This window comes from Saccopteryx bilineata, chromosome 11 (assembly GCF_036850765.1).
Source record: "Saccopteryx bilineata isolate mSacBil1 chromosome 11, mSacBil1_pri_phased_curated, whole genome shotgun sequence".
Classification (NCBI taxonomy): Eukaryota; Metazoa; Chordata; class Mammalia; order Chiroptera; family Emballonuridae; genus Saccopteryx; species Saccopteryx bilineata.
This window is the reverse complement of record NC_089500.1, coordinates 66,613,009-66,757,187: the sequence shown is the minus strand read 5'-3', so window position 1 is coordinate 66,757,187 and position 144,179 is coordinate 66,613,009. Positions and strand designations below refer to the sequence as shown.

The following is a 144,179-nucleotide window of genomic DNA, read 5'->3' as shown; positions in this document are numbered from 1 at the left end:
AAATTATGTGGCCAGCCCACATTCAAGGGGTCTGGAGAAATAGATTACACTTTTTATGGGAGAGAAAAAATGTGTGTCAATTTTCACAGTCTACCATGGACAGAGAGGCACTGATGCTTAAAGGTAAATGAGAGGTGTTAGAGGTCTGACTAAAATGAGAAATTGTATATACTTTGGTGGTGGCACGATTTCCATGATTTTACAATTTTCTGTAGCATGGTTCAGCTTCTTAGGGGCCGATTGTAGTACTAGAAGTGGAAGAGGGTGAGGCCTTGGGAATCAATGTTGATGCCTAGCTGAAGAAGAGAGCAGTAAACCTGGGAGATGGTACTTGGTAGATAGAGTGCTACCTAGCTGAGGTAGCAGTGGTGCTTGGCAGAAGCTGAATCACCCAGTAGAAGGCATCCAACAGAGATCTACTTGTACTGGGACTGTGATGGGTATTTTAGGACATACATAAATATGAATGAATTTTCCTGAAGGACAAAGGTCTTGGAAGTGTAAGTGGGGGCAAGAGCTCCCACTAGGTTTTTTTTGGGGGGGGTTTCATTTTTTTCCGAAGCTGGAACCGGGGAGGCAGTCAGACAGACTCCCGCATGCGCCCGACCGGGATCCACGCCCGACCGGGATCCACCCGGCATGCCCACCAGGGGGCGATGTTCTGCCCCTCTGAGGCGTCGCTCTGTTGCATCCAGAGCCATTCTAGCACCTGAGGCAGAGGCCACAGAGCCATCCCCAGCGCCCGGGCCATCTTTGCTCCAATGGAGCCTCGGCTGCGGGAAGGGAAGAGAGAGACAGAGAGGAAGGAGAGGGGGAGGGGTGGAGAAGCAGATGGGCGCTTCTCCTGTGTGCCCTGGCTGGGAATCGAACCTGGGACTCCTGCACGCCAGGCCGACGCTCTACCGCTGAGCCAACCGACCAGGGCCTCCCACTAGGTTTTAAAATTTTATACACAATATAAATCATGGTTCTCAAGAAGACAGTGGCTTCAATTTTTAATAAGTTGAAAAGTTGGGTGAGATAAGCAGGCGTGCTTTATTTTTTCCTTTCTTTTTTCTATCTGTGAGTGGTATGTATATGTGCGGGGTCCTGGCAGGGTTACAACCTCGGCCTTGTTACTCCCAGATGGGTTCGTAGTGATTGTGTAGTTGACTTCTGCACTGGACTCATGCCAGAGTTTGTGCTTGTCCATTTATAAGGTTGTATAGGTTTTAATAAAGGAGTAGGATTGTAATGTGTAATTTCTAAATAACACAAACATTTTCAGATACCATTAGACATCTCTTTTTCCCTTTAAAAAGTGCTATTGTATTCTTTGGTAAATTTGGTTTAATGGAACACCTTTGTTAAATAGAATAAAGGTAGTAACAAAACTTAAATATATTCACTAAAAAGCAAAAGCAAAAAAAAATTTTAAATAATAATCACAATAATAATCTACACTTAAGTACTTCTATGTTTTAGGAATGTAATCAACATTTACAGGTATTACATTCACTTTCCACAGCATTTTCTGAGGTAACTAAGAATAAAGTCACCTCTTTTATTTTTTTTACTGGTTCTTTATTGTTATTTTATTGAAATATAATTGACATACAATACTATATCAATTTCAGGTGTACAACATGATCATATATATATATATATATATATATATATATGGCAAAAGGATCACCATAGTAATCTAGTCACCATCTATCACCACACACAGTTACAATTCTTTCTTATGATGAGAATCCTTCAGATCTACTCTCCTAGCAAATTCAAATATATTAACTGTAGCCACCAGGCTGTACATTACATCCTGAAAACTAATATATTTTGTAACTGAAAGTTTGAACCACTTGACCACCTTCATCCATTTTCCACCCCCACCCCACCTCTGGCGATCACAATCTAGTCCCACACTAGAGTGGTACATTTGTTACAATGGATGTACCTATATTGACACATCATGATCACCCAAAGTCCATAATTTACGTTAGGGTTCATTCTTAGTGCTGTGTATTTTATAACATTTGATAAATATGTGTCCACCATATAGTATCATGCGGTTTCACTGCCCTACAGACTGTGTTCTGCCATTCATCCCTCCTTCCGCTGATCCCCTGGCAACCACTGGTGCTTTTACTGTCTCCATAGTTTTACCTTTTCTGGAATGTCATATGCTAGGAATCACACAGTATTTAGCCTTTGCTGATCGGCTTCTTTCACTATGTAGTACTCATGTAAGCTTTCTCCATACCATTCATGGCTTGATAGCTCATTTCTCTTTAGTGATGAGTAATATTCCATAGCCTGATGTACAACAGTTTACTTACTTATTCACCTACTGAAATACATCTTGTTTGCTTCCAAAGAGTGTTGGCAATTACAAATCAAGCTGCTGTAAATGTGTGAAAACATTTGTGTGAACATAAGTCTCTAACTCCACCAAGTAAACAGCAAAGAGCCCCACTGCTGGATTGTACAGTAGGAGCACGTTCAGTTCTGCAGCCTTTAAGGAATGTCTGAATGGGTAGTTTGAATCTTTTTTGGCTAAGGATGTCGTCTCCATTTTAAATTCATGGAAGAAGTTTAGTAGTTGGTTGCGATCAATGACCTTACCATATTACACTTAAAGAACAGTTTAGAAAATTGAAAGACACTTACGTCATTTAATAATGATGATTATGAGATTATAAAGTGATTATGATATCTCATAATCTCCATGAGAGAAGAGGTAATTTTTGATTTTGTTACCATTAATCATTAGCACCTATAGAGTGCCTGAAACATAATAGGTACCAAAAATATAGTAGAATGAATGAATGATGCCCTCTGGTCCTCCTGATCAAATTGCATTAGCCTGAATGTAAAACTCTTCAGCTTGATTTTGATGATTAGCCAGACTGGGGGACTATTGCTGTCACTACATTGTATGTAATAGAGTGTCCTCATTAATGTCCTGGGTTGGGTCAGTGGGTGGAACTATAATAGAAGAGAAGTCAGCTACTATTTATTAAGTACTGTGTCCACTGAGGTTCTTATTTGGGGGGTGGGGTGGCTTAAACAACAAACATTTGTTTCCTACAGTTCTGGAGGCTGGACATCTGAGATCAGGGTACCAACACGTGTGGGTTCTTGGTGAAGGCCCTCCTCCTGGTTGTGTCCTCACATGGCCTTTCCTTGGTGCAGAGAGAGAGAAAGCTCCACTTAAATGCTTAATTGCTAGCTATAGAAACAAATTCTGGTTGGTTTGAATGGTTATTTATTTTAAGGATATTGGGTTGCCTACAGAATCACTAGGAAGAATGGAGAATCAGGTTCACAATTATGCAACCAGAAACGATGTTCAAAATTATGTTGCAGTACTTGCCCAGTAAGGACATTACAACCACTGTCCCCATCACTAGATACTGCAGCTTGCCCTGCAGACAGTTTTCGAATACCTCTGCTGCGTGTTCTAGGAACTTCATCTGCAGTTGCAGCCCCTACCAGAGAGAGAGTCCTGTGCAGTGTTTGCTACAGGGCATGGTTGGGCAAGTGATGTCTGGTCAGTTGAGCCTAAGTCATGTGCCCATGGTTTAGCTACAAGTGAGAATGAAAAAAACCATATGCTGCCTGAATAGGCGGTGGTGCAGTGGATAGAGCGTCAGACTGGAATGCGGAGGACCCAGTTTCGAGACCCTGAGCTCTCCAGCTTGAGCAAAGCTCACCAGCTTGAACCCAAGGTCTCTGGCTAGAGCAAGCAGTTTCTCGGTCTGCTGAAGGCCCGCGGTCAAGGCACATATGAGAAAGCAGTCAATGAACAACTAAGGTGTCCCAACAAAAAAAATAATGATTGATGCTTCTCATCTCTCTCCATTCCTGTCTGTCTGTTCCTGTCTATCCCTCTCTCTGACTCTCTCTCTCTGTCTCTGTAAAACAAAAAAAACAAAACAAAAAACGCCCAATATATATAATAAATAAAAGACATTAAAAAGAACAACCACATACTTAGTTTTCGTAGAGGAAATAAGGCCCTACCTTACCAAGGATCATAAAGAGAGGGAATTTTACAAACATAGTGAAAACTGTCAGATACCAGCTGGCTAGAAAGAATGATAAATGTTATCTACAAATCCTTATTGTGAGCTATGCTAATTATATATAAAAATTAGCATAAATATCCTTATTGTGAGCTTTGCTATGACCTCATAGTTCTTTCTTTGCATAACACTTATCATTCTCGACGCCCTGTGTAGTAGCTATTTACATATATGTCCTACTTACCACCTAGAAAGGAATTAAGCATGTTGTATTTATCTTTGCATTCCCTTATTAACCAATGAAGTGCTTAGTTTATAGTCAGGTGGCAAGAGGTTTGGGGTAGTCATTAATATTAGTTTGAGAACCTCTTATTAGGGTGTGCTATGAATGGCTGTAAGCTGAACTTAATTTAAATTTGTGATTATAGGGGCTGATACCTAAAGTAAATCTGAAAATTTTTCAAACTAAAGTTCTCATGTAATGTTTAATAAATCAAGTCCTAATATTATTAATTCTATAATATTAAATTTCTGGCCCTGGCCAGATAGTTTGGTTGGTTGGGACATCGTCTGGAAGCATAGAGATTGCTGTTTTGATCCCTGGTCAAAGCATATACAGAAATGACTTGATGTTCCTCTCTCTCTCTCTCTCTCTTTCTCTCTCTCTTCTCTCTCCCTTTCTCTCTCACTGAAATCAATAAAAAATTCTGAAAATTAAATGATAATTAATAGTGACTATTTCTAGAACATTCCCTCTCTGACACTTTAGTTTCATCAGCCATAAGTGGTTAGAATTATGTTAATTACACAAAAACAATTATTTACATAGACTCCTCCTATGCCTTTACTTTCTTTTCTTTTTTTTTTAATAAATTTTTATTAATGTTAATGGGATGACATTAATAATTCAGGGTACATATATTCAAAGAAAACATGTCTAGGTTATCTTGTCATTAAATTATGTTGCATACCCCTCACCCAGAGTCAGATTGTCCTCCGTCACCCTCTGTCTAGTTTTCTCTGTGCCCCTCCCCCCCCCCCCCAACTCTCTCCCTCCTCCCTCCTGCATCCTCCCTCCCACCCACCCCTGGTAACCACCACTCTCTTGTCCATGTCTCTTAGTCTCGTTTTTATGTTCCACCAATGTATGGAATCATGTAGTTCTTGTTTTTTTCTGATTTACTTATTTCACTCCATATAATGTTATCAAGATCCCACCATTTTGCTGTAAATGCCTTTACTTTCTATCACTTTTTTTTTTAGGCAGAAGTGAATGGATCAGTTGTTCAAACTTCCAGTGTTTAACTACAGTTTGATAAAATACTTAAATGTGGGTACCAAGTGAAAAATGAGGTTGCAAAAGGTTAACATTTTCATGCTTTAATAACTATTAGTGCCATTCTGCATCTTGTCAAAATGATTCAAGCTCATTCTGGCAGGACTCAGCAGAGCAGCTAACAGAGACTTACTTGGTTTCAGTAACAAGAAAGTTAAGAAATGAGAAAGAGCCATTATCCTCTTCTACTTTGGCATTAATGTAGAGGGAAGTGCCAAGGAGTCATAAACACTATATTAAAAATGTGAGTACGTTTTTTATCTTTCCAATTAGAGCCTGTGCTGATCTGTCAGCCGTCAGTGCTCCATTACACAAAACAGACTGCCAATGACAAAACAGTCTGATCAGGCCTGACCTGTGGTGGCGCAGTGAACAAAGCATCAACCTGGAACAAAACAGTCTGCACAATCACGTGCGTTTCTATAATATTATGCCGAACGTAATATAAGGGCAAGGGGAAGTACAATGAAAAAAAGATTTAGAGTATTTAGTTCTATATATTTTTAAAATTTTATTTATTAATTTTAGAGAGAAAGAAGGGGAGAAAGAGACAGACAGAAACATTGATCTGTTCCTGTATGTGCCCTGACCGGGCATCGAACCTACAGCCTTTGCTTATCAGGATGAGACTCTAACCAACCAAGCTAGTCGGTCAGGGCTAGTTCTATATTTTAAGGTGCATTTATACAAAATCTCTGACAGTCTAAAATCAACAGGAAAATTTCTATGTAAGGAGTGTCAATATCATAAATGGTGACTCCCAAATTCTCCCTGATATTATTTAGTTCTTTGATTCACACAAAGATTCACCTGGCTCAAGAAGATCCCCCCCCCCCAATAAGGAGCCTTAACAGGTGCTCCTATATCTTTGTCACTTTGGGAAAAGGTAATATTTTTCTCTGAAGATTTTTACTGGTATTATAGAAAAATATTGGGCAGTAATTTTCTCCAAAAACTCTCTATAGAAAAATTATAGCTAGAATACTAGAAAAGTATTGCTGCCCTTGAAATTGAGATTGTTATTATTTAATTTCTTCTATCAATATGATTTTTAAATAATGTATTATTTCTGCAAAAGCTGAATGAAGAAACTTTATAAACTATTATTTAATGCTAATTAGAAGCCATAGGCTTCTTTCTCTCTGGAGCATACTCACAACTTTCCCTCTTTCCTTCTCTCAAGCGTGTTTGTTCTGTCTTTTTCCTAAGCAACAAGCGCCCTTCTTCTGACTCTAACTTGTTTCCTGAGTCCACACAGTCCAGCTGGCTCATTTCTTCTACCTCTGTGACTTTTAAATAAACTTCTGCTTGTATTTAAAAAAAAAAGAAGGGAGATGACGTCAGAGTAATGGCGGAATAGGAAGTGATACCGATAAATCTCCCCCAAAACTCAACAAGATCTTCAACCAGAAACAGAAAAACCTATACTTGGAGCCTCCAGATGCTTCACAATACACCCGAAGGTATGATTCGAGTGAAAAATTGGCTAAATATATAACCAAACCCTGAAGGAAATAGGGAGTAAGAAATGCTCCGCCTTCCTCACTAACCTAAACAGGGCGGCTTTCTCTGGTAACTGTGAATATAGAAACTGAGGCGGGCAAAGGGGGTGAATAGATCCAGGCCGCCGCGGCACAAACGGCCGATACCAGGCTGTGGCACACAGATCCAAGCCGAGGAAAATCTGATCCTGTGGCAACCCGGGCAATACAAGCTAACACTCACGCCAAACCCAAACAAAGAAAGACAAGTGGAGCGGCCATTTACCCGTCTCCTGGTCGGTGTGCAGTTAGTGGGCGAGAATTTCTTCCTAGGTCCCGAGAGTGGGTGCCGTGTTGCCCCACAGAGAGGCAGGGTCAGAGCCTTCTGTGGCCGAGGACAGAGTCTCTGGGCAGCCCCAGCGCCCTGGGAAAGCCACGCACGGGAGGGAGTGAGAACTAATTCCAATGGTGGAGATTTTCCGTGCTGGTGAGGGTTCACTCAGAGGGAACCGCGGCCGGCCTCCTATCCTGGTTTGCGCGCGCAGATAAGGAGTGAGTGATTCCTCCGAGTGCCTCGGCAGTGCGCGCCCGTGCTTATCACAGAGAGAGGGCAGAGTCAGGGGCCTTTGTGTGGGCCAAAGCGGAATCTCGAGCCGCCCCAGCGCCTTGCAAAAGCCGCGCACGGGGACGGAGCGAGACTCAATTCCAACGCTGCAACTTTTCCCTGCGGTTGGGGGTTTCAATCAGAGCGTGAGACTGCTGGCCTGGATATCCTGGTCGCAGACAGTGAGTGAGAGTTTCCTCCAAGCGCCCCCAGAAGTGGAGCCCGCCTGTGTTACCTGGACAGAGTGGCAGAGCCAGTGGTCTTTGAGTGGGCGGAAAGCCCGCCTGATTATGCTAGCAGCTCTGACTGACTGAGCCTTACCCAGAGCCCTGTGCTGAGTGGAAATAGAGTGGGGAGTTGCCAGCTCTTTGAGCCTCTTACTATCCAGGCAGAGGCAGCAGCAACCCCATAGCTGGATTATCAGGCTACTAATTGAGGAAGGAAAGACAAGGATAAAGGCTCCAGGAACACGGACTCTCTCACTGTCGGAGCCTATAAATGCTAATGAGCCTCGACTCCCATGAGACTAAAGCACAATACATGACATTGCCATAGAGACTTATCAACTGCAAACCTCTACCTGAGCGTGCCAAAGGGGCAGAACCCGGGGTACAGAGTCACCGACCAGGAAGAGGGAGAGAAAAGAAAAAGTAAGAAGATAACCTCTCAAAATCAAGAATAATATGCAGACTTTATACCCTATCACATTTCATTATATTTGTTCATTTGTTTCTCTTATCTTCATTCTTGATACTTTTTTCCTCCTCCAATTTGGCCGATTAACTCTCTGCCTGGTCTTACTCTCTCCTCTCCTTGAACTACACTACCCATAAGTGTTACATCTCCCATTATCTTTTCTCTTCTCTTCCTTTCTCTCTATGAGAGTTGCACTCCAAAACCCTTAACTCTCTCTCTCTCTCCTTTCTTCTTTCTTCTTTTAGTGGTTCTCTCTTTTTTCTCTCTCTCTCTCTTTCTTTTCTTCCTCTATATTAGTTTCTTCCTTTCTCCTTTACATCTCCTCTCATTCAAACCTCAATAACAAACAAATTATCTTATCTGGGACTCAAACCTATGTTTGTGGCATTTTGGGGGGTTTTTACTTCACCTTTTTAACTCACTAGCAGTGCTCCCATCCCTGGCTCTCCATATTATCTAGTTCTTGTTCCACTAAATACAATAGTAAGTTTTCAATTTGTCCCCCCATTTTTCCATTTTCCTCTTATTCCTCTCATCATAACTCTTAGACAACCAACACCTAAAAGCAAATCATTTTATTCTTGACCCAAATTTTTTTCCTTATTTGCTTTTTGTGGGTCCATACGCTCTTTTTTTTTTCTTTTTAATTTTTTTTCCTTTTTTTTTTTTCTTTTTTTCCTTTTTGGCCCTTTATTACTTTTCCCCAATTCAGGCCCTCCATCACAGGCATTGTTTGTTATAACTCACAGTCAACCACAAGATTTTCTCAAGAAAGAGGGGAGAGGAGAGGAGAAGAAAAAAGGAGGGGGGGAATAATTTCCTTTTTTAAAAAATTTTTATTTTATTTATTTTCTTTATTTCATTATTAATTTTTTTAAAAAAAACAACTCTTTTTCGATTTTTTATTTTTTTATTTTTTTTAACTTTTTATTCTTTATTAAATCTCATTAATACTATCAACAAAACCACCCTCAGATGCCATTAAGGAAGAGAAAATCGAATATCATGGATACAAAAGAAAGAGAGGTAACACAGCTAGATGAGGAAAAATCTATGGAGAAAAATTTAATATATTGGAAACCTTGGAGCTAAATGACAGAGAATTCAAGATAGAAATCCTAAAAATCTCAGAGATATACAAGAAAACACAGAAAGCTCAGAAAACAACTCAATGAACACAAAGAATATATGTCCAAGGAAATTGAAACTATAAAAACAAATCAAACAGAGATGAAAAACTCAATTCACGAGCTGAAAAACGAAGGTAACAAGCTTAGCTAATAGAACAGGTCAGATAGAAGAGAGGATTAGTGAAATAGAAGACAAGCAACTTGAGGCACAACAGAGAGAAGAAGAAAGAGACTCAAAAATTAAAAAAAATGAGATAGCCCTACAAGAATTATCTGACTCCATCAAAAAGAATAACATAAGAATAATAGGTATATCAGAGGGAGAAGAGAGAGAAAATGGAATGGAGAACATACTCAAACAAATAATAGATGAGAACTTCCCAAGTCTGTGGAAAGAACTAAAACCTCAAATTCAAGAAGCAAACAGAACTCCGAGTTTTCTTAACCCCAACAAAGCTATTCCAAGGCATATCATAATGAAATTGACACAAACCAACGGCAAAGACAAAATTCTCAAGGCAGCCATGAAAAAGAAGAATACAACATATAAAGAAAAGCCCATTAGATTATCATCAGATTTCTCAGCAGAAACTCTACAAGCTAGAAGAGAGTGGACCCCAATATTTAAAGTCCTGAAAGAGAAGAACTTCCAGCCACGAATACTATACCCATCAAAGCTATCCTTCAAATATGAAGGAGAAATAAAAACATTCACAGATACAGAAAAGATGAGGGAATTTATCATCAGAAAACCCCCACTCCAGGAATTACTAAAGGGGGTTCTCCAATCAGATACAAAGAACAAAAAAAAAAACAGAGCCACAAGTAAAAGCTCCAAGAAGAACACAATAAAACCAAATTTAAACTGTGACAACAACAAAAAGAAAGAGGGGGAGAAGACGGAGATTAACAGTAGCAAAGGACTGATGGAGTGCAAAAGTACTCACAAAATAGTTCGCTACAATGAACAGGGTAGGGACCCTTTTCATTACTCAAAGGTAACCACCATTGAAAAAACCACCACAGAAGCACATGAGATAAAAAAGATAGCAACAGAGGAAAGATGTATGGAATACAACCAAATAAAAACAAAAGATAGAAAAACGAAAGAGAAGGATCAAACAAGACACAAAACTAACAGAAAGCAAGATATAAAATGGCAATAGGGAACTCACAAGTATCAATAATTACACTAAATGTAAATGGATTAAACTCACCAATAAAAAGGCACAGAGTAGCAGAATGGATTAAAAAAGAAAATCCAACTATATGCTGCCTACAGGAAACTCATCTAAGTAACAAGGATAAAAACAAATTCAAAGTGAAAGGCTGGAAAACAATACTCCAAGCAAATAACATCCAAAAAAAAGCAGGTGTAGCAATACTCATATCGGATAATGCTGACTACAAGACAGGAAAAGTACTCAGAGACAAAAATGGCCATTTCATAATGGCTAAGGGGACACTGAATCAAGAAGACATAACAATTCTTAATATATATGCACCAAACCAAGGAGCACCAAAATATATAAGACAGCTACTTATTGACTCTTAAAACAAAAACTGACAAAAATACAATCATACTTGGAGACCTCAATACACCGCTGACGGCTCTAGATCGGTCATCCAAACAGAGAATCAACAAAGACATAGTGGCCTTAAACAAAACACTAGAGCACCTGGATATGATAGACATCTACAGGACATTTCATCCCAAAGTGACTGAGTATACATTTTTCTCCAGTGTACATGGATCATTCTCAAGAATTGACCATATGTTGGGCCACAAAAACAACTATCAGCAAATTCAGAAAAATTGAAGTTGTACCAAGCATATTTTCTGATCATAAAGCCTTGAAACTAGAATTCAACTGCAAAAAAGAGGAAAAAAATCCCACAAAAATGTGGAAACTAAACAACATACTTTTAAAAAATGAATGGGTCAAAGAAGAAATAAGTGCAGAGATCAAAAGATATATACAGACTAATGAAAATGACAATACGACATATCAGAATCTATGGGATGCAGCAAAAGCAGTGATAAGAGGGAAGTTCATATCACTTCAGGCATATATGAACAAACAAGAGAGAGCCCAAGTGAACCACTTAACTTCCCACCTTAAGGAACTAGAAAAAGAAGAACAAAGACAACCCAAAACCAGCCGAAGAAAGGAGATAATAAAAATCAGAGCAGAAATAAATGAATTAGAGAACAGAAAAACTATAGAAAAAATTAATAGAACAAGGAGCTGGTTCTTTGAAAAGATCAACAAAATTGACAAACCCTTGGCAAGACTTACCAAGGAAAAAAGAGAAAGAACTCATATAAACAAAATCCAAAATGAAAGAGGAGAAATCACCACGGACACCGTAGATATACAAAGAATTATTGTAGAATACTATGAAAAACTTTATGCCACTAAATTCAACAACCTAGAAGAAATGGATAAATTCCTAGAACAATACAACCTTCCTAGACTGAGTCAAGAAGAAGCAGAAAGCCTAAACAGACCTATCAGTAGAGAAGAAATAGAAAAAACCATTAAAAACCTCCCCAAAAATAAAAGTCCAGGCCCTGACGGCTATACCAGCGAATTTTATCAAACATTCAAAGAAGACTTGGTTCCTATTCTACTCAAAGTCTTCCAAAAAATTGAAGAAGAAGCAATACTTCCAAACACATTTTATGAGGCCAACATAACCCTCATACCAAAACCAGGCAAGGATGGCACAAAAAAAGAAAACTACAGACCAATATCTCTAATGAATACAGATGCTAAAATACTAAACAAAATACTAGCAAATCGAATACAACAACATATTAAAAAAATAATACATCATGATCAAGTGGGATTCATCCCAGAATCTCAAGGATGGTTCAACATACGTAAAACGGTTAACGTAATACACCATATCAACAAAACAAAGAACAAAAACCACATGATCTTATCAATAGACGCAGAAAAGGCTTTCGATAAAATACAACACAATTTTATGTTTAAGACTCTCAACAAAATGGGTATAGAAGGAAAATATCTCAACATGATAAAGGCCATATATGATAAACCATCAGCTAACATCATATTAAATGGCACTAAACTGAAGGCTTTCCCCCTTAAATCAGGAACAAGACAGGGTTGTCCACTCTCTCCACTCTTATTTAATGTGGTACTAGAGGTTCTAGCCAGAGCAATCAGACAAGACAAAGAAATAAAAGGCATCCATATCGGAAAAGAAGAAGTAAAGGTATCACTTTTTGCAGATGATATGATCCTATACATCGAAAACCCCAAAGAATCCACAAAAAGACTACTAGAAACAATAAGCCAATACAGTAAGGTCGCAGGATACAAAATTAACATTCAGAAGTCAATAGCCTTTCTATATGCCAACAATGAAACAACTGAGAAGGAACTCAAAAGAATAATCCCCTTCACGATTGCAACAAAAAAAATAAAATACTTAGGAATAAACATAACAAAGAATGTAAAGGACTTATATAATGAAAACTATAAACCATTGTTAAGGGAAATCGAAAAAGATATAATGAGATGGAAGAATATACCTTGTTCTTGGCTAGGAAGAATAAATATAATCAAGATGGCTATATTACCCAAAGCAATATACAAATTTAATGCAATTCCCATCAAACTTCCAATGACATTTTTTAAAGAAATAGAGCAAAAAATCATCAGATTTATATGGAACTATAAAAAACCCCGAATAGCCAAAGCAATCCTAAAGAAAAAGAATGAAGCTGGGGGCATTACAATACCTGACTTCAAACTCTATTATAGGGCCACGACAATCAAAACAGCATGGTATTGGCAGAAAAATAGACACTCAGACCAATGGAACAGAATAGAAAGTCCAGAAATAAAACCACATATATATAGTCAAATAATTTTTGATAAAGGGGCCAACAACACACAATGGAGAAAAGAAAGCCTCTTCAATAAATGGTGCTGGGAAAACTGGAAAGCCACATGCAAAAGAATGAAACTGGACTACAGTCTCTCCCCCTGTACAAAAATTAACTCAAAATGGATCAAAGATCTAAACATAAGACCTGAAACAATTAAGTACATAGAAGAAGACATAGGTACTCAACTCATGGACCTGGGTTTCAAAGAGCATTTTATGAATTTGACTCCAATGGCAAGAGAAGTGAAGGCAAAAATTAATGAATGGGACTACATCAGACTAAGAAGTTTTTGCTCAGCAAGAGAAACTGATAACAAAATAAACAGAAAGCCAACTAAATGGGAAATGATATTTTCAAACAACAGCTCAGATAAGGGCCTAATATCCAAAATATACAAAGAACTCATAAAACTCAACAACAAACAAACAAACAATCCAATAAAAAAATGGGAAGAGGATATGAACAGACACTTCTCCCAGGAAGAAATACAAATGGCCAACAGATATATGAAAAGATGCTCATCTTCTTTAGCTATTAGAGAAATGCAAATCAAAACTGCAATGAGATACCACCTCACACCTGTTCGATTAGCTATTATTAGCAAGACAGGTAATAGCAAATGTTGGAGAGGCTGTGGAGAAAAAGGAACCCTCATACACTGTTGGTGGGAATGTAAAGTAGTACAACCATTATGGAAGAAAGTATGGTGGTTCCTCAAAAAACTGAAAATAGAACTACCTTATGACCCAGCAATCCCTCTACTGGGTATATACCCCAAAACTCAGAAACATTGATACGTAAAGACACATGCAGCCCCATGTTTATTGCAGCATTGTTCACAGTGGCCAGGACATGGAAACAACCAAAAAGCCCGTCAATAGATGACTGGATAAAGAAGATGTGGCACATATACACTATGGAATACTACTCAGCCATAAGAAATGATGACATCGGAACATTTACAGCAAAATGGTGGGATCTTGATAACATGATACGAAGTGAAATAAGTAAATCAGAAAAAAACAGGAACTGCATTATTCCATACGTAGGTGGGACATAAAAGTGAAACTAAGAGACATTGATAAGAGTGTGGTGGTTACGGGGGGGAGGGGGGAATGGGAGAGGGAAAGGGGGAGGGGGAGGGGCACAAAGAAAACAAGATAGAAGGTGACAGAGGACAATCTGACTTTGGGTGATGGGTATGCAACATAATTGAACGACAAGATACCCTGGACTTGTTATCTTTGAATATATGTATCCTGATTTATTGATGTCACCCCATTAAAAAAATAAAATTATTAAAAAAAAAAAAAAAAAAAAAAAAGAAGGCCCTGGCCGGTTGGCTCAGCGGTGGAGCGTCGGCCTGGCGTGCAGGGACCCGGGTTCGATTCCCGGCCAGGGCACATAGGAGAAGCGCCCATTTGCTTCACCACCCCCCACCCCCTCCTTCCTCTCTGTCTCTCTCTTCCCCTCCCGCAGCCAAGGCTCCATTGGAGCAAAGTTGGCCCGGGCGCTGGGGATGGCTCCTTGGCCTCTGCCCCAGGCGCTAGAGTGGCTCTGGTCGCAGCAGGGCGATGCCCCGGCGGGGCAGAGCATCGCCCCTTGGTGGGCAGAGCGTCGCCCCTGGTGGGCGTGCTGGATGGATCCCGGTCGGGCGCATGCGGGAGTCTGTCTGACTGTCTCTTCCCGTTTCCAGCTTCAGAATTAAAAAAAATAAAAAATAAAAAAATAAAAAGAAGAGGCCATTAACATGTTTCTTCATAAACCAGTGCTAATCAATAAGACATCAAAAATATATAAATTGAGCTTGCTATACTAACGAAGTCTAACCTATCGGGTACTCTCCCCTCCATGAGACAAACCTTTATATAGACTTAGACAATGTAAAGAAAAAATATATATATAAATTATCAATTATAAATATGCAGAACAACCCCTGCCATTATCTACAGATTTCTGTAATATTAAAGTACTACAAACAACACAAAAATGAAGAGGAAAATATTTTAGAACAAGTATCAATTTTGGGTTCAACAAGCCTTTATTGAGTATCTCTCATATGCAAGTCACTTGATTATGCACCAGGGAAATAAAAATGAACATAATCTCTGCTTATATGGTATACATGATTAATTATTTTAGATAAATTTGAATGAAAACAATTATAGCCCAATTATAGAGATAAAGCACTAAGAAATGCATAAACAAAGTGTCAACCACTAATGCTCAGTTATCCTCCTATAAAATGAGGATAAACAAATCTTGCATTTTAAAACAGAAGGTGTAAGATAGTGAACTCCGTAAGTTAGCTATTCTGATTTTCTGGAATGCCAGAGACATTACTTTATTACAAGACATCTTCACTTTTAATCTCTGGATAGTTAGCTCAGTTGGTTAGCATAGCAGACATTCATTCTTCATTCATTCATTTATACTTTTTGAACATCTATTATGAGACAGGCCCTGTGATGGGCACTGGTAACACAAATGTGAAGAAAATAGTTGCAGACCAAGAATCTAATGGGATAGTAATGAATAAAAGATTATGGATCAAATCATTTTATGAAACTTTTCTGCTCCATAGCTACAGATTGATCCCTTTAGCCAGCAAAGTGCAGTGATGAACTAGAAAAAAGCTCAAAGAACATGTTCAATTGATGATCAGCCACTAGCATCATTTATATATATAAACATTGCATCTTCTCATTAGCCCTTATATTTTGAATTTGCATTTTAGTTTTTCTGCCTTATTTCTCTAAATTAGTAACATTCTCAATGCTATAAAATTTGAAGCCTTGTGAGGGGAAAGTATTAGAAGGGTGGAGCATTTTCTTTCAATAAGTCACTTATAACTTTGTGGTATTCTCATTCGATCTCAGTAGAACAATCTTTTAGAATTATATTTTAAGTCTAATTTTGTTTTTGGAAACATAATCTGGTAATTTTGCTTGTGCAATTTCTTAAGTATGTCTTAAACTAAGGAATATACTGTACACTATCTCCTGTGGTCTTTTTCACTTAGTCAAATAAAAAAATAAGTAGAATAGAAAATAATGCTCTACATGCCCCGTAGCGGACTTGTGAGGTGGATCCTGGTCAGGGCGCATGCAGGAGTCTGTCTCTCTGCCTTCCCTGCTCTCACTTAATTAAATACTACTACTACTATTAATAATGCTCTAAAGGTGGCTTGATACAATAGGAATCTGATTTTTTATAAGTTGTAGACATAAACTAGCTGCTACAAATTCGGCTTTTCACATCAGTGGATAAAAAGTATTATTAAAATAATTACCCTTGTATAAAAAATGCAGATAACTATGTCAAGAGAAGTGCTGTAGCTCTTCAGGATTCTTTCATAATAAATGGAAAACAATAACAAAATAACTAGAATACTCCTATAATTAGTTGCAGTAGTTTTGAAAGAGCTGTTACTTTGCCCAGATCCTATTCTTTGTTTAAATTTTGTTTGACAAGCATTTTATAAATGATTAGAGGAGGTGGTTTCTGTTTCATTAATGAAGTTGATAATGGTTAATTCCTAAAATAGAGTAAACTGTTCAAAACCAGATCAAGAATGAAAAGCCAATTATGTAGAAATTATCCAGCTGTACTAAATGTGATTTCCTTTTGCTATTAAAAATCTCAAAACATTTGAAAACACTTGAGAGAGAAAAAAAACAATTAAACCATCTATTTTGTAATTTTATTTCTTACTGTTTTGTTTAGAATTAAAAGCCACATCTAGTTTAGTTTTCAAATTCCATGAAACAGTTCCAAAACAGAAAATGGAATTCAGTTGTTCTTAATATAAAATGGAAACCGGGACAAGTTTGACACATTCTCTTGGGTTGCTTAATATGAACTCCAACTGTAGAGACTGGCTTTTTTTTTTTTTTTTTTAATGAGGTGAGATTCACGTAATGTAACAAAATTAACCACTTTAAAGTGGACATTTCAGTGCTATTTAGTACATCCAGTGTTATGCAACTACCATGGTTCTAAAACATTTTCATCGTTCCAAAAGGAAAGCTCATACCCATTAAGCTATTACTCCCCATTCACCCAGCCCCAGCTCCTGGCAACCACCAATTTGTGTTTTGTCTCTAATGGATTTACCTATTCTGGATATTTCATGTAATGGAATCATTGGAATGGAATCAATAGATCAATGGATAACCTTGATCTTTTGTATCTACCTTCTTTCACTTAATGTTTTTGAGGTTCATCCACATTGTAGCATATACAGAGTATCAGTATTTTATTTCTTTTTTCACTGAATATTCATATCACAATTTGTTTATCCATTCATCTATTAGCAAACATATTATTTTCATCGTTTGGCTAACATGATAGTGCTGTTATGGATATGTATTTGTTTGATTACCAGTTTTTAGTGGGTAATGTACTTAACAGTAGAATTGCTTGTCATATAGTAATTCTATTTAAGTTTTTGAAGAATTACAAACTATTTTCCATAACACTGAACCATTTTACATTCCTATCAGCAATGTAGGAGGGTTCCAATTTCTCTACATGCTCACCATTATTTATTGTCTATTGGTGTGGTTTTTAATTATAATTATAGCTATCGTAAGGGGTATAAAGTGGTATCTCAAGGTTTTGATTTACATTTACCTAGTGGCCAATGATGTTCAGTATCTTTTCATGTATTTGTTAGCTATTTGTATATCTTCTTTGGAGAAATGTCTATTCAAATCCTTTGCCCATTTTTCTCTTTCTCTCTCTCTCTCTCTCTCTTTCTTTTTATAGAGACAGAGAGAGTCAGAGAGAAGGACAGATTGGGACAGACAGGAAAGGAGAGAGATGAGAAGCATCAATTCTTTGTGGCGGCTCCTTAGCTGTTTGTTGATTGCTTTCTCATATGTGCCTTGATGAGGGGGCGGACTACAGCAGAGTGAGTGACCCGTTGCTCAAGACAGAGACCTTGGACTCAAGCCAGTGACCTTGGGCTTCAAGCCAGCAAGCTTTGGGCTCAAGCCAGCGACCATGGGGTCATGTCTATGATCCCACGCTTAAGACGTTGAACCTGCGCTCTAGTTGGTGAGCTCGTGCTCAAGCTGGATGAGCCTGCGCCCAAGCTGGTGACCTTGGGGTTTCTGAACCTAGGTCCTCTGTGTACCAGTCTGATGCTCTATCCACTGCACCACCACCTGGTCAGGCTGCCCATTTTTTCAATTGGATTTTTTGTCTTTTTGGTGTTGAGTTATAAGGGTTTTTAAAATATTCTGGATACTAGACCATTATCAGATATATGATGTATAAATATTTTATGCCATTTTGTAGATTTGCTTTTCACCTTCTTGGTAATGTTCTTTGATGCACAAAAGTATTTAAGTTTGATGATGTTCAATTTATCCATATTTTCTTCTGTTACTCATGCTTCGGATGTTGTATCAAGAAACCATTCCCAAACCCCAAATCATAAGAGTGTTTGTGTTTTTCTTCCAAGAAATTTATTGTTTTAGCTCCTATATTTAGGTCATTAAGCCATTCTGAATTAATGTTTTTATACATATAGCATGAGGTAGGGGTCCAACTTCATACTTTGAAGTTAGATAGCTAATTGTTCCAGCACCATTTGTTGAAGACACTATTCCCCCATTGAATGGTATTGACACACTTACTGAAAATCAATTAGCCATAGATGTATATGTTAGAGATTGGCTTTTAAATTACTGCAAAATCAAATGAACATTTTCATCTTACCACAAAGATTGTCAAAAATTTGATCCAGACTAATGGGGATGTGTAAGGATTTTCTAGGTGTTACATGTTCTGGTCTCTGGGATGGGAAGCACTAGTGTTTGAATCACATCTCTGCACTTACTTGTCAGTGACCTCAAGCAAATAGCAATCTGCTTCTATAGGACAATGTCCAGAAGTTTCTTAGTTAAATTAATCATTATGATTAATGCTGATTGTTGGTATGTTGCCCCAAACTGCAGTAATGCTTATGAACTGTGATTCTTTTACTACAGTGACAACTGGATGGGGAAGGGAGTTTACTGGATCTTTTCTTTATGATCAAGTGTATTGTAGAAGAAAATAGTTTGGTATTTACTCTCCCATTGTACATGCTGTTCCCCTTACACCTTCTCCTTAGTGGTATGAACTCATAACAACCTGTGAAAGCCAACTGTGTGCCTCCCCGTCTAAGTTTGTGTTCTGAGACATCACGTTGGTAGCTTGACATTGGCCATGGTGAGTAAATATACACCAAAAATGTTACAAATCAAGTTTATTATTTCTCCAGTGAGTTGGTTCACTAACTCACCACTGCTTCCACTTCTGTCTTGCCTTGCCAATTTTTAATAATGTTTTAAAGACTTAGTTTGAGTGAAATCTTACTCCGGAAATCTTCACTCACTCTGTAGGTCAAGTGTACCTCCTGTCTGCTTTCACAGAAGCTGGTGCATAACTTTAGTTCCTTTTCACGAACTTTTTGAGGATCCAATTCTGTATCAGTCAGGATTTGGAAAAGTGGAACCAGAGATTTTTAAGGGGTTTCTTATGAGGAATTAGTTGATGCAGTTGTGAGGTTGGCTAAGCAAGTCCAAGGGCTATCAGCAGGTGGTCAGGAAGGGAAGTTCACCAGCAGGGTAGAACACATGGGCATGAGTTGTTTGGAGTCTTCTTTTCCAGAACCTCTCCTCTCTGTATCATTAGTCTCTCCCCTCTTCTCTGTAATCATTCCCATCTTCTTAAAAATGTAGTCTACTATTTCATGTTAAAAACAGCAACAAAGCCCTGGCCGGTTGGCTCAGCGGTAGAGCGTCAGCCTGGCATGTAGAAGTCCTGGGTTCGATTCCCAGCCAGGGCACACAGGAGAAGCGACCATCTGCTTTTCCACCCTTCCCCCTCTCCTTTTTCTCTATCTCTCTCTTCCCCTCCCACAGCCAAGGCCCCAGCGGAGCAACACCCCACAGGGGCTGAGCATCACCCCCTGGTGGACATGCCTGGTGGATCCCTGTCGGGTGCATGCAGGAGTCTGTCTGACCTCCCCCGCTTCTCACTTTGGAAAAAAATAAAAATAAATAAAAACAGCAACAAAATAAAACAAGAAAATCTATGACCTAAAAACTTAGTCTAGAGACCATTCCACTTCTCTAATCCCCTTCATAACTAAACTTCTAGCCAAACAAATAGAAAATGTTATATCCGTTGTGTTTTGCGACCTCACTTCCCATCCAATCTTCAGTCCACTGACAAATGACACTTCAACTTTACAACAAAGTGGGCTAGATTTGTAACTCTTTTAGATCATTTGTTACTGATAATGTAACAATGTTAATATTTATTTTAAATGACATATATCTATCTAGGCTAGCTGTGTATTGAGTGGCAGTATAAAAAGAGTAAGCTTCAAGAGATTTCCCCATTTATGCTTATTAAAGAATATCTGTGATTATAAATAGAATGCTAAGGTGACAGTGGCCTGTGTTAAATTCCAAAATATGTTCTGCTTTTGTAATAAGGTACCAAAAACCTGAAAAATTAATATTGATATTCTAGGAGAAAAGTCAGGCTTTCCTGTCCTGTCCTTCCTTTGGGAAGAGTAGGGAGAAGAATGTAGAAGTTTCTGGCTTGCAAGAACAATGGGTCAGCCTGACCAAGAGTGGCCCAGTGGATAGAGCATTGGACTGGGATGCGGAGGACCCGGGTTCAAGACCCTGAGGTCGCCAGCTTGAGAGCAGGCTCATCTGGCTTGAGCAAAAAAACTCACCAGCTTGGACCCAAGGTCACTGACTCAAGTAAGGGGTTACTCGGTCTGCTGAAGGCCCGAGGTCAAGGCACATATGAGAGAGCGATCAATGAACAACTAAGGTGTCACAACAAAAAACTGGTGATTGATGCTGCTCATCTCTTTCTGTTCCTGTCTATCTTTCTCTCTGTCCCGGTAAAAAAAACAAAAAAACAAAAACAACAACAAAAAAACCGAACAATGGGTCATTTCGTTTTAAATCTAAAATAAAGGTTAACTGAGAAACTTCTTCTCTTACAATGGGAGACAGAATATACATACCACCCTACATTGATTGTGTAGTTCCTCCCCCCATCCTGGAATCTTTTTTTTTTTTTTTTTTTGTATTTTTCCGAAGCTGGAAACAGGGAGAGACAGTCAGACAGACTCCTGCATGCACCCGACTGGGATCCACCCGGTACGCCCACCAGGGGGCGACGCTCTGCCCAACAGGGGGCGATGCTCTGCCCATCTGGGGCGTCGCTCTGTTGCGACCAGAGCCACTCTAGCGCCTGGGGCAGAGGTCAAGGAGCCATCCCCAGCGCCCGGGCCATCTTTGCTCCAATGGAGCCTCGCTGCAGGAGGGGAAGAGAGAGACAGAGAGGAAGGAGAGGGGGAGGGGTAGAGAAGCAGATGGGCGCCTCTCCTATGTGCCCTGGCCGGGAATCGAACCTGGGACCTCTGCACGCCAGGCCGACGCTCTACCACTGAGCCAACCGGCCACCATCCTGGAATCTTGAGAGTAACATACCTCTAGGCAAAGGAGGGAAGATGAACCTTAAAAGATTTATAAACATTTTTGATTGTGTTACCTTGAAAGTCTTAATGTTTCTGTGTATCCCCTAAACAAATGTTGTAAGCTTATGCCATGATGTCATGCTCTTCCTTGCCCATGTGTGATCAAGGGTATATAACCAGCCCCTGAGATGTATTTGGAGCACATGGTTTGGGTTTGCAACTGCCCCATGTAAGCCATATTGCTGCCAGCATATTTAATAAATCTCCTTTAATAAACCCCTTCAAAATTCATCTGGACTTGATGTCTCTACATGAACTCGCAGAAGTGAGTGTTGTTGTGAGTTGGGGGCGCAGAGAGAGAGATCAGCAGATGAAATCATTGTGGACTAGCAAAGGACCACTGCTCACTCAGGCAAATGGCCCCGAGTTTGCGCTGTGCCCTATTTTTATTCACAAGACTTCAAAAAGCTTGTTTACTGAGAAATTGGCATAACATCAAGCATAACTTTTACTTAAAGATATATGGAGTATACCTGCATGATAGCTTAATAACAATATAATATCAAAAGGCATTAATTGCTATTGCTTCCATGGTTTCCACAACATTCCTCTCTTTATCTCAAGGGATAACCTTGGAAGGTACAGAAATCTTATGAGAATGTTTTACTGAGGCCCTGGCTGGTTTGCTCAGTGGTAGAGTGTCGGCCTGGCGTGCAGAAGTCCCAGGTTCGATTCCGGGCCAGGGCACACAGGAGAAGCGCCCATCTGCTTCTCCACCCCTCCCCCTCTCCTTCCTCTCTGTCTCTCTCTTCCCCTCCCGCAGCAAAGGCTCCATTGGAGCAAAAAATGGCCCGGGTGCTGGGGATGGCTCCTTGGCCTCTGCCCCAGGTGCTAGAGTGGCTCTGGTCGCGACAGAGCGATGCCCTGGATGGGCAGAGCATCACCCCCTGGTGGGCGTGCCGGGTGGATCCCGGTAGGGCGCATGCGGGAGTCTGTCTTACTGCCTCCCCGTTTCCAGTTTCAGAAAAAAAAAAAAAAAAAAAAAAAAAAGAAAAGAATGTTTTACTGAGAAAAGCCCAGCAACTGCCTTCAGTCACATAGACCTGTTTCAGTGACCCGCCTTCAAGTCACAAAACAATTCTCTTGGCAAAACATTTTTTTCTTGCTGGCTGTGTTCCCATCCAAGGCCATGCAATGGGTTATTCCACTACAAGTGAGGTACAGTACTTTTCAGCATCTGGGGTACAGTACTTTGCAACACTTTCACTATTTGAAAATATTAACATATATTTGCCCATATCTTTAAGTATCTCGGAATAAGTAGTATGCTAATTTCACAATAAATAAATGGTATTATTACAAACTAGGGTAATATGTGTAAAGATATATAGCTTTCGATTCCCGGCCAGGGCACACAGGAGAAGCGCCCATTTGCTTCTCCACCCCTCCGCCACGCTTTCCTCTCTGTCTCTCTCTTCCCCTCCCGCAGCCAGGGCTCCATTGGAGCAAAGATGGCCCGGGCGCTGGGGATGGCTCTATGGCCTCTGCCTCAGGCGCTAGAGTGGCTCTGGTCGCAACATGGCGACGCCCAGGATGGGCAGAGCATCGTCCCCTGGTGGGCAGAGCATCGCCCCATGGTGGGCGTGCCGGGTGGATCCCGGTCGGGCGCATGCGGGAGTCTGTCTGACTGTCTCTCCCTGTTTCCAGCTTCAGAAAAATGCAAAAAAAAAAAAAAAAAAAAAAAAAAAGATATATAGCTAAAGTTCTTAATGAATTATTCATTGTAAAACTATACAAGGAAGCTGATTGACAATGAATTGTAATATCACAGATATAATCAGGGTGGAATTGCAGGGATGAAGGTCAAGCTGATATGAATTGGTGAAAAGTTTGACTCATTGAAAATTTTAATATGTATCATTTGAATACAGAAACCTATAATTCTACTTATAAGTAAAGGTTAAAATTGGGAATTGTTTAATAATAAAATTTATTTATAAATTACCCCTGTACACTTATAATGAAAGGGCTGAAATTCTTTTAAAAATATATTCTCTTAAGAAAGAAATGTATCTGATAAATATTTAGAACTTAGGCCCTGGCCAGTTGGCTCAGCGGTAGAGCCTCGGCCTGGCGTGCGGGGGACCCGGGTTCGATTCCCGGCCAGTGTACATAGGAGAAGCGTCCATTTGCTTCTCCACCCCCCCCTCCTTCCTCTCTGTCTCTCTCTTCCCCTCCCGCAGCCAAGGCTCCATTGGAGCAAAGATGGCCGGGGCGCTGGGGATGGCTCCTTGGCCTCTGCCCCAGGGCTAGAGTGGCTCTGGTCGTGGCAGAGTGACGCCCCGGAGGGGCAGAGCATCACCCCCTGGTGGGCAGAGCGACGCCCCTGGTGGGCGTGCCGGGTGGATCCCGGTCGGGCGCATGCGGGAGTCTGTCTGACTGTCTCCTCTCCCCGTTTCCAGCTTCAGAAAAAAAAAAAAAAAAAAAAAAAAAAAAAACTTAGGCAGTGGATCTAAAAATCAAATACTAGTCTGACCAGGCAGTGGTGCAGTGGATAGAGCATTGGCGTGGGATGCAGAGGACCCAGGTTTGAAACCCCAAGGTCACCGGCTTGAGCACAGGCTCACCAGCTTGAGCACGGACGGGGTCAATGGCTTGAGCGTAGGATCATAGACACGACTCCATGGTCGCCAGCTTGAGCCCAAAGGTTGCTGGCTTGAAGCCCAAAGTCACTGTCTTAAAACCCAAAGTTGCTGGCATGAGCCCAAATACTATATATTTATACATAGTATATATATATCAAACACTATATGTAAAGTTAGCCTTTTTAAATGTAAAGTTGCCAGGAGGGTGTCACTTTTTCTTCTTCTTCCTCCTCTTCCTCTTCTTCTTCCTCAAAAATTTTATTTATTTTACAGAGAGAAGGGGGGAGCAACAAGAAGTATCAACTCATAGTTGCTTCACTTTAGTTGTTCCTTTCTTTTTTTTAATAACTTGTGTAGCTCTACAGCTATATTTTTTATTTCTTTATTTTTTTGAATTATTTTTATTTATTTATTCATTTTAGAGAAGAGAGAGAGAGAGACAGAGACAGAGAGAGAAGGGGGAGGAGCAACAAGCATCAACTCCCATATGTGCCTTGACTGGGCAAGCCCAGGGTTTTGAACCGGCGACCTCAGCGTTCCAGGTGGACACTTTATCCACTGCGCCACCACAGGTCAGGCCTAGTTGTTTCTTTCTTGCTTGTCACATGGGCCCTGATTGGGCAAGCCCAGGGTTTTGAACTGGCAATCTCAGCATTCCAGGTCAACACTTCATCCACCACACTACCACAGGCCAGGCCAGAGTGTCACTTCTTTTAAGACATAATTTAGCCCTGGCCGGTTGGCTCAGTGGTAGAGCGTCGGCCTGGCGTGCAGAAGTCCCGGGTTCAATTCCCGGCCAGGGCACACAGGAGAAGCGCCCATCTGCTTCTCCACTCCTCCCCCTCTCCTTCCTCTCTGTCTCTCTCTTCCCCTCCTGCAGCCAAGGCTCCATTGGAGCAAAGATGGCCCGGGCGCTGGGGATGGCTCCTTGGCCTCTACCCCAGGCGCTAGAGTAGCTCGGAGGGGCAGAGCATTGCCCCCTCGGGTGGATCCCGGTCGGGCGCATGCGGGAGTCTGTCTGACTGTCTCTCCCCGTTTCTAGCTTCAGAAAAATACAAAAAAAAAAAACAAAACATAATTTGGATCCTGGTTTTGAAATATGTTAAATGAATTATAATTCTATTATAATTATTCTTTGGTTCAATTAAAATTCACAGATACAGAGCCTATTATTTAAAAAGTAAACAAAACTTTGTGACGTGACTTTCAGGTTTTATTATCAGTTCTGCCCTGTAGTAGAGGAGGACCATTGAAGAATTCTGCATTAGTCTAGTAGTTGCAAAGTCGAAACTGGCTGTGGCGGGAACAGTAGTAAAGGTGTATACTGAAGCTGTGCAGTGTTATGTGAAAGTGGGACGGAGGCCAGAACCTAGAGTCAGACATAGGTCATCAGGTCAGACATGGTGCGACCTGAAGAATAGGCATTTGGTGGTGGGACATGTTTGTAACCTTGCCTTCTTAGAAATGCCTTAAAGGGATGAGACTATGAACCTAGTATTCAATATATTAATACTTTGTTTATGTAAGTGACATCTGAAAAAATCATAATGAAGTTATCTATCCCATTCAACTGCTTGGATTTTCATTGAGTTTATCTCTGCTACTAACTAGCTATGAGAACTTGAAAAAGGAGTAGTTTCTATTTGTTGTTTTTTAAAACTTTTATTTAAAAAATTACATTTGATAAGGGGATATTGATCAATAAGAGTACATAGATTTTAGGTAAACATTTCTATCGCATTTAAATTGAGTTGTTTCTCTTTGAATTGCAGTTTTTCTTGGCCATAAAATGAGAGGGTTGGACTAGATGATTTATACACATCTCACATTGTTCCAACTTATGAATTATTATTCACACATATAATTGGCTTTAACAAAAATTTTTGTGGCTAATGAAAAGTTGAATTTAGCACCTGTATTAGCAGAATTTGAATGAATGAGAGTGTTTTCCTTCCTGTATATATTGCTTCGTAGTTTGTAGAGGCCCAATGTTTTGTAACCAAAATGGGAGAATGTAAATTCAAGCAAGAAAACAAACTATTTATTAAGTAAACAATAAAGAACTCTGGAGGAGTGTGACCTAAAGGTCCCAAAGGCCTCTATGCCTGATGATCTGGTTATTATTTGATTTATGTCAGCTTGGAACTGCTCTTGTTTTGACCCAAGAGAGGATTGTGTAGGAAGTTTGTTTCTGAGATAGAGCTGAAACATTGGTCTGCTGAGTGTCTGGAGCCTAAGGGTACGTAGAGTGCCCCGTCTCCTCCTTGATAAACAGGGAAAAGGTCCAGTTTGCTCCATCTGGAAAGCTGAAGTCGTTACTGAAACTGTATTTGGTGAAGACAAGGACAATTCCCAGTAATTTTATTTAACTGTGAGTATGCTGTCTTCTCAAATATAAGAACATTTTATAATTTTATGCCATCTAAATTAAATACAGATATTAATTTTGTTGGTAACTTATTTATTTAAAACTATTATTAAAGTGTAAGATGTTAATAAAAGGGTGTTTTATGAGATTTTTAGTTTCCATTAATTTTGCAAAGTGAAGAAGACAATTGTTACTATAATAGCTAAACTATCAAAAGCGTTTTCTCCTTGAAAATAAGAAATTTAATTAAGTGAATTATACACTAATTTAGTTTTCTCCTAAAGAATGACAAAGCAATTTTGGACTGTAGTTAGACTTTACATTTGATATAAGGATATTGTTATATTTTTAAAATGAAACCTATTTTTAAATTAAGAACTTATCGATTAAATATATTTTATGTTGTGAAGCAACAGGTTATATTGTAAGTTCAAAGCACCTTGAAATATATTCTGATAAAGACGTAGTTGGGAATTATATTTCTGTTGAAAATGATGTGATGATATAATTATGAAAATTATTCCAAATTAGGGAAATAGACACAAACTATATTTCTACTTATCTAAAGTATATAAAATATTAATTTAATAGTTATGAATTTTATAAATATTTAATTATTTTCTTAAGCTGTAAAAATAACTTGACATAATAGAAATGGAATACTTTTTCATTTAAAACTATATATGGTATTGTATGGTTGCATTTATATGAAATGTGTGGGACAGGCAAATCCATAGAGACAAAGTTGATTAGTGGCTGCCAGAGATTGGGGATGTGGGGGGGCAATGGGGAGTGACTGCTTATGGGTTTGGGAGTTCATTTTGGGGTGATGAAAATTTCTGGAATTAGGTTGTGGTGATAGTTGCACACTGCATGAATATTCTAAAAATCATTGTATGCTTTAAAAGAATAAATTTTATGTTATATAAATTACATCTTAATAAAGCTGTATAATAAAACTTTGAGTACCTTACAGTGTAAAATTCTCCATGTATTCTATAAAATAGATTCTTATTAAAGAATCAAGAAACCTTGATTTGTATTTTTACTCAATCATATTCTTTTTATTTTCCTTGGTTTCAAGAAGCTCAGGGAATATTGGCTCATAGAAACTCTGCTATGAAATATGTTTTTATAATTATGTATCACATAGCACTATCATTCTTTTTTTAGTAGAGGATTATGAACATATTAATGTTTTCTTATGAAGCAATCTGCTTTTCAGTTATACCAATTTTGAGCACTGCATTATTTATAACTCAAGTGACATTTATTACAAGAGTAGAAATGCAAAAACTGTATAATTTTTAACATATAAATATAGTTCTCAGGAATCAATTTTTTTCTGTTAAAGTTCTAGATATATGAAGATTTAGAGAGAACAATTTATGGTTAAGGTTAAGGACATGTAATTTTATTTATGAATTAAGCATCTTTTAGTAGAATAGCTATTATAGTCTTTTTTAAAATACGGTTTTTATGAAGTTGTATTTGCTAAAGAAAAAATATAGACTTTGCCCATGCTAAATTGATTGTCTTGATAAAAGCTTCTCTCTTGACTAAGTTATTTTTTGTTTTAAATAAATATTTACTAGGAAAGATAACAAAACAGAATCATTCCAGGCCCATTGTAACTTTTCGCTTTACTTTAACAAGATAGAACATTTTCAATTACATACCTCTCTCTATGTTATTAATTTAACTTAATGTTTTAAAACTAATTTTAGGAACATTATTTCTGAAAGTTTTTTTACTATGCCATACTTATTTTAATACTTCTTTTAAACATTTAAAAGTCTGAAGAAAAACATTATTAATGAAAAACATTATGTACAAAAATAATGTGACTATTACCATTGGTCCTATTTATGCCCTGGAATATAACTAATTCATAAACTGATAAAAACAGGTCTGATTTACAAAATATTTTTAGTCATTTATTTATCAGTATAGTACTGGTTTTAGAACATTGTTGTTTATGATATGAACTCTAACGATGGCATTATTATAAGATGCTTATGTTTGTGTTTGTCAAGATATTACCAGCTTTTTTTATTTTAAAGTGAAATAGAGGGAGATAGACGGACTCCCACATGCACCCTGACTGGACTCCACCCAGCAACCCCATCTGGGGCCAATGCTTGAATTAACCAAGCTATCCTTAGCACGTAAGGCCAGTGCTGGAACCCATCAAGCCACTGGCTGCAAGAGGGAAAGAGAGAAAGAAGGGGGAGAGACAAGGGAAAAGAAGCAGATCTCTTCTCACATGTACCCTGACTGAGGATTGAAGCCAGAAGTCCATATGCTGGACTGATGCTCTATCCACTGAGCAAACCAGTCAGGGCCACTAGTTTTCTTCTACGGGGCTGCCTCTTGTTTGTTCCATATTATTTCTCAAGTGCAGTCTCACTCAGTAAAGTCTATATCTAAGCAGTATCAAATACTTTTAAATTTTTAGGCATCTTCAGATATTTAATATTCTATGGAGCTTAATGATAAGTGGAGCAATTTTAAAAGAAGGGTCAATAACAACTTCAAATTTTCACATGCATTTGTAATTTTCCAGAGTCTAACTGAGACTTAAAAGGGAAGTTAGGAAAGAACTAAACAGAACTATTGTTAAAAATTATCACACAAATTAAATCAATAACATTCAGAGTTTATTTTATAGTTAGAGCCAGTCGATGTGTTGTAACACAGGGAAAACAGAAGTATAGTATATACTGACTGATCCTGTTGATTTTAGTCCTTAATTGTCAAGAAAAACCTCATATTGATATTGTACTTATTTGGAGGCACTGCTTTCCTTCCTCTGTTCCACCCAATACTCACTATGATTGCTGCATACTGTTAGAAGAGTGGGAGGTTATAAGTGTGAGAGCAGCGTGTGACACTTAACTCCAAAGCTTGGTACACTTTCAAGAGCCACAATTATTATTACTAAGATATATTAAGTTATTTGTGAAGAGCTGAGCAATAAGAAATTGGCAGAATTTAACAACTTGGTGTGTAAAATGTGAAAAATCAACATTTTTCCAGTTAAAGTGTAAATATAAATTTCTCATGTACAAATTGTGCTAAATTCTTTATTTTTCAAAATGGTATTTTATTTTCACCAAATTATATTGATTTGATAATTATACTTTCAAATTGTCTACAAAATTATTGTCTCCTACAGGCTCTATTTCAGCATTCACTGATGAAGAAGTGAGAATTGTACCGCAGGATGGCAAATTCTTATGTCGCTGCATCTGATGGGTACTGTCTTGTTGAACCAGTGCAATATTATGGTATGTAACCAAAAAACTATGATACAATACATAGTTAATAAAACATTATTTAATTTACCGTACTTTCCCATGTATAAGACGCACCTCCCACAATTTGGGGTCTAAAAACTGGGTGCGTCTTATACAATGGTTGTAGATATTTTTTTACTTGCATTTTCTGCTTTTTCACACTTGTTTTGGCTCCTTGTTGAAGACAGTGATTTGTCATCAGACACAGATGAGGAAAGCTAATGGGTGGGAGTTTTGAGAGTGATGAGGAATTGTATGAATTTAATGATGAATAAAACTTGAGTTCAATAACTTTATGTAATACATAAAGTTGGGCCCCCAAATTAAGGTGCATCTTATACATGGGGGAATACAGTAATGAAATATTTCAGTCATGTTGAATAGCAACTCTGAACTACATTTACTAAATTGCATGTAAACTAGCTTTAATGAAATTTAAGACTTTTTAAGGGGCAATTATGGTTAATTCCAGTTTTTTTAATTAATAAATGAACCACAGACTTTAAATTATTTCCTACAGGAGAAATGATTTCAAAAATCAGTAATACTAAAAGGTTGCAAGCCAGAATTAAATGTAGACAAAAAAGCACTAGTTAAAAATTGTATTCAATTTTAAAAAATAGAATTAACATGCAAATAGAAGTCATTTTTAGGGGCTAGCTAAAGCTAGTTTACATGTAATTTAATAAATGTAATTCAGAGTAGCTATTCAATATATAGGGGGTCCTCAAGTTAGGTCACAGTTTCATCCCTACAACGGTGATGTAACTGGAATTTTAGTGTAAGTAAAAACACACACTAGCTTAAGTCACTTACCTATCCTAACACAGTTGTAAAATCATAATCTGGAACATAGAAACACAACTAAGCCACAGAAAAAGGAAAAGGACATAAATATACTGTATTGTACACTGTACTGTAGTAACAGAAAAAATGACAAAAAATGACTGTAAAAAAATATTTCTACCTATATTCCTGTGGTTGGCTTGCTCACTGGAAGGGGCATTGCAAGGTGGGAAAGAGTGACCTATTGGGAGGAGGAAGCTGGAAAGGCAGGAGAACCTGCAGAAGGTGCTGGAGACACTGGGTCAGGTGAATCAGGATTGCCTAAGGAACATGCAGGAGCCATTGGAGATCATTCTGCCTGTACTACAGGTGTTTCATCTCGAGAAGCAGCTGATATAGAAGGTACAGGATCTGTTACAGGCCTCTCTACTTTCTTAAAGAATTGTTCCAGGCTAGTCTGGAAGGTTGATGACTTCTTTTCCAAAATCTGCCTATAGCATTGCAAGGCATCCATAACAGCTCTGTAGACCTTACTGAATCTGTCATCACTGGGCTCCTCAGCCTGAAATTTTGCCAGCCCATCCTCTACCATAGAGAAACCTTCTGCAAAACCCTTGGTAATAAATCTCTTGGGTTCTGGGGTTTCTATCTCTTCTTCAATCAGCTACTTCTCCAGCTGAATGAGATCCTCAGCAGACAGCTCCTCTCCATGTGACACCAGTAGCTCTGTTACATCCATGGTGATGGCTTTCCTCTTCTTTGAAGCACTGCCATCTGAACACTGACTTTCATTTAGGAGCCATGATAAGGGCCAAAAAGTCACCAAACAAAGCAACACAAACAGAACACTAGCTCTTTTAACAGTCCAAAATGGCGTAGGGAAGCGTACTGGGGGACGCCAACTCCCTCACTCCTATGCCGCATTACTGAGTATTCTTCTGCTGTGCGCAACCAAACCAGTTCGCCCATGGAGTCTAAATACAGCGCTAACAGTGTAAGCCAAAACACTCAAGTCTCAATTTTTAAAAGTTTTTATGGGAGTGAGCATTGTAAACTCAAAACATCATATGTCAAGACTGTCATAACCCAAGGACCCCCTGTACTTGAAATTTTAATCTTAATATAAGATTTTTATCAAAGGGAAAGAAATACAAAACATTTCAGGAGACAATAGGAGTTTCCTCCTAAAAGAGGGGTTCTGGCCGGTTGGCTCAGTGGTAGAGCGTTGGCCTGGTGTGTGGAAGTCCCGGGTTCGATTCCCAGCCAGGGCACACAGGAGAAGTGCCCATCTGCTTCTCCACCCCTCCCCCTCTCCTTCCTCTCTGTCTCTCTCTTCCCCTCCCGCAGCCAAGGCTCCATTGGAGCAGAGATGGCCCCGGGCGCTGAGGATGGCTCCATGGCCTCTGCCTCAGGAGCTAGAGTGGCTCTGGTCGCAACAGAGCGACGACCCGGATGGGCAGAGCATCGCCCCCTGGTGGGCATGCCGGGTAGATCCCAGTGCATGCGGGAGTCTGTCTGACTGCCTCCCTGTTTCCAGCTTAAAAAAAAAAAAAGAAAGAAAAAAAAAGACTAAAGTGAGAATATAAACTTTTAAATGCAGGTTTTCTTTTACAGTTTTAACTCGTATTTCCATGCCAAAGTAATATCAGCCAGTATTCTGCAGTCTTGACACTGATCCAAGAAGGGCCCTCTTTTAAAAAAAAGTTATTGTTTTTACTGACAATTTTTCTTCTTATATCAGGCTGTCATTAGTATTTATTCAACACTTTGCATTGGATTGGATGCTCTAAGATTTCAAATGATTTATGTGAATTAATAAAAATTATACTGTTTACCAATCTTGGTGGTAGAATTTTGAGGGTAAGAGTAAATCTAATCATCTGGTGATTCAGGATCAGGGAAAGGACAGATATTATTAGTTACAGACATGGAGCAACTTAAGTATTCCTGGATCCTTTGGGAGCCAATTTTCTGCATTTAGATTCAGTAATTCTCCTGAAGGCAGAAAGTGAGTTGGTGTTTGGGAGATTCTGATAATAATTTAAAAAGTAACAAATAAAAACAATGATATTCATTAAGCATAATTTTATATTTTATGTTTTTACATATGATATTTTATTTCATTCTTACAGTAATCCTGTGAGGTAGGTGAATTTATCCCTAGATAATTGGTTGTTAGAATTGCTTGACAATAAAACAAAAAAGAAACTAGTAATTTAAATCAAGTCTACAAATGGCAAAAGAGGGTGTTTTATTAAATGGGGAGTTCGGACTTTTTTTTTTGTTGAAATAACCAATGTTAAAGAACAAAAATTCAATTGAGTAAATTTGAAGATCTAATTGACTTTATTGAGCCATTCATGAATTAGGCAGTTTGCAGCCCAGTAAGTAGAAAGGACCCCCAAGAAGCTGTACAATATGGAAGTCTTTTCTAGGCAAGTCTTTTCTAGGTGGGACAAGAAAGTTATTACCAAAAAAAGAGATTGTTGTTTAGGGGGAGCCAGGAGTCTTATCAGGCAGATGCTATCAGCTTCCTTGGAACCAGGGGATGGAAAAGGCTCACGTGAGACGTTACTCACAGGTACTGACTGAGAAATTCCTGAATGGCTTATTAAGATTACATTTCTAGAGAAGGCTGAAACTGCAATTACGTCAGGAATTAAGTCTATATTTGGTGTCATGTGCTTTAGCACAAGTGACTCCATTTTGGGCTTATGGGTTTCACTTTAACACCAGCTAACTAGTAAAACTGTATTTTAGTTTCATTTTTCTTGGGTGGAAGGGTGGGATAATTTATTAATTCATCTCTAAAAACAGTTGTATCCACAGCAAGGGAGATGGAAAAGATGGGGAAAACCTTCTTTCATTCCAAATTGGGAAATATTTATTTCTACTGAAGCGGGGAGACTGGGTTGGTGTGAGAGCCATTAGCGACTTCCTTGCAGCTCCTGAGTAACCTCTGCATACCTCTGAATGGCAGCATTTACCACGCATTGCAATTCAGTTTACTGTCTGCCCTTCATGCTGGACAGCAGTAGGTCCTGGGATGTAGTGGACACAATGAACTAAAATTCTTATTTGTTGCCCTGGCCAGGTGGTTCGGTTGGTTAGAGCATTGTCCTAAAACTCAGAGGTTGCGGTTCGATCCCTGGTCAGGGCACATACAGGAACAGATCAATGTTCTTGTCTCTCTCTCTCTCAACTTCCTATCTTGTTAAAATCAATAAATAAAAATAAAATAAAGCTCTTGTTTATTGAGCATAAATCCTTTGAAATTTGAAAACAATATGAAATTTTGACTTTTTATATTTGTTTTTTTTATGTTAAAAAAAAAAACCTAGATATTTTGCCAGAACAAATCAATTATCAGCTGCATGACTCTGACTTTCAAGGATCACCTTATTGCCAATATTCTGCTGTCCAGTTTCCACCAGCTCTACAGTCCCCGTCTTTACAAAACCATTTCAACACTTCTAGCTTGGATCCACAGTTCAATGGTAGAGACTATCAACTTGGTTCCTGTGAATTAAATAAATCCACGTACGTAGTTGCCCACGACACTGAAGATGGATTCCCTGGAATTAAAAGGTCCAGACTAACTCATTCTTCCATGCAAACTAAGGGACAGAAAGAACTCTGTGTAGTTTGTGGTGATAAAGCATCGGGATATCATTATAATGCACTTACTTGTGAAGGTTGCAAAGGTAAGGATAAAATTAAAACAAAACTGACATCCTAGTGTTCACTGAAGAGGCATGAAATTTGAGATGTGTAGTCTTATTTTTTACAGTGTGAAAAATAAGAACAGGGAGAACTTTGATATGTTTAAACGTGATCAACCTATGGGATCAAAGATATAAAAATGAAACGTAATAATATTTTATATTTCTCTTTAAATAAATTTAAAGAGAAAACTGAATGTATATGCCAGAAAAACAGTTTTCATGTTCCTAGACAAATCTGATGTTGAAATAGGAAATGACTTTTAAAAAGATCTGGATGGCCTGACCAGGCAGTGGCGCAGTGGATAGAGCGTTGGACTGGAATGCGGAAGGACCCAGGTTCGAGACCCTGAGGTCACCAGCTTGAACGCAGGCTCATCTGGTTTGAGCAAAAGCTCACCAGCTTGGACCCAAGGTCCCTGGCTAGAGCAAGGGGTTACTCGGATTGCTGTAGCCCCAAGGTCAAGGCACATATGAGAAAGCAGTCAATGAACAACTAAGGTCTCGCAACAAAAAAACTGGTGATTGATGCTTCTTATCTCTCTCCGTCCCTGTCTATCCCTCTCTCTGTCCCTGTAAAAAAAAAGAAAAAAAAAAAGGACCTGAATGTTAACTAGTATATCTTCTATCTTCTCATATGGTTGATATAATTCATGCATTAGGAGGGAACCTGAATTAAATGACTTCTAAGATTCTATTTTTTGAATAACTTTTTTGAAAACCAATGGGAGATCTACAAATGAAAATAATCATTGACAATGGAATTTCAAAGAGTGAAATAGTCCTTGATGAAGTTTTGAGGTTTTGAAACACTTCTGCAGTGCTTTTATTCACAAATGCAATATTGGGAAAGAACTTGGAAATGATTAAGCCAACACAGCACTTAGGTAAAAATGTCTATTAGAAGTACAGGGTAAAGTTTTACTGTCAATCTCACAGCTCATTCCTCACAAAGAGCCATATGAGGACCAAGCAAAATGAGGTACTGCCTTTATTAATAGAATAGCTGGGCTAGTATTTGCTTAATCTTTTTTTTTTTTTTTTTTTTTTTGTATTTTTCTGAAGCTGGAAACAAGGAGAGACAGCCAGACAGACTCCCGCATGCGCCCGACCGGGATCCACCCGGCACGCCCACCAGGGGGCGATGCTCTGCCCCTCCGGGGCGTCGCTCTGCTGCGACCAGAGCCACTCTAGCGCCTGGGGCAGAGGCCAAGGAGCCATCCCCAGCGCCCGGGCCATCTTTGCTCCAATGGAGCCTCGGCTGCGGGAGGGGAAGAGAGAGACAGAGAGGAAGGAGGGGGTGGGGTGGAGAAACAAATGGGCGCTTCTCCTATGTGCCCTGGCCGGGAATCGAACCCGGGTCCCCCGCACACCAGGCCGACGCTCTACCGCTGAGCCAACCAGTCAGGGCCGTATTTGCTTAATCTTAAAAGGCAAACCCTTGCTGTTAAAACAAGGTTGAAGAATGAGGCATAGTTCTGGAAACCTAAGCAGAGCTTTCTACTCCTTTTGTTGAATCTAAGTCACGAAACTCCTAGTCTCACATGTGTCTACAGAAAGAGAGTACATTGGGCCTCTAACAGGGGCATTGACTAAGCTTATGAACTTCACTGTTTGGAAGGAACAAGAGGAAGATATCAGAGATTATTGCATAGGAATGGGAAATGAAAGAGGAAATGGGAAGAGGTGCTGCTATGCATGGTTTCAGGAAATGAAAGTGAAAATGTAGAACCCCTACCCCACTCCAGTACACACACACATATGCACAAAACATGGCACATTCAACATCTCAGTCCAGTAAACTAGCAATCCTTTCTCATCTGGGGAAGCTGAAATAAAGGAGAAAGAGGAGTAAGTTTGGAAGACTCTTTATGGGTTGAGATAGAATGTGATAGGAGAAAAAGGGAGGTTTTCCTTATAGTTTTATTTTCAATTAGCACACATTTTTCCAAGGGGATCTGGAGAGGTGCTTCCTGTACAACATAGTTTTAAAAATTTGTTTGGCCTTACCTGTGGTGGCGCAGTAGATAAAGCTTTGACCTGGAACACTGAGGTTGCGGGTTCAAAACCCTGCACTTATCTGGTCAAGGCATATATGGGAGTTGATGCTTCCTGCTCCTCCCCCCTTTCTCTCTCTCTTTGTCTCTCTTTCTCGCTGTCTCTCTCTCCTTTCTAAAATGAATAAATTAAAAAAAATGTGTTTGGATGGTATATTATAACCATAGTAAAATAGAGTTGTCTTAATGTGATGGAGCTATATAGTTTAATTTTCAATGTGAGTATTGACATGAACAACCTTGAAATAGAATATATCAAACAGAAGAGGCTTAAAATAATTAACCTGAAAAATGTATGTTAAACCAAATCATATTGAGGAAAAAAAAAACACTGAAAAAATTTAGTTAACTTGATTATCTAATTGTATTGAAGTATATATTAATAAAAACACATAGCTAAAAACTCCTAATAGTAAAATTAAATTTTTTTTGTTATTAGGTTTTTTTCGGCGTAGCATTACCAAAAATGCAGTATATAGTTGCAAGAATGGTGGTCACTGTGAAATGGACATGTACATGCGTAGAAAATGTCAAGAGTGCAGACTGAAGAAGTGTAAGGCAGTGGGAATGTTGGAAGAATGTAAGTGGCATTGTGGGCTTTTTTTCTCTTTTGAAGGAGATTTTAGTTTTTTCTTACCTTATTGAGAACTTAGTACATTCCTCAAGAGATGATTTTAGAGTCATATTTGCCTGGATTTAAGCTATTTTCTAACATATGCTAAATTAGGATAGCCAGTTACCAATCTAGGTAATTATTTTTATAAATCCTGCTTTATACTGTATTACTCTAATTTTAGCAATAATCATATTTTCATAAATTAGAAAGCCTTGTATTTTCATATTACTTAACCTAAAATTATATAACGCATCTAGAAAGAACAGAATTTTAAATGAGTAGTTCTCCTTCTTCAGTCTTATATCTTTAGAAGCCTACATGATATCTGGGTATGAAGAACCTACTAACAATTAACATAGATGGGTTAAAACCCAACTCAACAGGCAGAAGAGCGACAAGATTCTTTGCATTCCTTCTATGTTCATTGTGTCTTTAGCTTAATAAATTACATAATGTCAGTTGACTCTCACAGTAGTAGTTCTAAAATTTGGCATCATTTCCTCAATTCCTCCTATTCCCCAGGGCTCAATATTTCATGGTAATTTGAATAGTCATTTTTCTCTGTAGAGTACTGTTAACATTTTTCATGTCTAATCTAGCCTTGTGCAAACTCATATTCTCTTGTACTTATACTATTATATTAGTTCCATGGCCATTTGTTCATTCTTTTTTGTTCAATCTGCCTTCAACTGCTATAATAATAATCTTCCAGTTTTATTGTTAAATTCTTATTCAATAAACACCAATACAATACTCTGTTTATATCACACTACATGTTATAATCAAATCCAAACTCTTTAGTCAAAGATCTTCACTATTTAAAATTCCCAGGTTGGAGATCTTCAGGTTGTCATGCCCAATCAGACTAAACCCTTCCTGTATCCCTGTCTTAGTATGCTCAGGCTGCCGTAACAAAATACCATTATCTCATTTTATAAGAAAAAAACAGACTTAATTCATTCAAAATAATTGCAAGATATTTTCTTCGCCAGTCAAGGATTAAACCTCTAGAAACAGTAGCTCAACTGCTGTACCAACTGACTTTCTATGTTGCTTCCAACATATAATTAATGTGGAAATTTCTCTACTATAAAAGATCTAAATTTGTAATTTGGAGATGAAAAATTAATTTTTAATTGATGTCTAGGATGACTATGGACCTCTAAGTAGACAGGTATTATGGAAGGAAAAGGTGAAAGTAATGTAGCAAATTAAATTGCTGTGTACATACTTGCCAAGAAAGTTTCTTTGTAAAAGGAAAGTCTATGATCATATATGTGTATAAATAATATAAGACAATTTTCATCAAATTCTATAATGTTCTTTGCTGTACCCAAACATTTGGTATGAATTTTGTAATATCACAGGTTTGCTCACAGAAATTCAATGCAAATCAAAGAAACTCCGAAAGAACTTTAAGCAGAAGAATAGTTTTGACTCTAGCATCAAAGAGGAAGAGGTAGGAGTAGACAACAAGTTTGTATCATCCACCCCTAGATCTGGAAAAGTGGTGAGACTCTTCTCATAAGATTTTTTTTTCTTTAATGATATGTCTTGTTAAATAACTATGCATTATAGTTTCCCCTATATTTCTTATAGATCCAGGAGAGCATGGAACTAACTCAAGAAGAATATCAGCTTATTAATAACATTGTGGCTGCTCATCAAAAATATACAGTTCCTTTAGAAGAAACAAAAAAATTTGTATGTGGTCCATTACTGGCAAGAAATAATTTATAATTAATTATGTTAGAATATATGAGCATAAACATAAAAGTTTAAAATTGGAAGAGTTATTTGAAAGAAAAGAAAATTTTTGTTAATTTTATTTTTTTGTTGTTGATTAGCTGCAGGAATATGAATATCCTGAACTGAACTTTTTGCAACTTTCAGAAACAGTAGTCCTACGCATACAAGGGCTAGTGAATTTTACCAAGGGACTTCCAGGTAATCACTTTATCTTTAGGAAAAAAATAAATTTAACACTTAATTTTTAAGAAGTTCCTTTCTTAAAAGGAAGAAGACATTATAATAAAACAAAAACCTCTATTTCCCCACCAAAACTGCTTCTAAATTAAAAAACGTGTTTATTTTGTCTGCTTTAATAAATCAGGTGGGTAAAAGTATTAGTATTTTAAAATAGTCAAGTGATTTTAAAAAGTTAGACTTAAGACAATCAATGTGATTCACTGTCATTTTTATTTCATTTTTACATTCTGGAAATACATTTTTTAAAAGTATTATCTCTTTATTATTATTATTTTTATTTTATTAATTTTAGAGAGAGAAAAAGAGGGAGGGAGGGAGAGAGAGAGAGAGACAGGAACATCCATCTGTTCTATATGTACCCTGGATGAGAATCAAACTGGCAACCTCTGCACTTTGGGATGATGATCTAACCAACCAAGCTATCCAGCCAGGAAAAATTGTTTTTTAGATAAACTATGAAACACAAAATTTGTTATTAAATAGAAAGAGTCAGAGAGAGGGATAGATAGGGACAGACAGACAGGAACAGAGAGAGATGAGAAGCATCAATCATCAGTTTTTCGTTGCGACACCTTAGTTGTTCATTGAGTGCTTTCTCATATGTGCCTTGACCGCGGGCCTTCAGCAGACTGAATAACCCCTTGCTCGAGCCAGAGACCTTGGGTCCAAGCTGGTGAGCTTTGCTCAAACCAGATGAGCCCGCGCTCAAGCTGGCGACCTCGGGGTCTTGAACCTGGGTCCTCCGCATCCCAGTCCAACGCTCTATCCACTGCGCCACTGCCTGGTCAGACAAGGCTAAAGTATATTAAATTTGTTTTTTTCTATAGGAAGGATTATCCAGTTCTGATAAAAGTGTCCTAAAATATTGCCACCTAAAATCAAGAATTTATTCAGATTTGAAGTTACATATCATGATTATTTTAAAGGAACATAGCTGAACAAATAATATAAAATGTTAAATCCTATACCTAAATATGATCTTCACATTATCTACTTCAAACAATTATATAATCTTTTCTTAAAGGATTTAAAAATTTGACCAATGAGGATCAGACTGCATTACAGAAGGGATCAAAAACTGAAGTGATGTTTCTTCATGCGGCCCAGCTTTACAGAGAATGTCTTGCATCAGCTTCTGAAAGTAAAAAAAGGCCAATTAACTCAATCTTAATAGTTGCTATTAAAATTAGCAGCAAATTTATAACATTGAGCTATTTTTCCTTATTATACTTTAATTTTACTAGTTATTATAGGAATAAGTACTTCATAACAGCTGTTTATAGTTTTCTGATTTATTGGTCTAGCTTTTGCCTTTTTTTTTTTAAGAGAAAACCATTCTTTATTATATAGCATCATGGAAAAACATTTTTGGAGGGTCTTCTATATAATCTTTATGTAAAATATGAACTTTATCTAGCTTTATGTTTCAGTAATAATTATAAAGCTATCTATCATTGGAAACATTTCCTATGTAACCGTTTAGAGGGGTTGAATTTATTATCTGTATAAAGATTTTTTAAAGATCAGAATTTTATATTTCCCTTTTACTAGGTACTATGAGATTACCACCTCATTCAGCCAATTCACTGAATTGTCACAATCATAGTGATGATGGAAGTGTTATTTATTCCATGGAAACACTTTGCAACAAAGGCTGTCCTTCCACTACCCTGACTGGTATTATTTGTATTAATTGTATTAATACCCTGTATTATTTGTATTAATACAATACAAAATATTAATTAGATTAAAAAACAATTAGTCAGATATAATGTTTCATTTTCTTATATGTCTTTGAGAAAAAAATAATAATGGCAATATATTCTGTTTTGATGAAACTACATTTGATATTAATCTTTTCAGGTATTGTTGAAGAATTTATTGGCATGCTGTTTTACTTCTACAGAAGAATGAGTGAGCTTAATATTACTAATACTGAATATGCTCTGCTTGCAGCAACAACTGTGTTTTTTTCAGGTAAAAACCACTCAGCAGTAAAACTCTGGGTTAAGTTTGGCAATGTAATCATAAAGTTTGTGGTTATTATATTATTCACTGATGCCAAAAGTATTACTTTTGTTTCCTCAAAATTGCCTTCAGCTTACAAACATGCTATAATTTCTTGCCTCTTAAAAAATGCCTAATTGACCTCATATCCCCCATTCAGCTAGTCTCCCATTTCTCTGTCCTGTATTACAGGAAAAAAAATTTTTTTTTAGAGTTGTCTACACTCCTGCCTCCATTTTCCTCTTCTTATTCACTCCTGACTGAACCCAATACAGTCAGATTTTATCCCCTCCTTTCCATTCCCTTGTATTTTGTAAAGATCTTCAGTGATTTGGCATTGCTGATGTTACTAGTCAGTTCTTAGTGCTCATCTTACTTGACCAGCTACATATGACAGAGCAGATAACTCCCTCTCTTAGAACAAACACTCATCACTTGGCTTCGGTTGATCACTCCCTCCTTGATATGCTCCTGCCAACTCCCACTCCCCATCTGATTTCCAGGGCATCATTTCTATGGATTTTCCTTCTCTGCTGCTGCTTGCTCTCTCTATTGTTAATTCATCCTGATCACCCACACTGATACATGTCAGAGTGTCCCAGGGCTCAGTTCTTTTTCATTTTATATTACTTTCTTTGAAATTTCATCCTATCTCATGGGTTTAACTGCCATCTATATCAGGGGTCCCCAAACTTTTTACACAGGGGGCCAGTTCACTGTCCCTCAGACTGTTGGAGGGCCGGACTATAAAAAAACTATGAACAAATCCCTATGCACACTGCACATATCTTATTTTAAAGTAAAAAACAAAACGGGAACAAATACAATATTTAAAATAAAGAACAAGTAAATTTAAATCAACAAACTGACCAGTATTTCAATGGGAACTATGCTCCTCTCACTGACCACCAATGAAAGAGATGCCCCTTCCAGAAGTGTGGCGGAGGCCGGATAAATGGCCTCAGGGGGCCGCATGCGGCCCGCGGGCTGTAGTTTGGGGACCCCTGATCTATATGCTGCCAATGCCCAAACTTACATACCAACCTGGACTGCTCCCCTAACTCCATTACAAGGTCTATTCAAGATTTCAATTTGAATGTCCAGTAGGCATATCAAATCTAACATGTCCAAAGGTGAACTCTTGTTCTCCCCTCTGACCCTCCTTTTCCTCATCTCTACTAACTGTCATCTCCATCCTTCAAGTTGCATAATCCAAACTTCTTGTAATCATCTTTCACTTCTTTTTCTTACACCTATAGTAAATATACAGCAAATCCTATTGACTCTAACCTCAAAATATATCCAGAATTCTTACTCTGTCCCTGCTGCTTTAATTAGAACTACCATTCTGTCTTTCCTGTTTTCTGTCCTTGCATCTATTCTCTATAGAGTAACCAGAGTGATTCTTTGAAAACAAGCCAGGCCATGCCATTCCTCTGATCATACCTCTTTAATGGCTTTCTGTTTTACACAGACTAAAGACAATGTTCTTTCCATCATTGCATACTACTATCCATTTTGCTTTTGATGTATATAGTCCTTGAAAATTTCAATCAGGCTCCTGTCATAAGTTCCTAAATTGACTAACTTTGGAAAGCTTTTTTCCTAGATAGCTACATGGCTCCCTCCTTTTTGCCATCTTAGATTTCAGCTAAAAGTCATTTACTTCTGATCATCTTTTTAACAATAGTTGTTTCCCCTCCACCCTATATTCTTACTCCCTTTCCTTTTATTTTTCTATAACACTTATCACTGTCATTATATATTTTTTAAATTTATTGATTTTAGAGAGAGAGAGATTTGTTATTTCACTTATTTATGTATTCATTGGTTGATTCTTGTATGTGCCCTGACTGGGGATCAAACCTGCAACTTTGGTGTATCGGGATAACACTCTAATCACCTGAGTTACCTGGCCAAGGCCTGTCATACTATATTTTATTTTTAAAAAATGTGCACTTGGGCCCTGGCCGGTTGGCTCAGTGGTAGAGTGTCGGCCTGGCGTGCAGAAGTCCCAGGTTCGATTCCCGGCCAGGGCACACAGGAGAAGCGCCCATCTGCTTCTCCACCCCTCCCCCTCTCCTTCCTCTCTGTCTCTCTCTTCCCCTCCCGCAGCCAAGGCTCCATTGGAGCAAAGATGGCCCGGGCGCTGGGGATGGCTCCTTGGCCTCTGCCTCAGGCGCTAGAGTGGCTCTGGTCGCGACAGAGTGAAGCCCCGGAGGGGCAGAGCATCGCCCCCTGGTGGGCAGAGCTTCGCCCCTGGTGGGCGTGCCGGGTGGATCCCGGTCGGGCGCATGCAAGAGTCTGTCTGACTGTCTCTCCCCGTTTCCAGCTTCAAAGAAATACAAAAAAAAAAAAAAATGCACTTGAATCTTTTCTCTTCTGCTACTCCCAGACCCAGAATATAAACTCAATGAGGGCAGAAAATTTTGTCATGTTCACTGTTGTTATCTCCAACAAAATGGATGAATGAATGCTGCTTAACTATGAAGAAATACTCTTCATAGAGTGTTGTGAAGTTTAAATAAGATATTTCATAGATGCAAGTTACTTAGCATAATATCTGGTCTATATTAAGGATTCAGTAAATATTTGCTATTTTTATTATTTAAAAGCTGTATTTTAAAAAAATCATTCTCTTCTACCATTTTTCTAGCATTCATTAAGATATATATGATTATGTTTTTCAGATCGTCCATGCCTTAAAAATAAGCAACATGTGGAAAATTTACAAGAACCAATTTTACAAATTTTGTACAAATATTCAAAAATTTATCATCCAGAAGACCTACAGCATTTTGCTCGTCTCATAGGGAGGCTTACCGAACTGAGAACACTCAATCACAGCCATTTAGAAATACTTAGCATTTGGAAAACTAAGGACCCTAAATTGGCTAGTTTACTCTCTGAGAAATGGAATTTGTATTCACATTGCTGAAACTTTAGAACATTGTGGTTTCTCTTAAAATTTCTAAATCTAGATTGTTTACTCTATCATTATAGGATGCTGATTTGAAAAACATGGACAGCATTACTATGTTACTATCACCATAAAATGGACAACATCAGAGCTCATCAAATTTTGTGGACTGTAAGACCATCATAGAGGGATATCTAAGATTCCATTCAAGATTTGACTCAAAAGAAGCAATGGTTATTGTTACGTTTCCTTCAAAAGGGAATAATGCTAAATAGAGTTCTTATCTGAAAAAACATTTTTCATTTAGTATAAAATTGAATGAGAAAGATATAGATTTCTTAGACATGAAAAAGGCTATATCTAGTAGAAACAATGTAATCAGAATAAAGACAGTTTGTGAACCTCATTAATTAATGCCCAATTGATAAATAAGGAACTAACATTTTAAACTGATTCCTGTTATAGTAATTTATGATTAAGGAGGAAAAAAATCTATGTTCAATTCTTACTTTTTCTTAATGTCTTAAAAAAAAGATCTTTTATAAGGCCCAATTAAAAAATTTGTGATGATAAGATACTGAAAAAGTTAAAGTAACAAATCATTAAAACATTTTTAACATATTTTGGGAAATTTAGCATGATTTATAGCTCATTCTTGTAGAAGGTACTTTTCCATCATTTTGCCAACACGTTTTGTAGAAAAAAATGAAGTTCTTAAAATCTTTTCACAAATATTTTTATTCTTGTAAGGATGAAAATGATAGAATGGTTATATGTTAAAAATAAATTTCAGGCCCTGGCCGGTTGGCTCAGCGGTGGAGCGTCGGCCTGGCGTGCGGGGTACCAGGGTTTGCTTCCCGGCCAGGGCACATGGGAGGGGCGCCCATTTGCTTCTCCACCCCCCCTCTTTCCTCTCTGTCTCTCTCTCTTCCCCTCCCGCAGCCGAGGCTCCATTGGAGCGAAGATGGCCCGGGCGCTGGGGATGGCTCCTTGGCCTCTGCCCCACGCGCTAGAGTGGCTCTGGTCACAGCGGAGCGACGGCCCGGAGGGGCAGAGCATCGCCCCCTGGTGGGGAGAGCGTCGCCCCCTGGTGGGCATGCCGGGTGGATCCCGGTCGGGCGCATGCGGGAGTCTGTCTGACTGTCTCTCCCCGTTTCCAGCTTCAGAGGGGTGCAAAAATAATAATAAAATAAATAAATAAATAAATAAATTTCATGTGAAAGTGAGAAATTCTATGGTGGCACTATTGTTTTGAAAGACTACATGCAAGTAAATAAAATGCTATGAATTAAATTAACTTAATATTAGGAGTAGTGTTTTGGTTTTCAAATAAGAAAAGATGACCATAGTTGAATTTTTCACTGTTGTAAAACTTTAAAAAATTGAAATATTTAATTTATAGCCTCAATTTAGGAAGATCTTACTAAATGCATCCATTGTTGCCTGCAGGGGGTACCTTGTACATATTCCTGGAGGGAACATTTTATCACTTTTAGGGTACTTTGATTGTATTCTCTTTCTTTTCTTTATTTAGACTGTTCTTAAAATGTAAAATGAATAACATATGATCATCCTTTCCACCTCAAAAATTTTGTACTTTTAGCAGAAACTAGTATGTCTGGTAGATTAAATTTATATAAAATAAAATGGGTTATTTAAAAATATTACTAAAGTCCTTTGGAAGGCATTAGTTATTATACACATGGAGAGATTTAGAAAACACAATCAATCTGTTCAAAACGGGTCATGTTATTGCTCAAACCTAGATTCTTAGCACCACAATATTTATTTAAGTTTATAAAAGCTGGGCACAGTGAAAAAGGAAAGGCCTAGAATAGAAAGAGCAACGGGAGAGAGCCTAGGTGGGGTCGCTTAGGTTCTCTAGAAACTTTATGTGAAAGAAAGGAGCCTATGCTGGGAAGCAAGAGAAAAGGGGGCTTTGGATTCAGGGGTTTAGTTCAGGAGAAGCTGCTATTGCCCATTGCTCCCCAGGTTGCAAGTCTGGTGGGGACTCTTATTAGAGTTTAGGAGACGCACACCTGTGGGGAAGTAGAGGTGTGGGGGGCAGGTGCTGGTGTGCCTTGGAAGGAAGTGTGCTGGGTCCTTTACTTGAGGGATTTTAAAGACTGGAAGTTAAGGATAGGATTTCCATAGAATATTCAGCATCATGACATTTATTGTATCTAGTCTCTCAAGCCTGAAATCAGATAGTCATCTTAGCTCAGTGGTTCTCAATGTGTGCACCAGGGTGCACTGGTGTGCCCTAGAAGATTTCCAGGTGCGCCCTATGGTATTCCAAAGAAATATGTGCCTGTTGGAGACCAAAAAACTAACAGGGTTTTTGGAGTTTAGATTTTTGGGGGACAGAGGTGTGGGGAATTGACTGTAAGCTGACAGTCTGCCCAACCCCCCACCTCACTTGACTGATTAGGTTGAAAAAGGCTGTTAAGCTGTGGTGCTGGATTGTTTACACTACCCCCCATGTTCCTGGGAAAGACTGGAGGCAAGTTTCTTCTATTCATTGTTTGATGTCAAGTTAAGATGATATGTATGGTGAGGGTTTTGGACTGATGATTAAACATAAGGAATTGTCTCTTGAAGCCTTTTGGATTTCTATGTGGCAATATATGTGGAAAATATGTGGCAATATCTAAAGAAGATTTGAACATTTTACTATAATTTTAAACATCCTATTTATGTGAATTAGGATTTTCTACCCTCAGCACAATTAAGAATAAAAAAGGAATTCTTCAGTGTATTGATGAGGAAATGAGAGTTTACCTTTCAAATATATGCCCTAACATTGAAGAAATCGCTAGGACACATCAGGCTCATGTTTCTCATAAACACAAGAATGAAAAAACTTAACACATTTGTACCAGGACCTGCCGAATTTACTAAATCTTACTAAGAATGTATCTATGTATATAAAAAAATAACTTTTTGTCATTTTTTTTCTTTTTTAACCCCTCTTTTTAACGAATTCTAAAAAGCATAACTCAAAAAATGTAACATAAAAATGTTCTTTTTTTTTTTTTCTGAAGCTGGAAACGGGGAGAGACAGTCAGACAGACTCCCGCATGCGCCTGACCGGGATCCACCTGGCACGCCCACCAGGGGCAATGCTCTGCCCACCAGGGGGCGATGCTCTGCCCCTCTGGGGGGTCGCTCCGTTGCGACCAGAGCCACTCTAGCGCCTGGGGCAGAGGCCAAGGAGCCATCCCCAGCTCCCGGGCCATGTTTGCTCCAATGGAGCCTTGGCTGCGGGAGGGGAAGAGAGAGACAGAGAGGAAGGAGGGGGGCCGTGGAGAAGCATATGGGCGCTTCTCCTATGTGCCCTGGCCGGGAATCGAACCCGGGTCCCCTGCATGCCAGGCCGACGCTCTACCACTGAGCCAACCGGCCAGGGCCAAAAATGTTCTTTAATGTCAGAATAAATTTAATTTTGTCATATTTATTTTGTTAATTACCATAAAAGCATGCTTGGACTTTATATATTTTTTCTTTAATATTTGACTTAATTATTATAACATATTTCTCAGAAATTTGTATATAGTGTGCCTACAATTATTTGTAGGATTTTAAATGCGTCCCGACTTCAAAAAGTTTGAGAACCACTGCTTTAGACTATTCTCTCTTTCCCTGCTATTAGAAAGTCATCAAATCCTATTCCTTTCAGTTCCTATCTTTCATACTTGAAACCTCTTTTCACCACCACTATCACCATCTTAGCTCAGGTCTTTATACCTCACCCAGGCTATTGAAACTTTATCTATAACTCATCTCACAAGCTTAAACCTTTCTCATAATACAAATTTTCCTCTGAACCTGATCATGCCTCCCTCGCTGCTCAAAATTCTTCAAGATTCCCACCCATAAAGGCTAAAATCCAAGTCTTTGTAAGGCCTTCATATCTGCTCTTTAAGTCTCCAGTCTCATCTCTTGCCATTTTTCCTCGTCATCCTCACAACCTACGCCACACTTCTTGGACCCACTCGCTCTTGTACCAATCTCTCTTACAATTCCAGTGCCTTTGCCTAACTTCCTTCTGCCAGGAATTCTCTTTCCCCCATTTCGTATCTAGCCAACTCTGTTCACCCCTTCATTCTCTACTGAAGTAAGTAACAGAATTGTATCACATCACGAAGCCTCCCCTGACCCCACAAGCTGCTGTGAACTCCTCTTTCCCGATGTCCTAGCGACTTCTTAAAAATGACCACCTTTAAATGATGACACCGAGCTATAACTGTTTGCCTATCTCCTTCCTGTGACTCTTGGAGAACAGAACGGACCTTTAACTCGGTTCCCATCTATCACAGCACCCAAGAGTTCTAACATTCTTTGACAAAAGCAGAAACTTAAAGAATGTGAACCGGGGAGGGGAGGGGCACAAAGAAAACCAGATAGAAGGTGTCTGGAGACAATTTGACTTTGGGTGATGGGTATGCAACAAAATTAAATGTCAAAATAACCTGGAGATGTTTTCTCTGAACATATGACATTTATTAATGTCACCCCATTAAAAAAAAAAAGAAAGAAAGAAAAAGAAAGAAAGAAGAAAGAAAGAAAGAAAGAAAGAAAGAAAGAAAGAAAGAAAGAAAGAAAGAAAGAAAGAAAGAAAGAAAGAAAGAGAACTCTAAAGAGTAACAATCGGGGAAGGACTTGTCACCACCGAAGAGGAAGTCTCGCGAGATGTTGGCCTCGTGCGCTTGGCACGCTCACGTGCTTGAGAGTTATTGGCGGTTATTTAACCGTTAAACGGCTGCCCGCCTCGCCCCACTGCGCCTGCTGGCTGCGCAGGCAGAGCGGCTTCCAGCCTTTTCGGAGGTTCCGAGGCCTAAGCTCCCGTGGGTTCTCTTTGGGGCCCTCCTAGGTGGCAGGTGGCAGGTGGCGGTTCTGTGGACTTTCAAGGTATTACCGGGTAGGCCTGCCAAGCTCCTTAGTGGAGGACAGAACCGAGAGCTGGGCCAGTTTTGATACTGCGTCTCGCTCCTTAGGCGGCCGGAGCTGGCGCTGGGAGTTCGCCTCAGAACCCGAGGCGGTTCCTTCCCGGGAGGTGTTGTGTCGTAACAGGGCAGGCGGGCACGAGAACGGGCTTTCCTTCCAGGCGGTCACAGCCCGGTGCCATGTTCGAGTTCCAGGGGAATCTAGAAGTCCCGACCGCACGGCTATTAGTGGGGGGTGGGGAGCGGGAACAAATAGGGGTGCTTGTGCTGGACAGGCGCAGCGACCAGCGACGCTGGGGGCTTCCACTGGAGCAAGGGCCTGTCTGGTCCACTCCCACAGCTGGCCGTGGGTCTAAAACACCACCTTTGAAAAAATAAAGAAAAACTTTAAGAACCTTATATTGGGCCTGACCTGTGGTGGCGCAGTGGATAAAGCGTCGACCTGGAAATGCTGAGGTCGCCAGTTCGAAACTCTGGGCTTGCCTGGTCAAGGCACACATGGGAGTTGATGCTTCCAGCTCCTCTCCCCCTTCTCTCTCTCTGTCTTTCCTCTCTCTGTCTCTCTCTCTCTCCCTCTCTCAAAATGAATAAATAAAATAAAATAAAAAATTAAAAAAAATACCTATAGACTAAAAAAAAAAAAAAAAACCTTATATTGAGTGAAATAAATAAATCAGAAAAAGCTAATAACTATGATTTCACGCATAGGTGGGATATAAAACAGACCTGTGGACAGATAAAAGTGAAGTGGTTACCAGGGGCAGGGGACGTGTGTAAAGAGGGACAAATATAAGGTGATGGACAGTGATTTGAATTTGGGTGATGGGCATACAACATAACGGTTCAAATGCTATAGAAATGTTTGCCTGAAACCTATGTACTCTTATTGAGCAACGTCACCCTGTTAAATTTAATTTTCTAAATAAATAAATAAAAATGGTGTATTAATGAAACAATGTAAAATCCCCCACCCCCTTGGGGCCGTAGGTCATCCTGACTGCCAGAGAGAATGGAAAAGCAGAAGCCTTTTAAGTTGTTTGTCCCACCGAGATTGGGTAGCAGTCAGGTGTCTGCGGTGAAACCCCAGACCTCGGGAGGAGAGGCTAATTTTTTCAAGGTAAGTGTGTGTTTTGCATCTTGAATTTCTTAGTAACTTTGGGCAAATGAAGCAAAGTAGTGGTAATATTTTGGTGAATATTTGTTTTGAGTAACTGGTCTGACTTACCCAAGAATTTAGAATAGCGTTGCTTGGGATGAACAGGGAGCCGACTTAATTTGTGAAGGGATCGCTCACTCAGAGATGTAATCGCCTTGGTTGTAGAACTCTGTGGACATAATGGAACCTAATTTTAATTCTTTCTCTTAAGTGACTAGAGGCAACTTATAGACCATGCTGTAGTAACATATAAATTAGAATAGTAGGATTAAGGAGAATTAAGAACATTGGGACAAATATGTCGACATACTAGTAAAAATTACCATAATGTGTGACTAAATTTAGAATTTGCCTCTGAGCTTCCTGGTTGATGGGATGGAAAGGGAAATTTCTGTTGTAATTTTTTTATTTTTTTAAGCACGAGAGAGAGAGAGAGAGAGAGAGAGGGAGGGAGGGAGGGAGGGAAAGAGAGAGAACAGGGACAGACAGGCAGGAAGGGAGAGAGACAAGAGGCATCAGTTCTTCCTTTCATCACCTTAGTAGTTCATGGATTGCTTCTAATATGTGTCTTTGATGGGGATGGGAGCTCCAGCTGAGCCTGTGACCCCCTTGGTCAATCTAGTGACCTTGGGCTCAAGCCAGTAACCTTTGGGCTCAAGCCAGAAACCATAGGGTCATGTTATGATCTCACTCTAAAGCCAGTGACTCCTTGCTCAAGCTGGTGACCTTGGGGTTTTGAACCCAGGCCCTCTCCGTTCCAGCTTGATGCTCTATCCACTGTGCCACTGCCTGGTCAGGCTGTAGTAAAGTTCTTATCAAAAGGAAGAATTATGCCAAGTTTCTTGGGTGAAACAGAGCTTTTTCTACTAAATTATTTAAAAATTTTCTCATGCTGAACTTTATATTGGAGATGGAATGAAACAATATTAAAATTTTTATATGATGTAGGAAAATTCTTATATCTCTAGAACCAAGAATGTAACTTTAAAATACTATCTAGTAAAGATAATTCCTAGTCATATCATGGGAAAGATCATAATGAAATTGAAGCAAATTAATATCCTATGCTACTAATTCAAATTATTAATGTTATTCTTGAATAATACTTATAAAGCATGTAGTGCATAACTGATAGTTTAGCTTCATCTTAAAAGTGAAAATACTTAAGTTTCATGCCTTGTTTACATAGCAAAAGCTTTTGATATTTTAAACACCATATATATGTTAAAGGACAAAATTTTAGTCACTTCTTTAAGCAGATGCCTATTACGTATTACAGTTATCAGAGTGCTATGGGACAGTACGCTTAAGAACTTCTCTGTGTTTCTAGAACTTCAACAAAGAATTTCAACAAATTAAAGATGATACTGCTTTTCCATTTACAATGACTAACCTCTCCAAAAATGACAGAAATACTAATTCAGGTAGGAGACTGGAAAATCAATATATCACCTCATATAGGAGCATTTTTAAAATGCACACTGCTAGATATAGAAAATATATTATATTGATAGCCTTCACATTAAAGCTAGTCATAACACTTAATATGTAAATTAATAAACAAAATAGAAACAGACTCATAGATAAGGAAAATCAACTGACAGCTGTCAGAGGAGAATGAGATTGGCTGAAAAAGGTGAAGCAAAGGAAAATTTTACAGACAGAGACAACACTGTGGGGATTGCTGGAGGTGCAGGGTGTGGGGGAGGAGGAGGTGCAGGGTGTGGGGGAGGAGGAGCAGGGTGTGGGGGAGGAGGAGGTGCAGGGTGTGGGGGAGGAGGAGCAGGGTGTGGGGGAGGAGGAGGTGCAGGGTGTGGGGGAGGAGGAGGTGCAGGGTGTGGGGGAGGAGGTGGAGGGTGTGGGGGAGGAGGAGGAGCAGGGTGTGGGGGAAGAGGAGGAGCAGGGTGTGGGGGAGGAGGAGGTGCAGGGTGTGGGGGAGGAGGAGGTGCAGGGTGTGGGGGAGGAGGTGCAGGGTGTGGGGGAGGAGGAGGTGGAGGGTGTGGAGGAGGAGGTGCAGGGTGTGGGGGAGGAGGAGGTGCAGGGTGTGGGGGAGGAGGAGGTGCAGGGTGTGGGGGAGGAGGTGCAGGGTGTGGGGGAGGAGGAGGTGCGGGGTGTGGGGGAGGAGGTGTGGGGTGTGGGGGAGGAGGTGGGGGGTGTGGGGGAGGAGGTGCGGGGTGTGGGGGAGGAAGTGGAGGGTGTGGGGGAGGAGGAGGTGGAGGGTGTAGGGGAGGAGGTGGAGGGTGTGGGGAAGGAGGAGGTACAGGGTGTGAGGGAGGAGGTGGAGGATGTGGGGAGGAGGTAGAGGGTGTGGGGGAGGTGCTGGTGTGGGGAGGAGGTGCAGGGTGTGGGGAGGAGGTGCAGGGTGTGGGGAGGAGGTGCAGGGTGTGGGGGGGGAGGAGGTGCTGGTGTGGGGAGGAGGTGCTGGTGTGGGGAGGAGGTGCAGGGTGTGGGGGAGGAGGAGGTGCAGGGTGTGCGGGGGGAGGAGGTGCTGGTGTGGGGGAGGAGGTGGAGGGTGGGGGGAGGAGGTGGAGGGTGGGGGGAGGAGGTGCAGGGTGTGGGGGAGGAGGTGGAGGGTGTGGGGGAGGAGGAGGTGCAGGGTGTGGGAGAGGAGGTGGAAGGTGTGGGGGAGGAGGTGCGGGGTGTTGGGGTAGAGGTGCGGGGTGTGGGGGAGGAGGTGGAGGGTGTGGGGAGGAAGTGGAGGGTGTGGGGGAGGAGGAGGTGCAGGGTGTGGGGGAGGAGGTGGAAGGTGTGGGGGAGGAGGTGCGTGGTGTGGGGTGGAGGTGCGGGGTGTGGGGGAGGAGGTGGAGGGTGTGGGGGAGGAGGTGGGGGTGTAGGGGAGGAGGTGGGGGTGTAGGGGAGGAGGTGGGGGGTGTGGGGGAGGAGGTGCAGGGTGTGGGGAGGAGGTGGTGATAGAGGGAGACTGGTCTTGGGATGGAGAACTCACAATGCAATATACAGGTGATGTAGAATTGTCACATGAAACGTGAATAATTTTATTAACCAATGTCACCCCAGTAAATTTAATAAAAAATTTAAAAACAATAAAAAATCAGATGTTGGCATATTTAAAACCAGTTGTCTTTTTTCTTGCAGATGCTGCTTTACAAAAAGTTAACTTTTTGCCCATGCTTGAACAGGTCAGTTAAGTATAATGCTTATAGAGATAATCTGTTTATTAAATTCCTTGCTTGAAAAAGAAAAAAAATTCTTCACCTGAAACATATAATTTTATTAACCAATGTCACCCCAATTAATTCAATTGGAAAGAAAAATAATTCTTTAGTTGTTGGATTGCTAGTCTTCAGTATTTAATTGCTGCTATTTAGAAACTCTCATTAGAAATATTTTCTTACAGGAAACAATTTTTTTTTTTAGGTTGATAATTCTGACAGTTGTCACTACCAAGAAGGACTAAAAGACTCTGCTTTTGAGGTCAGAAGATTTCCCATCCATATGAATTTTTTTGTAATTAGAGTATCATTTATTAATTGTATACATATATATTTTGAAAAGCAGTATCTCATAGAAGGTTTTTTTATGTTAATATTTTTAAGTATACCCTTTGTTCCCCCCCCCTTTTTTTCTTTTAAAATCTGAAACACTAGACTGAGTTGCAATAGCATCTGCTTTTTTTAGGGGCAATTTAATTTTAAATCATAAAAATCAAGAACAGAAGAGGGGAGATAGATATAATATGTGAAAAGGCTGAGAAGCCAGTATTTTACAGTCTTTATTAGTAGGTATGATTGTTTGGCTGGTTTACTGTGTAAGGAATTTATAGGACATACTATATTTTTTATTTTAGTTGTAAAAACCATTCCCGCTAATGGCATATAGGTGTCTTTAAAATGAAGAGAAATTCCATAGTGCTGTATGTTTGTTGCTTTGGTTATAATATAACAGAATTTAAAAGTATGGAACTTATTTACATATTTTGATAACAGTATCAGTGAGGACAAATCAGTGTGATTTTTAAAAAAATAAACTCTGGCATTTACATTATAATATGTAAATAAATGGATAATGCAGGCAAGCCAAATAAAATCTCAGGTTAAATGAAAGTTAGATCTTGTATTCACTATTATTTTTTTTGTCATTATGTTTTAAACTTTATGTCCTTTAGTTAGTCCTCAAACTATATAACCAAAACATTTTAAGTCTATTGTTAAAATTTATAGATTTCTTGTAGAGTGATTTATTTTACCTTTTTTCCAGCCAGATTTTCTCACTGACTAAAATATTTCTAATTTCTGGCTTAGGTACATTTTGAAGTTATTCAGCAAGGTATAACTTAGTCAAATGACCAGTAACATTAATAGCTTAAAATGTTAATGTAGCTTTTAGTATGCCATTAGGATATCAATGGAGCGATTTTGTCTCAACTATTAAGATATTATACTTATGGATATTCTCAGTAGGTAGATGTAGTTTGATTATACTAAAATTTTGAACAATTAACAAGTTTTGAAAAACTGTTTTAACAGAATTCAGAGCCAATGAGCAGACTATATTCAAAATTGTATAAGGAGGCTGGAAAGATTAAGAAGTGGAAAGTGAATGTAGAATCTGAGCTGAAGCAGAAAGAAAATAAGTTGCAAGAAAACAGAAAGATAATTGAAGCACAGCGGAAAGCCATTCAGGAACTACAGGTATAAGGAACTTTGGAATTGAAATGTAGTATAGTAAATCTTATTGTAATACTATTTAAAATAGTATTTTTTATTCTGGGTCAGTTGCATTTATCTTGTTTCTGTGATGTAGATTTTAAGGACAGGCTTGTTGTTGTTTTTTTGTTGGGGTTTTTTTGGATTTTTTCAGAGTGAGAAGCAGGGGGGAGGCAGAGGGACAGACTCCTGCAGGCACCCTACTGGGATCCACCCAGCAAGCCCACCAGGGAGTGATGCTCTGCCCATCTGGGGAATTGCTCTGTTGCAACTGGAGCCATTCTAGCGCCTGAGGCAGAGGCCACAGAGCCAGCCTCAGTGCCCAGGCCAACTATGCTCCAATGGAGCCTTGGCTGCAGGAGGGGAAGAGAGAGATAGAGAGATAAGAGAGAGGGAAGGATGGAGAAACAGATGGTCGCTTCTCCTGTGTGCCCTGGCTTGGAATTAAACCCGGGACTTCTACACACCAGGCTGATGCTCTACTGCTGAGCCAACTGGCCAGGGCCAGGACAGTGCTTTTTTCAAGTTTCATTGATATTAATTGCATTTCAGCTTTAGGAGGTGTACAGAGGACAGGTTACACAAAATAATGCAAATGATTAGGGGAATAATAAATTACTTTAGATGAGGATTGATTTCATTCTAATTTATTGAGTTTTATTTTTTTAAATCCTATTTTAAAGATGTTTTGTTTGATAGAAATATCTTGTATTGCAATATGACATAGATAAAACTTTATGAATTTGAAACTGTTTAGCTTAGATTTTATGGCATAGTGATAGAAAAATGTTGAGAAAATGCAACATTGGGTTAGGACAAAGATAAAACATTTCAAAGTGTTTAGGGAAGGTAATGTTGCATTAAAATGTAGTTGGATTTTTTTTTATGATGATTCAGCAGACTTGATTTTTGACTGATGAAAGTGAGACCCATTGTCTTCTGGGAAATCTATAAGCTGTGACAAAAAGTACTTTTTGGTGTTCAAAGAAAAGAACTCCTCTAGACCATCATAGCATGTTAGCAAAGAAGTACTGCTTTTGCTTTGTCCACATAGCAAAAGCATTTGCTGCTTTAAACACTATCCATTAAAACAGCGGTCTCAACCTGTGGGTCGCGACCCCGGCGGGGGTCGAACGACCAAAACACAGGGGTTGCCTAAAGCCATCGGAAAATACATATTTATTATACATTTTAAAATAAAAATACATATTTATTATACAATACATTTTTAAATAAAATATGTATTTCCGATGGCTTTAGGCAACCCCTGTGTTTTGGTCGTTCGACCCCCGCCGGGGTCGTGACCCACAGGTTGAGAACTGCTGCATTAAAAGATCTGCAATATAGTCACTTTTGTAAGTAGACGTACATTACATATGTAACTATATATTACACTGCTTGCTATTATACTCATTTATTTTGTTAAGCAAAATGTGATGGAACTGTTACTCTATTTTTTAAATTAGTTTGAAAATGAAAAAGTAAGTTTGAAATTAGAAGAAGGACTTCAAGAAAATAAAGATTTAATAAAAGAGTAAGTAATGACAAATTTGTTCTTTCCAAATTTATTATTAAAATAATTTACAAAAATTTATTGAGTATTTCCTGTTATGTAATACTAAGTATATGTAGAATTCCACCTGGGTGCTATGGAGAAATAAAGACAGACAGGTTTTACATTCTTGCATTTGGCAAATTGTAGTCACAGACTGCTAATAAAATCTCAATTTAGAAAATGTTAGGAGAAACTATTATTTGGTTTCAAAAAGTTGCCTGATAATCCTGTATTTACAATTGCCTATGTATATTGTCTACCTTTCCATTCGACTATTATTTTAGGTACAGCACTTGCAAAATAGGGCTCAAGTTCAAGCTAATTCTCAAATTCCTGTTTTTTGCTAGAGGTTCAGTGATTCTTCCATTTTACTTTGGCTTAAAACTTTAGTAATCATCTTTGACTTGTCCTTTTCTTTGCTCTAGGCAATAGTTGTCTTATTTTATATATTTATCACCTCATTCAGCTTATATCATGCAGAATTTAATAGAAAAATGTAATTGTTGCCTGACCAGGTGGTGGTATAGTGGATAAGAGCATCAACCTGGGACTCTGAGGACCCAGGTTCAAAACCCTGAGGTTGCTGGCTTGAGTGTGGGTTCACCAGCTTTAGTGTGGAGTCGCCAGCTTGAGAATGGGATTATAGACATGATCCTATGGTCACTGGCTTGAGCCCAAAGGTCATTGGTTTGAAGCCCAAGGTCGCTGGCTTGAGTAAGGAGTCATTGGCTCAGCTTGAGGCTCCCCCTCCCACCTCAGTCAAGGCACTTATGAGAAACAATCGGTGAACAACTAAAGTGATGTAGCTACGAGTTGATGTTTCTCATCTCTCCCTTCCTGTCTGTCTCTTGCTAAAAAAAAAAAAATAATAAATAATTGTTTAATTCAGCTGCCAAGTAAGTATTGAATAGTTAAAATGTAATGTCTGGGTCCACATAGAGTGCTGAATTTGTTTATTCCTTACTTGCTTTAAGTTAAACATGCTAAACATGGTTCTAGAAGCCTGTTACTGTCAGTGAAGTTGCTAAGTGAAAAATGCTGTTGCACTGGTCTGTAGCTTAATTGAAAGTCAACCTGGAAAAATTTAAATGTCACACCTTAATATTTTCTCTGCTTAAATGAAGTTTGGTTATAGGGGGAAGGGAGAGAGAAGTTTCTAACATTGTGTGCTTGCTGTATGTTTGATACTGGCCACTTTTATATGTGTGTGTGATTGAGTTCTTATAAGATATATCCTGACTTACATCTTCCAAAACTCTTGGAATTTGCTAAGTGTTGAGAGTGACAGTGATGTCTCTTGTTAGGTTGATGTGGTGACTTTTGGACCCTAACTAAGGATGGGGTGGTTACCGGGAGAATCAGGTGATTAGAGGGATGGAACTTTCAGTCCTCTTGCCCGTATTACCACTTCCAGAGACAGGAAAGGACCTTGAGGTTGAATCAGTTGCCAGTGACCAGTGATTTAATCAATCATGGCAATGTAAAGAAGCTTCCAGAAAAACCTGAAAGGATAGTGTTCAGAGAACTTACAGGTTGGTGAACACCTGGAGATTTAGGGAGAAAGCGTGGAAGCACACATTCTTTTCCTATACCTTGTCCATCCATCTCTTCCATCTGGCTGTTCCTGGGTTATATCCTTTTATAATAAACTTGTGATCTAGTAACTAACATGTTTTTCTGAGCTTTGTGAACCATTCTAGGAAATTAATTGAAACTAAGGAGGAGGTCTTGGGAACATCTGATGTTAGCCAGTGTGTTCTAAGTATAGGAAACAACCTGGGCTTCGTGTCTGAAGACACCTGTGAATGGTGTCTGAAGTCTAGGTCATGTTTATTGAAGAGGTTGTCTTTTTCCTGTTGTATATTCTTGACTCCTTTGTCATGAATGAGTTGATCATATATGTTTTTTGTTTATTACTGGGCTATTCTGTTCTACTGATCTATGTGTTTGTTTTTATGTTGATACTAGTCTGTTTTGATTACTATAGCTTTGTAATATAGTTTGAAATCAGGAAGTTGATGCCTCCAGCTTTATTCTTTCTCCAGATTGCTTTGACTATTCAGGATCTTTTTCATTTTATACAAATTTTATGATTGTTTTATTTCTGTGAAAAATGCTGTTGAAATTTTCATAGGGATTGTAGTGAATCTCTAGATTGCTTTAGCTGGTATGGACATTTTAACATAACTTTGCATCCATGAGTACAGAATATCTTTGTGTGTATTTGTGTCTTAATTCAGTTTATGTAATCAGTGTCTTAACAGTTTTCAGTGTATAGGTCTTTTACCTCCTTAGTTAAATTTATTCCTAGGTATCATATTTTTTAATGTATTTGTAGATGGAATTGTTTTCTTAGTGTATAGAAAGCAACTGATTTTTGTGTATTGATTTTGTATTTTACAACTTTACTGAGCTTATTTTAAAAGGGTTTTTTTGGTGGAATATTTAGGGTTTTTTCTTTAAATATATGATAGCATGCCATCTGTAAATAGTAACAGTTTTACCTCTTCCTTTCCTATTTGGTTTCCTTTTATTTTCTTGCCTAATTGCTCTTACTACGTTTTCTAATACTATGCTGAATAAAAGTGGTAAGAGTAGGCCTCCTTCTCTTGTATCTGATCTTAAAGGAAAAGTTTTTAGCTTTTCACCTTGTTAGATGTCGGCTTGTAACATATGGCCTTTATTATGTTGAGGTACCATTCTCTCTCTACCTACTTTGTTGAGAAATGAATATTGAATTTTATCATATGCTTTCTTGGTATATTTTGAGGCAGTCAGAGGTATTATTATCCACATAATGAATGGCTAGCAGAAAATTACCCATTTTATGTTTTGAAGGTAAATAAGTCAGCTGGAATATTTATAGGTTAATTAATAAATGAAAAGCCCAACCCTCTACTTTTTTTTCCTTAGGCAAACCTGGAACCATTTACTGATAGATTATTATTATTTTTTTTTTAAAATTTATTATTTTTAATTTTTCTGAAGTGAGAAGTGGGGAGGCAGAGAGACAGACTCCTGCATGTACCCGACCGGGATCCACCTGGCAAGCCCACTGGGGGGTGATGCTCTGCCCATCTGGGGCGTTGCTCCATTGCAACCGGAGCCATTTTAGTGCTTGAGGCAGAGGCCATGGAGCCATCCTCAGCGCTTGGCCAACTTTGCTCCAATGGAGCCTTGGCTGCAGGAGGGGAAGAGAGAGATAAGAGAGGGGGAACAATGGAGAAGCAGATCGTTGCTTCTTCTGTGTGCCCTGGTCAGGAATTGAACCTGGGACTTCTACACACTGGGCTGATGCTCTACTGCTGAGCCAACTGGTCAGGGCATTGATAGATTATTGATAGATACTTGGGTAGAAACTTGTTAAGTATTTATTCCTTTTACTTTTAAAGGGAGACTTTACAACTAACTTTGCTAATTGTATAGTCAACCCATTTTTTCTTCACATAGTGATTTATAAACAATATGTGATATATAAAAAATTTAATGTTTAAGAATTCCTTTAAAAATGTAATAGTTATATTTCATAACTTTTATATATGCTTTTGCTTGCAATCAGTTTAAACTTAGGCTAATTCTTTTCTTTGTTCCAGGAATAATGCTACAAGGCATTTATGCAATTTACTGAAAGAAACCTGTACCAGATCTACAGAAAAGACAAAGAAATGTAAATAATTTTCTTGTTCTATGTGATTGTATCAATTTATTATTATTTAATGGTAGTGTTGAGAGCAGAAGAAATAGTCTTTTCACTGTTCAGTTTCAGGCTCTCTAGTCTGAGATCAGATGGTGGTTTGAAGAAACTTTTAAACATTTTTTAGGTGATCTCTTAAATGAACTAAAGATTATACCTTGATGTGACACAGATTTTTTTTTCCCATAAGAAATTCTTAATACTTGCCTTATTATATGTGTGGTCATTTCTTTCTTTATGACTGTATCTTTCTCATTGAGGCCATGTTATCTCGGTTCTGTTGAGAATATCAAATAGTTTTCTGGAATTTTTATTTGGTTTCTGTAGAATTTCTTTTCAGAGGTAGGCTGTTTAACATCTTTCATTTTGTTTCCTTTCTTTTGACAATATTTTCTCATGATATAGACTTTTCTCCGCCTATACATCACTGAAAAAGGCAAGAACTATCTAGACTAAATAAACTAAGTGATAAAATGACTTTTGTCTTAATTTATTCCCCCCCCCCCCGATTTAGTGGTTTAATCCTGTTTTCATGTTTATAGTTATATGGCAGGTCACTGAGCAGTTTGTAAAGTTTTCATCTTACATAGTTATATTTTCCTTCTTCCCCTTCGGTCTGGTTTTCTGGTACTGTGACAAATTTTGCAGAGTATATGATTTTGAGTAAGTTTAATCAACAAACTCAACTGTAATACTGGTGCCTGAGGCCAGGCAGGTTCACATTGGATTCAGGCAGACGGTAGAGAAACTGCAGAGCCAGAAAGCCTTGGGCTATTCCATTTAATAAAGTCTCACAATGGTGGACGAGCACACAGGCAGGGGAAAACTGTATTTCAGGCAAACAAATAGCAAGAATGGCACCTCACAGTGGTGGGCAGGCAGTCTGCCATTTGCAATCCCCCTGAGTGCAAGCGCCCATACTGTTGTATAGGCTATGTATAGGCCGTACAGTCCACGGCCATGACCATTGAGGAAAGTAACCTTAATGTGTCTCTGCAAATGGGTAAGAAGCAGTCCATGATAGACAGCCCAGCTGTCTGTGCAAATCACCAAAATAAAAAGTCCATTACAGGCAGTGCCAACACCCCTCTGCCAGGGGCTCACACACTAATCAAGCAAAGTACTTACAGCTGGTACATCAGCAAGCATGCCTAACACAGCTGCCCCACATTCCACTCTGTTAGGATTGCTTGCTTCATAATAGGTACATTACATACATACCAAAAATGACAATTACAAAGGTACCATTTGCAGGCGTCCCCAAACTACGGCCCGCAGGCCACAATTTGGCCCCCTAAGGCCATTTATCCAGCTCCCGCAGCACTTCCAGAAGAGGCAACTCTCTCATTGGTGGTCAGTGAGAAGAGCACTGTATGTGGGAGCCCTCCAATGGTCTGAGGGACAGTGAACTGGCCCCCTGTGTAAAAAGTTTGGGGACCCCTGATACAGTGTCTCTTTAAGCACTCTGCCCAGGGAGTTAGCTGGAGGCCACCTCTAGTCCCATACCCCACAGTGCCAACAAGGCCCCCCATCATGATGGGGGGCCCGTACAGTCCACGGCCATGACCATTGAGGAAAGTAACCTTAATGTGTCTCTGCAAATGGGTAAGAAGCAGTCCATGATAGACAGCCCAGCTGTCTGTGCAAATCACCAAAATAAAAAGTCCATTACAGGCAGTGCCAACACCTGCTGCACACTAGAAGGGGACCAGTGGATTGCCAATTTCACACGGGGCTCTCCAGCCCTCTTTCCTTCTTTGTTGGATCAGTCCCTTGGCCTTGCCCCTAGTCAAACTGGGACAACACATCCTTGAGGATCCTGAAACCTGAGCGCCAGCCATTTTCCTGACAGAGGCAGGGGCCACACGCTTCTCCCATTTTTCAACAGCTGGAACCTCTGTTCTGACTCAAGCTGCCGCCAAAGCTCCAACAAGACTTTATTAGGCTTGCCATCTAATTTCTCCCTATCTACCCTGGCTGCAATCAAATCCACCCACATCTGTGTTTGGGTAACTTTCACAGGTCCATTTCTCTTGTAAGTCGGGGTGGCAGAATGGGCAGCAGTCCTCACAGCCTTACGATCCATCTCTGTTCTGGAGAGCATGATGCCATCCAGCAATCATGTGCTTCTCCACCCCTCCCCTTCTCCCTTCTCTCTCTCTCTCTCTTTCTCTTCTCTTCTCTTCTCTTCTCTTCTCTTCTCTTCTCTTCTCTTCTCTTCTCATGCAGTCATGGCTCAATTGATTTGAGCACATCGGCCCCAGGCACTGAGGATGGCTCCATGGAGCCTCCACTTCAGGTGCTAAAAATAGCTTGGTTGCTAGCATGGCCCCAGATCAGCAGAACATTGGCCCCAGATGTGGGTTGCTGGGTGGATCCTGGTCAGGGCACATGTAGGAATCTGTCTCTGTATCTCTCCTATTCTCACAAAAAAATCATAATGCCTTGATTCTGCTGATATGGAAAAATTTAATCTTAGTAAACTTGGGAGTTAGTAATCTTAGTAAACTTGGGAGCTTTTCCCCTTGGTTTATATCTAAATTTGGGAGTGCCTTTGTAATACCGTGTGGTAGAGAGGGACATTTGTTTCTCAGTCATCTATCCATTGAGACTAATCATTTCAATTGGTATTCAGTTAATGGCCCACATGGGTTGCTGTTGAGTTATCTCTTGTATCTCTTTCAGGACCCATTCAAGTCCACTGGTTCTCTGTGCTTTATCCCCACTGTACTCACTTGTACAGAATATTGAAACAAGGGAAAAGCTTGTTTAAATCCCCATCTGTCTAGATATATTTCACAGCCATTTTTTCCCTCAGGTTTTGTCATCTTTCTTGAGCCCTACTGCAGAAAAAAAGACACAGTCCTACTCTGCTCAAACCATCTCATGTTTAGTCCCTCAACCTGAGGCTAAGCCTGGTGAGTGGAGAGGCTATCTGCCAGAAGCTAATAAGCGCTCTTAGCTTCCCCTTGTAAAGGCCTCCTCTTCACAAACTGGGAAATATTTCTTAGGTCTAGAAGATGGGAAGCTTTGTTCTGACCCATATAGATTTAAAATCTATTACTTGTTCATGTCCTGGATCCTTCTGCTAACCCCAACACTTGGCTTTTGAAACCCAAAAGACTTTTTTGTTGCTTTTCGTTGAATCGCGTTTTTTTAAGGCAGTGAATACTGCAATGTCTAGTTGCCCAATATGAAGCAGAGTAGGTTGTGTGTGTGTGTTTATGAGACAGCAAGAGAGAATGAGAGAAACAGAGACAGAAACACATAGACAAGGAGCTAAGGGCGAGGGGAAAGTGGGAGAGAGGGAAATAAAGGGAGATAGGCAGGAGGAAGAAGAGAGTAAGTTTGGGGGGATGGGTAAATTGATAGATGGATGAATCAATGGATAAGTATTAAGAAGAAAGACTAAAAAGGTAGGCTTATATTTTTACAGTATTTTATCACTGCATCAGACACTCTGCTACCCAGAGTTCCTGCTCTCTCCTGACAGCTGTAAATGGTATATTCTTTTCTGTAGTCTTATTTATTTAATTTTTCAGTACTTGCCTGCTGGAAGAATGGCTAGGAGGGAATTTTGGTAGTAGTGGTGAAGATGGTATTGGGAAGATTGAAGGTGTTGGTGATAGAATGCAGTTTTTTAGTACAAATAGTTTCTGTGGAATAGAGAGTTTGCTGCTGGGTGTTAGTGAAAATGAGACAGAATGAACTTTCTGTTGAAATGATGTGTTCTACCTCTATTTCCTCAAAATTCCCAGCCTTTTACTATTCAAATAAAAATGGTTCAGCTCATGTTCCATATGCTATGATTAGTTCAGAGCTCTCTCCAGTATTTTTGAGGTGTTTAGGATACTTGTATTATTCTAAAGTCAGTTCATATACCCCCCTTTCGGTTGGTTGACTCCTTGTTGATATTTGAGTCTATAATAGCTGCTGTTCTCTTGTTTTGCTGCTTGTTACTGTGAATCTGGGACTGATACCCTACAATTCAATGTGGTTTCTGTGCTGCAGGCCTTATTTGCAGAGATGATGAAGGGATAGCAACATTTTCTTATACTGCCTTGTACCTTCATTTCCTACAGTATTATCTAAGAACACTAAGTTTTACTGACTTTACTAAGGCTTGAGTATAGTTTGAGGGAACCATTGCTCACTTAAAGCACCAAAAAAAAAAAAATCATAAAGAATTCATAGGGGATTTCTCTCCGGGGTCATTCTTAAAACCTATTCTTGCTGTCTTGAGGGTTAGCTTCCTTTTTGCCTTCTCAGAGATAGAGCAAGAGACCATCAGAGCAAGCTTTAACTTTCATGTATACCTTGTGAATCTTAAATATATAAAGGAAAAAAATACTTTATAGAATAGCTGTTAAACCCCTACTCATTGAAAAGGTTAAAATGACAGATGTATTTTTACAAAACTTGAATGAATTAATGGATAATAATTTTATGGAAATTAGAGAAAATCAAACACTACCAAGCTTTTGAGGTTGATATAAAGTACAGTTGTGCCTTACTATTAAACTGCTTTGGTGCTACTTTAGATGATTCAAAAGATAGAACAGTGCCCTTCACTAACAGAGAATTTTCAATATTTTAATGTTTTCCTGAGGCATTTTGAGTATTATCTTGTTGGTGTCATAATTGTTTTAAAATTTAATTTTGCCCTGGCCGGTTGGCTCAGCGGTAGAGCGTCGGCCTAGCGTGCGGAGGACCCGGGTTCGATTCCCGGCCAGGGCACACAGGAGAAGCGCCCATTTGCTTCTCCACCCCTCCGCCGCGCCTTCCTCTCTGTCTCTCTCTTCCCCTCCTGCAGCCAAGGCTCCATTGGAGCAAAGATGGCCCGGGCGCTGGGGATGGCTCTGTGGCCTCTGCCTCAGGCGCTAGAGTGGCTCTGGTCGCAACATGGCGACGCCCAGGATGGGCAGAGCATCGCCCCCTGGTGGGTAGAGCTTCGCCCCTGGTGGGCGTGCCGGGTGGATCCCAGTCGGGCGCATGCGGGAGTCTGACTGTCTCTCCCTGTTTCCAGCTTCAGAAAAATGCAAAAAAAAAAAAAAAAAAATTTAATTTTAAAATGTTTTGTTTTAATAGATGAATATGAACGGGAAGAAACTAGGCAAGTTTATATGGATCTAAATAGTAACGTTGAGGTAAGTGGTAGTAAAAATCTGGTATTTTAGACAGCGGTATTTCTAAGCAAGGTAGAGTGATAGCTTCAAAGATATAGAAAACTGTTCTTCCTAAGGGAATTATTATTTATTTGTGACATGTAATATCAGCAATACAATTCCTAAAGAGTATTAATGTTTTGTTATTGGGTAGCTATTTATTTATTTATTTTAAAAATTGAATTTATTGAGGTGACATTGGTTAATATAGGTTTCGGGTGCTTAATTCTACAACACATCTCTGTACACTGTATTGTGTGTCCATCCTACCCCCCAAGTCAAGTCTTTGTCCAGTACTGTTTATCCCCTCATAACCTTGTCTACCTTCCCCATACTCCTGTAATCACCACATTGTTGTCTGTGTCTATAAGGGTTTTTTTGCCCATTTTTGCTCTATCCCCTTTACCTCCTTCACCCCCACCCCTTGCTGTGGGTAGCCTTAGAATTTACATGTTTGTGACACTGTTTAACTTAAATTTATCAAATATTTATTAACTCTGTGTCAGACACTAGCACATTGTGACACATAATCATTAATTTGAAAAACAGTATTTTAATGTGTCTGGTTCCCGCTTGACCTGTCTTATTCCATCCCGTCATTCTCCAGTTTGCTTCTCTGCTATAGTCACTCTTTTCTTTTTTATGTTTCTCAAACTTGCTAAGTTATTTCTGATCTTGGCTCTTTGAAATTGTTCTGTCTGTATAGAACGTTTGTGTCTTTTTTTTATTACCCCCTTACTACTTTATCTAAAATATCTCTCTATTCAATTAGTAATCTTCTGCCTTATTTAACTTTTCTGAAGAGCACTTAAAACTTTATAACAAGTGTGTGTGTATGTGTTTTTTCTTACACTGGAATATAAGTTCCAGTAGGATAAGGACTTCGTCTTATATCCTAAGTGCCTAAAACAGTGTCTAGCACATAATAGACACTAAATAACTATTTATTAATTAACTAAACAAATTATCTAATTTTGCAAATTAAGATTTGTTGAATATTGAATGAACTCATGCTCCTAGATGATGAAACTGTAATTTGGACTCCTATGGGAACAAACCTCACAGAGGTTATGCTTTATTGGGGAAGAGAGATACTAAATAAGTAATAAAAAATAAAGGTAAAATGACAGATTTTAATACTAAGGATATTATGTAAATGACTAGAATAATAATAACCATTTATTGCTGTTTTATATAACTTATCTCTAGTACTTTTAAGCACCTGAGAAGCTAACACAATAGTCACTCAGTAAATTTTTAGAAATTATTTAATTATTAAAAGTTATAGGGTTTTCCTTATTCAGTGTTCTGTGGTTTTAAATCTAAAGACCATGTGATACAAGTTTATTAATATTTTTATAGTTTGAAGAATGCTATTTAAAAAGTTTAAGTATGATTCTCAAAACTTAAACTTTATATTTCAGAAAATGATAATGGCTTTTGAAGAACTTCGTGTGCAAGCTGAGAATTCCAGACTAGAAATGTGTTTTAAATGTAGGGATCCTTATTTAATTTTTATGTTACTCTTCTGCTGTTTATATTTTATTAGATTCTGTTAATGTTTTTATACCTTCAGCTTGCTGCCTCAACTCTTTGGATTTTTCTGTTGTATGTGGTTTTGTAAGTCCCTCAAAGTCTTGTGGAATATGGTAGGGAATTGATATGTTAAAAATACATATAAAAATACCTTAACTTTGAAGCTACATTTTCCCAGAAATAAAACTTATTATAGTTTGTAGTTAATTTTCAGAAGTGTGATTTGGTCTTGTTACGTTTTTTGGTACAGCTCCATGTAAAAATAATAATGCATATTTAAAATCTGTTATTTCAGGTTAATGTGTTATAAAGAACTTTTATATATGTGTTATAAAAATAGAAATTTTAAAAGTTATTGTAACTTTAACATTAAATTTACTATTTTACTAAATTTAGCAAGAAAACAGTTTTTGCTTGTTAGAAACATTTGGTGTTTACTTCTAGATAAATAAGGAAATGAAATAAAATACCAGAACCTAAAAATTTTGTTTGTTATACAATTATATTAAGATATTAAAGTATATTTGTTTTATTTTTAAAGTAAAGGAAGATTATGAAAAAATCCAACACCTTGAAGAAGAATACAAGCAGGAGGTAAATGACAAGGAAAAGCAGGTGTGTTTTTAAAATTAACTCTTGTTGGCCCTGGCTGGTTGGCTCAGCGGTAGAGCGTCAGCCTGGCGTGCGGGGGACCCGGGTTCGATTCCTGGCCAGGGCACATAGGAGAAGCGCCCATTTGCTTCTCTACCCCCCCTCCCCTCCTTCCTCTCTGTCTCTCTCTTCCCCTCCCGCAGCCAAGGCTCCATTGGAGCAAAGATGGCCCGGGCGCTGGGGATGGTTCCTTGGCCTCTGCCCCAGGCGCTAGAGTGGCTCTGGTCGCGGTAGAGTGACGCCCCGGAGGGGCAGAGTGGTGGGCGTGCCGGGTGGATCCCGGTCAGGCTCATGCAGGAGTCTGTCTGACTGTCTCTCCCCGTTTCCAGCTTCAGAAAAATACAAAAAAAAAAAAAAAAATTAACTCTTGCTATATTCTATATTTGCTAATTTATAAAATACATATATTTCAAAAGAAATTTGTATTTGCTGACTGAACAATAAATTTCTAGTATAGAATTTTAGTGTTACAGATATTCAAATATTCAGCCTTTTGCCTAGCAGAATTAATTTCCATTGACTCAAATATACACACACAATGAATGCTGGTTCTTTTTAAAATAATCAAGGAATCTTCTATATTATTATTTTTTTTTTGAGAGGGAGAGGGAAACACAGACAGAAAAGGAGAGAGAGAAGGAGGAGAAAGATGAGAAACATCAATTCATAGTTGCTTTACTTTAGTTGTTCATTGCTTGCTTTTCATGTATGTCTCGACCAGGGCGCTCCAGCTGAGCTAGTGACCCCTTGCTCAAGCCAGTGACCTTGGGCCCAAACCAGAGGCCTTGGGCTTCAAGTCAGTGACCTTTGGGCTCAAGCCAGTGACCTTGGGATTGTGTTGGTGATTCTGTACTCAAGCCAGTGACCCTGTGCTCAGGCCAACAAGCTCACATTCAAGCTGGTGACTTCTGGGTTTTGCAAAGACCTCATTGTTCTGGGTTCACACTCTATCCACTGCACCACCACTGGTCTGACAATCTTCTATATTATTTATATTAGTGAGTAAATGAACATTGCTGTAAAAAATACTTTATTTTGTGAGAACTTCTGGTCAGACAAAAACCTCATAAAATATGAAGATGATGACCATTGACCACTCAGCCCACATTTTGTAGTTTATTTTGAAATAGACTCATCAGGACACCAGTGAAGATGAATTAAACCTTTTTTTTTTTCTTTCTATTGTTATAGTGCAAGGCTTGAAAATGGTGAGTCTGTGTTCTTTGGCATTCACAAGAATGTTGGTTTCAGATAATAATTATGCCAACTTTATCAGTTTCAAGCCTTCTGCTTCCCAATGAGAGCAATATATGGAAAGGAATCCTCTTTGTTTCCCTGTTTTTCCAGAGTTTTCTTTCCCTGATTTGCCATATCATACCTTATAATGATGGATAACAAGGATATCTACATAAACAATAGTAGCAAAAGTTAAAAGTACAGAGAAGATATTAGAGTGTTATTTTAGTTCTGGTTTAATGACAGAAAATTTATGTGTTATGTTTACTTTGAAAGAGTTAGCAATTTTCTATATTTCTGAAAGAGGGAGGTCTTTTTAAAAATTAAAAGTATGATTATTATAAAGAACACAAAAATAGAATGCAGCTCTAAAAAACGTATTGAAGTTCTGGGTGCGTTGACAGAACTTAAAGATTGTTGGGGTTCCCTGTAAAATGATAGTGTGGCCAGCTAGTGTTTTTCTTGGGGATTCCTAAATGTCGTTATTTTAAAGACTTTTTTCTTCACATTTCTGCCTGGGGTTATAAATTTGGCTGATGGCATTTTGGAGCTAGGTTGGCAGGGTAGAAAGACAGGCTGAGTCCTATTATTCCATGTGCTAACATTTCAGTCATAACCTTCACCCCCACCATCCCTTATGCCTGGTATACTCAGATTTAGAGATTCTCTTTTTTTATTTGATTATGTCTGTGTCTGTTTCAAGGATAGAGTAGGGTTAGATCTCTGACTACATTCACTATCAGGGAGTAGAGTCCAGGACAGAAGAGTTAAGTGAACCTAGGAAGGTCTTCTATTCTTTATAGACTTTCAGATAGTTTCCTTATAGTCTCCTGTTTCATACCTACCTTCCATAGTGTCTGTTGCCTCTTATACCCTGAAACGTTCTGGGGTTCTTTGGGGTGGACTTACCTTGCTTCTCATTAGTATCTTCCTTGCACAGGCTCTTAGGTTTGACCTTGCTTTTCTATGCTAAATCATTTTCCATTCTTTTCAACTGATTTCTTTACATACTATGGTTTGGATGATAGAAGTCTAATGCCATCTTGAATCTGCAGGTCTTCAGCTTATCTTTATAAGTTTATTTTTTCCTTTTCTTTACATACGCTCAGTGTTCTAGCTGTCTGAATATTTTCAGTTCTCTTGATGAAGAATGATCTCTTGATCCTTTGTGTTCTTTTATGAGTCTAGAATGCTTATTTCCTCATGTTTAATTTCTACTTGTCTATCAAAAGTTGATTCAGTTCTCTGAGAAGGATGAATTTTTGGTTATATGCCCCCAAGACTGATATAGGTGGACCATTTCCAATTCCTGTAACGTTTTTGTCCCATTACTAATAATATTCAAGTTCAGTTGTTTGTTTCCTGGTGCAGGTTATGAATTTTTTGAAGGTGGGTACCTCATTTCTGTATATCTAATGCTTATTATGGTTTCTGGAATGATGTGGATGCTCAATAAGATTTATGGAATAAATGAACCAACTAGACTTTATTATGTAATATTTTCAATAATAAGTTAAAATGCACGCTATAATATTGGGTATATCATATTACATACAGTAAGTCCTCACTTAATGTCATCAGTAGGTTCTTGGGACAGTGGCAAAACGATGTATAATGAAACCAATTTTATCGTAGGCTAATTGATATAAACAAAAGGTGGGTTTGTCTGGCATCTCATCAAAATTATGCAAAAAAATTATGCAAAATAATAGTGACTGAAACATTGTTTTTAAGGACCTGCTGCTGGTTCTTCATTCATTATTTAATAAAGGATTTTTGTACAAGCTTATATTAAATGCTAGGTACAGCCAGCTGAAAAGTATATCAATAAGGACATAAAATAATCATAGGTGATGATAAATGCTAAGGTGTCATATTTTATTTTTCATTTATATAATGTTATTTAATATTTAATTTTAGGTATCGCTGCTATTGCTCCAAAACACTGAGAAAGAAAATAAAATAAAAGAGTTAACATTGCTGCTAAAGGAATCCAGAGATAAAGTTAATCAATTAGAAGGAAAAATAAGTAAGAATTTATATAATAAAGTATAACATATATATGTCTTATGTATTGCTCTTTATATGTTTTAATTTTTGGCTTTCATTACAATTTTGTTGTAATGTTTTCTAGTGCTGTAATTCCCAACCCTGGATGAACCAGTTTAAGAAGAGCATGACAGAGTCACTTAGGGAGCTTTTTCAAAGTACATATGCTCCTCTTTTACCTTTTCATACTCTCACTTTGTTTAGTTTCAACAAAGTGCTCTATGAGAACAGGTGTCTATGTCTTTTTGTTTACTGATGCATTCCAGGCACAATGCCCAGCACATATTAGGCACTCAAATATTTTATGAATGAATGAATACTATTGGAGCACAATGGAAGGAATTATTATTTCTGGAGGAAGACATTTGGAAAGGTATATAGGGAAAAATTGTTGAACTAAACCTCACATGACCAAAGTTTCTTTTTTTTTTATTTATTTATTTATTTATTTATTTATTTTAGTGAGGGGGCAGAAAGAGAAAGAGAGAGAGAAAGAAGGGTGGATCAGGAAGTATCAACTCCCATATGTACCTTGACCAGCCAAGCTCAGGGTTTTGAACTGGCGACCTCAGTGTTCCAAGTCGATACTTTATCCACTGAGCCACCACAGGTCAGGCTTTTTAAAAAAATGTATTTTTTTTTTTTGCCTGACCTGTGGTGGCGCAGTGGATAAAGCGTCGACCTGGAAATGCTGAGGTCGCCGGTTCGAAACGCTGGGCTTGCCTGGTCAAGGCATATATGGGAGTTGATGCTTCCAGCTCCTCCCCCACTTCTCTCTCTCTGTCTCTCCCTCTCCTCTCTAAAATGAATAAATAAATTTTAAAAAAATGTATTTTTTAATACTTTATTCATTTTAGAGAGGAGAGAGAGAGAGAGAAAGAAAGAGAGAGAGAGAGAGAAGGGGGGAGGAGCAGGAAGCATCAACTTCCATATGTGCCTTGACTGGGCAAGCCCAGGATTTCGAACCGGCAACCTCAGTGTTCCAGGTCGATGCTTTATCTACTGTGCCACTGCAGGTCAGGGACATGGCCAGAGTTTCATGAGACAAATTGAAAGAGAGAATGCATGCAGAAGAAATGGCTTGTGCAATTCATGGAAGTGTGAAAGTTAGGGTATATTTCAAACACTAATTAGTTTATCTGTATCTTGAACTCAGGTAGATGAGACTGGAAAAGAATGTTTGAATCAGATTATGAAGGATCTTGAATGTCATGTTATGTTGAGACTGTTTTACTGAACTTTTTCAAACTTGTTCAAATGGCAGAGCACTTGGTAGGCATAATACACTTTATGAAGCACTGGCACCTTTTAGAGCATCATGGGGGTCTTGTTGTATTGGCCACTTTTCTCTTAAAAACTTGCTTTTTCACATAGCAAATAATTATCTAGTTCTCTCTAACATATGCTTGCTCATTTCTTTTTTTTTAAGATTTTATTTATTAACTTTAGAAAGAGGCTAGAAAGGGGAGGAGTGGGAAGCATCAACTTGTAGTTGCTTCCCGTATGTTCCTTGACCAGGCAAGCCAGGGTTTATAATTGGCAACTTCAGCATTCCAGGTCAGTGCTTGTATCTACTGTGTCATCACAGGTCAGGTGCCTACTCATTTCATATTACTGTATGGAAAAATATATCTATTTTATCTTCCTAAAGGTGGAAGTCCTAGTATTATTACTTAAAAAAAAAATTAAGTGAGAGCAGGGGAGGCAGAGAGACAGACTCCCACATACACTCTGCAAATGATGGTCTGCCCATTTGGGGCACTGCTCTGTTGTTTGGCAACCGAGCTATTTTTAGTGCCTGAGGTGGAGGCCTTGGAGCCATCCTCAGTGCTAGGACCAACTCTCTTGAGCCAGTCAAGCCATGGCTGCAGGAGGGGGAAGAGAGAGAAAAGGGGGAGAGGGGTGGAGAAGCAGATGGTTGCTTCTCCTATGTGTCCTGACTGGGATTGAACTGGGACATCCACATGCCCTGTTGATGTGTTACCAATGAGCCAGGGCCTCATTACTTTTTGTTATTCCAATTTTTACCCTTGACTACTTTGAAAATTACATGTTTCTATTTTTTAGTGGTTACTGGAGATATTACAGCATGGATTGACTATTTTTTAATGTGTAAAATTAATATATTTACCTTCTTTAGTTATTCAAGGACTTCACAGAATATTAATTACATTTAGTTCTATCTTCTTCTGTTTTTGTCTTAGTCTCTCATCTATTGCGGGGGTTAGATTCCAGAACCCCCTGAGATAGGCGAAAATCCACGAAGTACTGTCCTTATATTTATTTTATTATTTATATATATATATATTTTGTTGTTTTTTGGGGGTTTTTTTGCATTTTTCTGAAGCTGGAAACAGGGAGAGACAGTCAGACAGACTCCCGCACGCGCCAGACCGGGATCCACCCGGCACGCCCACCATGGGGCGACGCTCTGCCCACCAGGGGGCGCTGCTCTGCCCATCCTGGGCGTCGCCATGTCGCGACCAGAGCCACTCTAGCGCCCAGGGCAGAGGCCACAGAGCCATCCCCAGCGCCCGGGCCATCCTCGCTCCAATGGAGCCCCGGCTGCGGGAGGGGAAGAGAGAGACAGAGAGGAAGGCGGGGCGGAGAGGTGGAGAAGCAAATGGGCGCCTCTCCCGCGTGCCCTGGCCGGGAATCAAACCCGGGTCCTCCGCACGCCAGGCCGACGCTCTACCGATGAGCCAACGGCCAGGGCTATTTATATATTTTTAAGTCTTTATAAACCCTCCTTACACTCTTATAAACCTTTTCCACACCGTTATTAACCTTTCTCATATTTATTTTGCTTATTTTACTGAAAAAATAATTAAAATAAATATATAAAAATACCTATATACCGCAAAATCCCATGATACAGTGAAAAATTCGCAATACAAAATTAGATATATAAAATTTAAAAAATCCATGATTGTTGAGACTGCAAAAAGTGAACCGCGATATGGTAAGGTACGAGTGTATATTTTTTGTTTTGTATTTTAATTCTATAAATAAGACATTATTATTACTATTTTATATAGGCAGTGTTTATTTGGTTTTACCTATGTATTTTCCTCTTAATTCTGTATTTTTACATCTCAAGCCTTTCGTTTGGATCATATCCTTTTTGCTTTAAAGGCAAATATTGAGAATATCATCTAGTAAGAATATGCTTGTGATCCCTCTTCCATTTTATTTGTCTGAAAATTTGTTTATTCAGCATGATATGTTATTTCTTGGTTGGCACACTCAGTAATTTCTAGAAATTTCTTTTAGCACACCAAAGGTATCATCCTGCTTTCTTTTGACTTTCTTTGTTTATTGGAAGAAAGTTGTTATCATTGTTTTCTTTTTAATTAAATTTATTGGGGTGACATTGGTTAACAAAACCATATAGGATTCAAGTCTGCATCGGGTTCCCATTGCCCAAAATAAAGTTTCTTTCCATCTCCATTAACCCTTCTTTGTCCTCTTCCACCTCCCCTCATCCCCTTTTCCTCTGGCTATCACCATACTGTTGTCTGTGACTATTTGTTTTATATATATGTTATATATATTTTTATTAATCCCTTCATCTTTTTCATCCAGTCCCCCAACACCCCTTCCCTCTGACAGCTGTCAGTCTGTTCTATGTATCCTTTTTTTGTATTTTTTTTTACTTAGAGATAAAATTTAATGGGGTGACATTGGTCCATAAGAATACATAGGTTTCTTTCTATTTCCTAGTATTACCTATCTACAACTTTCTGTTTCAGAATTACAGAATGAAAACTTAAAGGAATCAAATGAGAAGCAGGATTATCTGACATCAGAACTAGAAGATTGCAAAATGTCCTTGCAAAGAAGTGTGGTATGATTTAAAAACTGATTACTGTATAATAAGTCTCACACTATCAGTCAACAAATATTTATTGAATGATAATATGATGTACCAGGATCCAGAGCTTCAAATAGAGAAGATACAATCCCAGTCACAAAAGGCTTATAGTTTAATTAGAGACATTGGATAAAAACCACAATAACTAAAATACAAGGCCATGTTAGGTATTAACAGTGTGGTTCAGGCAAAAATTGCTATGATCTAAGAATTGTAAGAACGTTATGGCCTGGATTAGCTAGGTAGTCTCCATGGAAAGTTTGGGGCTAGAGGTGGGCTTTGGAGGAATGGTGAATTGAAATAAGAGTATTGGATAGAGTAGAAAAGGGGAGAGAGAGGGTAAGGAGGGACAGCAAATCACAGATGAGTTCAGCTTTTTTTCTTAAGGGGCTTGGATTATACTAGTTTCTGTTTTGTATTTCATTTCATTAGAGTGCTCAAAAGGCTTTAGAGGAAGATTTGCAGATAGCAACAAAAAAAATATACCAGCTCACTGAAGAAAAAGAAGCTCAAATGGAAGAATTTAATAAAGCTAAAGCTGCTCAATTATTTGTGGTTACTGATCTTAATACTACTATCTGCAACTTGAAAGAATTACTGACTACAGAACATCAGAGGTAAGTATATCTCTTATTAGCTAATAAAAATGATTTACTTCTAATACTTAGTGCTATTTTCATTGTCAACTGACTTGTAGTTCCCATAACAATTGTGATAAAGTCTTTTTTTGTTTTTTTGTTTTGTATAAACTGGGAATACATTTTAAGTTTATATTGGGTTGGCAGGTATCCTAGGAAAAGGTAGTAGGTATCTTCTAGAATAGTTCCAATACATGCTTTGCCATAGAGTCAAGCTACCTAGATAAGCTGGTAAGTGCTGATGTAGTGATATGATTGATATAGATATATATATATATAGATAGATAGATATATGTATGTATTATATTTATTTATTTATTTTTGTATTTTCTGAAGTTGGAAACGGAGAGGCAGTCAGACAGACTCCCGCGTGCGCCCGACTGCGATCCACCTGGCATGCTCACCAAGGGGCGATGCTCTGCCCATCTAGGGCATTGCTCTGTTGCAACCAGAGCCATTTTTGCGCCTGAGGCAGAGGCCACAGAGCCATCCTCAGCGCACCGGCCAGCTTTGCTCCAGTGGAGCCTCGGCTGCCGGAGGGGAAGAGAGAGACAGAAGGGAAGGAGAGGGGAGGGGTGGAGAAGCAGATGGGTGCTTCTCCTGTGTACCCTGGCTGGTAATTGAACCCAGGACTCCTGCACGCCAGGCCGATGCTCTACCACTGAGCCAACTGGCCAGGGCCGTGATATGATATATTTAATTAAACTTATTATTAGCTTCATAGAAATAACTTCTTATGGGGAAGTGGGGTTTGCTTTACTGAGGTCTGTAACTTTCTGATTTATAAAATTAACTAACCTGGTACAAAGAATGTACGTAAACATTTTAAGTAGATTAATGGATTAATGAATATGATTAATTATAAAATAAGCTATTATTTGTCTAAAACGAGTTAAAAACTTGCTGTTTTTCACTACTTTGTATTAAGGAGAAATTCATATAAGGCTGTGCTATGAGGTCTGTGTAATTATTTTTAATTGGTATTTCTTGTCTACTGCTTGAGTCTGGTGAAGGAAGGAAAACTAGCTTTTCCAGCTGAGCTAATCTGATATATTCATGATTGTCCTATCTAGCTGATTTGCAGATTTAAAAATTTTAAGTGATCTTAGTTGTCATCTGTTTCAATTACCTCAATTTTATAGATGAGGAAACAGAAAACCAGAGGAATTAAGCAAATTGCACAAGTTTTCATATTTTATATTGTTTCTAAGGCATTCAGTATAATAGTAGTTGCATACTCAATCTTAGAGTTCTAGGATGCATTAGTTTGATTATCATCAATAACTAAGAAACAGATAAATTGTGACTATAAGCTTTGAGGTTTTATGTAGATTAATATACAACTATGTATTTATAATAGCAATATCTTATTTTAAAATGTTATGCCCCTGGCATAGACTAGATACTCAAAAATGTTTAATCATTGAATGAATGAATCTGTGCTAAGATATATTGTTGCTAAATTGTACCAATTTTAGTTACTAGATGAATTCTGAGTAAGAATATTTTATGTTGTAAACTAATAATATATTTTTCAAGATTGGAAAAAAGTGAAGATCAATTGAAAATACTTACCATGGAGCTTCAGGAGAAATCAAGTGAACTGGGTAAGATTTAGAGAATAATACATGTATATCATAATAGTCAATTTTAGAAATATAAACACTAATTCAGAATAAAATATAGTTTCTCTTCTGTCATTTACCAATAATTATTGTTTGATAATTTTTTATTTGATTTTTCAAAGATGGGAAATTTAAACCTTAAGAAAGACTTTAAACAGTTCAAATCTATTCTATTGCAATTTTAAGAGCAATCTCATTGCCTAAGTTTAGACTCTTAAAGTAATGAGTTGTCTTTTTGTTGCTCATTTAAAGAGTGAAATAGTGCATATCAAGTTAATGACAACTATAAATACAAAACCTTTGTCAAATAATGTTTTCTCAGCTTCTTGGTACAGTTTGCTTTGCTTCTTCATGTGTCTCCCATGTTTAATTCAATCTGATATTGGTCTAAATAGGTTTTGCTCCTGTGGTCAAGTTTTGTGTATATACCTGTGTTTGCTTTCACTCTGGTTATATAACAGATTCTCCCACTAGCGCTTTCCATTGCTGCTGCTGCTTATTATTATTAGATATTATATTGATATTAGATAATGTAACTATTGAATTTAGATTTTGATTTTTATTCTTCAATTAACTTGGGATACATAATTAGGAACATAATAGACATGGTTTTTGTTCTAATGAAATCTACTTGGGGAGACAGGCCAAACAATCACAAACATTTAATATTCAAATTGGGGTAAGTGCTATGAAGGAAATGAAAATGATGCAATGGAAGAAAATAAGAGGACCTATTTAGATTTGGCAGTCAGGGATGGTAATGTGTCTAGTGTTGTAAAAATGTTGTTCAACTACTGCTCACAAAAATTAGGGGGTCAGGAAACATGCAGATACTCCAGTACTTTCAGCCATTTATATAGTGCATTTTCACCAATGAAATAAAAGTTGGTTTTGCATCTCATTTTCATAATTGAACAACTTTCTTTGAATTGTTTGCTTTTCTGATGTTCTTGTTTAATAAAAAATCAAATGCTTTTTTTATTGCTTCATATTCATTTTTAAATATTCCTTAATTTTTGTGAGCAGTATATATATATACTTTAAAAAATTATATATAGAATATGAGAGAGAGAGATGGAGACGTGCTCAGTCTACTATCTTTAATCCTTGAGTTTAAAAAAATTAACTGTTTTTACTTAAAACTAACCTTCATGGTTAAATAAGCTTTGCATTTGACAGGTTTTTCTTTTAGACTCTACATTGGCATTTCAATTTTATTAATTTTTTCTTAAAGACTTTGGGCAATTATTACAAGTATTTGGTTTTTACTAATATACAATTATACAATATATAATTATATTTCCAATGGTTAATAATCCTTAACAGTGAGGAAAGACAGTGTTTCAGATATAATAAAATTTAAGTGACATAATTTTCTTACATCAAATGTAATAAAGAATAAAGCAGGAGGTATGGGTTAAAAAGACTTTATAGTTCATTAGCCTAATGTTGAATTCATGGAGCTATAGAAAGAAAAGCATTGTAAAGCATTATTATTTAAGGTGACAAGAAGGAAGGGTGTTAGCAAAGAAAACAGGGTCAGGAGTTAGGAAACAAGAAATCTGAATAATGCAAGGTCTAAAAAATCAAAGAGATAAAAGTAGAGTGGTTAATAGTATCAGATGCCCGAAAGCTGCACAATAACGAGAACATAGAATTACACCACAAAATGGTTATTGGTGATCTTGAGATCATGATTTTATTAATATCATGGAGATAGGCATTAGTTCTGCATGGAATTAAAGAAGTTTGTAGATAACAGGAATTTGCCAAACAAAACTGAGATTTGACTGTAGTATGAAAGGGCAGAAAGGTCAATCAGATACTTACATATTCGAATAGATGTTTAGCTGTGATGAGGTAAGTTAAAGATTTCTCTATAGAGAGTCAATTATATTGGTAATAGAGCAACGAAAGTCTCAGAGGAGCTGGGAGTGTTGACATCCAGAGTACAATGGTTAGAGTTAGCTGGAGCCAAGTGGATCACTTGTAAGTTTGGAGTGAAGATGAAGAAGAGGCCAAACGTTTAAGAGAGAATGATGAGTTGAAGAAGGTAAAAGCACACATGCTGCATGACTACATTTCGAATATGGATTGATTGCTCATTTTGTTTAATGAACTTTGGGGTCATTTGGTTGTTGAATTAACTTTATAGAAACATTATTAATGCTTATCCATTATTTTTATATAGTCCCATTTGGACTTCCACTATACTTTAGGGCAGTGATTTTCAACCTTTTTTATTCATGGCACACATAACTAATTTTTTTTTTTTTTTTTTTTTTTTTTTTCTGAAGCTGGAAACGGAGAGACAGTCAGACAGACTCCCGCATGCGCCCGACCGGGATCCACCTGGCACGCCCACCAGGGGCGGTGCTCTGCCCCCCAGGGGGCGATGCTCTGCCCATCCTGGGCGTCGCCATATTGCGACCAGAGCCACTCTAGCGCCTGAGGCAGAGGCCACAGAGCCATGCCCAGCGCCCGGGCCATCTTTGCTCCAATGGAGCCTCGGCTGCAGGAGGGGAAGAGAGAGACAGAGAGGAAAGCGCGGCGGAGGGGTGGAGAAGCAAATGGGCGCTTCTCCTATGTGCCCTGGCCGGGAATCGAACCCGGGTCCTCCGCACGCTAGGCCGACGCTCTACCACTGAGCCAACCGGCCAGGGCCACACATAACTAATTTTTAAAGTTCTGCGGCACACTGAAAAATATATTTTTGTTGATCTAACAAAACATAGGTATAATTAAATTCATTCACATTGGACGGCTATTGTTGTGCTGGTTGCTGTCACGTTTTCATTTGACAGTGTGGAAAAGAGGCCCGTGCCCCTGACTAAATAGGTATTGCATGTTTTAGAAATTCTTGTGGCCCTGGCTGGTTGGCTCAGTGGTAGAGCGTCAGCCTGGCGTGCGGAGGTCCCGGGTTCGATTCCCGGCCAGGGCACACAAGGAGAAGCGCCCATCTGCTTCTCCACCCTTCCCCCTCTGCTTCCTCTCTGTCTCTCTCTTCCCCTCCCGCAGCCAAGGCTCCATTGGAGCAAAGATGGCCCGGGCGCTGGGGATGGCTTTGTGGCCTCTACCTCAGGCGCTAGAATGGCTCTGATTGCAACAGAGCGACGCCCCAAGATGGGCAGAGCATCACCCCCTAGTGGGCGTGCTGGGTGGATCCCAGTCGGGCGCATGGGGGAGTCTGTCTGACTGCCTCCCCGTTTCCAGCTTCAGAAAAATGCAAAAAAAAAAAAAAAAGAAATTCTTGCAGCACACTGGTTGAAAATTGCTGCTTTGGGTACTCTGGTTGCATTAATCCATCTCTTAGTTTTCCCCTTTCAAATGGTATTATTATTTTTTCCTGTCTCTCCTTTTCTAGTCTTTTAATCCAACTTTTAATACATTTATATTCCTTTGCTTTTTTTAGAAGAGATGACTAAGCTTAAAAATAACCAAGAAGTAGAACTTGAAGAATTGAAGAAAACCTTAGTAAGTACTAGTTTTTCTCACTAATATATAGTAATTACTTTTCAAATCCACGGACTTAGACTCTCACACTATAAATGTTTTATGCTAAATTTTTCAGCTAAAATATAAAAAAAAAAAATGCATTTGGTTTTTAGTAAAGCTACATTCTCTTTTTTTTTTTTTTTTCTTGTTTGTATTTTTCTGAAGCTGGAAATGGGGAGAGACAGTCAGACAGACTCCCGCATGCGCCCGACCGGGATCCACCCGGCACGCCCACCAGGGGCGACGCTTTGCCCACCAGGGGGCGATGCTCTGCCCCTGGGGGGGGGGTCTCTCTGCCGCGACCAGAGCCACTCTAGCGCCTGGGGCAGAGGCCAAGGAGCCATCCTCAGTGCCCGGGCCATCTTTGCTCCAATGGAGCCTTGGCTGTGGGAGGGGAAGAGAGAGACAGAGAGGAAGGAGGGGGGGGCAGGGGTGGAGAAGCAAATGGGCACTTCCCCTATGTGCCCTGGCCGGGAATCGAACCCAGGTCCCCCGCACGCCAGGCCGATGCTCCACCGCTGAGCCAACCGGCCAGGGTCTAAAGCTACATTCTTACCTATACTAATATTTATACATCTTGATAACTGTCTTGGTGTCTTTATATTATTTGAACAGGTGTTGGCAATGACAGTACATTTAAATAAGATAAAATATGCATGTTATATAGCTGATTGTCAATTTGGTATGTCTTTGTTACATTTGGGTCACAAAGCTGCAATTTTGAGAAATATATAGTATTCAGTTTAGTGTTCAGGTAGAATCATGTTTAATTAATTTGCTAGGATATGGTTTCATTATATTTTAATTGATTACAATGTATAGAGCATGAGTTGGTAAACTTTTCTGGTAAAGGACTAGATAGAAAATACTTTAGGCCTTGTGGGCTATTAGGTGCCCTGGCCAGCTGGCTCAGTGGATAGTGTGTCGGCCCAGTGTGCAGACATCCTGGGTTCATTCCCCTGTCAGGGTACACATGAGAAGTGACCATCTGCTTCTTTTTCCTTCTCTCTCCTCCTTTCTTTCTCCCCTCTTGAAGCCAGTGGTTGGTTTGAGGATCAGCCCAGCGAGGGAACAGGGAGGGGGACTGAGGATAGCTCAGTTGATTAGAGCATTGGCCCCAGATATGGGGGTTGCTGGATGGAATCCCACTCTCTTGGGGCTCATGCGGGATTCTCTCCATCTCCCCTCCTCTCACGTAAAAAAATAAAAGGTAATTATCTCCTCCTCCTTCTCCTTCTTTCATGCCCCTCCATTCTTCCGTGTCCTCCTCCTTCTCCCTTCTTTTATTTTTAACAACCTAATAAAAATGTAAAAATCATTCTTAGGTTAGAAGCCTACAAAAGGAAACTGCAGGCTGATTTTGTCTTGCAGACTGTAGTTTGCCTGCCCTTGCTACAGAAGACAGTGCAGTTTATGATTATAGACATTTAATTTTAGGTTTAACCTATCACATCTTGACCTGATTTTGCAACTCCTAATTCTTTCATCTTTTGGGAGCATTATTTCCAGATACTTATCCTTTCTGCATTGAATTAGAAGGTGGTGGTAGTGAGAAACAGTGGATGATTTTGAGAGATATTTGAGATTTAAATACTTCAGATTGGTGTAGGGTGATATTACCATTTGTTAAAAAGATTCTCCTTTTCTCGTTGAATGTTTTAACACATTTATAAATATCTGATTGGCCTTATTCATGTGGGTCTAGATCTGGACTATTTCTGTTTTCCTTGATCTATTTGTCTATCAGTAGACAGTGAAGCACATTTTTGTGCAAGATAAGGACAAATAGGATTAATATAATAGTAACTAATAAATGCTAATAAATTCGAGTGATTTACGCGTATTTTCTCCACAACTTTATTTAGGCAGTTTATTTTGAATATGTGTGTTCTTATATTGTCATGATTTATTAATGTTTTTAAATAGGCAGAAAACCAAAAGCTTTTAGATGAAAAGAAACACTTGGAGAAGATTGTTGAAGGATTAAAAGGAACGGAGCAAGAACTAACTGAACTTCTCCAAACCAGACAGGTGTGTTTAAAAAGGATACATTATTCTTTCACATATTTTGTTAGTAGAGTACAGAGTTACAGAATAGATTATGGTGTAGCTATTAGCTTGTGAAAGATTTCTTCACAGAATTTCTTTTTAAAGTCTGTATTCCTGCTACATTTAAAATGCTAATGATTGATTTAGACACATGTAAAGGAGTTTCATATTATAGATAATGTGGGAGAAAAAGGTCAACATTTAAGATATCAATAGTATATACACAATGCCATGGCTATAACAGTTAGATTTCTTGATGCTTTGCATATGTCTTTAATTGATACATTTAAAAGTTAGCCTTTATTAAGTCCTTGGTTTACAAGAATTTTTATAGTTAAGATTTGACTTTAATGACCTGTATGATTTTTTTTAAATAAGAAAATTTCAGGGCTTTGTCCATTAAATCCCATTGTCATATTTAGTTTTGGAATTTACTTACAAACAACTTGTTTTCTCTTTTAAAAAATATTAGCCAAAGAGAAACTCATCAGTTTCTCCACAACTTTATTTAGGCAGTTTATTTTGAATATGTGTGTTCTTATATTGTCATGATTTATTAATGTTTTTAAATAGGCAGAAAACCAAAAGCTTTTAGATGAAAAGAAACACTTGGAGAAGATTGTTGAAGGATTAAAAGGAACGGAGCAAGAACTAACGGAACTTCTCCAAACCAGACAGGTGTGTTTAAAAAGGATACATTATTCTTTCACATATTTTGTTAGTAGAGTACAGAGTTACAGAATAGATTATGGTGTAGCTATTAGCTTGTGAAAGATTTCCTCACAGAATTTCTTTTTAAAGTCTGTATTCCTGCTACATTTAAAATGCTAATGATTGATTTAGACACATGTAAAGGAGTTTCATATTATAGATAATGTGGGAGAAAAAGGTCAACATTTAAGATATCAATAGTATGTCACAATGCCATGGCTATAACAGTTAGATATCTTGATGCTTTGCATATATCTTTAATTGATACATTTAAAAGTTAGCCTTTATTAAGTCCTTGGTTTACAAGAATTTTTATAGCATTTATGTTATAATTTTAGAATGTCTTTTATTTGAAAAACTGTTTTCAGACTATAATAATATAGCTATTTTATTATAATAGTAAAAAGAGCTTAGTTTTTAAGATACTAATTTTATTAATATATTTCCTCTTAATAATATAACATTTTAATTGTAATTAATTACTTGGTAGAGTAAAAGTGATAAAAGAATTTTATATATAAATACAGTTTTACTAGTTGAGCTTCAGAATATCAAGATGGGATTTACCAACATTTGTCATAGTTTGTTGTTTTAAAATTATGATGGTTATAGCAGTGAATCTACTTAAATTTTAAAAACTTGATATATTTTTACCAAATTTTTGCCAAATATGTTACTTGCTTGCATAGAATGATCAGGATTTTTAAGTGAGAAAATTGTAAAAAATAGTTGCTGTGGTTATACACATTTATTTTCCAGGAAAAAGTACATGATTTGGAAACACAATTAACTGCCATTGTGACAAGTGAACAGCAGTATTCAAAACAGGTTACAGAACTGAAAACTGAGCTTGAAAATGAGAAGTATGTTTTTGTCTATTTATAAAATAGCTTATGTATTCAATTACTAAGTTTTTTGGTATTTAATAATAAATTAGTAAATTATGTTCAATATTTATTTGAATGCGCTTCAAGTCATATTTATTCCTAAAGATCAAAATAGTTTATAAATTTTGTTGCTAAGGGAAGTATAATGACATAAAAAAGTACATCATAACATTAAGAATTGCCTAAGATCAATATTCATTACTTTTCTTGGAAATATTTGATTCCTCATAAATACAATTATCTGCAATTTTAACTAGTTATTAAATTATTTAATTGGTTCATGTTGATGAAATGAGAAAAGGTAAATTTATTCTTTACATTGACCAAATAAAATTTAACTGAATGATTCACCTACTCAGTAATTTTAGTTTTGAGAAAAAGTGGGAGGAAATAATTATTGTGTTACTATTTACAGAGTAGTAAACTCAAGTAGCCAGTCTAATGATGAACATGATTTTTTCTTTTTGATTGTTTCTCAACTCTAGATAAAAATGAGAAGTAAGCAGCTTACTCAGAATCTTGTTTCTTCCCTTTCAGCTCCCATTCCTGCCCCTGATACCTTTTCAGCAGTACTTTCTTAGGGATTCTGAGTAAAATTCATTAACTAAAATCCTTTTAATAAATAGACTGATTATTTATACTTTAATATAAATTGTTATCCTTGATGTATTTACTTTTTTAACCTTTCTTTTTTTAAAATTTTTTTAAAAATTTTTTTCAGAAACAGAGTCAGAGAGAGGGATAGACAGGGACAGACAGACAGGAACGGAGAGATGAGAGGCATCAATCATCAGTTTTTGGTTGCACGTTGCAACATTCCAGTCATTCATTAATCACTCTCTCACATGTGCCCCGACCGCGGGCCTTCAGCAAACCGAGCAACCCCTTGCTCAAGCCAGCGACCTTGGGTCCAAACTGGTGAGCTTTTGCTCAAACCAGATGAGCCCACGCTCAAGCTGGTGACCTCAGGGTCTCGAACCTGGGTCCTCCACATCCCAGTCCAATGCTCTATATTCACTATACCACTGCCCGGTCAGGCCTTTCATTTTTATTAATGAAAACTTTTGCCTACTTTAAAATTTTTTTATTTATTAATTTTAGAGAGGAAAAGCGAGGGAGAGAGAGAGAGAGAGAGGAACATTGATTTGTTTTTTCAATTATTTATGCATTCACTGTTTGATTCTTGTTGTGCCCTGACCAAGGATGGAATCAGCAACATTGGCATATTGGGATGACGCTCTAATATACTAAGCTGCCCAACCAGGGCCTTTTATCTACTTTATTTTATTTTTATTTTTTAGTGAGAAGGGGAGGCAGAGAGACAGATTCCCGCATGCTCCCCAACCAGAATCCACCCAGCAGCCCATTAGGGGCTGATGGTCTGCCCATCTGCGGCTGTTGCTCTGTTGAAACTGGAGCCATTTTTTAGCATCTGAGGTAGAGGCTGTGGAGCTATCCTCAGTGCCCAAGGCCAACTCACTTGAGCCAATCGAGCCATGGCTGTGGGAGGGGAAGAAAGAGAGAGAGAGAGAGAGAGAGAGAGAAAGAAAGAGAGAAGAGAGAGGGGTGGAGAAGCAGATGGTTGCTTCTCCTGTGTGCCCTGACTGGGAATTGAACCCGGGACATCCACATGCCAGGTTGATGCTCTACCACTGAGCCAATCTGGCCAGGGTCCTTTTATCTACTATTTGATAAATTTCCAGTATCAGTAAAGAAGTAGGAGATAATAGGTGCCCCTGAAATCATTCCATAAAGCCACACATTTTCCTTGTATTTAAAAATGATCCTACCAGCAGCCAGTAACAGCAGTAATCTTTCTTCCAGTGTAGAACATTTGGGACCTTGTAAGAGCAGTTTAAGTGTTTGCAAAAAGGTAGCTTTTCTTTATTTTAATTAAAAATAGTTCATGCCTCATGTACTACTCTAATCAGATCGTCAGAATTTTGAAATAGTTTCTAACAGACAGTCTATTAGAAAGAAAAATTATATGAAAAAAGTAATGTACCCTTTAAAGTATGTGAGAAAGGGGCCTGGCCGGTTGCCTCAGTGGTAGAACGTCGGCCTGGCGTGCAGGAGTCCTGGGTTCGATTTCCGGCCAGGGCACACAGGAGAAGTGTCCATCTGCTTCTCCACCCCTCCCCCACTCCTTCCTCTCTGTCTCTCTCTTCCCCTCCCGCAGCCAAGGCTCCATTGGAGCAAAGTTGGCCCAGGCGCTGAGGATGGTTCCATGGCTTCCACCTCAGGCGCTAGAATGGCCCTGGTTGCAACAGAGCAACGCCCCAGATGGGTAGAGCATCACGCCCTGGTGGGCATGCTGGGTGGATCCCGGTCGGGCGCATGCGGGAGTCTGTCTGACTACCTCCCCGTTTCCAACTTCAGAAAAATACAAAAAAAGAAAAAAAGAAAAATAAAAAATAAAAGTATGGGGGGTTATGGTGTGGGCGTATGCAAGGAAATAGATGATATCTTGATAAACTTACAGAAAAAATTTAAACATGTACAAAGTAGAGGGAATAAATAATGTAATGAACCAACATGTACCTATCCCCCAGCCTCAGAAATTATTAACTAATGGCCAAACTTACTTAATTTACCCTTCTTACAGCCCTTCCCTCATTTTCTGTAAGACTATTTTGAATTAAATTTCACATCGCATAATTTCATATGTAAATATTTTGGTATGACATTGTTTTTTAAAAATAGGCTTAAGAATACTGAACTAACTGCAAGCTACAACAGGCTTTCACTGGAGAACAAAGAACTAGTCCAAGAAACAAGTGAAATGAACTTAGAACTCAATAAACAGCAAGAAGATATTAATGTGAGTTGAAAAAGAAAGTACCAGTGACTTAGTTATCTTACCTGTAAAATTAAGGGGGTAGAATAGATGACCTCTAGGATTCTTTCAGCTTTAAGTGTTTGATTACTTAGAGCTAATACTTTGTTTCAGAAGAAAAATACACATACTGATCTTAGATGATAATGAGAACAGAGTATAGAGATGACCCAATGATAAAGTTAATCTAGTTTTAAGCATCAAAATTTGTATAAAGAATTTATTCAAGTATTTATTAAGTAAATCATATAAAACAGAGTATACAGTGATGAATAAAATATCATTATTCCTCTCTAGGACTTTGTAAGTCAATAGAAAAAATACTCATCTAACTTAAACAAAATAGTATATGTGTTGTTTTGGGAACAAAGTGTTATCCAAGTTTACATAATCACTTCTGCGTTGGTGGAAGAGAAGGCTTCAGAGTGAATATAGCATTGATTTTAGCCTTGGAGATTAATTATGAGTTCAGTAGGTAACAATGAGTGGAAACTCATTTCCTTGTAGCCACAGCAAAATGAGCAAATGATACATCTCAAAGTATCACTGGGAAACAGCAATTAAGAATTGTTTTGTTAGCCGATGAATAGATATTGTTAGGGGAATAAAGGCTGGAAATGTAGTGTGTGGAACTAGGCAGGTTAGCTCATTCTCTTCATATGTAAAATTTTATGTCCTAAATATTAGTTTCAATTTTATTTTTGTTGAAACAAGATATCTAATATAAACAATATTATTTCTTTAGAATAACAAAAAGGAAGAAAAGAGGATGTTGAAACAAATAGAAAATCTAGAAGAAACAGAAACACAATTAAGGCAAGACTAATAGTTGGCCTCTTTTGTCTGGCGAAAGATTTTTAGTATTTGTTTCTATTAACTTGTTAGAGGTTAGACTAAACTTATGTTGAATCTAATATAAAGTAAAAAATTAGACTTAAATTACTGCTTTGGAATCCTATTTAAAAATAAAGTTGTAATAATGTCTATTTTATACTTAGAGTTGAAATAGTGAAATTAGACATGGAAGTTAATGTAATTTTTTAATTTAGAAATTAAATTTAATAGGGTGACATTGATCAATAAGAGTACTCCATAAGTTTCAAGTAAACATTTCTGTAGCATCTGAACTGTTGATTGCATTGTGTGCCTATTACTGAAAGTCAAATCACTATCCGAGAAGTTAACTTTAAAGCATTGTAAGCTTTCCATTATTTATTATTTATTAAGAAGATACACTAATCATATGCCAGAATATTTAGACAAGAAACAAAAAATACTATTATTTTAAGCATTATCCATATTTCTATGTGTTTCACAGTCATCTATTTTAATGTAAAATAGATATGGCATTTTTAATTTTAATCTTATATTTTTGGATATTTATATTTTACAGTTTTTACTATCATAAACAATACTGTAGAAAACATCTGAGCAAAACATCTTATTTTGAATTTGATAGGATAAATTTCAAGTAGAATTTATTGAGTCAGAGGAATGATTATTTCAATTACTTTTGATAGTCTAATGGTTTCTAATAGGTTATATTTGTTGAAAACCATGCAGTACAACCAATATTGTATGAAAACATTGGTTACAAAATGTTTTAATTCATTTTGGGTATTATCATTAATTTATTGATAATATAACAGATAAAAACAACTCACTGTTCTTGTCATTTGTCCTTTTCTTTTTGGGGGGGAGTAAACATTAGAATTTTTCATGTTTGCTTGCTAGAATATCCTCTCAAATTTTTTATACCTGTTACCCCTAGTATTTTCAGGTCTTGATTTATTTTCTTACTGATTTAATTAAGTGTTAAAATATATATATTAATCCTGCCCTGGCAGGTTGGCTCAGTGGTAGAATGTTGGCCTGGTGTGTGGAATTCCCGGATTCACTTCCTGGCCAGGGCACACAGGAGAAGCACCCATCTGCTTCTCAACCTTTCCCCCCCTCTTTTCTTTCTATCACTCTCTTCCCCTCCTGCAGCCAAGGCTCCACTGGAACAAAGTGGGCCTTGGCGCTGAGGATGGTTCCATGGCCTCATCTCAGGTGCTAGAATGACTCCTGTTGCAACAGAGCTACGCCCCAGATGGGCAGAGCATCGCCCCCTAGTGGGCATGCCGGGTGGATCCTGGTCTGGCGCATGCAGGAGTCTGTCTCTCTGCCTCCCTGTTTCTCACTTCAGAAAAATACAAAAAAATATATTAAAAAATATATATTGTATATATATTTTAATCCTTTATCTTATTTTATTTACAGCACAGCTTTTTACTAGCCTGTTGTTTTTCTTTCACTTTGGTTAATTTTTTTGTCATACAGAAATTTCTTGATTTTGTATTAAATCTAATTGTCTTTTCTTTTGTAATTTTTCTCATTGCTTTTATGCTTAGAATTTTTTGCCTGAAATCAAATATTGATCTTTAGTTCATTTTGAAATTGCTGTATTGATATTGAGTTTTTTTCTTTTTGAAAAAATAAAACTATTTCAAGAGATCAGTTTACTTCTTTTTTAAAAAAATTTTTTGTTGTTGATTTGAGACAGAGACAAAGGGAGGGGGGAGGTAGGGAAGAGAGAGAGAGAGAGAGTGAAACATCAACTTGCTGTTGGTCCACTTAATTGTTTCAGTTAGTTGTGCGCTCATTGATTGCTTCTGGTATGTGCCCTGACTGGGGATCTAACCCTGGCTTGGCATGCTAGTATGATGCTTTATTTACTGACCCCCAGGAGGTGCCTCAGTTTACTTATTAACATAGCTATGGGTCTGTAACCTGGTTTTTGATATGCAGTGTTTTCATGTTTATTATTTTATAAATAATCTGTTTTTGTGTTTTAAGTTTTCTTTTAGTTCATTAGTGATTTCCAAACATGTAAGTGCTTTTGTTGGTACTTATATTCTGAAGTATTGTTTTGATTTTTTTTAATGAATGTAGTCATTAAAACTTATTGCTATTTTAAATTGTTTGAGATTTTCTTTAGACCTAATATACCCCCCCCCCATAGGTTTGTTAAAGGATTATATGAGTTAATGTGACTAAAGTGCTGAGCACAGTGCTTGGCACAAAACTTAGTATTTCCCAGATTTGGAAAGTCATCCTTTTAAAAAAATTATTTTTTAAAATTGTTTTTAGAGAGAGAAGAAATGGGGAGAGAGAGAGAAACATTGATTTGTTGTTTTACATATTTATGCATTCATTTTATTGAACCACAACCTTGGTGTATTGGGACAATGCTGTAACCAATTGAGCTACCCCGCCAGGGCCTGGAAAGTCATCTTTTATCATAAGTCTAATGATGGCTTTTGTCCTTTTTGCTCAGTTTTTTTTTTTCGGACGTAGCTCACTGTATATTTTGGGGATAAATAGTAAAGATGTATTATAGAAAGGCTGCTTTTTATTTAAGAGAATTCAAATTATTTGAATAATATCTTTTAGCCCTGGCCGGTTGGCTCAGCGGTAGAGCGTCGGCCTGGCGTGCGGGGGACCTGGGTTCGATTCCCAGCCAGGGCACATAGGAGAAGCGCCCATTTGCTTCTCCACCCCTTACCCCCTTCTTCCTCTCTGTCTCTTTCTTCCCCTCCTGCAGCCAAGGCTCCATTGGAGCAAAGATGGCCTGGGCACTGGGGATGGCTCCTTGGCCTCTGCCCCAGGCGCTAGAGTGGCTCTGGTCGCGGCAGAGCGATGCCCCGGAGGTGCAGAGCATCGCCCCCTGGTGGGCGTGCCGGTGGATCCCGGTCGGGCACATGCGGGAGTCTGTCTGACTCTCTCTCCCCGTTTCCAGCTTCAGAAAAATACAAAAAAAAAAAAGAAAGAAAGATGAATAATATCTTTTAGTACAACAACCTATTCTGTGGACTTTTTAAAAAAAATTATTTATTTAATTTTTTTCACAGGGACAGAGAGAGTCAGATAGAGGGATAGATAGGGACAGAGATGAGAAGCATCAATCATCAGTTTTTCGTTGCGACACCTTAGCTGTTCATTGATTGCCCTCTTATATGTGCCATGACCATGACGGGCCTTCAGCAGACTGAGTAACCCCTTGCTCGAGCCAGTGGCCTTGGGTCCAAGCTGATGAGCTTTGCTCAAATCAGATGAGCCCACGCTCAAGCTGGCAACCCCGGGGTCTCGAACCTGGGTCCTTCTGCATTCCAGTCTGATGCTCTATCCACTGCGCCACCACCTGGTCAGGCCTCTGTGGACTTTTTGTATTATTATTTTTTTATTATTATTCATTTTAGAGGGGAGAGGGAGAGGCAAAGAGAGAGAGAGGAGAGACAGAGAGAGAGAAAGGGGGGAGGAGCTGGAAGCTTCAACTCCCATATGTGCCTTGACCAGGCAAGCCCAGGGTTTCGAACCGGCGACCTCAGCATTTCCAGATCGATGCTTTTATCCACTGCGCCGCCACAGGTCAGGCCCTCTGTGGACTTTTTAATAGTTAAAGAGTAAATATCCTGGATTCAGTTTCACAAGGCCAGTCATTCCATAATTGAAAATGATCCCATGCATACAGTTTGGAGACTGAGAAACATTTAGTGGTAACAAGATACTACAGTTAGAAATAGCTTCAAGCATCCATCTGAGAACAAGCTCTACTGTTTTTATGTGCAACACAGAGATTTTTAATTAATATTTTTTAAAAATTAAATTTATTGTGGTAACATTGATTAATAACATTATACAACTTTCAGGTATACCTCATTATACTGCCTGGTATACTGCCTGATAACCACCTGAAATCTAGTTTCCTTCTGTTATTATATATTTGACCCCTTTGTCTTCCCCCAGCCCCTTTAAAAGTTTTTAAAAAGGTAATTCTTGCTTATGGTACAAAATTTAAAGGGACAAAGGAACACATGAGCCAGAAAGGTATCTTTCTTGCCTTTGTCTCTGCTGTCCAGTTGCCCTCTCCCAGAGTATCACTGCTTCTTGTGTGTATTTTCAGAGCTATTCTATTACATGTATAAGGTTGTATATGTATTCAGCTATCTCAGTCATGCACTTTTTTATTAAACTCACTTGTTTAATGTATTTGGTTTATTTGAATAAAATTATGATTTTAAAAATGATTACTTTATGATTAAGAGAGCATAAAATTTTGACTTAAATAAGCATCAAGTATTTATAGAAGTATTTTTAATAGAAAAATGACTATAAGGACCCAGATCATTAATTTCAAAATAAATATATAAATTAATTTAAATATGAGTGAATTGTGCCTAATTAGTATTAGTGCATGAAAATTACCCAGCAAAATGAAAATATAAACCAACAAAATTTAATAGTCAACCATTTTAGAAATTTAGAAAAGTAATAAATGAAAATATAAATTTTATCACAATGACACTCTTTTATTTCTTTTAAGGAATGAGCTGGAATCTGTGAGAGAAGAACTAAAGCAGAAAGAAAATGAAGTTAAATGCACATTGGACAAGAGTGAAGAAAATGTATGTTATATTTAATAATAGATGGTATCACAAAATTTCAAATCATAAAACATTACCATGTGTCTAAAAAATAAAATGAAGTATACTGTTGAGTAAATAACTAGTTATCTAGGGACTGTTGTAGGCTGTTGACCTTTGAAATAAAGACCAAGCTTGGTTATTTTACTTATATAGTTTATATCTAGCAGAAATAGTAGTATAATTCTAAATTTCTTTCATAAGTGATCAATATTTAATGTTGATTTACAATTTTAGGACACATAAAAGGCTCATGCTTTAGTACTAATATGGAGTATACTGCTAAATTAATAAGTTTGTGCTGTGTTTTGGTGGATATGGTTTAATAAGTTGAGGTAGGAAGAAGATTTTTAGGGAAGAATGTCATACAAGTGGAATAGTACAAAGTATGTGACATTATAGAATATAATGTATATAGTAGGGGAAAATTTTGCAGAAATAGATCAGACTAGATTGTGAAGGCCTTGACTGTGTTTTTTCATTCACTCAACAAATAATATTGACTACTTACTATGTGCCAGGCACTGTTCTGGGTGCTGACTTTAGAATTTATTTGTTTTGGTAGACATAGTGATCTAGTTAAGTTTTTCTTTTTATTAGGGAAGTAATATTTTTAATTTTTAAGAATGGAATAGGGAGTGGTGAAAAGCACTGAAATTAATTGGAAGGCTATAAAAAATTGTCTTGAAAGTTCCAGAAAAGGTATTGGAGAAGGCTCTGGTCTTGTGGTTAGTGACTAGAATAATCTGTCCAGGCTTGAGCTGTGTGTCCATGCCTGGAGACCAATTAACCTCCACTGAACTACAGGGACTGAGCAGGATCTCTGGTATTTACAGTAAAAGAGTCTTTGCAGGGAAAGATTTTGGCCAGATCAAAATGTAGATCCTCTATGTAAATGCTATTGGAGACCGTAGAAGAGACAACTGATCCAAACTTGAGTTAGGACAAGCAAGTTTTCTGGAAAAATTACACTTAATTTGAAATATTAGATTAATAGGAATTTGTGGAAGGTAGAGGGGTGGACACAAGTATATTAGGGAGAAGAAGAGTATTCCAAGCTACACACACACACACACTAGAAAGTATGAGAAAGCTGTCATATTTAAGCAAGTATAAAAAGTTCATCTTGGCTGAAAGGTGGGTTTAAGGTAGTGGTGATAGTTGGGAGAGTGGGGAGAGATGAGAGTAGATAATTTAGGTCTTAGAAGCTATACTTAAGAGTTTTGATCTGAGGAGTGTTGTAATTATATTTAAATTTTAGAAAGTTGTAAATCTATTGAAATAGTTCAAGGATGAGATGGTTTAGATCAGCGATTCTCAACCTGTGGGTCGTGACCCCGGCGGGGGTCAAACGACCAAAACACAGGGGTCGCCTAAAGCCATTGGAAAATACATATTTATTATACAATACATTTTTAAATAAAAATACATATTTACTATACAATACATTTTTTAATAAAAATACATATTTATTATACAGTACATTTTTAAATAAAAATACATATTTATTATACAATACATTCTTAAATAAAATATGTATTTCCGATGGCTTTAGGCGACCCCTGTGTTTTGGTCGTTCGACCCCCACCGGGGTCGCGACCCACAGGTTGAGAACCATTGGTTTAGATTAACAAATGTTTGTGAAAGATGTGGTTAAGAGATTATAAACATTTATAGGCAAGTAAATTAAAAAAATCAAGATGAGGCCCTGGCCGGTTGGCTCAGTGGTAGAGCGTCGACCTGGCGTGTAGAAGTCCCGGGTTCGATTCCAGCCAGGGCACACAGGAGAGGCGCCCATCTGCTTCTCCACCCTTCCCCCTCTCCTTCCTCTCTGTCTCTCTCTTCCCCTCCCGCAGCCGAGGCTCCATTGGAGCAAAGATGGCCTGGGCGCTAGGGATGGCTCCTTGGCCTCTGCCCCAGGCGCTGGAGTGGCTCTGGTCGCAACAGAGCGACGCCCTGGAGGGGCAGAGCATCGCCCCCTGGTGGGCAGAGCGTCGCCCCCTGGTGGGCGTGCGGGGTGTATCCCGGTCGGGCGCATGCGGGAGTCTGTCTGAATGTCTCTCCCAGTTTCTAGCTTCAGAAAAATACAAAAGAAAAAAAAAAATCAAGGTGAGTTGGGAAAGTTGGTAAAATATTGCCAAGTGTTGCTGGACTAAGATAATAATGATGAACAGTAATATATAAACATTAACATAAAGTGCAGTTTTTAAAGAAAGGACACTGAGACTGACCAGGCGGTGGCGCAGTGGATAGAGCGTTGGACTGGGATGTGGAGGACCCAGGTTTGAGACCCAGAGGTCGCCAGCTTGAGTGCGGGCTCATCTGGTTTGAGCAAAACTCACCAGCTTGGACCCAAGGTCTCTGGCTTGAGCAAGGGGTTACTCGGTCTGCCATAGCCCCACGGTCAAGGCACATATGAGAAAGCAATCTATGAACACCTAAGGTGTCGCAACGAAAAACTAATTATTGATGCTTCTCATCTCTCTCCGTTCCTGTCTGTCTGTCCCTATCTATTTCTCTCTCTGACTCTCACTCTGTCTCTGTAAAAATAAATAAAAATAAATAAATAAATAAATAAATAAAAGACACTGAAATAAACTGGGAGTACTGATAACTATTTTTGTAGAAACAAAAGATAGCTTTATAATTCTATTTCTAAAAAATACTTGTAGTGAAAATGACAATTCTGTTAACATGTTTAATCTGATGTCAAATACTATTTTTTAGGTTCGAAACATTGAATGTGAAGTATTAAAAAAAGATAAACAGATGAAGATGTTAGAAAACAAGGTATTATCAAATTACAAAAATGTTTGGGAATAGAGACTTTGTAACAATATAGATATGACTAGATTTTTAGGGCCAGCCTTTACACTTTAAACAGCCTTGATAGAAATCTCAATTCTCCTTTGAAGGCTTTGAGGAATAATATAGAATTTTCACTGTAGTTTTCTTTGAAGAGTCTCTAGGTTCATGCGTTTTTCACAGTGCTTCAAAGAGCAAAGTTTCATTAAATTCCTCTTGAGCTATCTCTTTCCTTTCCCAAATTTCATACTCTGAGAAGCTGCATTTGTTATGGATATCTTTAGAGTGGCAAGACGCCTTTAAAAAAATCATTCTTAGACATCTCTTACATCTCTCAGGAGATGCAGAAAAAATTCTTTCTTTATATGAAATGTTTCACTGCCTGGCTGTCCATCACAATTCACTTCTTCCTTCCCTGCACCTCAACTACACACTGGTCCTAAATCTGACTTTTTATATAATGAGTAGTTCTCTGGAAAGCATAGTTCACTTTCTGAAGTTCTGGCCTCTAATAATCAATACCATTTTTTTTTCTATTTAGAATTCTGATGAATAAAATTCTTGATTACTGTGCACAAGAATTATTTTACTTAAGCATGAGCTGTGATAGTTTAATACTTTTTCATGATTTCTGGACATTCCACCAAATGTATTTATCTTAATTAGTCCTAAAATTTGATACTATTTAAATTTAAAAGGATTTAAAACTTATAAGTTTTTATTTTTTATTATCTTATTCAGAAAGAAGGAAGAGCGAGATGGTACAGTGAGTGTTGCAAGGAAAATATTTAACATAGTATTTTGTGCTTATAAGGGAGATCACATTTTTTTTCCCATTGGAGTTTCTCTTTATGTTAATGGAATGTTTTTTTAGGATGCTTTAGGAATCTGTGCTACTTTTATGGTACTCCAGATATTTTGGTTGCTAATACCTCTTATTCCATTTCAGCATGTGTACCCAGGTGAAGTAGTCCCTCAGAGTGAGATATAAAAAAACGGTTCAGCTGATATTTCTTTAACAGGAATTAAAATATAGTTAGGAGGAGACAGAGCATCATTCCCCTTCCCCATAGATAATAAGTAAAAGAGATTCAGAAATGAGAAATGGACTTGTTTTTTAAAGTACTGTATTTTCCCATATTTAAGACACACCTTAATTTTGGGGCCCGAAATTTGAAAAAAATGTATTACATAAAGTTATTGAACTCAAGTTTTATTCATCATAAAATTCATACAATTCCTCATCACTGTCAAAACTCCCATCCACTAGTTTGTCTTCGTCTGTGTCTGATGATGAATCACTGTCTTCATGTATTGCCTCATCCTCAGTTCCATCTGTGGCATTTGAAATGTCACACTTCTACAACTCCTGTATAAGACACACCCAGTTTTTAGACACCAAATTTTTTGAAAAAAGGTGCATGGGGAAATACGGTAGTTGAATTCAAATGTTCTTTAAATATTAAGAATTAAGAATTTCAATTTTGTTAACAGTTTCATTAACAATTTTTCAATTGTTAAGAATTTCAAATTTGTATTACAATTATTAAAAATTGTACTTGAAAAAAAGCATGAATGACAAAAAATTGTACTTGTTCACATGATTTTAGACATTAATGGAATTATTTAACATGATATTTGATGTGACTTTTATATTTATGTAATATTTTTAGTTTGAAATTACTTATGACTGGAATATTGAATAAAATAATTATAATTTCTCATAATTTTTTTAGTGTAACAATTTAAAGAAACAAGTTGAAAATAAAATCAAGACTATTGAAGAACTCCAACAGGAGGTATGTACTGATTCTCAATATCTAAAAGATTTTTTTCACTCCCGTTTTGGAGACTAATGATTTCCTTTCCCTTAGTAATTTCAGTCTAAGTAAGGTGGCTGTGCAATATTGAATCACTTTGCTACTAAATCTAATTCTTTATCTTTAACCTTTAACAGAATAAGGCCTTAAAAAAAAAGGGTACAGCGGAAAGCAAGCAACTGGATGTTTATGAGATAAAGGTATTTGGAATCATTATTTTTGTTTTTAAAATAGTAAATAGATGAAAATTTAATGATTTTATACCCTGTAGCTTTTATTTTCAAACATATCTTTTGAGATTATGGGAATAAATTCTTTTAATTGTAAGAGTACTCATCTGTGATTTAACTGTGTTATCTAAACAGCTTAAAGATATATGTATAGGTATGTATATGTATGTATTCATACTTCTTATACATACATTGAAAATTGAGCTCGAGTAGTAGACTTGGGGTGGAGCCTTGGGATCTACATTTTTTTTTTTTTTTTGTATTTTTCTGAAGTTGGAAACAGGGAGGCAGTCAGACAGACTCCCGCATGCGCCAACCGGGATCCACCGAGCATGCCCACCCGGGGGCGATGCTCTGCCCATCTGGGGCATTGCTCTGTTGCAACCAGAACCATTCTAGCGCCTGAGGCAGAGGCCACGGAGCCGTCCCCAGCGCCCGGGCCAACTTTGTGGAACCTCGGCGCGGGAGGGGAAGAGAGAGACAGAGAGGAAGGAGAGGGGGAGGGGTGGAGAAGCAGATGGGCGCTTCTCCTTGTGTGCCCTAGCCGGGAATCGAACCTGGGACTCCCGAACGCCGGCCGACGCTCTACCACTGAGCCAATCGGCCAGGGCCCTGGATCTACATTTTTAAAAAGCTCCATATATGGTTAACCTGCTGCACAAGGGGTTTGATAACCATTGACTTTGTAGGAAACAAACTCCTGGAATGTAAGCTCATGATGTCAAGGCCATATTTGGTTTGTTTTCTTAGTTCCAATTCCTTGAGATATAATTTAGTAATAAAAAGCATGATTTTAAAGTATACAGTTTGATGAGCTTTGACAAATGTTTTTACAACTGTGTACAACAATAATCAAGAGCCAGGATTGCCCTGGCTGGTGGCACAGTGGAAAGAATGTTGTCACAGATGCCAAGGTCACTGGTTCGATCCTGGTGTTGCTGACTTGGTCCCAGGGTCACTGGCTTGATCACAAGGGTGCTGCCTTGACCTGGAGATCACTGATTTGAACCCTAGTCAGGGCATATATGAGAAGCAATCAATGGGTGAACAATAAGTGAAACAAGGAATGCTCCTTCTCTCTCTCTCTCCTTTTGTCCCTCTTCCCCATATACCCTCTCCCCCTTTACTTGCCTGTTCTCTCTCCCTCTCCTTACTTGTCTCTTTCTCTCAAAAAACAAAAAATAGGGATGTTTCCATCATTCAGAAAGTTCCCTCATGTCTTTTTGCAGTCTAAACTTTGTTCCCCAAAGACAACCAGTGTTCTACTTTCTGTTCTTTAAATCTGTCTATTCCAAAACTTTATTTAATTGGAACCTTGCCAAATATGTTTCTTATTTATATGGGTTAGATCAATGGGTCTTTTTTATTTTACTGCTTAGTCATATTCCACTGTATGAATATAACAAATTTGTTAATATATTCTATTAATGGACATTTGAATTGTTTTCAATCTTTTATCACTATAAAGCAATGAATTTTCTTGTATAAGAGTTTCACTGGACAGTTTTGCATTTCTCTTAAGTAAATATCTAGGGAAAGAATTTTGGGGTCATAGAGGTTGATTATGTTTAGTTTTATAAGAAACAACCAAATAATTTTCCAAAGTGATTTTACACTACTACTAGAAATGTATAAGAGGTCTAGTCTATATCCCACTTCCATTTGGTGTTGACAGTCTTTTTAATTTCAGTCATTCTTGTGGGAAAAGCCCAGCATCATGGGTATGAGACTGTTTAGTCATACAACAACCTACACTTAGTTTCCTGCTGAATTATTGTTACCTTGAAATTTTTAATAATTTATAAACTAGGTGTCCCTTCTTTTCATTTTGCATTGAGCTCTGCAAATTATGTAGCTGGTCTTGCTTGTAGCTTTATTTTCTATTTCTTATAATAGTGTTGAACATTTTTTCATGAGCTATTTAGTCATTTGTATATTTCCTTTATGAAGTATGAAGTATCTATTCAAGTCTTTTGTCTTCTGTTTTATTTTTTTATTGTAGTAAAACACCCATAACATAAAATTTACCATCTTAACTTTTTTTAAACTACAGTTCATTTACATTGTTGTGCAACCAATCCCCAGGACTCTCTTTATCTCATAAAACTGAAACTCTATACCCATTAAGCCATTCCCTGTTCCCTTCCCTTCTCCTCATTGTCCCTGGTAACCACTATTCTCTGGCCTATGAATTTGACTACTCTAGATACCTCATATAAGATGAAAAATAGATTATTTTTCTTTTTGTGACTGCTTGTCGATTTCTGATAAAAGGGCAGAATTTTGGTAGAGATGCATTGTATGGGAGAAAATATTTGTAAATCATGTATTTGGTAATGATGTATCTATAATATATAAAGAACACTTCCAATTCAATAGCAAAAGTCAGTCACAGAAAGACAAATACTATATGAGTCCACTGATATGAGGGGTCAAGGCCATCTTTTACCTAGGTAACAATTTGTTACCTAAAACAGTCAAACTCATAAAAGCAAAGATTAAAATGATGATTACCAGGGATTGGGGGGGAGGGTCAGATAGGAAGTTATTCCTGTTTGTATGAGGTTTCAGTTATGCAAGCTAGAGTAGTTCTAGAGATCTTCTGTACCTATAGTCAGTGATGGATTGTGTACTTAAAAATTTATTAACAGGGTAGATCTTAAGTGTTATTATGACAAAAAACAACAACAAAGGGACTAAAGGAAACTTTTGAAGGTGATGTATATGTCTATTACCTTGATTGTGGTTATGGTTTCATAGGTGTATGCATATGTCAACACTCATCAAATTGTAGACATGAAATATGTGTAGTTTTTTGTATATTAGTTGTACTTCAATAAAGCTGTTTTGTTTTTTTGAAAGCATGTGTTTACTTTTTTTTTTAATCACCTGAGTGTTCTGTACAAATGGAATAGCTACTTATTGTAATAAAACATACTGAATGGATACTAAACAATTTAGATATTTTTGTGAAGCTCATTAAAAATTAAAATATGGCCCTGACAGATTGGCTCCATGGTAGAGTGTCAGCCCAGTGTGTGGAAGTCCTGGGTTTGATTCCCAGTCAGAGCACACAGGTGAAGTGGCCATTTGCTTCTCCCCCCCTTCTCTCTCTCTCTCTCTCTCTCTCTCTTTCTCTCTCTTCCCCTCCCGCAGCCATGGCTCGATTGGAGCAAGTTGGTCCCAGGTGCTGAGGATGGCTCCATGGCCTTCACCTCTGGTGCTAAAAAAAATGGCTCTGGTTTCAACAGAGCAATGACCCCAGATAGGCAGAGCATTGCCCTGTAGGGGGCTTGCCGGGTAGATCCTGGACAGGGCGCATGTGGGAGTCTGTCTCCGTGCCTCCCTGTCTCTTAATAAAAAAAAATATATGGCTGTTTTAAAAATATTACTTGTCTAAATATGTATTTTAGGGGAGAAGATAGAGTTTGTGGAAAATAAAGTGCATTTTACCACATGAAAGACAGAAAATGATCTAACAATAATTTCCATGAATAAGTAATCTTTAACGATTCAGAGAACCACAAAATGATTACGGTATTTTCAAGAAATCCACAGCATTTACTAATGTTCATGCTACTTTTCTTTCTTTTCTTTTTTTACAAAAAGGTCAGTAAATTAGAGTTAGAACTAGAAGGTGCAAAACAAAATTTTAAAGAAATGTCTGACAGCTATCAAAAAGAAATTGAGGATAAAAAGGTATCAGAAGAAAATCTTTTGGGAGAGGTATGAAAAACTAAATATGTTTGAGAATTTGTTATACTAACACTCTATATTTATTAAAAAGCATTTTAAGAGAAAAATACATTTCTTTTTAAATTGACTTAAAAAGTATAATAACTTTATATTAGGTACAGTTTCTTACAGAAGCTAAAAGTACCTTGTTATTTTAAGTATTTGAGTATTGAGTAGTATATAATTATTTTAAAAAGGTTAAATGATCATTATAGTGTTATGTGGTCATCTCACTTAATAGCTTACCTTATAATAAACCAAAACAGTAATGCATTTTCTACTTGGCTTTCCTAAATTTCTGGTGTTTGATTTCTGCATTTTATATAATAGCATGTGGTCTCTGCATTTTATATCATAGCAAGTTATCTCTACATTTAAGTTAAATTTGTTTTTTGTGCTTAATTTTAAGAAACACTTAATTGATTTGATAGGTTGAGAAAGCAAAAGTAATAGCTGATGATGCTGTAAGATTACAGAAAGAAATTGATCTACGATGTCAACATAAAATAGCTGAAATGGTTGCACTTATGGAAAAACATAAGGTAATATTTTTTCCTTTTGTGTAATGAAAACTATTGAAGCCATATTTATGCATAAAATAGTGAAAATCAAGATAGCACTGATTTATCAGAAAAATTATTGGTAATTTTTTCTAATTATAAATATTTATGCGTATAGATATAGATAGCATTATAGATAATTTTAGCTGGAATGTCCTTGATCTCCCATTTCTCTATGTTAAAGTATTTTTTAAATTGGTTAATAAAATTTTAAAGGCTTCAGGTATATACTTTCATTGGAAACACTGAATTTCATAATTTTAAAAATAGGTTAGAAACACCAGGACCTCTTAGAAAAGTGACTGATTGTATTGTGTTCACCACCCCAAGTCAAGTCTCCTTTGATCACCATTTATCCCCTCTTTATCCTCTTCTGCCTCCCTACATTCAAATCTGAACCATACAAAGCTTAGCTTGGATGTCACTTTAAGGAAATCTCTCCTTATCATCTATGATGGAATACTGGTCACTCTTTTTCTAGTAGTCTCTAGATTTTTTCCTAGTAGTCTCTTATAGCTCTTTTCACCTTGTACTTACTTGAGTATATACCCAGGATATATCATATATCTTGTTATATTTGTATCCTATGTGTGTGTCTAACATACAATATATGAGGCTAAATTTTTTATCAATAGAATAAGTAGATGAAAATTTTAATGTTTGTTGTGTTAGTGTGCTCTACATTTTATTGTTTAAAATAATTTGTTAGCGAATTAAGCCTTTATTCTCTTCCAGATTTGGAGAGGAGGTGGGGTATGCCTACCTATACATCTTTAAAAATTGTTGGGATAGCCTGACCTGTGGTGGCGCAGTGGATAAAGCGTCGACCTGGAAATGCTGAGGTCGCCTGTTCGAAACCCTGGGCTTGCCTGGTCAAGGCACATATGGGAGTTGATGCTTCCAGCTCCTCCCCCTTCTCTCTCACTGTCTCTCTCTCCTCTCTCTCTCTCTTTCTCCTCTCTAAAAATGAATAAATAAATAAAAAAAAATTTAAAAAAAATTGTTGGGATATAACATTATTATGAGGTAACCAGTGAAGATTTAAAAAAAAAACCTCTTAAAGTAAGTTTGTGAACTCGTAAGTTTAAACATATTTGGTGTATATCTTAATCCAGTGAAACTTTTATTCTTTGGCCAGCAGGAGCCTCTTCAAATTGGTTGGCAAGTCCTTTTGACTTGACTTTTAATAGTTCTTTATAGCTTTCTTACTCTTTTATGACAGTGTTCAAGACTCATTTTGTATTTCTTGACTCAGATGTGGAATCAGCCACTTTCCTAAGAGATCCTAGTGTTTCTAGCCTGTTTTTAAAATTATAAAATTCAGTGTTTCCAATTAAAAAGAATTATTTCAAGACAGTTATCTATGTTTCATTGTTTATATAATTTAAAATAAAAATATACTCAAATATATATATTATTGAATTTATAATCATTATTCTCTTCAAATTTTAAATGTACAGGATACCAGTCACATTAAAACATAATCTATTTGGGTTCTGATATACTTTAAAAAAAATTTTCTGTTTAATGTAGCATCAGTATGATAAAATCATTGAAGAAAGAGACTCAGAATTAGGACTTTGTAAGAACAGAGAACAAGAACAATCATCAATGAAAGCATCTTTGGTGAGATATAAAACAAATAGCCATAAAAGTCAATTTTCCTGTCAATATATGATAGCAAGTGGTAAAGAATAATATTAAATAAAGCCAAAATTTTTGAGTTATAGAATAAAAAAACCTTAGATATGAAAGGGATTTTATAGATCTTGTTGTTAAGTGGATTCCCAGTTTATTTTTTGAAAAGGTGAAATGAACTTTTTTTTTCAAATGATGTTATAAACTACAGTTAAGAAATAAGTTTGGAGCTCTGATTGAGATTGGGAGAGGAGGGATGGGGAAGATTGAGAAAAAATGAATAGGAGAGATACATAGTGTTAAATATTTTAGTGTAAATGATAAAACATTTGTCTAAATAAAATATTTATTTATGTTCACCCACCAGCTTTCATATTAGTACGTTTTTCAAGTGTATATGTTTTATAAGTGAATTTATTTCTCTATAAAATCTAAATTTATTTGAAACACTAGTTTGCATTTATGCATTTCTAAATTTCATGTTTCTTTTTCTTTAGGAGATTGAATTATCCAACCTCAAAAATGAACTTTCATCTACTAGGAAACAACTTGAAATAGAAAGAGAAGAAAAAGTAGGTTTTGTGGCATTATGAAGTAACTAATTGTAAGGGTTAGGTACAGCTTTGTGCTTTCATAAATGTTATATTAGAAAAGAACATAAAACATTTGGGTAACTGGATTAAAAAATACAGTTTTTCCCCCATTAGCTCTTTTTCAAAAGTATTTATAATACAGCTTAAAATCAGAGAGTGTGATACCTCCCACTTTGTTGTTCTTTCTCAGGATTACTATGGCTACTTATGATCTTTTATGGTTTCATATAAAATTTGGATAGGTTTTTCTACTTTTGTAAAAAGTGCTGTTGGTATCTTTTCCTTTCTTAAGTGAGAACTAGGGAGGCAGAGAGACAGACTCTGGCATGCACCCCTACTGGGATCCACCCAGCAAGCCCACTAGGGGACGATGCTCTGCCCATCTGGTGCATTCCTCCATTGCTCAGCAACTGAGCTCTTTCTAGCACTTGAGGTGGAGGCCATGGAACCATCCTCAGCGACCAGAGCCAACTCTCTCCAACCAAGCCATGGCTGCAGGAGAGGAAAAGAGATAGAAAGAGAGAGAGAGATGGGGGGGAGAAGCAGATGGGTGCCTCACCTGTGTGCCCTGACCAGGAATCGAACCTGGGACATCCACATGCCAGGCCAATGCTCTACCACTGAGCCTACTGGCCAGGGCCTGTCATATACTTTTAATATATCTATTGAGATCATTATATGATTTTTATCCTTTATTCTGTTACTGTGGTGTATCACATTAGTTGATTTGAATATATTGGACCATCCTTTCATCCCAGGGATAAAGCCCACTTGATCATGGTGTTTGATGCTTTTAATGTACTGTTGAAATATGTTTGCTAATATTTTTGTTGAGGATTTTTACATCTGTTTTTATCAACAATATTGGCCTATAGTTATCTTTTCTTGCAGTGCCCTTCTCTGGCCTTGTAAAATGAATTTTGAAGTGTTTCTTCCTCCTTAGTTTTTTATTTTGTTAGATTTTTAAATGGGTTGGTGTTCTCTAAATGTTTGGTAGAATTCACCAGTAAAGCCATCAGTTTTTGGTCTTTTTTGTTGGGAGGTTTTTGATTACTGATTCTATCTCCTTACCTGTTATTGATCTGTTCTTATTTTTAATTTTTTTTTACTCATTCTTGCTAGATATGTGTTTCTAGGAATGTATTCATTTCTTCTAGGCTATCTAATTTGTTGGTGTATAATTGTTTTAGTAATCTCTTATGATTCTTTGTGTTTCTGTGGTATTTGTCATTAATGTCTCTTACGTTTCTGATTTTACTTATTTGACTCTCTTTTCTCTTTTTAAATAGTTTAGCTAAAGATGTTGGTTATGTTTATAGTTTCAAATAATCAGTTCTTAGTTTCATTCATATTTTTTGTTGTTTTTCTGGTCTCAATTTCATTAATTTCTGTTCTGATCTTTATTTTTTCCTTTTGCTAACTTTGGACTTAGTTTGTTTTTCTTGCTTGAGGGATAAAGTTAGGTTTTTTGCTTCAGATCTTTCTCTTTTCTTAAATGTAGGTGTTTATTTCTATAAACTTTCCTCTGAACTCCTTGTATCCTATAAGTTTTGGTATGGTGTTTTTATTTTCATTTGTTTCAAGATATTTTTGGATTTCTCTTTTGATTTCTTCTTTGACCCATTGATTGTTGATTGTGTTTGATTTTCACACATTTATGAATTTTCCAGTATTTCTTCTATTATTGATTTTTAATTTTGTATCATGTGGTTAGATGCATACTTTTTTTCTTTTCTTTTCTTTTTTTTTTCCTGAAGCTGGAAACAGGGAGAGATAGTCAGACAGACTCCTGCATGCGCCCGACTGGGATCCACCCGGCATGCCCACCAGGGGGGCGACGCTCTGCCCACCAGGGGGCGATGCTCTGCCCATCCGGGGCGTCGCTATGTTGCGACCAGAGCCACTCTAGTGCCTGAGGCAGAGGCCACAGAGCCATCCCCAGAGCCCAGGCCATCTTTGCTCCAATGGAGCCGTGGCTGCGGGAGGGGAAGAGAGAGACAAAGAGGAAGGAGAGGGGGAGGGGTGGAGAAGCAGATGGGTGCTTCTCCTGTGTGCCCTAGCCGGGAATCAAACCCGGGACTTCTGCACGCCAGGCCAACGCTCTACCACTGAGCCAACCAGCCAGGGCCTAGATGTATACTTTCATTAAAATTTTTTTTAAGACTTGTAGCCTAGCATCTGATTTATCCTGGAGATGTTCTATATGTGTTTAAGAACAGATATTCTGGCCTGACCTGTGGTGGCACAGTGGATAGGGCATCATCAGCCTGGAACCCTGAGGTTGCTGGTTTGAAACACTGGGCTTGCCTGGTCGGGACATGTATGGGAGTTGATGCATCCTGCTCCTCCCCCTTTCTCTCTCTTCTCTCTCTCTGAAAAAATAAATAAATAAAAATCTAAAAACAAGAAGAGATATTCTGTTTTGTTGGGTAGAAAGTTGTATATATGTTTGTTAGGTTTGTTTGCTCTAAAGCAGGGGTCTCAAATTCGCGGCCCGCAGACTAATCCACGAAGTTCAAAATTCGCTCCGCCAAACAATTTTGTGCGGCCCGCAGACTAATCCACGAAGTTCAAAATTCGGCCCACGAATTGAACTTCATGGATTAGTCTGCAGGCCGCACAAAATTGTTTGGCAGGCCACGAGTTTGAGACCCCTGCTCTAAAGCATAGTTTGTATCCAATGTTTCTTTATTTATTTCTGTCAGGATGATTTATCCATTGTTGAAGGTGAGATACTGAAGTCCCCTATTATCATTGTAGTTTTTTCTGTTTCTCCCTTCAGATACATTAGTATTTGTTTAATATATTTAGGTGTTCTGCTCTTAGGTGCAAATATATTTATAATTGTTATATTTTCTTCCTGAATTGACTCCTTTAACATTATATAATGATCTTCTTTATCTCTTGTTACAGCTTTTGATTTAAAGTTTATTTTGGCCCTGGCCGGTTGGCTCAGTGGTAGAGCGTCGGCCTGGCGTGCAGAGGTCCCGGGTTCGATTCCCAGCCAGGGCACACAGGAGAAGCGCCCATCTGCTTCTCCACCCCTCCCCCTCTCCTTCCTCTCTGTCTCTCTCTTCCCCTCCCGCAGCCAAGGCTCCGTTGGAGCAAAGATGGCCCGGGCGCTGGGGATGGCTCCTTGGCCACTGCCCCAGGCGCTAGAGTGGCTCTGGTTGCAACAGAGTGACGCCCCAGAGGGGCAGAGCGTCGCCCCCTGGTGGGCATGCCGGGTGGATCCCAGTCGGGCACATGCGGGAGTCTGTCTGACTGTCTCCCTGTTTCCAGCTTCAGAAAAATATTTTTTTCAAAAAAAAGAAAAAATTAAAGTTTATTTTGTCTGATATATGTATAGCTATTCCTATTCTCTTTTGGTTTCCATGTGTATGGCATATCTTTTTTCATCCCTTCACTTTCTGAGTATGAATGTCTTTAAGATTAGGTGAGTCTCTTGTAGGCAGCATATCTTTGGATCACGTTTATATATCTACTTAGCTACTCTGTGTATTTTTCTTGGAGAATTTAGTTCATTTATATTTAAAGTAATTATTGTTAGGTAAAGAGTTACTAATGCCATCTATTACTTTCTGGCTGTTTTTCTGGTAGTTCTAAACATCATCCAGTCATTGGTGGTTGATAGTATATGTAATGAGAACATTACTTTTATATTGGCTTACTGCTAGCTTCTTTCATGGTGAAGTGGGTTCGCTGGTTAGGAGCAACTCTGTGGGAGAGAGATACCACAGTATACACAAGACATTCAGTGAGGAAAGATATTGACATAGGATTTATGGGCAGTCAAGGCAAATTTTCCTAAAATTCTGTGCATTGGAACTTTCCTTTCTCTGAGAACTTTAAGGCTTCTTTGGACTGTAACACTTCTGTTTTCTAGATGATTGGCATATTAAAGACATACTACACGTCGGCCTAGTGTGCAGAGGACCCGGGTTCGATTCCCGGCCAGGGCACACAGGAGAAGCGCCCATTTGCTTCTCCACCCCTCCGCCGCGCTTTCCTCTCTGTCTCTCTCTTCCCCTCCTGCAGCCAAGGCTCCATTGGAGCAAAGATGGCCCGGGCGCTGGGGATGGCTCTGTGGCCTCTGCCTCAGGCGCTAGAGTGGCTCTGGTCGCAACATGGCGACGCCCAGGATGGGCAGAGCATCACCCCTTGGTGGGCAGAGCGTAGCCCCTGGTGGGCGTGCCGGGTGGATCCCGGTCGGGCGCATGCGGGAGTCTGTCTGACTGTCTCTCCCTGTTTCCAGTTCAGAAAAATGAAAAAAAAAAAAAAAAAAAGACATACTACATATTCTTTCCTGTGGACCAGGTTTCTTTTTCTTTCTCTTCCTCTACCCCTTCCCCTTCCTCCTCCTCCTCCTCCTCCTCCTCCTTTTGTTTTTTTTTGTTGTTGTTGTTGTTGGGTTTTTTTGTATTTTTCTGAAGCTGGAAACGGGGAGAGACAGACAGACTCCCGCATGCGCCCGACTGGGATCCACCCGGCACGCCCACCAGGGGCAACGCTCTGCCCCTCCGGGGCGTCGCTCTGCTGTGACCAGAGCCACTCTAGCGCCTGGGGCAGAGGCCAAGGAGCCATCCCCAGTGCCCAGGGCCATCTCTGCTCCAATGGAGCCTCAGCTGCGGGAGGGGAAGAGAGAGACAGAGAGGAAGGAGAGGGGGAGGGGTGGAGAAGCAGATAGGCGCCTCTCCTGTGTGCCCTGGCCGAAATCGAACCCGGGACCTCTGCACACCAGGCCGATGCTCTACCACTGAGCCAACCGGCCAGGGTCCTCCTTTGTTTTTTACTAAATACACACACTCTAATCTCCAGGAAAAGTGGTGTATTATTTCTTATGTATTTTTTACTTTTCTGTACTTTCTTTTTATCCTTCATCTCTATTAATCTCATCTTAAAAGTTCATTATTCAAGATCAACACACAGAGAAAAAGTGAATCTGTCTCAGCCCATAATATTTGGGATCTTTTTGCAGCTCTTTACAGTTTGTTTGTTACCTGTGTGTATTCCTTACTTTATAATCTGGTCCATTCACTTTATTTTTATATTCATATTTTTAAAAGATTTACTCAAGATTCCATAGATCAGGGGTCAGGAACCTATGGCTCGCAAGCCAGCTGTGGCTCTTTTGATGGCTGCATCTGGCTCGCAGACAAATCTTTAATAAAAAAAATAATGTTAAAAATATAAAACATTCTCATGTATTACAATCCATTCATTTCCTACCGCTCATGTTCATGGTTGCGGGTGGCTGGAGCCAATCACAACTGTCCTCTGGGACAACAACAAATTTTTATTGGATAATGTGTAACATACACATGTCATTGTGAGGTCAGGAAGAAAACTCCCCTCCTTTTAATCAAGTAGTCAGCTAGCTAATTGCAGAAACCCTTTTGACAAAGAAGGCTAAAAGAAAAAAAGATGAGGAGTATCGTACTTTACAGCAGGAATGGACAGAGGAATTCGCCTTTGTGAAGAGAGCAGGTTCTGCAGTGTGTCTAATATGCAATGATAAAGTTGCATTGATGAAACGGTCAAATATAAAGTGTCACTTCACCAGACGCCATACTACATTTGCATTGAAATATCCAGCGGGGGACAGCAGTAAGAAAGCATGTCAAGAGCTACTGTGCAGAGTGCAAGCTAGTCAGCAGCAACTCCGTGTTTGGACCCAACAAGGTGACTGGAATTCGGCTAGCTTTACTGGTACTTTAGCAATTGTGAGAAACAGAAAGCCATTCACAGATGGGGAGTATGCCAAAACAGTCATGCTTGATGTTGCCAATGAACTTTTTGACCACTTTTCGGATAAAGACAAGATAATCAAACGAATAAGACATGCTTTTGTTGGCAAGAACTGTTCACGATCATACCATCATGATGGCAAATCAAATTGAGGCAACACAAGTGAAGGACATAAATGCAGCACCATTCTTTTCTCTCGCTTTGGATGAGTCAACAGACTAAGCCATTTATCCCAGTTCAGCGTGATTGCAAGGTATGCTGTTGGTGATACACTACGTGAGGAAAGTCTTGCTGTTTTGCCTATGAAAGAGACAACAAGAGGGGAGGATTTATTCAAGTCTTTCACTGAGTTCACTAAAGAAAAAAATCTACCGATGGATAAACTTATTTCCGTGTGTATTGATGGTGCTTCGTGCATAGTGGGGAAAAACAGAGGATTCATAGCGCTTCTTTGTGAACATGAAAAGAGACCCATCCTAAATTTTCACTGCATCCTACATCAGGAGGCGCTTTGTGCTCAGATGTGTGGCGAGCAGCTTGGTGAGGTGATGTCACTGGTCATTTGGGTGGTCAACTTTATTGTTGCTCGAGCTTTAAATGATCACCAGTTTAAAACACTGCTGGATGAAGTTGGGAATAATTATCCTGGTCTGCTTCTGCAAAGCCACGTGCGTTGGTTGTCAAGAGGGAAGGTGCTCAGCTGTTTCGCGGCTTGTCTGAGTGAAATCCAGACTTTTCTTGAAATGAAAAACGTCATGCATCCTGAGTTAGCTAACACTGAGTGGCGCCTGAAGTTCTACTATCTCGTGGACATGACTGAATATCTGAACCAGCTCAATGTGAAAATGCAAGGCATTGGAAATACAGTCTTATCCCTTCAACAAGCAGTGTTTGCATTTGAAAACAAGCTGGAACTCTTCATCCCGGACATTGAAACAGGTTGTTTACTACACTTTGAAAAACTGGGAGAGTTTAAAGATGCATGCACAGCAAGCGACCCTGCTCAACATCTTGATCTCCAGCAGCTAATGGGCTTCACATCTAATCTCCTGCAGTCATTCAAAGCATGCTTTGGAGAATTTCGTGAGCGCACTCGTCTTTTTAAGTTCATCACCCATCCACACGAGTGTGCAGTGGACAACGCCAACCTGAGTTACATCCCTGGTGTCTCCGTCAGAGATTTTGAGCTACAAGCTGCTGACCTGAAGGCCTCAGATGTGGGTGAATAAGTTCAAGTCACTGAATGAAGATTTGGAAGACTTGCACGACAGCAAGCAGAGTTGGCGAGCAAACACAAGTGGGGAGAAATGAAAAAACTTCAACCCGCGGACAAGCTGATTGTCAAAACTTAGAATGCGCTTGCGTGTGAGTATTGCTGTACTGACAATGTTTGGCTCTACGTATGCATGTAAGCAGTCTTTCTCACATCTAAAGAACATTAAGACCAACCTATGATCATGTTTAATGGATGGAAGTCTCAACGCCTATATGAAGCTTAACTTCACCATGTATCAACCAGACTACAAAGCCATCAGCAAAACCATGCAGCACCAGAAGTCGCATTAATGGTAATTTATTCATCATTGGTTAGCAACAGCATAACAACGTTATTAAAAAGAATTCAGAGACTTAATGTACTTTAAAAGTGTTGGTCTTACATAAAATGCACACATTTACTTGTATTTAGTGTTAAACATATGTATGACTCTCATGGAATTACATTTTAAAATATGTGGCATTCATGGCTCTCTCAGCCAAAAAGGTTCCCGACCTCTGCCATACAGATCAAAATTTGGGAAAAAAAGATATTCAAAACCAAATAACATTTCTGTAGAAAAGAACTAAGTTTTTCTCTTTTTTTATTAATTTTAATGGGGTGACATTAATAAATCAGGGTACACATGTTCAAAGAAAACATCTCCAGGTTATCTTGTCATTCAATTATGTTGCATACCTGTCACCCAAAGTCAAATTGCCCTCCGTCACCTTCTATCCGGTTTTCTTTGTGCCCTTCTCCTCCCCCCTCTCCTTCTCTCTCCTCCCTCCCCCACTCTGGTAACCACCACACTCTTGTCCACGTCTCTTAGTCTTGTTTTATGTCCCACCTATGTATGGAATCATTTTTCTGTTTCTTAAAATTTACCTTATAAAATTTATGGGTCAGTATTTTTTCTTGTTTATACTTAGGAAAGATTTTGATAATAGGAACATTCATTTGTGATAAAAGTAATAACTACATTATATGTACTTGATACTCATTTTTAATAGGAAAACCTCAAAAGAGAGGCAGAAGAAAACACAGTTACTCTCAAAGAAAAAAGTGACAAGGTAAGAGTTTTATATAATTTAGTTTTTTTATAGCCAATTCATTTTATAAATATCTACTTAGAATTTTTTTTGTTCAAATATAGTAAAAGAACATTGAAAATATATCACACAATTTTGTTTCCTAAATTGTTTATTGCTATTTATTAATTCAAAAGCATTGGCTTAAGAGTTTAAAGCAGTTTTCATTTGGAGACTTCGAGATTTCAATCTTTTGTATTTTTATTATATAAGATATTAAATTAGCCTGACCAGGTGGTGGTGCAGTGGATAGAGCGTCGGACTGGGATGCGGAAGGACCCAGGTTCGAGACCCCGAGGTCGCCAGCTTGAGCGCGGGCTCACCTGGCTTGAGCGCGGGCTCACCTGGCTTGAGCAAAGAGCTCAGCAGCTTGGACACAAGGTCCCTGGCTCCAGCAGGGGGTTGCTCAGTCTGCTGAAGGCCCGAGGTCAAGGCACATGTGAGAAAGCAATTAATGAACAACTAAGAAGTCGCAGCGCGCAACGAGAAACTGATGATTGATGCTTCTCATCTCTCTCCGTTCCTGTCTGTCTGTCCCTGTCTATCTCTGCCTCTGTAAAAAAAAAAAAAGAAAAAAGAAAAAAAAGATATTAAATTAGGTACTGCTGTGTTTTTTGAGAACTTTCCAATGTTAGAGGCAAAATATTTTCATTAAAAATTCTAGAGATTATGTCTAATTTTGGGTTTTAAAGGGTTAAATAAATGACATCCTATTTTTCTCACTTAAATCTGAACCAATTAAGACAATGAAAATAAAAATATCTTAATATTGGAGAATGTAGTTTATATTTGAAGGCATAGGTACTTCTTAATCCTGAATTCCCAAATTAGACAAGTTTGGGATTGTCTAATTTAGGATTAATCCCAAGACCTGGACTGGGACAAGTCTATCCACTTAAAAATAGCCTGCTCTTGTAAAACATATGGCATGAAGGAGAACAGAATGTGTGATTCTCAAGAGGAGAAGTAGGGTCAGGGTTGAACTATATTTCTCAGTCTCTCCTTCCAAATTCACCAATCCCATTAAGTTATTGTTCTTTCCCTAAAGTAACAGAGAGAGGTTAGGAATGTTATCCTAGTGTTGCTCCCTGCACATGGAAGGAAGCACCAGCTGTGTGGAAGAAGCATACCCTTCAGCTTCTAACCCATTGTGGAAGAATTCTAACTGCAAGTTTTAGTTTAAATGATTCACTTTTCTTTGTACACAGTGATGTCCCTACAGAAGTTGCTCTTGACTACAAACTGAAAATGACAAAGTAATTGAGAACAGTTTAGTTTCTAGGTATAGACAGTGCTATAATATTGTTATATTTGGGTTCAAAGAAAGAGAAGAAGAAATGTTGTACCTGTGAGTAAATATTGAGTGCTTCATATGTTCCAAATCCTGTGGTAGGCACTTGAAAATATTATATTTGGAGAAATTATTGTCATAATTAAAATTAGCCAGCAGGATTAGATGTAGTCTAAGGGAAGTGTCTGATAAAGATAAATAAATTGTTTAAACTGTAATATCTATTTCTAAATATGGGATGTATTCATGTTATAAAGATATATATTCCATATTGTTATAGAGGGTTTATTTTTCCATTGATTTGAGGGGGAGAGAGATACAGAGGGGAGAGAGGGAGAGGGAGGGAGAGAGAGAGAGAGAGAGAGAGAGAGAGGGAGAGAAGCACCAACTTGTTCCATTTAGTTGTGTATTCATTGATTGCATGCCCTGGTTGGGGTTCGAGCCCACAAATTTGGCATGGCTGGACAACGTTCTATCCATTAAACAACCTGGTCAGGGTGTTATAGAGTTGTTTTGACTTGTGTAATTCCAACAATATATGTCTGTTATTTATATCTGTTATTAAGTAAATTTGTAAATGCCTTATATTATATCTGGGAGTCTGGATCTATCTTGCAAATAATGAGAAAATGGTCAAAGAAATGAAATAATTTAAATAGGTTTTTACTTTTTATACTTTATTCAAAAATTATTGAAATACCACAGGCCTTTATATTATGAAATCGTTAGATTTATCAAACATATCTGAGTCTGGGCAAGTTACTTAACTTCTTCATGGCTCAGTATCTTATCTATAAAGGGACAATAATAGTACCTTTTCCCTGAAGTTGTTATGAGGATTAAATGAGTTTATATATGTAAAGAATTTAAAATAGTGCTTAGCACATAGGAAACACCATATAAGTGTTTGTTTAAAAAGCACAACAGAGAAAATAATTAATGTTCTATATATAAGCATCACTGGAAGTTTAACATTTCGAATTTTCTTTTAGGCTATGAGGCTACAGGGAAATGTTAATTCTCAGACATGGCCACACGGTGGTGTAGTTGCCATTCTCAGTCCTAAATCCATGAAAGCAGTTACATATATTTTGGAGACTCCTGATAAATCCAGAGAGTAGAATTAATTTGTTTTCATCAAAATTGTGTTATCAATTATGATGTAGAAATATTTAGAAAAAAGGATGCAGAAATGAAACTCTGAAAAAATGCTACTAAAATGCTACATGCTAGAAGAAGGATGATGAAGTGAGATCACTAGGACCGGGCAAGAAACCTACAAATCACCATATTATCACCTTGATTATATAAATGGATAAAGTTAAGCCTAAAGATACTAAGTGAAAAAAAAAAAAAGATACTAAGTGATTTACTTAAAATCACTCAGCCAGGTAGTAAAAGATCCTGGAGAAAAAAGTATACTTGACAGCTAGTCCAATGTTTTTTATAGCACTTGTGGTCATGTCATAATCCTGGCCCCTCCTAATTTGAACAATGAATCTATTTATACTGCAGATTAAGGCATTGTGCCATCAGGAATAGAGATTTTTCTTTATAGAATCCTCAGGTTTTTGTCAGAGAGTTGAGATATCTTGTTTTCATAGCAACTCTCTGAAGACAGAGACAGTTACCATTTTCATCTTAAATAGTAAAATAAAGTGACAAAATTAATTAATTATGTATTTTATTCAAAGGTATCTAATCAATAATAAATTTGGGGGTAATTGCAGTGTTATTTCTACTAGTTGCTACACTTTAATTAAAATGACATTTAATGATGATTTTATTCCCTTCTGTTCTCCAATGTAGAAAACACAGACATCTTTTTTGGAAACACTTGAAACTAGTTATTGGAAATTTGATTCTAAAGCAGCTCCTTTACAAAATATATCTCAAAACTTTACATCAGCTGATCACGGCAAATCCAAAAATAAAAAAGACTACTTGTGGACATCTGCCAAAAGTACTTTATCTACACCACTACCAAAGGTTGGTTGATAAAATTTCAAAAGAAGTAGTAGTTTATTTTTTAATTAAAAAAGGCAATTCTGGTTTTATATACAGTGGTCCTTTGTTATCGCGGGGTTAGGTTCCAGAGCCCCCTTGATAGGCGAAAATCCGTGAAGTAGCGACCTTATATTTATTTTATTATTTATATTTATTTTAAGGCTTTATAAATCCTCCACACATTCTTTTTTTTTTTTTTTTTTTTTTTTCATTTTTCTGAAGCTGGAAACAGGGAGAGACAGTCAGACAGACTCCCGCATGCGCCCGACCGGGATCCACCCGGCACGCCCACCAGGGGCGGTGCTCTGCCCATCCTGGGCGTCGCCATATTGCGACCAGAGCCACTCTAGCGCCTGAGGCAGAGGCCACAGAGCCATGCCCAGCGCCCGGGCCATCTCTGCTCCAATGGAGCCTTGGCTGCGGGAGGGGAAGAGAGAGACAGAGAGGAAAGCGCAGCGGAGGGGTGGAGAAGCAAATGGGCGCTTCTCCTGTGTGCCCTGGCCGGGAATCGAACCCAGGTCCTCCGCACGCTAGGCCGACGCTCTACCGCTGAGCCAACCGGCCAGGGCCACACATTCTTATAAACCTTTCCCACACTGTTACTAACCTTTCCCACACTCTTATAAACACTTCCTATGTGTTTTCCATATGTACAAGTCTTTGTCTACTCATCTGTCATACGCTACGTATTTTATTTTGATTTAGTACTTTTAATATGTTTTAATTAATATTGTTAATATTTTTATATTGTTTTCCATTTTTAGGCTAGAAAATGCTTATTTTACCACAAAAAAAAATTAAAATAATAAATATATAAAAATACCTTTATACTGCAAAATCCCGTGATATGAAAAATCTGTGGTACAAAATTAGATATGTACAATTTAAAAATCTGCGATACAGTGAGACCACGAAAAGTGAACCACAACATGGTGAGGGATGACTGTACCATATATCTAGATCAGACATAAATGTAAAATTGATTTCTTCCAAGTTTAAATTTTTTGTGATACCAGCATGAAATGGTTTTGTTTTGTTTTTCTGTCACTCTCCACAGCTTAATGGCATCTTGATCAGAGTCCATAGCCTTCTAGCACTCACCAATACATAGGTCCCTCCTGGGGAAATCTGGGTCTGACTTGACATTTTCTAGTATCCCTTTGCTATTTGTTACACATCATCTTTTTTTTTTTTTTTAATTTTTCTGAAGTGAGAAGTAGGGAGGCAGAGAAACAGACTCCCACATGCACCCGACCGGGATCCACCCAGCAAGTCCACTACAGGGCGATGCTCTGCCCATCTAGTGCATTGCTCTGTTGCAACTGGAGCCATTCTAGCACCTGAGACAGAGGTCATGGAGCCACCCTCAGTGCCTGGGCCAACTTTGCTCCAATGGAGCCTTGGCTGCCGGAGGGGAAGAGAGAGAAAGAGAAAAGAGAGAGGGAAAGGTGAAGAAGCAGATGGATGCTTCTCCTGTGTGCCCTGACCCGGAATCAAACTCAGGACTTCCACACTCCAGGCCTTCACTCTACCACTGAGCCAACTTGGCCAGGGCCAGTTACACATCATTCTTGGTGCTGGGTTCTTTACTGAGCAGTCAGTCCTCACGGGGCAAGTGCTATTATTAGCTAAGTAGCTCAATTCTAGCTGTTTCCACATGTTCACTTAAATTTATGAGAATTCATTCAACCTTTTCATGATAAATGGCAGTGTAGAATGCCTTACTTCAGACCCATCTGTCCCTAATTTCTTTTTACTCTGCTCAGCCAGACGCAGAGACAGATAAACAATTTTTTTGCCTACGTTTATATCTTAACTAGAGAATGAGATGCCAATCTCCCCTTCTTGAAGGCACACCTAATCTTTATAAGACTGCTCTTAGTTATTTCCTCACATGTTTTGGGAACTGAGGGGAAAGTATCTTTACCTGTCTCTACCCCTCTAAGCTAAAATTTCATGCCTTCCCCTCCTACTTTCCTCAAAATAACTGGGAAGAAGAGAGTTGTTTGGTGATTATAAGGCTTGCTTTTACCATCATTTAATAAGCCTCAGAGAAGGATCTGGCCTTAATTATAAAATGTGGGTTACTAGCACCTTCCCCCTCAGGTTTGTGCCCCAGCTGACAATTCCAGAGAAAAAGAAGGAGTCCCACTCACATCCTGTGATACATACATTATCCAACTCATGAAAATTATGAAAATTAATCTACATAGTTTAGAAGGCTTTTATATAAAGTTCTCTTGTATTTACTACATTATTCAGAATATAAAGGGATCTCCATTAAAGACTGACCTTACTTAAAAAAAAACCTTATAATTGAAATATTGATATATGCAAGATGAATGCACAGATCTTAATTATACAATTGATGAATTCTTACAAACCAAATATAACCTTATAATCATCACTCAGATTAAAACATGGAATATTACAGTATTATAACCTCAGAAGAGTTTGTTATTCCCTTTCCTCCTTCAAGGCCAACTACTGTCCTAACTTCTTTTGCTTGTCAGTACTCTTAATTACATGATTATAGTTATACAATTTCTACTATTCAATATTTTATATAAAACCAGTTACAATATACACAATTTTCAAATGCAGCAATACATATCAAACCACATAGGCGTGAAAAGTTTACACACCATTATGAAGCTAGCTTAAGAATACCTTCAGGAGGCCCTGGCCGGTTGGCTCAGCGGTAGAGCGTCGGCCTAGCGTGCGGGGGACCCAGGCAGGGCACATAGGAGAAGCGCCCATTTGCTTCTCCACCACCCCCCCTCCTTCCTCTCTGTCTATCTCTTCCCCTCCCGCAGTCAAGGCTCCATTGGAGCAAAGATGGCCCGGGCGCTGGGGATGGCTCCTTGGCCTCTGCCCCAGGCGCTAGAGTGGCTCTGGTCGCGGCAGAGCATCGCCCCCTGGTGGGCAGAGCGCTGCCCCTGGTGGGCGTGCCGGGTGGATCCCGGTCGGGCGCATGCGGGAGTCTGACTGTCTCTCCCCATTTCCAGCTTCAGAAAAATACAAAAAAAAAAAAAAAAAACCTTCAGGAAAATAAACATTTAGCCAGTCCTTTCAGCTCTATAAAATATGATTAGAAATATACTTTAAAATATAATTTAAAAAATCTAAACCATGATAGTAGGCAATTAAGGAGGTAGTTTCCTACACAGTTCCAACTTCTAATATTAGATGTACTACCTGTTTTTGCATTTTCTATAAGTAGAACTATATTCTTTTTGCCTTGGCTTTTTTAACTTAATATACTTGTGGGTTCATTCATATTGTTGCTTTATTTTTATTTCTCTATAGTATTTTATTGTGTGTCTGCACTACAGTTTATCTATTATATAGTTAAAAGACATTTGGGTAGTTTCCAAATTGCGCTTTATGTATAGTGTTGCTATAAATTTCTACTACTTAACATGTATATATTCTAGTACTTAGCATGTAGGTTGGATATATTCCTAGGAGTGAAATTGCTAGGGTATATAGGCTTACCCATAATACCTTCCATCTTAATAGATACTGCCTGAGCTGTTTTTACTCTGATACAAAATGTGTGTGTTGTGTTTTTCCCTACACTCCAGTTCTCCAATTCTCCAGACACTACTGGGTGTTTTACAATTTAATTCACTTCTGACAATAACTAGCTGGACTTAATGTAGACACGATAATTAAGGACTCAGTCCCACAAGACTGCTTCCACTTCAGATGCCAGTCACAGTGTTTGCTTGCTACTTGTACCACTGACTAGCTGGCTATAAATTGGGGGTTCCAATAACCACCTTCTCAATTTACTGGCAAGACTCACAGTACTCAGAAAATTACTTATTTCCAGTTTATTATAAAGGATAAACTCAGGAATAGCCAAATGGAAAAGATGCACAGTCAAAAATGAGATCAAGGAAGAAATCTGAAGTTACTTTGAGACAAATGAACATGAACTAACAACAGTCTAAAACCTATGGGACACATGAAAGCAATCCTAAAAGGGAACTTTATAACAATACAGGCCTGCCTTAAGAAGCAAGAAAAATCTCAAATGAACAATCTAACTTTACACATAGAGAAACTAGAAAACGAACAACAAACAAAGCCCAAAGAGAGTAAGGAAGGAAATAATAAAGATTAGAGCAGAGGACTTCTGGTCAAGATGGTGGCTTAGGTAAATGTGGTACTCAGATACTTCTACAACCACATCATAATTATAGCTAAACTACAGAACAACCATCATTCAAAACCACCTGAAATCTAGCTGAATAAAAGTCCTACAACTAAGGATTTAAAGAAGCCACACCAAGATTAGTAGGAGGAGTGGAGATGTGAAACAGGCTGGTCCCATACCCACATGTGGTGGATAAAAATTGGGAAGGGCCTGACCAGGTGGTGGTGCAGTAGATAGAGCATTGGACTGGGATGCAGAGGTCCCAGGTTCGAGACCCTGAGGTTGCCAGCTTGAGCGCGGGCTCATCTGATTTGAGCAAAGCTTACTAGCTTAAACCCAAGGTTGCTGGCTTGAGCAAGGTATTACTCGGTCTGCTGAAGGCCCACGGTCAAGGCACATATTAGAAAGCAATCAATGAACAACTAAGGTGTCACAACGAAAAAAACTGATGATTGATGCTTCTCATTTCTCTCCATTCCTGTCTGTCTGTCCCTGTCTATCCCTCTCTCTGACTCTTTCTCTCTGTTAAAAAAAAATGGGAAGGATATCTTGACTTTGGAAGTCTCCTTCGAGGAACAAGAGGTCCCAGCCCAGGGTTCCAGTGATGAGAAGTCTCCATAACTTTCAGCTGTTAAAACAAGCAGGTATTGAGGCTGAGTCCCAGGCAGTTTCTCTTAAAGGGCTTACTCTGACTCACTTTCTCTGAACTCCACTGCTGGGACAGCAGCTCAAAAGACAGTAAGGGACATATGGGGAGGAACTGAATTGTCTGGCATCAAGGTGAGAGCTGAGGAGAAGCTTTCTGCTAGACAAAAGTGCTTGCAGAGGCCATTATTCCTGTGATTAGCCCTCCCTGCAGAGAGCCAGGAGGCTGTGCCATATCTGTGTCTTCATCAACCTGGCTATCACTATTTACCCTGCCCTTCTGATTGCCTGAGACCCTGCCCCACCAAACTTGAGGGCCCACCCAAGCTGTTTCTAGTGGATTTTCTATATAAATGGCCTGTCCTGGCTCACACATCAGACTTTCCTAAAATTTCTCAAACAAGTAGCATCTGGCCTCAGTGTACCCCAAACCTCTTACTAAGTGGCTGGAGGCTAAGTATTTGCAGCAGCCAGCCATGGTTTGCAGAAAGGCCTCTCCTGGGCATCTCAAGCCCATCAGAAGTAGGAGCCATCTGGAGACCACTTTATAGCTCAAGTTGAGTAGCCCTGGGCAGAACCCAGGCTGCAGCTGACCTTGGCCTGCACCTCTTAAGAGGACCCAGAGCCAGTGCACCTGGTGGACAGCTTCAGACCACTTCAAAGCATCACCCAAACACTTCTACAGTGACACACCCAAGGGGCAGATTCAAGAGGCACAGAGTCCTGCTTAAGTAAGTTCTGTTTGTGGAATGGGCCCCTGACCAACTGACCCTCCATGGCGGTTGGTGGTCACAGCCAGTCCTTGCAGCTGACTTGCCTTGGGGTAAATCCCTCCCATTGATGTGCCAACAACAATCAAGTCTCTACTACAACAAGAGGATGTACACAGCTCAAAGAGGGGGTGCACCATGAGTGTCCAGCTTGGGTGAATGAAGAATCTGTGGCCACTGGACCCTATAGGACACCTACTACATTAGACCACTTTCCTAATCTCAGGAAACAGCAGCTCTATATAATATATGGAGACAAACACAGGGAGACTGTCAAAATGAAGAGGCAAAGAAATATGTCCCAAATGAAAGAACATAACAAATCTCCAGAAAAAGAACTAAACAAATCAGAGACAAGCTATTTACTAGATGCAGAGTTCAAAACACTGGTTATAAGGATGCTCAATTAACTTAGGGGAAGAGTAGTTGAACTTAGAACTTCAACAGCATAAAAAAAGACATAAACCATTAAAAAGATGCAGAAATGAGGATATAATAACTGAAATGAACTATTTACAAGGAATTAACAGTATAATAGATGAGGCTGAGAATCACATCAGCAATTTGGAATATAAGGAAGCAAAAATCACCCAATTAGAGCCACAGAATGAAAAAAGAGTCCAAATAAATGAACACAGTATAAGGAGCCACTGGGACAACTTCATGCATACCAACATTCACATCATGGGGTTGCCAGAGGAGAAGAGAGAGAAGAAATTGAAAACCTGTATGAAAAAAATGATAGAAAATTTTCCTGGCCTGGTAAAAGAAATAGACATACAAGTTCAGGAAGCATAGAGAATCCCAAACAAGATGAACTCAAAGAGGCCTACACCAAGACACATCATAAAAATGCACAAGGTTAAAGACAAAGAATCTTAAAAGCAGCAAGAGAAAAACAGTTAATCTACAAGGGAGCACACAGGTGAAGTGACCATCTTTGCTTCTCTCCTTTTCTTCCTCTCTCTTCTCTCCCTCTTCTCCTCTCGCAGCCAGTAGCTCAGTTGGTTCAGGTGTCAGCCCCAGGTGCTGAGGATAGCTCCATTGGAGCACATCAACCTCAGGCAGTAAAAATAGAAGTTCATATTGTATATTTTTATAAAAGTTTTTATTACAAAGAACATCTGAATTAAATTTTTATCCCAGATTTGTACTCTGTATACATGCCAATAATAATGTAGAGTTATTGATTACTAAACACTCAACTTGCCTTTGTTAATAACATATGTTTTAGTTGATGGAATAATGTATTTTTTAGGCATATACTGTGAAGACACCAACAAAATTAAAAACGCAACAAAGAGAAAACAAGAATGTACCCATTGAAGAAAATACTAAAAAGAGAAAAATGGTCTTTGAGTTTGATATTAATTCAGATAGTTCAGAATCTACTGATCTTTTGGTAAGCATGTTGCAAATAATTATTTGTTTGCATTATTGTCTATTTCTTGATATATATGTATAATATGTGTTCATAATATCTATTAATGCAATACTGAAGGACAGTAGAACTCTAGTATAATAGAACTTTATTTTTACAGCATTTTAAAGATATTAGGGTTCAGATAATTTTTATAAATTTCAGAAAACATGGCATTTTTAAATACTTGCTATAACATAGTTGACATATGAGTTAATTAACCATTTTTTCCCCATAAGAGTATTGTAAAGGAGCTTTACCACATTTTCTTTTTTTTTTTCTTTTTCTGAAGCTGGAAACGGGGAGAGACAGTCAGACAGACTCCCGCATGCGTCCGACCGGGATCCACCCGGCACGCCCACCAGGGGGCGACGCTCTGCCCACCAGGGGGCGATGCTCTGCCCCTCCGGGGCATCGCTCTGCCGAGACCAGAGCCACTCTAGTGCGTGGGGCAGAGGCCAAGGAGCCATCCTCAGCGCCCCGGGCCATCTTTGCTCCAATGGAGCCTCGCTGCGGGAGGGGAAGAGAGAGACAGAGAGGAAGGAGAGGGGGAGGGGTAGAGAAGCAGATGGGCGCTTCTCCTGTGTGCCCTGGCCGGGAATCGAACCCGGGACCTCTGCACACCAGGCCGATGCTCTATCACTGAGCCAACCGGCCAGGGCTCTTTTTATTTTTTTAAAAAAAATGTTAGGTGAATATTTTTAATACTGCTGCAGCCAAATATGTTATTCAGGGACCCTCTTGATTTTGCATATTATACATGTTTATTTTGCACCACTTATTGGTTGAAATCTATATCAAGGTATTGGTTGACAACTATAACATTATCTTTTTTTTTTTTTTTTTTTGTATTTTTCTGAAGCTGGAAATGGGGAGAGACAGTCAGACAGACTCCCGCATGCACCCGACTGGGATCCACCTGGCACGCCCACCAGGGGCGATGCTCTGCCCCTCTGGGGCGTCGCTCTGCCGCGACCAGAGCCACTCTAGCACCTGGGGCAGAGGCCAAGGAGCCATCCCCAGCACCTGGGCCATCTTTGCTCCAATGGAGCCTTGGCTGCAGGAGGGGAAGAGACAGACAGAGAGGAAGGAGGGAGAAGCAAATGGGCACTTCTCCTATGTGCCCTGGCCGGGAATCAAACCCGAGTCTCCCGCACACCAGGCCGACGCTCTGCCGCTGAGCCAACCGGCCAGGGCCAACATTATCATTTTTAAAGAGTTAATTCTTGCCTGACTTCTGGTGGCACAGTGGATAAAGCATTTACTTGAAATACTGAGGTCATGGGTTCGAAACCCTGGGCTTGCCTGGTCAAACCACATACTGCTCCTTCCCCACTGCCTTTCTTTCTCTCTTCTCTCTAAAAATCAATAAATAAAATTATTTTTAAAAGTTATTAAAGGTGGCCTGTTTATGGAGGCTATTTCTCCTAGTACTTTGTATGACTAATTACTTCCTTTCATGAGTGTATTCCACACATACCAGATTTTCTTTTTTCTTTTTCTTTTTTTTTTTTTTTGCATTTTTCTGAAGCTGGAAACAGGGAGAGACAGTCAGACAGACTCCCGCATGCGCCCGACCGGGATCCACCCGGCACGCCCACCATGGGGCAACGCTCTGCCCACCAGGGGGTGATGCTCTGCCCATCCTGGGCATCGCCATGTTGCGACCAGAGCCACTCTAGCACCTGAGGCAGAGGCCACAGAGCCATCCCCAGCGTGGGGGCCATCTTTGCTCCAATGGAGCCTTGGCTGCGGGAGGGGAAGAGAGAGACAGAGAGGAAGGCACGGCAGAGGGGTGGAGAAGCAAATGGGCGCTTCTCCTGTGTGCCCTGGCCGGGAATCAAACCCGGGTCCTCCGCACGCTAGGCCAACGCTCTTCCGCTGAGCCAGCCGGCCAGGGCCCATACCAGATTTCCTAAAGGCACAATAATTTATTGAGAATCCTCAATAAACTTAGATTTATTTTATTTAAAACTTAGATTAATTCACTTAAACTTAGATTTATTTCATTTAAAAACAGATATACCTCATCACACTAATGGAAGAATGTACAAAATAACAGTTAAAGTCATTTGTTTCATTATTCCCATTCATAGCTATGTGATCCTTTAAGCTTTTCTACTGTTTTTCAACCTTCTATTTTCATTTGTCCTGCAATAATGAGTAGTTGAAATATAAGGGCCTAATTATTAAAGTTAACATATAGACTTCCTACTCTATACCTGTTTGTTTTATAGATAATGTTTAACATTTTAATGATTAAAACTGTGAAACAGGCACTGTTATATAGACTTTATATGCCTTATTTCAGTTATTTCTTACAAGAATTTCATGTTGTAGAAGTATACATGGTGTTGCTATTCTCATTTTACAGATGAGGAAACTAAGTCATACATGTATCTTGCCCAAAATCATATAGCTTAAGGCATTGAACCAGCATTTGGATACAGTCTGGCTCCAAAGCCTACCTAACTCATTGTACATAATAACTACCAGTTCAAACTGAAGTCAAAGTACATAAAACTATAATGAGAATTAGAAAGAGCATGAGCCTCTAGAATTAGACATTACTGTGTTTCTAGTAGTATGAATTTAAGCTAGTTTCTTAGTTGACTGGGGAATCAGAATGACTCATAATTTTATTCCATTTTTTAAAAAGATTTTTAAAATTCATTTTAGAGAAGGAGGAGAGAGGGAAGAGCAGGAAGTAACAAATTTCATATATGCCTTGACCAGGCAAGCCTAAGGTTTTGAACTGGCAACCGCAGTGTTCCAGGTCGTCACTTTATTCACTGTGCCACCACGGGTCAGGTTCATTCCATTTTGAAAAAAGAATCACAGTTTACAACACAATGAACATAAGATAATATTATATATATAATTGCATACAATTGTTTAAATTACTCTAAAAAGGTAATCCATAATGGGTTTTATTGATCACTTGAAATAATAATGATAAAACATTTGAACTAGTAGCCTGACCAGGTGGTGCCACACTAGGTAGAGTGTCAGACTGGGATGCAGAGGACCCAGGTTCAAAGCCCCGGGGTAGCCAGCTTGAGCATGGGTTCATCCAGCTTGAGTGTGGGGTCACTGCCTGGAGCTTGGGATCATAGACATGACCCCATGGTCACTGGCTTGAGCCCAAGGTCACTGGCTTGAGCAAGGGGTCAGTGACTAGGCTGTAGCCCCCGGGTCAAAGCACATATGAGAACATAAACAACAAGTAACTAAGGTGCTGTAGTGAAGAATTGATGCTTCTCATTGTCTCCCTTCCTGTCTGTCTGTCCCTCTCTCTGTCTCTTTCACTAAAAAAAAAACAAGTTGAGCTAGTAATCAAAACACCTCTCAAGAAAGAAAAGTGAGTGACTAGATGGCTTTATTGATGGATTCTACCAAACATTTAAAGAAAGAAAGAAAAGGGAGGGAGGGAGGGAGGGAAGGGAAGAAGGAAGGAAAATCTGATACTCAAATTCATGTACAATCTTGAAAAAGAAGAATAATGTTGGAGGATTTAACAGTTCTTGACTTTGAAACTTACTACAAAACTAGCAATTAAAATAGTATATATTATTGTCATGAGGAAAGATATAGACCAATGTAATAAAATAGAGAGCTTATAAATATCACAAATTGGCCCTGGCCAGTTGGCTCAGTGTATAGAACGTTGACCTGCCATGTGGCCATCCCAGGTTCAATCCCTGGTCAGGGCACACATGAGAAATGACCATCTACTTCTCTTACCCTTCCTCTTCTCTCTCAGCCAGTGACTCAGTTGGTCTGAACATTGGCAATCTCAGGCACTGAGGATAGCTTGGTTGATTTGAGCATCAACTCCACATGGGGGTTGCTGGGTGGATCCTGGTTGGGGCTCATGCTGGAGTCTGTCTATATTCCCTCTCCTCTCACTTAAAAAAAGATAAAAAAATTAATTCTCACATATATAGTCAATTGATTTTATTTTTAATTTTTATTCATTTTAGAAGGGAGAGAGAGAGAGAGAGAGTGTAAAGCCAGAAGCCAGGGCCACTATCACAGCCGCCTGGCCCATGCAGGTTCGCATTGGATTCGGACAGTCGGTAAAGAAACTGTTGGAATCCATGGGAGTCCGAAAGACCAGAGTAACAGGCTTTATTGAAAGGAAGAAAGGAACCCTGCCGAGCACTTCTCCTGGGGGAGAAGAGCACCAGTTACAGACTAGGGGCAAGTTATATAGTGTTTGGGAGAGCCTGAGGGGATACTGAGGCAAAAGTCCTGGTATGTCCGGAATGCTCCTCCTTGGGGGGCTTCGAACATGTGGGTGTTGAACCAAAAGTCCTGGTATGTCCGGAGCCCCTCCTTGGGGCAGGTTGTCAACTTTTTGGAATTCCTTTGTCTCAGGGGCGATAGTCCAGTAAGGGTGAGGTCTGACAGATAAGCGGAACAGCAAGAGGGCAGTTTGGAATTCACGTATCTATCAGAAACAACGGAGCCAAAAACTGATAGGCCATTTTCTTTCATTCTAGCTTGCACCCAGCGGGCAAGTAAAAACACACACTGGGTTCCAAAACCCACTCACATTCAGTGCTCACAAAGCCACTGACTTATCCTAGTTTCCTGGAATCAAAGGTTTCTAGCTCACCAGCCTTATTCTCCTCAGTTCCCCATCTCCTTCCTTATCCCAGATACAAACTCTGCACAAACTGGCATCTCACTCAGCACTCAGTCATCTTGGCTGCTTCTCCTGGCCACATGGCCTCTTTCTGCTCTCTGCTCTGCTCCCTCTGCTCTCTCATGCTAATCATCCCAGGAACCAAGAGAGCAAGCTCTCGTTCTGCCCCCATTCTATAGTGTAGATTCAAAACCTTTAATCTAATATACAAAATAGGGAAGTCTCTAATACAAAGTCACTTCTCTGAGGCATGATTGGATTGTACCACCCCACATCAAGACGGGTGGGAAAGGCTTAATCTCAAAACCAAGCCCCAGGCTACAAGGATTCTGCCTGCCTTTAGCCCACCCCCAACACACATTAATATCACCTGGGCAACGGCCTCCATGTGGGCAGCCTCACTTTAACAAAGTGAGCATAATACATTTTTTATCTGCCCAACAGAGAGAAAGAGAGAGACAGAAGAGGGGAGTAGCGGAAGCATCAACTCCCATATGTGCCTTAACCAGGCAAGCCTGGGGTTTTGTACTGGTGACCTCAACATTCCAGGTTGACACTTTATCCACTGCATCACCACAGGTCAGGCAGTCAATTTATTTTTGACAAAAGTACCAACCAACACCATTCAATAGAGAAAGGGCAGTTTTTTCTAACAGTTGGTGCTAGGAGACTTTTATACACAAGGATGAAGTTGGACTTTCACCTATACCATGTATAAAAATGGAATCAAAATGGATCAGAGACCTAAACATAAAGGCTAAAATTCTAAAACTCTTTGAGGGAAAACATTGGGGAAATCTTAATGACATTGAATTTGGCGGTGACTTCATGAATATGATACCAAAAAGCACAGGCAAAAAAAGAAAAATGAAAAATTGGATTTCATCAAAGTTAAGAACTTTTGTGTACATAAAGACACTGGTATTAAAAAAGTGAAAATACAAGCTAAAGAATGGGAGAAAACATTTGCAAATCTTATATCTGACATTGGGTTAATATCCAGAGTAATAAGGAACTGCTATGCCATAACACAATGACAAAAAAACAACCCAATTCAAAAATGGGCAAAGGACTTGACTAGACATTTCTCCAAAGAAGATATACAAATAGCCAATAAGAATATGAAAAGGGGCCCTGGCCGGTTGGCTCAGCGGTAGAGCGTCGGCCTGGCGTGAGGGGGACTCGGGTTCGATTCCCGGCCAGGGCACATAGGAGAAGCGCCCATTTGCTTCTCCACCCCCGCCCCCCTTCCTCTCTGTCTCTCTCTTCCCCTCCTGCAGCCAAGGCTCCATTGGAGCAAAGATGGCCAGGCGCTGGGGATGGCTCCTTGGCCTCTGCCCCAGGCGCTAAAGTGGCTCTGGTCGGGGCAGAGCGACGCCCCAGAGGGGCAGAGCATCGCCCCCTGGTGGGCAGAGCGTCGCCCCTGGTGGGCGTGCGGGAGTCTGTCTGACTGTCTCTCCCCATTTCCAGCTTCAGAAAAATACAAAAAAAAAAAAAAAAAAAAAGAATATGAAAAGGTGACTACATAGAATTAAAAGAACATGAAAGGTTTTGTTCTAAATTGGGTTAATTTATTATTTTCATATGGACAGTTAGTAATGAATGATTAGTTACTGTTCACTAAGTAAAGATTTAATGATATTTTACAACACACTTTTAAAATAACTTCTTTTCTAAAAAGCTGGTCAGTTGGTGCATACTGCTTCTAAACATACAGTGTTACCTTGACACACAAGTTTAATTCATTTCATGGCTGAGCTTGTTACTCAATTTGCTTGTGTGTCAAATTGAATTTCCCCATTTAAATTAATGAGAATGCAATTAATCCATTCTGGCCCCCCAAAACCACACAAATTTTTTGTTTTATATGCTTTTAAATAAGGAAATGTACTTTATAAATAAATACACATACACACACATATATATCATATATATACGCAGGAGTCTGTCTATATTTTCTCCTCTCACTTAAAAAAAGATTTAAAAATTAATTCTCACATAGTCAATTGATTTGTTTTTAATTCTTATTCGTTTTATAAGGGAGAGAAGGAGAGAGACAGATACACACACATAATAAGAGAGAATGTGAAGAAATAAACTGTTTTATGAAATGATTTACCTTCAAGGTCAGGCAAAGATGCTGGTGGAGGGGGAAGTGACATTAGCATAACAATGGCCCTTCCCAAGCAGGAAGGTATTTAACAATTTCACAGATGGCTGCCCATGGCTATTTTTAACAATAAAAGTGAGAAAACTCAAAAAACACAAATTTTACAAGCTCATTTGCCCAACACTCATGATTTAAGTATCCGCTTGTGACTTAAAGCAAAAAATCCCGCAAGTGACTGCTTGTCTCTCAAATTGCTCATGATTTAAAGTGCTCATGTGTCAAGGTACCACTGTATTTGAAAAGGCAGCGTTTTATAGATTACACTGGGGAACAATATTTTTTCATTTTCTGTTGCATGAGGTTTTAGAACTGTTTTTATACATTTCTGCACTGCTGATTCCAAATCTGAAATTCGTTTCTTGGTGCATGCTCTAATTTTTATGCAATTTTAATTTCTTTTTGTTTTAGTTAATGACATGCATTGGTTTTTAAATTGGAGTTAAAGGGCAATGACTCTTGGATTGAACATAACCATAAGGCAATTAATGTTTTACAAACATCACTTTTACATAATTGCAGTTGTTTTTAAATGTAAAAATTATTATCTGATAAAAACACCCTCTTGTTTTAAGATTGAATCATGCCTTCTTCGAGTAGGCGTAAATGTAAGAATAGTCCTGACACCTTCTGTTATATATGTAGCTGTTACACACTTCAACGTCAAAGGCACAATATTTCATCATTTGTGACACTTGCATATATTGCCTATTTTCAAGTTCCCCTTGGCGATCAAGACAAGAATTGGGCTCCTCATATTGTGTGTCATAATTGTGAGGAAATGCTTCGTGACTGGACAAAAGGAAAACGCAAAGGAATGCCTTTTGGTATTTCCATGGTTTGGCGTGAACCTAAGGACCACAGCAGTGACTGTTATTTCTGTCTGATCCATACAAAGGGCATCGGCAAAAAAAAAAATGGCATATGATCATATATCCTAATATTCCTTCAGCAATATGACCTATCCCACACTCTGAGGCACTCCCGGTTCCAGTTTTCAATGGTTTTATTTCTTCTAAGGACGAAGAAAGTGAACATGGTGATCAAGTGTATTTTGATAAGATGCATGAGGAAATGGTTGTAGAATCTGAAGGGTCTTCTTCTGATGCCAAGCAGTCATTAACCCCTCAGCAGTTTAGCCAACCCGAATTGAATGACTTAGTAAGAGATTTGGGCCTATCAAAGAAAGCAGCTGAGTTATTAGCCTCCAGGCTTCAAGAAAAGAATGTACTTCACCGGTCAGCTAAAGTATCCCAGCATGAACAAATTTTTGTGGACTTTTTTTCTGAAGACAAACACTTTGTTTACTGTCATGATATCAGTAGTCTTCTCAACCAGCTACGTGTTACCACTTACAGTCCAACAGAATGGTGGCTGTTTCTTGACAGCTCTAAACGGAGTCTGAAATGTGTTCTCCTACACAATGGTAATGTGTATGCAGCAGTTCCAATTGGTTATTCAACTCATCTGCGAGAAGATTACAATGACATAAAAATTGTCCTCAACTTTTTGAAGTATGAGGGGCATAACTGAATCATTTGTGTGGATCTTAAAATGGTAAATTTCCTGCTAGGACAACAGAGAGGTTTCACAAAGTATCTTTGCTTTCTGTGTTTGTGGGATAGCCGAGCTCGGGAGAAACACTGGACACAGAAGGAGTGGCTGAAACATGAAGCTCTGGAAGTAGGGATGCAAAATACTGTGAATGAACCTGTAGTTAATCGAGACAGGATCATTTTTCCCCCACTTCACATCAGACTTGGCTTAATGAGCAGTTTATTCAGGCTTTGAATAGAGAAAGTGAATGCTTTCAACATATTATTTCTGCTTTTCCTGCCTTGTCTTTCGAGAAGATAAAAGCAGGTGTATTCAATGAACCTCAAATTCGAACCCTCCTACGTGACGAAGAATTTGCCAGGAAGATGAATAAGGAGGAGAAAGCAGCATGGCAGTCTTTTGTGGCAGTTACAAAGCACTTCCTTGGCAACAAAAAAGCAGAAAACTATGAACTTCTGGTTCAAAGGATGCTGTTGGCTTTCCACGACATTGGATGTAACATGAACATTAAGATTCACTTCCTGAACAGTCACCTTGATAAGTTTCCCGAAAATCTTGGAGCTGTTAGTGATGAGCAGACTACTGCTGGAGCATCAAACGAGATTGTCCTCAACAAGTACACAAATGCAAGAGCTACAAACGCAAATATTTGTCTGAATAGCATTTAAATGTTTTGCGCAAATTTTGTGATTAAAATAAGTGTTTTAATATGTTCTATTTTGAAATTGTAGACAAATTCTGATGCAGTCATATCTTTTAGTGTATTAGTTTATTTATTGCATTATATAAATTATATTTTCACAAAGATGATGCCCAAGAAGACATTCTAGCTCATTATGTTAAACTAAATGTTGAAAATTTTACAATAAGATGAAAACCTAAAATCTTGAATTGCAAAAAAATTGTAGCTTACAGAGAAACGCTAATGTCATATTTGAGATCAGCACACTCGAATTAGGTAAGAACAAGTGTTTTTGTGGATGCAACAAAAATTTTGTTCCCCAGTGTTACTGAATTCTGTTAAAAATATTAGAATTCATGAAAATATGAATATTTTCATCCATGAAGCCTCTGATGTTTTTTTATAAACATGACTTTAATGAGCAGGAAAAGATAATGTGAACTGATTGCTTACTTGACTAAATTTGTGTAACTTATTCATTAAGAAAATGGATTCTGGGCCCTGGCCAGTTGGCTCAGCGGTGGAGCGTCGGCCTGGCGTGCGGGGGACCTGGGTTCGATTCCCGGCCAGGGCACATAGGGGAAGCGCCCATTTGCTTCTCCACCCCCCCTCCTTCCTCTCTGTCTCTTCTCTTCCCCTCCCGCAGCCAGGGCTCCATTGGAGCAGGGATGGCCCGGGCGCTGGGGATGGCTCCTTGGCCTCTGCCCCAGGCGCTAGAGTGGCTCTGGTCGAGGCAAAGCGACGCCCCGGAGGGGCAGAGCATCGCCCCCTGGTGGGCAGAGCTTCGCCCCTGGTGGGCAGAGCTTCGCCCCTGGTGGGCGTGCCGGGTGGATCCCGGTCGGGCGCATGCGGGAGTCTGTCTGTCTGTCTCTCCCCGTTTCCAGCTTAAAGAAAGGAAAAGGAAAAAAGGGGGGGGGAGAAAATGGATTCTGGAGCCAACTTAACTGGATTTGAATCCTGGTTCTACCTCTTACTAGCTGTATGATCTTGAGCAAGTTACTTGATATTTGTATGTCTCAGTTCCTCCCCTTTAAAATGAGAATAGTTGTGTACTTCACAAAAGTGTTAGATTAAGGCTAAAATATGCAAAGTATCTTAAAACAGTATCTGACTTAAAGAAAGTACTAAATAAGTGTTAGCTGTTATTTGGGAGAATTGGGATACTCAGAACTTAAAAATTGGTATATGATATAATTTTTTTTTGTATTTTTCTTAAGTGGGAAGTGGGAGGCAGAGAGACAGACTCCCACATATACCTGACCAGGATCCACCTGGCAAGCCTACTAGGGGGTGATGCTCTGTTGCAACCGGAGCCATTCTATTAGAACCTAAGGTGGAGCCATGGCACCGTCCTCAGTGCCTGGGCAAATGCTCCTATGGAAGCTTGGCTGCAGGAGGGGAAGAGAAAGAGAGAGAGAGAGAGGAAGGAAGGAGAGGGGACGGGTGGAGAAGCAGGTGGTTGCTTCTCTTGTGTGCCCAGAATGGGAATCGAACCCAGGACATCCACACACCAGGCCTATGCTCTACCACTGAGCCAACCAGCCAGGGCTAAATGCTTATATAGAGCTTAAGTATGAATTTGAGTAAGTTGGGTTGGGGTAAGGGGAAGAGAAAGTGGTAATGTAAAGACTCTGAAACTGAAATAGAAATGAGTAGAAAATACTATTCATACATATCTTGTATTTCACATAACCTTTCAGGAATATAGTTAGTAGAATTTAAAATCCAGGTCTTTGGCAGATTGAGGTTATTTTGTCATAGTCTTTTTTTTTTTAATATGGAACGCTTCACGAATTTGCGTGTCATCCTTGCGCAGGGGCCATGCTAATCTTCTCTGTATCGTTCCACTTTTAGTATATGTGCTGCCGAAGCAAGCACTTGTCATAGTCTTCTTTCTTTAGTTTTTCTTCTCTGGTCCCCCTCTTCTCTCCTCCTCCCTCTTCCTTTGCCTCTTCCTCTTCTTATGTGATATGTTGACAGAATTTTAATGTAATAATAATGATGGCAGCCCCCAAATTATATTTTTGTATTTTTCTTTAAGAGCATGGTTACTGAGGAAGAGACATTGAAAAACCTAAGCAAGAATAATCATTCAACAACTTCTCATTTTTGTGTCAGAACACCAGAAAAGGTAACTTATAAATTTATTTTAGAAAGCAGATTTCAAATTCTAGACTTTATTATTTTTTTTATTAAACATTATGATTTTATTTTGTACTCAGACCCCTTCATCTCTAACAACCTCTGGATCTGCACGGAAGTTTGGAGCTATGAGGAAAATGCGGGATGACCGTTGGGCTGTAATTGCTAAAGTAGATAGGAAAAAAAAGCTAAAGGAAGCAGAAAGTCTATTTGTATAATTTAAGCAAACCAATGTGATTCAGGATGCTAATAAATAAAATTTAAAGTTAATTTTTTCTCACTTTATAATGAGTCAAACTTTTCTGAAATTGAGTCTTTTTGATATTTGCATAAATTGTTTCTTTATATTTTATATTTTGTTCTAAAAGTGAAATAACCACATATTATCTGAAAGCTTATAATTGTATTTGGAAAATTAGATGATTGTATTTTGTTTTTACTTTTTCTTGTATTCATGAAAACTGTTTTGACTTAAGTTTTCAAATTGTAAAGTTAGCCGTTGAACTCTAGGAACAAATTAAGATTTACTCTTAGTTCTTTACTATTAAAATATTTTGGATGCTTCCAAATGCCTCTCCTTGTTTCTTTGAAGTCATCTAGACAGCTAATTATTAACATTTTAATAATATATTCATTTAAAATTATTCGTTTAAAAAATGCCAAATTTTACAGTTCTGAAACCACTTTACCTATAGAATTGACAATTTTTTTTTAGTTGCTGGAAAAAAAGGCTATAGCAGTATGACTTCCTAAATTACTTCATTTATTTAACATTCATTAAACAAATATTTATGGAGTATCTACTAAGGGTCAAGCACAGTTCTAGATACAGGGATATAACAGTGAAAAAGCAAATCTTCCTTTCTTCTAGAGCTTACATTTTAGTGCAGGAGCTAGCCAGTAAACAAAATAAGCAAAGCATACAGTATATTAGTTAATGGTAATTGCTAAGGAGAAATAAAACAGGGAAGAGAGGAAGTATGAAGGACGTTGAAATTTTATCTAGGGTGACTCTCACTGAAATGACAGTTGAATAGTAAGTAATCCTGTGGCTATCCGGGGGAAATCATTTTTTGGCAAAAGAAACAGGAAATACAAAGGCCCGAAGGTGGGATGTGCCTAGTATATATATCTGGGAAACAGCAAGGAAGCCACTGAGGCTGGAGGAGAGTGTGCAGATAGGGAGAGTAGAAGGGGGAAAGGCTTGTTATTTAACAGGACAGGGAGTTTGTGTGGGCAGATTATGTAGCACTTGTAGGCCACATTAAGAGTTTTGGCTTTTACTCTGAATAAGATGTGAAGTTAGTGTAAGGTTGGTGGATGGAGGGATGGTCACGTGGAGAACTCAGACCCGCCCACTTTGGCTAGGACCGCCCACAATCAAGCCCACCAAAGGAAGCTTCCCAGGAACCATTTGGAAAGAAGCGATTTCGAACCGGCAACCTCAGCATTTCCAGGTCGATGCTTTATCCACTGCGCCACCACAGGTCAGGTGAGGAAAAGAGTTTTTAAAAATGACTTTAATCTTATATGCACTTACATTATTTACATCATGCATACATATCATATAAAACCAAAGAAAACTCACTGCAGTGTGGAAATATTAAGATGTGTTAATTTTAACAATGTTAACCATATGGCAGCAGCATATTTAATTCAATGTTTTAATACCCTATATGCAAAATAAAATCTGATATTTCTCCAATAGTCTTCTCCCCTTTTTTTAAAAAATCTTATTTTTATTAATTTTAATGCAGTGACATTGATAAATCAGGGTACATATGTTCCAAGAAAACATCTCCAGATTATTTTGACCTTTGATTATGCTGCATACCCTTCACTCAAAGTCAAATCGTCCTCCGTCACCTTCTATCTGGTTTTCTTTGTGCCCCTACCCTTCCCCCACCCCTCTCTCCTTCCTCGCCCCCTCCCCACCCCTCTACCCACTTCCTGTTACCATCACATCCTTGTCATGTCTCTGAGTCTCATTTTTATGTCCCATCTATGCATGGGTTCATATAGTTCTTAGTTTTTTCTGATTTACTTATTTCGCTCAGTATAATGTTATCAAGGTCCACCCATGTTGTTGTAAATGATCTGATGTCATCATTTCTTATGGCTGAGTAGTATTCCATAATATATATACATATGTACCAAAGCTTTTTAATCCACTCGTCCACTGACGGACACTGGGGCTGTTTCCAGATCTTCACTATTGTGAACAATGCTGCCATAAACATGGGGTTGCATTTCTTCTTTTCAAACAGGGCTATGGTGTTCTTAGGGTATATTCCTAAAAGTGGGGTAAGCTGGGTCAAAAGGCAGTTCGATTTTTAATTTTTTGAGGAATCTCCATACTGTTTTTCACAGTGGCTGCACCAGTCTGCATTCCCACCAGCAGTGCAGGAGGGTTCCCTTTTCTCCACATCCTCGCCAGCACTTATTCTGTGTTGTTTTGTGGGGTTTTTTTGTTTTTTTTTGTTTTTGTTTTTGTTATTTTTACAGAGACAGAGAGTGAGTCAGAGAGAGGGATAGACAGGGACAGACAGGCAGGAACAGAGAGAGATGAGAAGCATCAATCATTAGTTTTTCATTGCGCGTTGCAACATCTTAGTTGTTCATTGATTGCTTTCTCATATATGCCTTGACCATGGGCCTTCAGCAGACTGAGTAACCCCTTGCTGGAGCCAGCAACCTTGGGTTCAAGCTGGTGAGCTTTGCTCAAACCAGATGAGCCCACGCTCAAGCTGGCGACCTCGGGTTCTTGAACCTGGGTCCTCCACATCCCAGTCCGATGCTCTATCCATTGCACCACCACCTGGTCAGGCCTGTGTTGTTTTGTTGATGAGCGCCATTCTGACTGGTGTGAGATGATATCTCACTGTGGTTTTAATTTGCATTTCTCTAATGATTAGTGATGTTGAGCATTTTTTCATATGCCTATTGGCCATCTGTATGTCCTCTATGGAGAAGTGTCTATTCATTTCTTTTGCCCATTTTTTGATTGGATTGTTTGTCTTCCTGGTATTGAGTTTTACAAGTTCTTTATAAATTTTGGTTATTGACCCCTTATCAGACGTATTGTCAAATATGTTCTCTCATTGTGTAGTTCGTCTTTTTATTCTGTTCTTATTGTCTTTAGCTGTGCAAAAGCTTTTTAGTTTGATATAGTCCCATTTGTTTATCCTGTCTTTTATTTCACTTGCCCGTGGAGATAAATCATCAAATATATTGTTGCGAGAGATGTTGGAGAGCTTACTGCCTATGTTTTCTTCTAAGATGCTTTTGGTCTTACGGCTTACATTTAAGTCTTTTATCCATCTTGAGTTTATTTTTGTGAATGGTGTAAGTTGGTGGTCTAGTTTCATTTTTTTTGCATTTAGCTGTCCCAACACCATTTGTTGAAGAGGCTGTCTTTACTCCATTGTATGCTCTTACCTCCTTTGTCAAATATCAGTTGTCCATAAAAGTGTGGGTTTATTTCTGGGTTCTCTGTTCTGTTCCATTGATCTATATGTCTGTTCTTATGCCAGTACCAGGCTATTTTGAGTACAATGGCCTTGTAGTATAACTTGATATCTGGACGTGTGATACCTCCCACTTTATTCTTCCTTTTCAAGATTTCTGAGGCTATTCATGTTCTATTTTGGTTCCATATAAATTTTTGGAATATGTGTTCTATATCTTTGAAGTAAGTCATTGGTATTTTAATTGGTATTGCATTGAATTTATAAATTGCTTTGGGTAATATAGACATTTTAATGATGTTTATTCTTTCTAACCATGAGCACGGAGAGCTGGCATTTTCTAATTGAGCACAGAAAAAAATCACTTCAGAGGGATCACAAGTTCCCCACTACTTCAAACTAAAATTTTCCATTTCAATAGATACTTGCAAGTTAACCTGCAGGATTATTAATGGGGAGCTGGTTTCCTTGGGGCTGTTGACCTTAAAAGTATGATTTTCTATGTTAATTTTAGTTTGTTTTTTAATATCTACAAAGTCTGAACAAATTTCTAGGGATATTCTGTAGTGGGTTCAAGTGTGCTGCTTGTGGGATGAGCTCCCAGTGGATTCACCTTCCAAGTCATCTCAAACCCTCTTATGTGTCACTCCCCAGCTTCTACCCTTCCTGTGTGTGTCTCCAGATGAGTCAATTATTTTTTTTATTTTTATTTTTTTTCTGAAGCTGGAAACGGGGAGAGACAGTCAGATAGACTCCCACATGCACCTGACCGGGATCCACCGGCAACGCTCTGCCCACCAGGGGGCGATGCTCTGCCCCTCCGGGGCGTCGCTCTGCCGTGACCAGAGCCACTCTAGCGCCTGGGGCAGAGGCCGAGGAGCCATCCCCAGTGCCCAGGCCATCCTTGCTCCAATAGAGCCTCGGCTGCGGGAGGGGAAGAGAGAGACAGAGAGGAAGGAGGGGGGGTGGAGAAGCAAATGGTGCTTCTCCTATGTGCCCTGGCCGGGAATCGAACCTGGGTCCCCCGCATGCCAGGCCGACGCTCTACCACTGAGCCAGCCGGCCAGGGCCCAGATGAGTCAATTATTTAATTACAGTTGAGTTTGGAAGTCCCTATGGGGTGGCCTACATATCATAAGGAATACCCTCTCAACACCTCCACACAGATTCTTGGCACCTAAGAATACCTGAGATTCAGGCTGGAGGGAGGAAGTGTCTTTATCTTAGGAGCTGAGCAAGTTCAGGCTCTCATTTATCCAGTAAAGGTTTTCTTTGTTCAGACTTGCAGTTAAGTAATTCCAATTGAAAAAGACCAAAATTAAACCCAGCCATCCATTATTTATCCCCCAGTCCTGCCTTAACCTAGGTGCTTAAACCTTAACCTTCAGGTTTACTTTGAGGATTTCCAAAAACAGCTCAAATAAATTCATAAAAAAATTATTACAAGTTTAGAAGTTGTTTTATATTGACAATATATTTTATTAGCAAAAAAATGTATTTTCAAAAGATATAACAGATTACAGGAACCTTTTGTAAACCCAGGCAAAACAAACATTTTCTGTTAGAACTTTGTTTTTATTTTTATTTATTTTTTACAGAGACAGAGAGAGAGAGGGACAGATAGGGACAGACAGGAATGGAGAGAGATGAAAAGCACCAATCATTAGTTTCTCGTTGCAACACCTTAGTTGTTCATTGATTGCTTTCTCATATGTGCCTTGACCATGGGGCTTCAGCAGACCGAGTAACCCCTTGCTCAAGCCAGTGACCTTGGGTCCAAGCTGGTGAGCTTTGCTCAAACCAGATGAGCCCGTGCTCAAGCTGGTGACCTCAGGGTCTCGAACCTGGGTCTTCTGCATCCCAGTCCGATGCTCTATCCACTGTGCCACCACCTGGTCAGGCTTCTGTTAAGAACTTTAAAAGGCATTAATTAAATTGAATTAATAGTAGTATTAAATGCTTTTCTAGACCACCTGGTTAAAAAAAACATTTGGAATAACTTATATTTTATAGTATTATTAAAAGTAACAGGCCTGACCTGTGGTGGCACAGTGGATAAAGTGTCAACCTGGAAACGCTGAGGTTGCCGGTTCAAAACCCTGGGCTTGCCTGGTCAAGGCAAATATGGGAGTTGATGCTTTCTGCTCCTCCCCCCTTCTCTCTCTCTCTCTCTCTCCCCTCTCTATAATGAATAAATAAAATCTTTAAAAAAAAAAAAAAAAGAAATGCAGATTGCTAAGCCCTACACTAGACCTGAGTCAGAAACTCTGGGGGCGGGCCTGGCAATCTGTTTAAAAAAAAAAAAAAAGCCTGACCTGTGGTGGCGCAGTAGATAAAGCGTCGACCTGGAAATGCTGAGGTTGCCGGTTTGAAACCCTGGGCTTGCCTGGTCAAGGCAAATATGGGAGTTGGTGCTTCCAGCTCCTCCCCCCTTCTCTTTCTCTCCTCTCTCTCTGTCTCTCCCTCTCCTCTCTAAAATGAATGAATAAATAAAAAATTAAAAAATATATATATATAAAAAAGTAACAGAGCAGGCCCTGGCTGGTTGGCTCAGTGGTAGAGCGTTGGCCTGGCGTGCAGAAGTCCCGGGTTCGATTCCTGGCCAGGGCACACAGGAGAAGCGCCCATCTGCTTCTCCACCCCTCCCCCTCTCCTTCTTCTCTGTCTCTCTCTTCCCCTCCTGCAGCCAAGGCTCCATTGGAGCAAAAGATGGCCTGGGCGCTGGGGATGGCTCCTTGGCCTCTGCCCCAGGTTGCAGAGTGGCTCTGGTCGCAACAGAGCGACGCCCCGGAGGGGCAGAGCATTGCCCCCTGGTGGGCGTGCCAGGTGGATCCCGGTCGGGCACATGTGGGAGTCTGTCTGACTGTCTCTCCCCGTTTCCAGCTTCAGAAAAATACAAAAAAAAAAAAAAGTAACAGAGCAGGCAAAACTTTTTATTTGTCCATGGTGGCCTCCAGAACCTCTGCTTGGATTTTAAAGGTGCCCTGCTTTTCCTTTATACTGAGGTCCTGGTATGACCCTTTCACAGTCTCTCACAGAGTTCAGAGATGTTAATTCTCCTGTTGTTCTAAGAACTACAACAGTTTTTAGACCTCCAGGAAGAGGCTTTAAGATACATAAATAGCCTGTAGGTTGATTGGCCAGCGGTCTGTCCCTGTCCTGAACTCCTGCTGGAGCAGAAAGGTAAGGAGTTTCTCCCTCCCCTTCCCCGGTTGACCTCCAAATTTCTCTCTAAAAACACCCCTTCCTGATTGATGGTTTTGACTTCGGACCCCATATCTACAAGTGGCCTGCCTCTACTCCTTTATGGACTTCTCTGGGAATTGCCACTGAAGGCCCAAGGATATTGTTCATTAGCCTAAGCTATTTCTTCAAAGTAGCAGATAAGCTGATCTCGTTTCTTGTAAACACAAGGGCCATCTACTATGCCTTGTCTGAATATTTGAGTTTTATTTATCCCTCAAAGATCTCTACTGTGGGTATTGACAATCTGATTTTATTGCTTTATTTAATGTATAGTGTCTCCGTTATTCCTCTTGTCTCAATGCTCCATGCCTATTGTAGGCTGGGAACCTGCTACTAATTCCAGGTAGAAGCAGTGGTCACTAGAACTTAAACTCTAGCTACAAAGTGTAGAAATGTAACCACTTTTTCCCTCAGCACTTGCAGGATTTACAGGTTACTCAGCAAACTGTTCAAAGACTGTCCAAGAGATGCTTCCAGCAGTACATCACCCAAGGACTGACTTTCATGTGGACAGGTCCACACACCGTGATCCTGACAACTCCCACTGCTGCTAAAGTAGAAAAATGGCATGCCTTACTCCAACCACAAGCCAGAAGCTGTTTGGTCTATGTATGGCAAATATATGAAAAAACTAAGGACTCTTTTAATCAGACTTTGGGAAAAGGGAAACTAGGGTAAAAAGAAAGTCAACTTGTCACTAAAAGTTAAAGATTTTTAAATCAGGAGTTCTGACTAGAAAGAAATTGTATGGTTTTGATAATAAAAGGTATAAGGTATGGAAATACTTTTGAAAGAAAAGGAAAAAGCAAGTTGTTATGAAGGTCAGTTATTTCTGGATAAGAAAGTGCATGAAAGCTGAAGGTTTATGTAAGTTGTAGAAGGTTTGTGCAGATTGTAGGAAGTTTGTACAGAGAAAAAAGAATTTGTACAGTAAGAAAACTGGTTTTCAAAGAATGTTTAATCAGTCACCCTAGCTAACAATCCTCTACTCTCCCCACTTATTGGGACACTCTTTCTTCCACCCTGACCATCTGGAGCTCAGAAACAGAGTAACAAAACCAACCCCTTCTCCTTCTATTCTCTATTCACCTCTCAACCTGCCTCACCCAATCAGGGGCTTTCTACTTATGTTGGACCAACACCTATATGTGTCTCTCTACTAATTGGGCAAAAACCTGTACCCTAATCTATCTCACCCCAAATATCAATGTAATCCCACCCCATTAGCCTCTTTCAATTCCTAGTACACTACCCATCAATCTAAGAACCAAATGAGCTGTACAGGTAGTCCCTCTTCTTGTTGATTTAAGAATTTCTATAAAAATAGGTTAGGGGCAGGGGGACTGGCCACTGCCCTGTCTTATTCTCTCTCTCTCTCTCTCTCTCTCTGAAGCCCAGCGAATTCATAAACATGAAATCAATGATTTCTCACAAACTGGGTGTCTTGACTATTGCCTTTCATTGATCTACACACTCTCCTATTTATTTTTCTAACTTTTGAACCCTGCCTCTTAGGTTTGTTCACTAGTTTCTTACAGAACCACATGCAGACCTTCGCCAATCAGAAAATTGGAAAAATCTACCTAACCCTACATACCAACCCTGAAACCTGCCCTCGCAAAACAGAAAACTCTGGAACCCTATAAAAACACCCCTACTCTGGAACAATGGTGGAAAAATCCCTTATTCTCGATGCTAGCACCAATTATAGGACCAATCCTAAATTTCTACCTAATTTTAATGCTTTTTCTTTCTTTATCAAGTTCCTGCAGGCTCGAATGAGAGAAATCTCCAGGATTACCTACAATCAAATGCTTTTACAACCTCTATTCCAACTACCCCAGGGGGGTTCATGAAGGAGGCCCCAATAGGGATAACAGCAAGAAGAAGCTCCAGAAGATAGCCAGTCCGAGACAAACCTCCTTCCTGAACCCCATACCTTTTCCTTCCCCTCACCTCTTTTCTTTTTTATCATACCACAGAGTTGAGAAATGATAGCTATGTGAATTCCAAACTGCCCTTTTGATGTTCCGCTTATCTGTCAGACCTCACCCTTACTCACTGGACTATTGCCCCTGAGACAGAGGAATTCCAAGAAGCTGGCAAGGCACCCCAAGGAAGAGCATTCTGGACATACCAGGACTTTTGATTCAACACCCACTTTGCTCAAGACTCTCCTTTACCCTATAAAATTCGTCCCCTAGCTTGTACTGGTGCCCTTCTCCCTGGGAGAAGTGCCTGGCAGGGTTCCTTTCTTCCTTTCAATAAGGCCTGTTACTCTGGTCTTTTCGGACTCCCATGGATTCCAACAATTCTGAGAACACTCATCATGAAAGATCAACTTTGGACTAAACTAAGAGGCTTCTACAGCCAAGGACCACCAAAGAACCCACACTGAGACTGGTAGGAAAGGCAGAGACACAGAAAGGGCTGCCCCGCTCCCGGGAGCTAGCGATGGCCAGGAGGGTTACCCAGCGAGATCTGGGTCCTGAGCCGCAACATACGGTATTGTTTCACCTGTGTGTGTCAGGGACCGAAAAATCAACAGAGTTTTTAGAGTTATTTCTGGGGACAGAGGTGTGGGGAACTGGCTGCTGCCCAACCCTCCACCTCGCTTGCAAAAAGCTAAGCCCTTCCCCACACCTCCATGTTAGCTGTGATGCTCGTCCTTCCCCCCATGTTCCCCAGAAGGAAAGACTGGCTTCTTTGTGTATGTTTATGTATTGGTAGGGGTTTTGCACGTGGTAGAATTTTTGGGTTGCCTTGGAAACTGTAATCAGAAAAGTCATTGATTTGCTAATGGCCCACTTTGCCCTATAAATAAAAAAGGATGCGGTTTCTGGGGGCGACCATGTTTTCTCTGCTAGGGGTGTTTCTGTCAGCAGTAATTGCAAAACCCTCCCAAACCTATCTTTAATTCTTTAAGTATATTTTTTTAATTCCGCACCACTCCTGAATATGCTAGTCACGGTGGGCTCACAACAAGTGGTGCCTGAATCATGGACTCGAGAAAGGGAACACTAAACAAAAGAAGAAAGGTGATGGAACTCTCCCTAGGTAAGAGTGCCATAAGTAAAGCTTTTAAAAACGTAATGCTTTCGCCCCCTGGTGGGCAGAGCGTCGCCCCTAGTGGGCGTGCCGGGTGGATCCCGGTCGCGTGCAGGAGTCTGTCTGACTGTCTCTCCCTGTTTCCAGCTTCAGAAAAATACAAAAAAAAAACCCAACCAAACAAAAAAAAAACCGTAATGCTTGAAAGCAGAGTTTTGCAGGATAATATAATCGGGAGTGAGAAATTATGGGACAGTTAGGGTCAAAAGTGAGGGACCCTTTTTTTTTGTACAGATGTTTTTATTTGAGGAGAAAATGTTGTTTAATCAGGGTGAGCTAGAGATGGAGGAAAGTAAATATGAGAAAACCTTGGAGTCTGAGGATGACTCGAGAGATGAAAACTTCGCGGCTGTGGCTGTTTTAACCTTTGAGCCTCCACTACCCTCTGCTCCTTCTTCCGTTCAACCCTCTGCTCTTCTGTACCCTTATCAGGCTGATTGCAGAGTCGATAGATCTATAGATCTGCAACAATCTATAGATCAGGCTCGAAATAAAGGGGAAACACTAAATGGCTTTGACTGTTTTCCTGTTGTAAAAAGACGGGACGATCAAGGGAATGTAGTGTGAGAGCGTGAGCCTCTACCTTTTAAAACTCTGAAAGAATTTAAACTTGCTTGTGCTCGGTATGGGCCTACTGTCCCTTTTACACTTGGTTTATTAGATACTATTAGTGCAAAGGCTCTTCCCCTAAATGACTGGAAGGCGATTGCTTGTGCCAGTCTCCCTGGGGGTGATTATTTGTTATGGAAATCAGACTTTTACGAAAAGGCCGCTGAGCAGGATGAGAGAAACCGGCAAGAGCAGGTTGCTGTTACTGCTGATATGTTAACTGGAGAAGGACAATATGCCCCTGTGGCGGCTCAATTAGAGTATCAACTAATTACTTATCAAATGATTAACCAGATAGCCACACAGGCATGGAAATGCCTGCATAAGACAGGGGCCGAAATGGAGGAATTGAGCAAAATTAGGCAAGACGCTGATGAGCCATTTCAAGAATTTGTTTCTCGGCTGATTCAGGCAGTTGAAGGAATAGTGGCGGACAAAGAAGTAGGAAGGATTT

General features: G+C 38.9%; 2 protein-coding genes, 1 non-coding gene and 1 pseudogene across 3 annotated transcripts; 3 read left to right on the top strand and 1 right to left on the bottom strand.

Moving 5' to 3' along the window:
- Nucleotides 1-14,948: 14,948 nt before the first annotated feature.
- Nucleotides 14,949-15,065, top strand: LOC136315823 (small nucleolar RNA SNORA28; annotated as a pseudogene).
- Nucleotides 15,066-26,572: 11,507 nt separating this feature from the next.
- LOC136315317 (bile acid receptor-like) lies at nt 26,573-45,197 on the top strand. The gene is made up of 11 exons (XM_066246803.1): nt 26,573-26,698; nt 29,874-29,985; nt 34,122-34,484; nt 36,999-37,139; nt 38,543-38,685; nt 38,775-38,879; nt 39,023-39,122; nt 40,189-40,305; nt 40,716-40,841; nt 41,028-41,141; nt 43,862-45,197. Exons 2-11 carry the CDS (start codon nt 29,922-29,924, stop codon nt 44,107-44,109), a joined length of 1,521 nt encoding a protein of 506 aa, XP_066102900.1. The 5' UTR covers nt 26,573-26,698; nt 29,874-29,921; the 3' UTR covers nt 44,110-45,197.
- A 3,689-nt stretch (nt 45,198-48,886) lies between these two features.
- On the top strand, nt 48,887-133,643 carry SYCP1 (synaptonemal complex protein 1). Its single transcript, XM_066246802.1, has 32 exons — nt 48,887-49,002; nt 50,025-50,154; nt 51,524-51,617; nt 53,287-53,330; nt 53,569-53,625; nt 54,678-54,842; nt 56,324-56,391; nt 60,006-60,079; nt 65,195-65,253; nt 66,696-66,765; nt 67,349-67,422; nt 70,615-70,723; nt 74,496-74,590; nt 75,050-75,234; nt 76,795-76,862; nt 80,293-80,354; nt 82,302-82,406; nt 83,895-83,998; nt 86,726-86,843; nt 87,604-87,674; nt 92,224-92,305; nt 96,865-96,927; nt 97,086-97,148; nt 100,788-100,904; nt 101,345-101,455; nt 103,007-103,099; nt 103,609-103,683; nt 111,721-111,780; nt 114,899-115,078; nt 121,935-122,078; nt 133,195-133,284; nt 133,376-133,643. Exons 2-32 carry the CDS (start codon nt 50,047-50,049, stop codon nt 133,511-133,513), a joined length of 2,946 nt encoding a protein of 981 aa, XP_066102899.1. The 5' UTR covers nt 48,887-49,002; nt 50,025-50,046; the 3' UTR covers nt 133,514-133,643.
- On the bottom strand, nt 132,925-133,031 carry LOC136315783 (U6 spliceosomal RNA). The gene has a single exon (XR_010727572.1). It is a non-coding gene; the product is annotated as a U6 spliceosomal RNA (small nuclear RNA).
- Nucleotides 133,644-144,179: the final 10,536 nt, after the last annotated feature.

What these genes read in the sequence shown, in the direction of transcription:
- SYCP1 (XM_066246802.1), top strand. Translation starts at nt 50,047, where the DNA reads ATGGAAAAGCAGAAGCCTTTTAAGTTGTTTGTCCCACCGAGATTGGGT. An exon ending in GAGAGGCTAATTTTTTCAAG is followed by an intron (nt 50,155 to 51,523) that starts GTAAGTGTGTGT and finishes CTGTGTTTCTAG; the next exon opens with AACTTCAACAAAGAATTTCA. An exon ending in TGTCCTTGCAAAGAAGTGTG is followed by an intron (nt 74,591 to 75,049) that starts GTATGATTTAAA and finishes TCATTTCATTAG; the next exon opens with AGTGCTCAAAAGGCTTTAGA.
- LOC136315317 (XM_066246803.1), top strand. Translation starts at nt 29,922, where the DNA reads ATGGCAAATTCTTATGTCGCTGCATCTGATGGGTACTGTCTTGTTGAA. An exon ending in TGAACCAGTGCAATATTATG is followed by an intron (nt 29,986 to 34,121) that starts GTATGTAACCAA and finishes AAAAAAACCTAG; the next exon opens with ATATTTTGCCAGAACAAATC. An exon ending in AGTGGGAATGTTGGAAGAAT is followed by an intron (nt 37,140 to 38,542) that starts GTAAGTGGCATT and finishes GTAATATCACAG; the next exon opens with GTTTGCTCACAGAAATTCAA.